The following is a 139,448-nucleotide window of genomic DNA, read 5'->3' as shown; positions in this document are numbered from 1 at the left end:
AGCACACATGCATATATTTGGAGTCACTGCAGACGTACACATACCTAAACAATTAAGGCGCAAAGGTGAGAATGTATCTAGGAGACTTAGATTCATGGGATACGAGACAGGTACAAAAGGATACAGATTTATCGATAGTAATAACAAATTTATAGTTTCCAGAACAGCTGTGTTCCATGAACAGGCCAACTGGTCTAGAATACATCTTAATGAAATATTCCCAAACACCAACCCAGGCACTAAACTCCAAGAAAAAAGGAATGGAGAAGAACACAGTAACAACACGCATAAAAATAAAATCAAAACATGGACAAACAGTCAACACAAAATAAGAACAGATTCATTAACTAAAAAGGAAGCAAGGTATTTACATGACAATGATACTAAACCAGAAAGAGCAATCAGAAGTAGCAGAAACCAAGTGCCAAACAAATACAAGGATTATGTAATGTATATGGATGGAGAATCACCAACACCTAATACATATGAGGAAGTGTTAAAACTTCCTCCTGAAGAAAAGAAAAAATGGGAATCAGCCATGACTAAAGAGATGGATAGTTTACGAGGGCTAAATGTATTCACACCTACAATTGCACCAAAGGACAAAACCATCATTGGCACTAGGTGGATATATAAAATTAAAAATTTAGAGGGAGGCAATACTCTATACAAAGCTAGATTAGTTGCACAAGGTTATGCACAGAAATATCCCAAGGATTATACAGATACATACTCCCCCACAGTAAGAACAGAGAGTGTCAAGACAGCTCTGGTTATAGCATCAGCACTCAACCTCGATGTGTTCCAATACGACATACAGACTGCGTATTTACATGCAAAATTAGATAAAGAAATATATGTAAGGGCACCCCACAGTCAATACACAAACAAAAATGAAACTTGGTTACTAAATAAAAGTTTATACGGGTTGAAACAATCTGGTAAACAATGGTATGATTGTTTAGTAAAAGTACTCAAAACTATGAATTTCAATGCCACTACTGCTGATAATTGTTTCTTTGTCAAAAAAGAGGATGATTCCCTAGAATTTGTATTGATCTATGTGGATGATATTTTGTACATAGGTAAACATGATGAGAGGAGAGAAGCGTTTGTAACAAAACTGAATGAACATTTTTCATTGAAATCTTTGGGTAAAGTAAATAAGTATCTTGGTGTTCAAATCAGTAAAACCAGAAGGGGATTTAAGCTTTCTCAAAAGGACAAAATCATAGAGCTCTTGAATAAATGTAATTTAAGTAATGCTAAGCCTTGTGATACTCCAATGCAAACTGATTTTTTGAAGAATACAGATGAATCATCTCCTGAATTCAAAGACAATACTTTTTACAGGTCAGTCATAGGTTCACTTCTTTACATCTCCAATTGGACTAGACCTGATATTGCTTTGCCTCTCAATTTATTGTCCAGACATGTTAGCAAACCATCACTATATCATTGGGAAGCTGTCAAAAGGATATTAAGATACTTGAAGAATAGTTTAGACTTCTGTTTGTTATTGGAACCTAATACTGTCAAAGAGCCCATCCTCACATGTTATGCCGATGCGGATTGGGCTGGCGATACCTCATGTAGAAAAAGCACATCTGGTTATTTATTCTTCCTTAATGGTTGTCCAGTTTACTGGTATACTGGCAAACAAGATCTAGTAGCAACTTCAACAACAGAGGCAGAATATGTTTGTCTATCTAAGGCAGCAAATAACCTTGTATGGTTTAACGATTTACTTTCTGATATTTGGAAGAAACCCATTTTGCCTTTTATTATGCATGAAGACAATAAAGCTGCTATCGAAATATCTAGGTCTGATGCTATTGGACAAAGGTCCAGACATATAGATATAAAGTTTAAACATGTGAGACAATTATCTCAAGATGGATTTATCAAAGCAGTTCATTGCGAAACATCAGAGCAAATAGCTGACATATTAACAAAGCCTTTGCCGTCTAAGCAACATAAATACTTGACTTCTAAATTACATGTCTTATATTGTTCTGAATCTGATTGTAATTGTTGTAATATATCGAATCGGCATTTAGAGGGGGATTTGTCACAAGTAAATGCCTTATTCTCCATTATGTAAATAGCACATGAACAGGGTATCAGGGGTTAACTTATTCTTCACCTCTTAATGTATTCATATTTCACCACTCCCATATCTAGCTCCACCCATTGTTTATATAAGGAGCTGCATACATTCATTCTGTGCTTCTATCTGTGAATATTCAGTGAATATAGAATGCCTTATGTAAATAAACAGTGATTTAGTTGAATTGATAATTCTCTACTTATTTATTGAGTCTGATCCTGAAAATATCGTAACAGTCTCTCTCTTACTCAGTAAGCCTTCATGGTATAGTATTTCAGTACATGTTCTTTATCATCCTTAAGATTTATTTATTTATAAAATTTATTAGCAACCCATCTTACTGCAGGGTAACTCTGGACAGTTTACAATTAAAAAATAAAAACTGTACACACTAAAAGCATAAATAAGTTAATACAAAGCCAAACACTATGATTCAATTAAAGATGGGGGGGTGGGGAGGAGAGCAGAAGTGGTGTTGGTGGGATTTGTTGTTAATCTATCAACCACATCCTCTGTGATGCTCCCCTGTTAGAGCCCCAAGATAGCTGGCAGGGACAGGTCTTTAGGTTCTTATGGAAGGTAGGGAGGGTTGAAGCTATCTTTGTTCCAGGGGGCAAGATGTTCCATAAGGCAGGCACAATGGCAAATAAGGCTTCTGGACCTAACCAGCCAGAATTTTTGAGCTGACAGGACCTTCAGCATGCCCCTCCCTAAGAAAGTGTGAAAGACTGAGGAACGGTGTGAATGAAGTGGGTGAAAGATTTCCAACTTCTAACTTCTATTGAGAAACGAACCCCCTGGAAATTAGCCTGGGTGAAAGTGGGACCCAAAAAGGAGGAGGTGGAATTGTTTCCCCTCCACCTCCCAAGAAAAGTGGTGAGCAAGCCTGAGAGGCATTTTTAAAACCAGAAAGAAAGATAAGAGAACTTTTTAAAAGAGTGAAAGAACTTTGAAACTAGGAAGCTGGACTGGGCCTCAAATATAAGATTGATTAACTTTTGTGGACTATATAATTTGGATTTAGAGAACCTTTTTTGAAAAAGTTGGACTGGATAATTCAATATAAAATAAAAAGGAAGAGAAGGGAGAGAAGCAGAGCAACAGTGACACCTACAGGCAGAAGGAAGTGTTGAGAGGTGCAAGTGAGAAGGAAAGGAAACATACCGTATTTTTTGGAGTATAAGACGCACCAGAGTATAAGACGCACCTACCTTTTTTGGTTGTTGTTTTTTTAAAAAAGTTTTTTTTACAAATATTTTAGACAAACAAACATACAATGTATTTTCTTTGAACAGAGTGTTTGGCTGGTTCGCAAATTTAAACAGTGTTTAGTCATTTCAAATAAATTTACAATTTCTATATTTCCTTTTTGCCATATTTATTCCTCATCTATTTTTTTAAAAAAAACCAATATTACCCTTCATTCTCATCTCTAATCTTAATCAAATTCAATTTTTCCCTTCTATTCTATATTATACCCCTTCCCATTGTCATCTATTTTTATATCCATCCTCACATTGGTTAATTATTTAATATTACAATTGTTTAATACAAATTCAACATTTTTATATAAATCAATTAGTTATAACTATGTTTTTTGTATATTAATCAATATGAACATGAATATTCCAATTATTTCCATGCAATCCAATTTCTTACAAATCAATTAATTATATTTAGCAATAATAATAATCCAGATAATTTTCCCCATATATTCCTCCAAACCACAGCTTAACCATTTCTGCTTTCAACACAATATACAATTAATAGTATCTCAATTATTACAATTCCCTGGTTAAATAGAGCTTTTTTTCTTTTGTGTTTTAAAATCTTGAACTCTCCTCTTTTGTCCTAAATTTCCCAATGTTTGCACCTACCTTTTTTGGTGAGAAAAAAGAAAAAGAAATCTCTCTCTGCCTCATTTTGTCACGTTGCAGCAAAGAGCCTGCCTTACTTTCAGTTTCGTTTTTTCAGCATAGCTAGGGAAAAAAAATCTGCTCCAGCACTTTTTGCAGCATGCAGCAGAGCCCTGCGCAAAACAGCTGAGAGCAAATCAGCTGAGAGTCAGGAGGCTGATCTAATCAATTTGTGCTAATTAACCTATGCTGAAACTGAAAGGGGCTGTTTTTTCTTGCTGTTTGCTTGCAAGAAGGTAACTGCTGCAAGGCACAGGCCAAAGGGTGGGGGCCAGTGGGTGGGCAGGGCTACATTCGATGTATAAAACACACCTAAATTTTCAACCCCTTTTGTGGGGTAAAAAGGTGTGTCTTATACTCCGAAAAACACAGTAACCTTTTTTTTAGTAAAGTTTTTTTTATTTTTTAAACGCACAGACAAACATATAGTGCATGTTTTCTGAACAGAATATTGGCCCGGTTTTAAATTTATACAGATTTTTGTTCATCTTTAACACAATTTTATATATACCGTATTTTCCGGCGTATAAGACGACTGAGCGTATAGGACGACCCCCTACTTTTCCTGTTAAAATATAGGGTTTGGGCTATACTCGCCGTATAAGACTACCCCTCTTCCAACGCACACCAAATAAAAATTAAAAAACATCAGATTTGATTTCAATATGGTAATTTTAATTCAAATGCTTATGACACGCAGGTACTTAGCAGGAAAACTGTCACTTATAAACATAAGGCTGTTTGTCATCAAACATGTCAACATAAAACAGTGCAATTGGATTAAACTTTTCCTAATTCACTCTAAAGCTGAAAGGAAGGATAAGATAATAAACCCATGGGAGCTGTTTTCTAAGCTGTCAACCAAACTGGAACTGATGATGATAAGAGGAAGATAACAAACAATAGAGAGCCAGTGCCGGGCAAGTCCCTGGCGAGTCAGCAACGCCCATAATTACTGCAAGCTATTTTTACAGGTTTTGCTGGTGTGACAGTTTCCCTTTAAAAGCCTTCAAAATCCTCCTGTTCGTCATCTGATATCATAAGTACATCAAGGACATCTTGTGATACATTTGTAAGGCAGTCATCATATGGATCTAATTCTGTATCAGATGGTGTGGTCTCAGCTTCGGCTTCCTCTTCATCTTGCCACAAGTAGTCATCCTCCATACCATCTAATGAATTTGATATGCCACACTTCTTGAAAGACTTGATTACTGTTTCTGCATCAATATCATTCCAGGCTTTTATGACAAACTTGCACAAAACATCCAACTGTGGAGCACGCATGTTTCCTCCTTTTGTGAATGACTTTTCACCGTTAACCATCCACTCATTCCACTGTTCTCGAATGCGATCTTTAAATGGCTTGTTTAGGCACACATCCAGTGGCTGTACCAATGATGTCAATCCTGCAGGAATAACTGCCACATCTGTGTTTATTCTTGCAAGCCTTTGCTTGGTGCTGGGAGTTAAATGAGCCCTGAACATATCCCACACCAGTAGACTACGTTTTTGAATAAGTCCACCTGGTTGCCTGCTCCATACATTATCAAGCCATAGCTTTACCCCTTCTTCATCCATCCAGCCTTTTTCATTCACATGTACAAAACAACCAACAGGGAACTTTAGTTTCGGCATTGTTTTTCTTTTAAAATAATCATTGGTCTCAGTTTGGAGCCATCAGCTGTGCATGCTAGTACCACTGTAAAACTGGACTTCTCATGTCCTGTTGTTTTAATTAAAATTGTTTTTTCACCTTTTGGATGGACAGTTTTATTTCCAATCATATCAAAATTCATTGGAGTTTCATCCATATTTCCGATACTACTTAATGCATAGCCATGTTTCTTGCACTGTTTTATTACATATCGATGGAAACTATTTACTTTGGCATCAAGATCTGCAGGTAATTTTTGTGCAATTTTTGTCTTTTGCCTCAGAACCAAATTATGTCTTTCTAAGAATCTAGTACACCAGGATACAGTGGCCTTAAATCTGTTGCTGTGATCTGGGTTAGATTTGGCCCACTGAAGTGCAAACAAACGTATTTTATTTCATGTCACTACATAACCGTTTTGGCGATGCTCATTCACCATGTCTGCTACATGTTTTTCGAGTTCTGGCCAATGTGGGGTGCCTCTTCTTAATGCACACTTACCCCTTGGCATACTCTTTAATGCTTTTACATTTGCTTTCCAGTCCCGAACCATCTTTTCTGTTACTCCATATTGTCTTGCAGCAGCACAGTTATTATGTTCCATGGCAAAGTTTACAACTTTAAGTTTGAAACTGGCTTCATATTTCTTTCTTCTTGCTGGTGGAGCCATAATGGGGTCTTGACTGTTATATTTGTATACTATACTGTATGTACTGTTGCTGTACTGTAGAGAAAGGTAATGGGCTACGCTACGTGTAGTGGCAAGAGGGCTATTTTGTACGAGGTTTTTTTCCTTCACCCATGCAGCCTTGTCGAGATCGGCACAGCTTCATGAATCTGAGTAGCAGGCAACCAGGTGGACTGACTGATGACGCTACGGGAGCGCTGACAACATTGAGAGGAAGCTGTGCCGATCTAGTCAAGGCGGCATGCTGCTGAATGCTGGAACCAGCTGGTTGCTGAGTGGAGCTTCTCCCAGGCATCTAGGGGGATATTACCAACGCTCCGACTTCCCCAGCTGACCCCCACTGATGGCGAGCCCCACTGGTCTGGGGAAGTCAGAGCATCGGTAATATCCCCCTGGATGCCTGGGGGAAGCTCCGCGCAGCAACCAGCTGGTTCCAGCATTCCAAGGCGATTCCAAGGAGGTCCACGGTGAAAGCGGCGCCGTGGTCGACCTGGGCCAGCGCCTTGCACACCTGGCTCTGCGTCTCCATTATGAGAAGCTCCATGCGACTTCGCATGTCTCCGCCCCAGTCGCACAGCTCTCGCAATCCGCTCACCGGAGGAGCCATGAAGCGCTCACACCGCCTTGCCAGATCTTCCTCGTCCTCCTTTCCCCATGGCTTTTCCGGTTGTAATTGTTGCTGCTGCCGCCACCAAGGCTGCTCCTTCATCTCCGCCCGCCGCACCAGACCCAGCCCGGCCAGCACCGCCGTGGCTCCCGCAGTCCAAGTGATGCCAATTGCTGCCACCCACCATCGCCCCAACAGAAAGAACCGCCCGGCAGCGATTCCAAGGAGCCCGAAGCGAACATCCTGGAGCAGCGCGGGCTGGCCCGGAGGCTTAAACTCTGGAAGCCCAGGTGCTGAACCCCGCACAGCAGAAAAGACATGAGAGCCAGTGCCCAGTTCCTTCTGCAGCCGTCCGGATCGGCGCCCGGGCTCGCAGGCGAAGGGTGGGAGTGCGCAGTGCGCTTTCCTGGCTTGGCGCCGATCCAGACGGCTGCAGAAGGAACTGGGCACCGGCTGTCATGTCTTTTCTGCTGTGCGGGGTTCAGCACCTGGGCTCCTGGGGTTTAAGCTTCCGGGCCGGCCCGTGCTGCTCCAGGATATTCGCTTCGGGCTCCTTGGAATCGCTGCTGGGCAGTTCTTCCCATTGGGGTGATGGTGGGTGGCAGTGATTGGCATCACTTGGACTGCGGGAGCCACTGCGGACTCCTTCCCCACGAGGTATTGCTCTGCATTTCATCACCTCTTCCAGGCTCGCAGCCACCCACCATCGCCCCAACCCGGCGTATAAGACGACCCCCGACTTTTGAGATGATTTTCCTAGGTTAAAAAGTCGTCTTATACGCTGGAAAATATGGTAATTTTTCTCATATCATTTATTCTCTCTAATTCTAAGAAACCAATATTACCCTTCATCTTAATTTCTCATCCTAATATAATTCATTTTTTCTCTTCCCGCCTTAAAATTTGAACCCCTAAATTTAAATTTATATAACATAAAACAATCTCCAATTATTTCCATTTAATTCTCTTATTCCAATCACCAATGGTTCTTTTATCAACTATTTCAAATAATACATTTCAACAATTAAATATATTCAATAAAAAATCAGTTAAGTATCAATCTTACTCCAATACCTCTACATTTAAATTCATATAACATAATATAATTCCCAATTATTTTCTTAAATTCTCTTGTTCCAATCTCAAATAGTTTTTTCTTTATCAATTGTCCCAAATAGTATACTTCAACATTTTTATCAAAAACCAGTTAAATATATCTAGGTTATTCATAATCCAATATCATTTCAACTTTCTTTCCTTATTTAGTTAAATTCCAACTATATAATTAAGAATATTCCATTTGTTACAGTACCCTTCATTAATTAAAAATATTCTAATTATTACATTCACCATACATCTATATATTTTAAACTCACCATTAAAAATACAGTTAATTTCTGCGTATTGACTTATGTAGCATTAATCCAGTTAACATAATTTCACTAATTAGTTAACCATATTCCATAAAAGATCAATTAAGTATCAATCTTACTCCAATATCCCTAAATTTATAACATAATACAATTCTCAATTATTTTCTTAAATTCTTTTTTTCTAATCTCAAATAATTTTTTCTTTATCAACTATTCCAAATAGTACACTTCAACATTTTTATAACATTTTTATAACATTTTTATATCATTTTTATAAAGACCAGTTAAATATATCTAATTAATTCATAATCCAAAATTGTTTCAGCTTTCTGTTCTTATTTAATTAAATACCAAATATATAATTAAGGATATTACATTTATTACAATCCCCTTCATTAATTAAAAATATTCCAATTATTCATATATCTATGTTTTTAAAATCATTTCATTAAAAATACAATTTCATCTTTTCCCTAGTATTCATTTCCTTTACCCCATATTCTCCTTCCATTTCTTTCTCCTTTTCTATCTTTATATTTTACTTTCTTTTTCTTTCCCCTTCTTCTTTTTTGTATTTTAAAATCCTGATCTCTCTTTTCCCTTTTTCTTATCTTCCCACTGTTAATCCCAATGTAATCATTTTGTTTTTTAAGATCATAAACTCTTCCATTTTGCTGTATCTTTCCCATTATTTTCCATCCCTTTCCCCTTTTTCTTACTTTCTCACTGATAATCCCAGTGTAATCATTTAAGTTTTTTATATTCTTTCTATTCCATCCTTTTCTTTTTTGTTTTTTCCCCTTTTTATATTTTTTTCCATTATTAAACCCAATGTAATTTTTAAAGTTCTCCTTTTTATTATTACTACCTGTATAATCATTTAATTTTCTATAATCAATCTCCTTGTCTTTGTCTTCTTTATTATCAGTCTCTTTTCCTTGCTTCTCATTAGTTGTTTCTTTGTCAGCTTGAATGTATCCTGAGTCAATTTTTTGATCATCAAGTTTCAATTTTGCATGCAACATTGTGGTCATTTCCCTTATTTCCATTTTCAATTATAGGTACATTGTTATAATCCTTTCTTTCAGTTCCTGTGCCATTTTGTTCTTTCTAAATTGATATTGTTCCAATTGAAGTTATGTTATAATCCGCTTTTTTTTTCTCCAAGCCAAAACGCTTGTGAACAAACAAAACCTCCTTAAAATTTCTCACATGCTGTTATCTCTTTCAAAGTCCAAGTTTTTTTCTTTTTCTTTTTCCAAAACAAAAGCTCAGTGTTATAATGATTTTTTTTCTTCCTGAAGATGGCTCTCTACAATCCACAATTACAAGCTTAAAAGGCATCCATTTTGGTTGCAGTCCGCTTTAACAGTTTTTACTTATTTGACTTGTTTTTCCCTTTCTTCTTTTTCACCTTTATATATACCAAATCAATTTAAAATTCAGTCCAGATTTATATAGTCCAAATTCCGCGTTATGTTCCAATTAGAGTCATTAACCAGTCCTTTCTATTACAGGTTTTTCTTCAGGTTTTTTCCCCCCCTTCCTCCTTTTAAAGTTTCCAAATTGAAAGAGAATCTTTTCGGGTTCTTAGTTCTTCTAATTTTTTTTTAAAGTTCTCCAGGTATTTTAAATCCAAAACAGACAAATTTCTAAATGGGCTCTGTTGCTTTATAACTTCTGCCTTAATCTTCTTCTTCCGTCCTTTCCCACACTTATTAGCCACTATTAGAACACCAGGACATTTACAATTGTTTTAAAAATCCTTTTTTCCCCTTTCTGCCTATGAGTTAGATATCACTCACCCGGCATCAATATTCCACTCAATTCTCCACTCCTGCACATTGCTTGGTCCGGTTGCCCCATCTTACTGGCAGTCGTAATGGCCGCTGCTCCCTGCTGCAGAGTCAGAGAGAATTTTCTCTGACCTCCGAGGAACTTGCCTGTTTCTCTTGGTCTTCTGAGGTGCCTCTCTTTCTTCCCTGTTCCTACAGGACAGATCTGGTCCAAAGACCCCTCTGCAACGGTTCGTCAGCCCGGGATTTCGCAGGGCTCATCAGAGCCCGTTAATCCCTGACTGTCTCACCACAACGCTTCTGGTTGAATCCAGGAAACATAACCTTGAGAGGTTGAAGAAGATAAAGACTGGCTGTTAAAACAAATAACACCAGCACCACTGAGGACTGAGACTTTTAAAAAACAGTGCAGCTCTTTGAACTTAAGCGGAAGCTAAGCAGATAAAGTGAGAAGAAGCTGAGAACAGCAAATTATTTTCCTTTTCTTTTACTTTCTGCTCTGTGAACTCTTAATTAAATTACAATTAAAAAAATAATAAAAACAGTGACACTTTTTGGCGATTGAAGATAAGAAGAAGGAAAAAGGGATACTGTAACATTGAAAACTCTGACTCCTGGACAGCTTTGTAAAAGGGAAAATTGGAAAGAGATAATGAAGTTGGTGGTCAAAATTGGGGCTGTTGGGGTATCATAGTTATTATTTTCATTAATCGATTCAAAATTATTAAAGCATTTTAAAATGAAGAAAACTATATCTGTGCCATTCTCAGCAGCAGCAGCAGCATCTAGTCCAGCAGGTCAAAGGTCATTGGATGTTATGTTCCAACAAGAGAAAATGAATGTGATGCAGGCAGAGACTAAAGTTTTGATTCAAGCCATGCATGAAGATATTAAGGGACTTCCGCTGGCACCGCCGACGTTACTGGACGCTCTTTTTCGGAGCGCCAGCCCTGTGATCTTGTTAGCCGTTCTGACAGCGCAAATCAACTGTCCAACGGCTGGAAAATCTTTCCCTCAGGAGAAGAGGGAAAGGAGAGTAATCAGATGAGGGTAGAGCTCCCCGAAAGCCCCTGAAATAGCTTTGGGGGCTAGGAGGGTGAGAGCTCCCCAGGAAATCTGGTGAAACTCCGAGATCCAGGGCGCTTCTGTTTTGAGCAGAAAAAAAACGTCGCGACCGTCTCTGCAATCTTTATTGAGATTTAAGTTGTTTCCTATGCAGACGGAGTAAAGACAGGAGAGCAGACAATCGCAAGTAACAAGCCCTTAATTCCATGCTTAAATTGTTACTTTTGGAAGTTGATTGAAGTACGGAAGAAAATGGCGCTTGTGCTTAATAGGGCGTGAAACTGAAACTTAACTCTCGTTAAAGCTGTTAACATCCAGCATTGTTCAAGGTGGTTGGAGAAAAAGAGAAATGGCTGGCTTTATTGAAAGTCTTGAAGGTTCACTATTACAAACATCATTAAAGACACAAACACTGATCGGGGATCTCTTTAAAGAAATATTAGAATCATTTACCTCTGTGATAGTGGAGAGAATTGAAGGACTTCTTAAAAAGGATTTTATTCAAGTTCGAAACAAAGAGACAAGCGGAGATATTGTATCGGAATTTCAGTTGCCAAATAACCGTGAATTGCTGAAAGAAGAGGTGAAAGAAATCCAGTTTAATGTGCCTCCGGGAAATGGAATGGATGCTTTCCAAATTAAGAAGGAAAGGCTGGGAGGCTTGAAGGAACGTAATCAGGAAATACTGAGTGAGATTTCCCCAAAGGCTTTGTTACAGTCAACTGGAAAATTGTCAGGAGGTGTTGGGATTCCTAATATCAGAAAGAAAATTCGAAGTGGAATTTTACAATTTTTTTACAAAAATGGATTCTCAATCGCAGTTAAGGAGATGTGTTCACTGAGAGGAACTACTTTGCGAGGTGAACAAGATGAAGGTGGAGGAATCAGACTGAAAAAGAAAGTTTGCAAAAAAGTTAGGAAAAAATGGAGATGGAAAAATTACAATCTTTTTGTTGGGGGAGGATAGTAATAGTGAAAATGTGTGATTGTACCTGCATTTAGGGATATGATTTGTTTTGAAAAGTTATACTATAGTGAAAATGAATGATTTACTTATATTTAGGGATATGATTTGTCTAGAAAAGTTATATTAAATAATGTTATGTTTGAATTGTTATGGATTACTGATCAAACTTTACCATTGTCTTGAAGCATATTAATACTAAAGTTATATGTCAAGGAATGTTTTGTTGAAGAATCTATATAAGCTTATGGGTTAAAAATGGTTCAAGGGTTGTGGGAAGGTTTTTATAACTTTTAATAGACTTTAAATAGTGAAGATGTTATTTGATTATACATAATGGATTTGTAGAGAACAAGATGAATAAGTTTGTATAAAGTTATTAAGCCAGGAATATTTCCAGGCAGAATCAACATAAGTTTGTGGGGCAAAAAGTAGAAATAAGATTTTTTACAATATATTTTATTTGAGATTGGTTAAAATATCTTGCCAATGTGTTAATATATGTAAGGGTTGGAGATGTGATGGTTAATTGTAACCGGGTTCTGATTGTGTAATGCTGGAAGAAAGAAGACTTGCTTATTATTGAAGAACGGATAAGAAAGAAGTTGGATTGACTACTTTTAAATAATAATTGGTTTAAATAGTTATATTTAGATATGAACAAGGGGAGTTAATTTTCTTTCTTTCTTTTTTTTTAATATATATATATATATATATATATATATATATATATATATATATATATATATATGTTTGTTAGATGCTATATCCTGTATTTGCTCTGGGAAGTCCGGGGGGGGGGGGGGAGGGTCGGGGTAGGAGGGGGAAGGAGGGAAGGGAAAACAAGTGTAAAGAATCTGGAGAGGTTTTTGGAGTTTACATAATTGTTTCTTTTTAAAGAGGTTGTTAATTTGCAAATGTGATTGTACAATTCATATATGGAAAGAGGGCAAACGGTTTATGTTTTTCTTGTAAAATGTTTTTTGTCTTGTAAAACTTTTTAATTAAAAAAAAAGAAAAAAGATATTAAGGAAAGAATAGGAAAAGTAGAGGACAAAGTAGAGAATCTTCAACAAATAATGACTAAAAATGAACAAAGCATTCAGAAAGTAGAAGAGAAACCTGAAAAAAACAGAGAAAAGAGTGGAAGAAGTTGATTACAGATTTACCCTGGCAGACAAAAGTCATGAGAAAACAGAAAACAATAAGATCACTTGAGATGGATAAAGTTGATTATTACTTGCGGTTTCAGAATATTGAGAAGAAAAGGGAGAAAACCTGGCTGAGATAATGTTAGAACTGCTGGCAAATGCTTTTGAGGTGACCAAAGAAAAGGTGCTTGAGATTCCCCAGAAAGGTACATGTGAGATTCACTAAAAAAGCAATAAAAACAGAGATACTTCAAAGAGCAAGAGATGACCCTTTAAAATTCAAAGGGAAAGAAATAGTAGTCCTAAAACAGATCCCCAGAACAGTAAGAGATATAAGAAAGAAATATCAATTTCTGACAAGACAGCTTATTAAGAATGGAGTAAATTTTAGATGGCTGATACCAGAGGGAATACTGGCGACCTGGATGGAGCAAAGACATAGACTGGATTCCGTAGAAAAAATAGAATAATTTTATTATCATTATTTTGGATTACAAGAGGAAAAGAGAGTAGGAGAGGAAAAAGAGGATAGACAAGAAGAGGAAACCAGAGGAGAGGGAAATATACAACAAAAAGATGAAAGAGAGGTAGAGGAAATAGCAAAAAGAGATGAGCAAAGGCAAAAGAACAGACAGAGACAAGAGTGACTAGAACAACAAACCCATCTATAAGTAAATCCATGGAAGAAGAAATAAAATTACTGTTAATTAACATAAATGGACTGAATTTTTCTATAAAAAGGAAAAGGGTTTATAATAAACTAGAAAAATTAAAGTTGGATATAATTTGCCTGCAAGAGGCTCATATTAAAAAAACAACACAATAAACTATTGGAATATCCCAAAACTGGGAAACTATACACCTCTTTATCACAACATAAAAAGAGAGGAGTCATCTTTTACATAAAAGAAACAATAAATGTTAAGCAAATTTTTATGGATGAAGAAGGGAGGATTTTGATGGTGGAGATAACAATAAATTTCAAACAGATACTCTTGGTAGCAATTTATGCATCAAACAGCAATCAGGACTTTTATGGTAAACTTCATAAGAAAATAATAGAATTGGAGTATGAAAATATATATGTAGTAAGAGATTTTAATGCAATAGTAGATGCGGAACTGGATTATAAAACTAGGAAAAAAAAAAAAAGCTAGGAAAACACTTCCAAAAGCTTTCTTTAAAATGGAGGAAGAACTAGGTATCCAAGATGTATGGCAAAAGATACATCCTAAGGAAAATCAATATTCATTCTATTCAAATAAGCATATGTCTTGGTCAAGAATAGATATGATATAGATGTCAAATGAATTAAAATCTAATCTACAAGAAAGAAACATAGAAACAAGTAACTGGGCATACAGCAATCCAATAAAATTTAAATGGAAAGGACAAAAAAGAAAATTAAGATGGATGTTGAACCGATCAATATTAAAAGATAAAGAATTTATTCAGTTCATGGAAAAAGAATTAGACTTTTTCTTTAAATAGAATAGAAAAGAAGAGACATCATTACACCATTAGCCCCATTGTCTAAAAACCAAATGTTTCTAGTGCTCTCCAGCGACTCTGCTGCCAGGGAAAATAATGATGAACCATTTCTTGTGGGTTGCGTAGCTCTATGTCCGTGTTTTGCTGTTCCTTTGTTTCTCCTCTCATGGCAGTGTCTTTGGATATGATTTGTAGAACCACACATGTACTCTACTAGCATCTTGGGATGTTGCTGGTTTAGGCATGGACTGAGCGTTATCTCTTCCCCTTCCTTGTTGCCTCTCTAGCCGTTTTTGTTCCTCCTCCAACAAATACTACATGGTTAAGTCCCACTCTTGTATAGACTGTAGGTTAGTCACTAGGACCAGAGGTGGGTTTCAGCAGGTTGTGACCAGTTCTGGAGAACCGGTAGTGGAAATTTTGAGTAGTTCGGAGAACTGGTAATAAAAATTCTGACTGGCCCTGCCCCCATCTATTCTCTGCTTCCCAAGTCCCAGATGATCAGGAAGAAATGGGGATTTTGCAGTATCCTTCTCCTGGAGTGGGGAGGGAATGTAGATTTTACAGTATACTTCCCCTGCCACACCCACTAAGCCACGCCCACCAAGCCACACCCACAGAACCGGTAATAAAAATTTTTGAAACCCACCACTGACTAAAATGTACCATGAATGTCTAACGAATTGAGCACCACATACACCTTGTGCGCCTCAGTAAATGACATTCTTCTTCTAATCTAGGAATGTCTTTCTCATGGACTGCGAATGCATAGACATGCTCTTTCCCGGTTTCAGTTGAGCCTTATACAGTTTCTTCGTCAGCATTACTTTGCTGCTCGCAGTCTTTCTAACATACACACTGTGCAAAGCCTCCCAGCATTCTTTAGCAGACTGGAGACACCTTATGTGTATCAGCTGGCTGTCCTCCAAATTCAGCATTATGCTGGCCAATACTTTTTCATTCCTTCTCTGGTCCCCAATATCCAGGGCTACTGGTGGATCAGTAACTATCATCCACAACTCCTCCCTTCACAGGTACATTTCCATCTTCACAAATCAGGAGAGGTAGTTTATCTCATTTAGCCAAGACACCACAAAACCTCCTCCCATAGCACTGACGGAATCCATGTTGCCAGCTTCTTTTTTTAACAACCACCAACCTCAAGCAAACCATGATGCATTACTCTTCTGATTCTGGAGCAAGCTCTCACTGGGTGTCTCGACTCTCTGGGCCCATAACCTGTCAGTGTGTGCACAGGTCTATCACGTGTACCAACTCAGCAGCAAGTACAGTCAGCAGTGGTTTGTATCAAATAGTGATTTTTATCTACAATAGGAATATAGGAATACTATATATACACATGCTACAAGCAGTATCTCAACAAACAGCAATTAGAGCAGGAAAGAAATGTGACGAACCAACCAACATGCCAGCAGGGCCTCCTCTTATTACTCAAGCTCTTAAAGGGATAACAGCCAAAGACCCTGCTGAATCATTCCCCTCATTTCATCAGCTGATCAGCTCTTAAATTATCACCTTGACACTATGGAAAATATATGTGAATTTCAAAAGGATTTTTATACATTTTATCAAATACAGAAAGCTTTTGATTGTGTAGAACAAAATAATCTATGGGTGGCTTTGCAGGATCTTGGTGTTCCAGCCCACCTAACCAGACTCATCAGATCACTGTATACTGATGAAAAGGCAATACTGAGAACACTTTATGGTGACACAGATTGGCTCATAATCATTAAGAGTTAGACGGACGTATTTTATCACCTTTTTTTTCAATCTGTATACTGAAGCGATCATGTAGAAATTAGATCTGGAACTGCCTGTTGTTGAAGTGAAGACTGGGGGAAGAAACCATAAATAATTTGAGGTACGCAGATGATACAACACTACTGGCTGAAATAAGGAAAGTCAGGAAAAAATGATCTGGAAAATCCAGGACAAAAGTTTAAAAGTAAGACAGTTGTAACATCAGGAAAACAAAGATAATGACAAAAACTGCGAATAGACATATTGGCATATGGAATAAATTATTGTGTATACCATGGACAGCCAGAGCAACTAACAGAAGGGTGTTAAATCATATAAAACCAGATACATCACCAAAAACTAAAATCATAAGATTAAGTCTGATTTACTTTGGCCATGTCATGCATTCAAAGTAATAATAATAATAATTTTATTGGCATTATATGTATATACACAGTATACCCATACAACGAAATTCACTTAATACCCAAAGACCAGGTCCAACACAGATAACAATCCCCAAACACCCCCACCCACTCACCACAAATTCCCCATCCCTAAACCACCCAAACATCCACACAACAGACCAGCTGTCCAACAGCTCACTGATGGTGGCCCTTTAGTGTCATTCTAAATAAGCAATAGCAATAGCACCTAAGACATATACCACTTCATAGTGCTCTACAGCATACTCTAAGTGGTTTACAAAGTTGGCATATTGTTCCCAACGTTCTGGATCCTCATTTTACCGATCTCAGAAGGATCGAAGACTCAGCCAACTTTGAGCCAGTCTGGATCAAATTCCTACCAGTCAGCAGAATTAGCCTGCAATACTGCATTCTAACCACTGCCTCGCCATGGCTCATAGTAGGCTTCTCTCTGGTTTGATTCTTCTTTTGGCATGAGATTCAACCTAGAACTAAGGAGAAATTTCCTAACAATGAGAACAATTAGTGAAAGGCTTGCTCCAAAAGATGTGGGTGCTACATCATTGCAGGTTTTTAAGAAGACATTGGAAAGTCATCTCCAGAATGGTGTAGGATCTCCTGCCATGGGCATGGAACTGGAGTAGAAGACCTATAAGGTCCCTTTCAACCCTATATTCTAAATTGATATGCAGAAGAGACCTCTTAAGCATGCAGTGCAGCAGTGCCAGGATTTTACTAGGTGGCGAAATCCATACTTCAAATAGTATGTTACACGAACTAATGCCAGGCTTGCACTTTAGGCAACAAAAATATTCATTAATAAGTGACTAGGAAAGTTTTGAGTCAAGTTATGGTCCCAATTATTTATTTGTGCTGGTTAATAGTTGTAATAAAGAAATTTAATTTAATGATTTATTTTACACGAGGCTTTTCTTTTATTTTGTCCTTGTCTCTTTCCAAGATGTTTTATGAATTTCCCAAATCACTCTATAAGCATTTGGTCCTGATCCTGCTGAGTTTCCAAGACCAGACAAGTCCACCAGGTGCTGCCAGAAGTGATGTACAAAATCTAATATGCTGTTGTGTCTAAAACTTATAAAAATTTATATCCATCTTGTTTAAAATTAAATGGAAGCTGTCATTAAATCTTGTATTTCTGAACATTTTTTGTTTGGCGGCCCAAATAACTGTTCAATAATATCACATTAAGGGACGCAGTGGCTCAGTGGCTAAGACACTAAGCTTGTTGATCGAAAGGTTGGCAGTTCAGTGGTTCAAATCTTTAGTGCCGTGTAACGGGGTGAGCTCCCGTTACTTGTCCCAGCTTCAGCCAACCTAGCAGTTCGAAAGCATGTAAAAAATGCAAGTAGAAAAATAGGAACCACCTTTGGTGGGAAGGTAACAGCATTCTGTGAGCCTTTGGCATTTAGTCATGCCAGCCACATGATCACAGAAATGTCTTCGGACAGCGCTGGCTCTTCAGCTTTGAAACGGAGATGAGCACCACCCCCTAGAGTCAGGAACGACTAGCACATATGTGCGAGGGGAACTTTTACCTTTACCTTAATATCACATTACTCAAAAAAGCTATAAATAAAGGATAATTGTTTCCAATTTCTAATGATGTTTATTCAATAGAATTCAAGTATTCATATAAGTTTATATATAAAGTATAAAGCAGAACAAAATACAAATGGTGTTTAAAACTACCAGTACAATACAATACTCTGATAAATAATTTCTACTGACATTTAATTTATTACATAGAAAATGAAAATAACTAGTTTTTACTTGGGAAAAGATACAAAAATAAAGTCCGCACTATAAAGCTCAAGTTGGTCTCATTTTTATGTTTCCCTATACTTTTTCCAGTAGTTCAGTGTCAAAGTATACTTTATATTAGCAGTGTCCTATGACTGTAGAGATACTCATCAGCTCTCAAGGATCAGGTGTGGCTTTAGAAGAGACTAGCGAGCCTTAGCAATAGTTGGTTTATCAGATAACTATTGAAGCCTTTTGAAGCCTGACACCTATTATACTTGGTTAGCAGATTACTATTGAAGCCTGCTTCCTAAACTGTATACGTTTCCTGCACACAGTGCTGAATGGAAATAGCAACAGAATTGTGAAAATTCTGTGAAGTTCCAGCTTTTACTCAATATCTATTTGTGTTGATTCTGGCTGGAATGTCTCTGAATCTGCAAAACAGAAATGAGAAGAAAATTAGTAGTCTCATCTAAACACAGTGTTTCTACTTTATAAAAGAAAAGAAGTATATAGGGGAGGGAGGGGGAAACAGAAAGGCGTCACTATTTTAAAATTACTTTGAAGTGAACAGCATAGAAACTGGGATATCCCTTCTTTAAGCAGGACTATGACTGCCCAATTTTTCTTCATTTTGATTTTACTTGGCAATATTTAAGACAGGTAAATATTAAATTTGACTTGCCATGAGTTCCTGAAATATTATATAAAATATTGCATATACAAAGGTTTTGAATAACTATGAATTCAATACAAATTAAATATATTAGTTTAATTCCCAAAATATTCAAAGTGCTTTTACAAAATATGTAGGATTTTAAAACAGTTTAAACTTGGAATTTCATGAATATATGAAATGTCAAAACATTTGCTTCAATTCACTTAACTATTTAATACTGGCAAAAATATAAACTAATATCAATTGTGAATGACTGAGCTTTTAATAAAATAGATGCAGATTTATTTTTCTGCTGTTAAGTCTGTCAATAACTACCTGACATATTGACCCTTCTGGCAATTGCTGCTGTTAGTAGTAAAGTCAACAGCACCTAGCTTAAAATATTCTCAGATCCATTTATTAATAAAAGATGGACTATGGATATACTTGGAGGTTCAGATTTTATTGGAGACAAAAATATTTTTTATTCTTGCCACCAAGAAGATCAAGTAATCTGTTTTGAAACATTGATTGCCCTGCATGAAACATGGGAAAACTCTTATTTAAGGCTATTACAGAATATGGGGGCCTTCTAAAGTATTGATTTTAGATATTTATTTCAAATATCAAATAAAGTTTATTTCAAACTTTAAGCAACTGCAGATACAGCCCTGTAATCTCAGAGATTATCTTTTCCTTTTTTTAGTGCATCATTTAATATTAACCAAGAGTGTTCTATAGTTTATGCCACAACTACACCAAATTCTAGGAGGGCCACTAATAGGTACAATACTTCTCTAAACTAGTTTACAACTCTGAAATGCTTTTTCTTGACAGAATAATCAACATTGCTTTAAGTATTTTATCCTTGTAAAATATTCTGGCCTGCACTACTTTAAATGCCTTTGAAATTGCAATTTATTTTGGAAATATTCAACTATATTTTTTAGCAAGGAGATATTGTTATTTTCTTTTTGAAATACTATTGCTATTGTCAAGACACCTAACAACAGAATATAAATTAATTATTTACATAAATATCATAATGAAATATTTAGGTGAATTTTATAATTAACTTTGTAATATTATGAACATACAATATTCCTTGGATTTACTTTTCTTAAAATAATGTAAATTCAGCCTTTACATACTTAGTATTAAGTATTAAAAACCTATTTAGCCAGCAATTATTTCATGTTTTTGTCCATGAATTTTTTCCAAAAAAATCATACTAAGTTCAGTGGGACTTGTTTTACTGAAGTGTGCAACCTTGCAATTTGAGGAGGTAGATATGATGAAAAAAAAGAGTTGTTTTTAGGCACTTAGTTTCATTCTCCATAGAAGAGGCTGGAACATACAGGTAGTTCTTGACTTATGACCACAATTGAGCCCAAAACTTCTGGTGTTAAGCAAGACAATTAAATGAATTTTGTCCCATTTTTCAACCTTTCTTGTCACAGTTGTTAAGTATATCATTATACTATTAGTATAATATTAGTAACACATTTGTAAAGTGAACCTGGCTTCACCACTGAATTTGCTTGTCAAAAAGTCAAGAAAGGTGATCGCATGACCCTGGGACACTGCAATCTTCATAAATATGAACTAATTGCCAAGCATCCAAATTTTGATCACCTGATCACGGGAATGCTGTAACAATCGTGTGAAAAACGGTCATAAGTCACTTTTTCCAGTGCTGCTGTAACTTTAAACAATCACTAAACAAATGGTTGTAAGCCAAAGACTACCCATAGTTAAAAGAACAAGAATTCTTCTGACATAAGAGTTCAGAGTTTAATATTTAAGTCTAATTTCTTTCAAAAACATTCCATTTTGTTTCTAGTATATCATTAATTCACTGGATGCAGAGTTTTTAAATAATCATGTTAGTTGTAATTTCTTTCTTTTCTTTTACAGCAAAGTACCAATATAGCTCATGGAGTTATTGTAGAGGCTTATGTTTGTGCCATTCTTCACAAATACCTCATAAATAAAAATAAGGAACTTCCCTATCATAAGAATTAAGTTCTATTTTGAATTTGATGAATGTTGCCTGAATTCAAATAGTTGGTTGAGAACCAACTCTATATTTTGTTACTGTTACATAAAAGTACTGTTACTATTATTTCCTAATAAAGGGCCTACATGAAATGTGCAAAAGTGTGACATTAGTATAAGTTGTAGAAATTTCATTTTGCATGCTGCATAACTAACAACTATTTTACATTAAAATCGTGCTTTTTAAAAATTAGTCTGCAAAAGGTTCAAGAAAAGTAAACAAGAGCCTTCATATATATTAACCTCCCATTTATTCTGCTCTGAACTGAAACTATTATGTATAAAGTAGAAATAATTTCTACTTTATTATTTATTTATGCTATTAGGCAAAATCACTATTTATTTATTTATTTATTTATTTATTTATTTATTTATTTATTTATTTATTTATTTATTTATTTATTTATTTAATGTTACTCTGCCTTTAATTTTTGTCAACTCAAGGCCTAATTATTTTCCATTGTAAGGAGAAACTTTACTGAATATTCTGGTACTTTCAGAAGCGGAGGAATGTATCATTCAATATTTGATTAACATTAAAAAAATATTTATATTAATCATATGCTTTAATTTTCTAATTATTAAATTCTCTTCTAGTAGCAAAGAAAAAAATAACAGCAAAATAGAATTCTTATATTTGGCTATGTCAGAAATGGGCTGTTGGAATAGGATCTTGGGTGGCATACATTCTGAGCTTGAAGAGTGACTTCTTAGGCTGGGCACCCATTTCAAGTCCAGATTGAGATTTAGATTTTCTTTTGTATGACAATGTATGTTTCCTAGCTTTCTGCCTCTTTTCTATTTTCTTCTGATACTCACTTGGAGGAAGAAGAGAATCTGCAAGAAATAATGGAAAAGGAATTCTTTACTTAAAATGCATTCTGGATATAAAGAGAAGGGAAATTATGATCCTTCCAAAAGATGTTGAACTGCAGTCTTGTCCCATGGATAATAGAAATTAATCTGGAGGGCTATAGCTTCTCTGTTTCTAAGGTAGAATTTAGCCCAATGTTTTAATAATTGTCCAAAGTACTTGTTTAAAGCAAAGTGATTACAAAAGATGTTCAGACTTACCCTGTTTTTCTCAAAACAAGACATCCCCTGATAATAAACCCAATCGGGGTTTTGAGCACATGGCAATAAGGCCAAGCGCTTATTTCAGGATTAAAAAAAAATATAAGACAGGGTCTTATTTTCGGAGAAACACGGTATATTAAACATTTAAGTGTAATATGAATTTGGTTCTTTAAAAACAATTAAGATTATGCAAAACATTCAAAACTGCACTCTGCAAAACCTATAGGACTACTGACATTTCTATGCCAAATTCGTAAAACAATTATGTGTGTGTAGTAAATGTGTGTGCACATATAATAGATTTTATCCATGGTCACTCATTCCCTAATCGCTTTGATTATGCTATTATAATGTGTTCTACATAAGGCTGACTTTGAATTGGATTTGGAAAGTACATCTTATCCAGAATGCAATGGCTTAAGTAGCCATGGACACTCCTTGTTGCACCCCTGCAATGCATTATTTTTGGAGATGTACTGGATATTTGTTGTACATTGAATGTAATTCTAGAATGGTGGTTACCACCATCTGTCAGACCCCTATATCCGGGATGGCGAACCTACAGCACGCGTGCCACCGGTGGCACTCAGAACCCTCTCTGCATGCATGTCAGTCCTCAGGCCAGCTCCACCATGCATGCGTGCACGCCTCCCACCGGCCAGCTGGTCTTTGGGTCTGTGCTGCATGTGTCGGGGCGCATGCGGTGACACGCATGTGCATGCATGGGGGTGGGGCACATATGCGGGGGTGTGTGCAGGAGGCTTTCCAGGCCTAAAATGGGGGCCAGTGGGGCCTCGTGCTGTGCCCCCGCGCCCCATTTTGGCTTCTAGGTTGGTCCAGGAGGCTTTCTATGCCCAAAATAGGGCACCCCCCCAGCATCCCATTTTGAGCCTGGAAAGCCGCCTGCACCAACCTGGAAGCCAAAACGGGACACAGAGGGATGGGGTGCATGTGCATGTGCATGGTGCATGAGCGGGGTGCGCTTGCATTGCATTTTGGGGGTTCGGGCACAAGTGTGCGCTTTGGGCACTCAGCACCAAAAAGGTTAAACATCACTGTTCTATATGGTTCATGGCTTGGATATTTACAGGATTGTCTTCTTCCAAAAACATCTGTTCACCCAATATTTTCAAATAGAACAAGCTCTCCTCATGACCTTTGCTCAGAGAATGCAACTATAGATGCTAGAATAGTATGACTTCTCTATTGTTCGTCCACTTCTTTAGAACAGCAGTCTCTCAGACCCTCAAATGGCCCATTCCCTGTTGGTGTTTAAAAAGGACTTGCCTGACTAATCCTGGAGAAGCTGAACATGATTATGTGTCCTTAAAAAAATGGATATGGTTTCAGTGGTTAGGGCCTATATACAAAAGTATTGTCTACAATTATCCCTAGGGCCTTATACTGTGATTTTATGGCTTTAATTTGTTAACTATATCATGTTTTGCTTTAATCTGAGATATTTATTTATTTATTAGTTCGATTTATATGCCACCCTTCTCCGGAGACTCAGGGCGGCTTACAATGCATTAAGCAATAGCCTTCATACTTTTGTATATACCTGCTTAGTAGGGCTTTTTGGGCCCCCCTGAGCGGTGTTCTATTTTATACAAAATCAGCTTACTGCTCCCACAAACCGGGTCCATATGGAAGGGGAACCAAATACTACTACTTCTGTGCAACTGGAGTGAACTATAAACTGCATAAAACAAACAAACAATTATGTGCAGACAGCTGCAAGAGCTTTTCATAAAGTGTGATTGTTTTATTGCTTGTAAGAAAGATATTGGGCATGAACCAACACGCCTTGCAAAGTACCTTCTTTAATGCTTTGCAAAATCTTAAAAGCTCTTACTTCTCTGAACATGTCTTCAGATATATTTAAGTATTATTCATAATATAAAATGAATGTTCTACTAGAATATAATTTAATGACATATTATGCCATAATTTTAAATAGTTTCAAATAGAACATCTTTGATAATGGCAGTTGCTGCAAAATAATGCTTATGATTTCTTCTGTACAACGAGGATGTTCTGTTGTCCTTATAATCAGGATAGAACTGAATGCTTTACTCTTTGAAAGCATATTTCATTGAAAAGAATTGGACTTCCTTGAAAAAGTTAATGGAATCACATATCATACTAAGTTTTGTTTAATTATGGATTGCTGTATAAGCCACAATTGACAGGATTCACACAAGGTAAACTGTAAATTATAATTTATACAAATAATGGCTGGGTTATAAATATCAATTTTTTAAAAAGAAAATACAACTGCCATATTGTGATGTATGAATTCAAGTCTGATAAATTGCAGAATTTGAATAAAAATACTTCATTTACTTATGAACCATAATATTTAAAACAGGTTTAGAAATTAGAGCAGGGATTATTAAGCAACCTTTTACAGCATATTAAATATGATGTAATATTTAAAAAAGGTTTTAACACATTACCATTAGGGAGATTATTCTTTTTCTTCCACTGATCACGTTGCTGAAGCCACTCATCACCATAACCACTACTAATCAGTTTGCTGAAGTTTACAGGCTCATTTTTTTTATGAGCAGGCCTTCATAGAAAATAAGAAATAATTAAGTTTTAAACTAAAACTAGGTCTAATAGATTTTTCATAGTAATAATTATAAGCAAACAACACTAACTGTATATAATTTCAAAAACAAAGCAAAAAGAAAAGTATCTATTTCCCTCTTATGGGTAACAATAACAGTAAATAATTTGAGAAAACATTCCATTATGGAAGGCCCAATAATTAGTGGAACTGAAAAATAAAATGTCAAACTATTTCACAGAAGTCTTTCCAAGTAGGTAAATTGAGCAACAGATGTAAACATCTATTTTGTGGTTTGTATTACATTCTCTTTGTAACATGCTGATTATTAAAACTCTTGTTTTGCTTCTTTCCTTTAGTTGTTTAATTAGGTGTCCAACTCAATCTGTGTGTTCTTTTGAGTTGCCTCACTATAAGCCCCCTCTACCACAAAGACACTGCAGGAGAAGGGGAGTATGGACAACTGTTGGATCTAGCAGAGTGAGTGAAACCTGTGGACTATAAACACAAAGCTTTTGTTGTGTCCCTGCCTCATAGATACAGTGCTCTTACTGAACTTAATAGGGATACTATTATATAGGGATAATATGGTGGCAGGTTCAGCTGTTTGTGATGAAGATAATGACTCAACTGAGCAGAGCATTGTGGTCCATGAGGAAGAAGTTTTGGATAAGGGAAGGTATGAATCAGGTATTACAAATCAGTCATGTGAAGTGAGCAAGAAATCTAGAAAGAGAAGCCACTTTCTGGTTAGTAACTCAATAGTAAGAAGTGTCAATTTAGGAAAGGATATGGAGGTTTTGAACAAGGTGAGGTGTCTGCCTGGTGCTACTGACAGCAGAGAAAAGAGACATATTGTCAAGTAGTCAAGAACGCTAGTAAGGACTATGATGTTGATGTGTTTCTTGGCACTGACTTATCCAAAGGATTTCCAGAACCTGCAGCAGGACGTAGCAAAATAGTCTGTATTTTTATTTTTTTAGAGTGTATATGAAGAACAAAATGGAAAAGGTGTTTAATGGGTGGTTAAAAGAACAGTATAAAACAGAAGGTTTTGGTTATATTAGTCATGATGTTTGAAGTTGGTCTAATGAAAACCTATCCAAGAAAAATGATTTGCATCCATCACAGAAAGAGACTGAGTTATTTAGTACTAAATTCAGGGGTTTTCTAAATAAATATTTAAACTGAATAATGGGGACCGAGAGTTAATTAGTACAGCATATTTCAGTCCCCAGGATCTAAAATTAATAGGATTGTCAGTATTCTATCATAAATGTTTGTGCCATTTAAGAATATTATGATTGATGTTAAGAAAAAATAAGCCTTTGATAGTGCATGCCACACCATGGGCACTATTCAAACAGGAAGAAGAGGAACTCAGACACAAAACAGGTTATGTAGAAAACAAATAGAGTCAGAAAAAAAGAATTCAAATGCGTATACACCAGTGCACAAAGTGGGAGGAATAAACAGGATGCACTAGAAATCTGTTGAGGGCAGATATGATATTGTTGCCATTATGGAAACTTGGTGGTTGAATGAAACCCATAAATGGAATATACAACTAAGGAATTTAAATTGTTTAAAAGAAACAGACAATTAAAAAAAAGGTGGAGTTGTGCTGTATATAAGAAATAACTGTATCTCTACAGAAATACAACAAAAAAGAATGAAAACCATTTTGAATACATTTGGGTCAATATAAAAGGAAAAAAGAATGGCATTGCCATATCCATAGGTTTATACTATAGACCACCCAACCAGTGGAAGTATATGTCACTTAACTAAGGTATGTACAGTGGGAAGCACACACCAAAAGTAATGGGGGACTTTAACTACCCTGATATCAACTGGGAGACAAATTCTGTATCTGGTAGAAGATTCCTAACAAATCTAGCAGTCAACTTTGTCTCTCAAAAAGCAAAGAATGGAATTATGTTAGCCATACTGGACTTAATTCTCACAAAGAGAAATGAAATGATAGTGTTGATACTACAGAAACCCTGTGTGTGTGTGTGTGTGTGTGTGACTGTGCAATACTGGAATTTAATATTATGCAAGCACAAGCAATAGAACAAAATCAAACTAGAGTCTTGGACTTTTAAGAGAACTGATTTCAATAATTTTAGAGACAGCTTGGAAAGGATTCCATGGACAAAAAATCTCAAGAGGAAAATAATGCAAGAAGCTTGGGAAACTTTGAAAAGTGAGATTATAAAAGCCAGTCCAGCATAATTCCAATAAAAGAGAAAATATAAAAAGATCACAAAATATGCTGGCTGCACAAAGATTTCTTGGGTAAATTGAAAGATAAAAAAAGACAAGTATAAAAAGTGGAAAGAGGGGCACCAAATAACTAAGGCACCAAATCAGCAAATAGCCCAAACCTGCAAAGATGAAGTCAGGAAAGCTAAGGTGCAAAAAGAATTAAGGCAACAAAAGTAAAAAATAACAAAAAAGCTTTTTTTAACATATAAAAAACAAGAAGTCAAGGAAATGATTGGTCCATTAATGGGAGAAAATGGCAGGAATGTGATGAGCAGCAAAGAGAAAGAACTGTTTATCTCGTTTTTTATATCTATCTTTACACAAAAGGAAAAACCAATCCAACCTATAAAAAACCCCTGTAAAATGCTGAACAGGAATGTAAGAAAATGGTAACAGAACACCTATCCACTCTAGAGAAGTTTAAATCAGCTAGACCAGATAAATTACACCCCAAGACTCTGAAAGAACTGGTAGATGTGATATCAGAACCACTGAACCATATCTTTCAAAGATCTGGGAGCACCAGGAAACTATCAGATGATTAGAGAAGGGCCTATGTAGTTGCCATTTTCAAAAAAAAAAAAAAAAGGTGTGTGTGGGGGGGAAAGGATCTAGGAAGCTACAGACTTATCAGCCTGACATCAATACCTGGAAAGATTCTGAAAAAGATAATCAAGCACAGAGGCAAACAAAGTCATAACCAGAAGCCAATATTGGTTTGTCAAAAACAGAGCATGCCCGACAAATCTTATTGCATTTTTGGCAATGTGATAAAATTAGTGGACCAGAGAAAATGATTTGGGTTATTTGGGCTTCAGTAAAGCTTTTGATAAAGTAAACCACAACCTACTACTTGATAAAATAAAAAAATCCATCACCACCAGATGGATTCACATTAAGGACAAACCGCATTCAATGTGTAGTCCTTAATAGAACTGCATCTACATGGAGGGAAATATGTAATGGGTTACCCCAAGATTCTGGCTTAGGCCCAGTACTCTTCAATATCTTCATCAAAGATTTAAAAGAGGGGATAGAAGGGGAACAGGAATAGCCAACACTCCAGAAGATAGGCTCAAGATACAGAAGGATCTCAATAGATTGGAATACTGGGCCCTATTCAGAGATGGGATGCTGCTGGTTCACCTGAACCAGTTGTTCCGATTTTGCGCAGTTCAGAGAACTGGCAAATCGGACCACCGGCTGGCCCTGCCCCGCCCATTTTTCAGGCCATTTTTCCGGCCAAAAACAACTTGGAAAATGCCCCCAAAACAGGCTATTTTTGGCCCGTTTTTCCAGCCAAAATCAGCCCAAAAAACTGCCTAAAAATGCCCCAGTAAACACCCCAAATTGGCCAGAAAAACTGCCTAAAAATGGCCCCAAAAAGTTGGCTGCGAGAGGAAGAGAAGCCGGTTGAGCCAGACCCAGACATGTCCTTGGTCCCCTCGTCCCAGAAACAACAACCTTGCACTCTTCCCCTCTCTGATAGCCCCCTTCTTTGCACAGGATCGCCCAGGAATGAATACAGAGAAGGAGAAGGGGGTGGCGTTTCTGTGTGCTCCCATTTCTGTGTGGCACTCTTCCTTCAATGCTAGCGGCTGCCACTGCCCTCCCTTCTCCCTCTCAATTCCACTGCTGGATGATCCCATGCAAAGAAAGGGGCAAGCAGAGAGGGAAGACTGCAAGGTTGCTACTTCTGGGATTAGGGGACCTGGGAAGTGTCTGGTCCAGTTTACCCAGCTTCTCTTCCTCTCGCAACCAGCTTTCCCAGTCTAGCTTGATGCAGTCTCTCTCTCTCTCACTCACACACACACGCATGTGCACATACAAAGAGGTTGGATCTTTTGTTCTCCCCCCCCCACCGGAGACCCCTGGATTCCCTCCCCAACCCTGCCTGTCCCATACAGGTACCACTCATACAAGTGATGTAGAGTTGGTCAAGCCCACTCAGTCACATGACCTACCCAGCCATGCCCACTAAGCCAGTCATTAGGGCAGAGAACCGGTTATTAAAAAATGTGGAGCCCACCACTGGCTCTATTTAACAAAATGAAACACATTGGTGAGAAAAGTAAATTCTGATTTAGACAAGAAAAACCAAAAGTACAGGTACAGAATAGCTAGTACCTGGCTCAATAGTAGTAGCTGCAAGAGGGATCTTGGACTCCAGTGGACAATCACTTAAATATGAAGCAGAAGTGTGCTGCAGCTACCAAAACAGGCAACACAGTCCTAGGCTGCATTAACAGAGGGATAGAATCCAAAACCCCTGCAGTGTTAGCACCATTTTTTAATGCCTTGGTAAGACCACACTTGGGATATTGCATTCAGTTTTGGTTGCCATAATATTAAAAAGATGTTGAGACTCTAGAAAGAGTGCAGAGAAGAGCAACAAAGATGATTAGGAGACTGGAGATTAAAAAACATATGAAGAATGGTTGCAGTAATTGGGTATGTCTAGTTAATGAAATGAAGGAGTAGGAATGACATGATAGCAATATTCCAATATCTAAGGGGCTGCCATAAAGAAGGCGGAATCAATCTCTAAGAGGCAGGCATGCAGAGGTGGGCTTCTCCTGAAAAATCTATTTAAAAAACTATTTAAATATTTCCCCCAAACATGTACCGAATTGCATGCACAAGAAAAAAAGTGAATAGAGGAAAAGATTGGACTTGGAGATAAGAGAATATCTGGAAATCAAACATTTACTTGGATACAAAGTTTATTCTAGCGAGTTCTGCTGAGTAGCGTGGGCTCCCTGCAGCTCCCTTTGTTATACTGAAGAGAAAGGAGGCAAGCACAGCACACCATCTCAGCATGGAGATAATTTTCTCTAAATAGACTGTACTGTTTTTCTTCAATATTGACTGCGTAGTTCTTTTTACAGAGGCATAATTGCAAAACGAATTAGGTGCAGATCTCTTTGCAAGAGTATTTATAGATAGAATCAACATCATGTGATCACATAATCATGAAGATCACCGCTTTACAAAGCCTTAGTAAGACTACATTTGGACTATGCATTCAGTTTTGGTCACCACAATATAAAAAAGATGTAGAGACTCTGGAAGAAGTGCAGAGAAAAGTAACAAAAATAATTAGGGAGCTGGAGGTTAAAACGTATGAAGAATGATTAGAGGAATGGGGTATGCCTAGTCTAATGAAAAGAAGGACTAGAGGTGACATGATATCACTGTTCTAATATTAGAGGGGCTCCTAGAAAGCCAAGGGGGTCAAATTATTTTCTAAAGGACCAAAAGACAAGACAAGAAACAATGGAAACTAACCAAGGAGAGAAGCAACCTAAACTTAAGAGAAATTTCCTAAAGGTGAGAGCAATCAAGTAATGGAATAGTTTGCCCTCAGAATTTGTGGGTGCTCCATCACTGGAGGCTTTCAAAGAGAAACAGGATAACCATTTGTCTGAAATGGTATAGGGCAGGGGTGTCAAACTTGTGGCCCATGACCCAGATCTGTCATGCACTGGCCACGCCCACCCCGATTTTAACAAAGGGGAAAAAAGTCGCAATATGTCATGTGACGCCACGAGTTTGACACCCCTTGTATAAGTCCTGCTTGGGTTTGGACTAGAAGACCTCCGAGGTCCCTTCCAACTCTATTCTATGTTATATGTTCCATTCTCCAAAGCATCTGAAGGTAGGACAAGAAGCAATGGATGGAAACTAATCATGGAGAGAACCAACTTAGAACTGAAGAGAAATTTCCTGACAGTTAGTGTCAGGGTTCCAAGAAACACCCCCAACGAAAGAAAACTCATTGGATCTTCAGGACTGCCAGTTAGAGCAATTAATTAGTGGAACAACTTAAGTTATGGGTGCTCCAACACTAGACATTTTTAATAAGAGATTGGACAAACAGTTCCCTGGAATGCTACAGTATTTCCTGCTTCAGCAAGGGGTTCGACCTCCAAGGTCCCTTCCAACTCTATTATTCTAGTATTCTTTTAATAGGAATTGCCACTGCAAATTACTTACATTGGAGGAAAATAAAGTCGGTTTCCTCCATGGAATTCTTTAGATGTGATAGCCTGCTGAGTTCTGTGTGGGTATCTTGGTGTAATAGCAGGAAGTTTTATCTGCGTGAAAAAAAAATTGATTTCACTAGTTCACATTAAATCCAATTTAAGAAATAGCTAAGAGAAAAAAAAAAGTAGTCATAAGAGTTCAGCAGTAGATTTCATCATGGAAAATAAGACGCTTCTTTGGGAGCCAAATTCCTGGAGAACATTTCTACCAGGACTGCTTACAAATTATTAAGTGGGGCTAACATTTATAACTGACAAGGTTGGGATTGTGATAGTTTTTTCCAAGTAAATAGTATTATTTCAAGAATATTGGGACTTTTAGCACACATATATTTGGGTATATTTTATATCCTGTCACTGCTTTTATCTACAGGTGAAACTCAAAAAATTAGAATATCGTGCAAAAGTTCATTTATTTCAGGAATGCAACTTAAAAGGTGAAACTAATATATGAGATATACTCATTACATGTAAAGCGAGATAGTTCAAGCCTTGATTTGTCATACTTTTGATGATTATGGTTTACAGCTCATGAAAACCCCAAATTCACAATCTCAGAAAATTAGAATATGACATGAAATCAATAAAACAAGGATTGTACATAGAACAATATCGGACCTCTGAAAAGTATAAACATGCATATGTATTCAGTACTTGGTTTGGGCCCCTTTTGCATCAATTACTGCCTCAATGCGGTGTGGCATGGATGCTATCAGCCTGTGGCACTGCTGAGGTATTATGGAAGACCAGGATGCTTCAATAGCAGCCTTCAGCTCTTCTGCATTGTTCGATCTCATGTCTCTCATCTTTCTCTTGGCAATGCCCCATAGATTCTCTATGGGGTTCAGGTCAGGCCAGTTTGCTGGCCAATCAAGCACAGTAATCCCATGGTCACTGAACCAGATTTTGGTACTTTTGGCAGTGCGGGCAGGTGCCAAGTCCTGCTGGAAAATGAAGTCAGCATCCCCATAAAGCTCATCTGCAGAAGGAACCATGAAGTGCTCCAAAATCTCCTGGTAGACGGCTATGTTGACCTTGGACTTAATGAAGCACAATGGACCAATACCAGCAGATGACATGGCTCCCAAATCAAGAGACTATGGAAACTTCACACTGGACTTCAAGCATCTTGCAGTGTGTGCCTCTCCATTCTTCTCCCAGACCCTGGGTCTTTGGTTTCCAAATGAGATGCAAAAGTTGCTCTCATCAGAAAAGAGGACTTTGGACCACTGAGCAACAGACCAGGTTTCTTCAGCCCAGGTAAGACGCTTCTGACGTTGTTTGTTGTTCAGGAGCGGCTTGACAAGAGGAATACGACATTTGAAGCCCATGTCCAGGATCCGTCTGTGTGTGGTGGCTCTTGATGCACTGACTCCAGCCTCAGTCCACTCCTTGTGAAAGTCCCCAACACTTTTGAATGGCTTTTTCCTGACAATCCTCTCCAGGCTGCGGTCATCCCTGCTGCTTGTGCACCTTTTTCTTCCACACTTTTCCCTTCCACATAACTTTCTATTAATGTGCTTTGATACAGCACTTTGGGAACATCCAACTTCTTTTGCAATTACCTTTTGAGGCTTTCCCTCCTTATTTATGGAGGGTGTCAATGATGGTTTTCTGCACAACTGTCAGGTCAGCAGTCTTTCCCATGATTGTGATTCCTACTGAACCAGACTGAGAGACCATTTAAAGGCTCAGGAACCCTTTGCAGGTGTTATGCCTTAATTAGCTGATTAGAGTGGGACACTTTGAGCCTAGAATATGGAACCTTTTCACAATATTCTAATTTTCTGAGATTGTGAATTTGGGGTTTTCATGAGCTGTAAGCCATTATGACAAATCAAGGCTTGACTATCTCGCTTTGCATGTAATGAATCTATCTCATATATTAGTTTCACCTTTTAAGTTGCATTACTGAAATAAATGAACTTTTGCACGATATTCTAATTTTTCGAGTTTCACCTGTATTTTGCCAATCCTGCCACTGCAGTTTGTTCTCTTTGTGGATCCTACTACAGAGTCCTACCAATGGACTAGCCAGGTATTTTCCTTCATAAAAGCTGACAATATTCTTTTGGATCTTTCTTCAGTAACTTAAATAATCCAAATATCGCTACTATACTTCAACTGAGGAAGGGAAATGGCAGACTCATAATTCAAAACTACAACCACACAACTGAGCAACCACAGCATCTTTGGCCAGTCTCTTGGAAAAGGAATGGAATAAGGAACCATTTTTTAATGCCAGTCTGTTTAAATTGGTTGTAAAATAACATATGCTTTTAGTACTTAATGTTAGAGTAATTAAGATTTTACTTTGTATTTAACATAGATTTTCCCTAAAGTAAAATTAAAGGGAGAAGATTTCCTTCTCCTTGTTCTTAGAATAAATGTGTCATTTAATATGCTTGCATTTGAAGAAGGAAGGCTTCAGGGTGATGCCAACTGACAAAAATAATTAGGTTATACATCATGCTACAACATGATTTGCTGCAACGTACTTTATTCAAAAACATGTAATTCATTAGACTCACACATTTTAAGATGTGAGTTACAAATGATAAACCAAATAGATTTTCTAATTTGTGTACTGAGCCAAAACCAGAAAATTATATTATACAATAACAACAATTTATTAATAGTCTTGGACCATAGACCAGAACAAATAAAAGCACTCAGTATATATACACTTAAAAATTCTAATATAAAATTATAAACAACAACTAAAATCTATAATAAAATCCAGTGTCAATTATACATGGTCTGACTATACGACAGTTGCAATCCGTAAACTGTGTGGCCTGTTGTAGGTTCAACACTAAAAGGGAAATGACTAAGCAGTTCAAAGTGTTTACCACAATTGTTATATAACATTGCTATGGTGGCAAAGACACGTGTTTGCGATGATATATTATATAGTAATACTGGAGTAATCAAGTAAATAAGAAATGCTTTTTTAACAATTTAAATTTGTTTATTTTACCCAGTTATTCTGTATTACAATTCGAAACTAATGAGTTAACTTTGGTTTAAGTAAATTATGATTATGCATGAATTCATGCAGTAAACAAAGATTTTGTTAAACGACTCTTTAAAATATTTCATTTGATTCTTTTTATTTTTCTTTTAGCAAGTCTAAAGATAATATATCTAAGGAGCAAGATAATCAGGCCAAGGCTATGACTATTATCCCATGTCAGGACTTGGATAACTTGGGACCTTGTCTGTCATAGTGGTTATGAACTCCTGAGACACATCAGACCCCACTCCCAGAGAAGACAGATTTCTCCCAGGACCATAAGCCTGGAGAACTCCACTGCCAACCTTGAGATTGAGTTGAGCAACTAAGGCAAGGAGGTTGCTTCACACTAGGGACCTTAGTATAGAAACAAGAATCCTGGAACTGATATAAGGAATAGAATCTCAAATTCAGCAACTTGAGGAACAGTGTCTTGGAAAGCAGTAAGACACTCCTAAAAGACACATTCCCATCCCCAACTCTTTTGCTACACACAGAACCTAGCTGGACACATTTCCAAAAGGGGGCACATACCATCTCCACCCGACCCAACCTAATCTCAATAATTCACATCAGACTGGCTTTCTTATCTGTAATTAAATCACAAACAAAAAAGGCCTTATTACAGACTGCTTGCATAAGAAGAGAATCCATGGCAATATGCAGGAAACAAGACTCCAAAATACCGTATATACTTGAGTATAAGCTGACCCGAATATAAGCCGAGGCACCTAATTTTACCACAAAATATTGGGAAAACTTATTGACTCGAGTATAAGCCTAGGGCAGAAGCTACTGGTAAATTTCAAAATAAAATAGATACTAATAAAATTACATTAATTGAGACATCAGTAGGTTAAATGTTTTTGAATATTTATTTCAAAGAAAAACAGTAAACTAGCTCTGTAAGTACATAGTGTAAACTACACTATAACTAAATTACACAAGAAAATGTAGTACCGTATATATACCAAAAATAATTCAATAACAATTTAATCTGATACATTGGGTTAAGTGATGTAGGGCTTGATCTAATTTCAGGCAAGTTCAGCCTCTGTTAAGAGATACCTGCATTCTCTCTCTTTCTCGCTTCCTTTTTCTTTCTTTTTTTCTCTTTCTTTATTTGTCTCTTTCTTTCTTCTCTCTCTATCTCTCTCTCTTTCTTTCTTTCTTTCTCCCTCCCTTTCTCCTTTCTCTGAAGAACCCCAGAAGGTCTTTGGTAGGAGGAAGAAAAGCCAGACATTTTGAAACGTTTTGTAGCTAGTGCAGGGATTTACAATAAGCTCTCAACTCAAGTTCAGTGAATTTAGAGATCCCCAAACAGTGAGGATGAAGTGTGAGTAAAAGGGTTTACCCTCCCCACCCTCTCTCTCTCTTTCTTTCTCCCTCCCTTTCTCCTTCTCATCTGGCATTCTTAAAGCTCCACTATTGATTAGCTTAGCCTGAGCAAGGATAGCTAGCAGCCAGCCTATTACAATAAGCTCTCAACTCAAGCTCAGTGCACGTGGGGATCTCCCTAAACAGTGAGGATTTCTTTGTTTCTTTCTCTCTTGAAGCCCCCCCGAGCCTGTTTTTGCTTCCAGGGGGCTGCAGGGAGTCTTGCTAGGCACCCCCCCATGCCCCATTTTGGCCTTAGCAAGCCTCCCTGCAGCCCCTGGAAGCCAAAACGGGGTGCGGGGGGGGGCGCCGCACCCTCTCCATGCCCCATTTTGGCCTTAGCAAGCCTCCCTGCAGCCCCTGGAAGCCAAAACGGGGCAGCGGGGGGGGCGCCGCACCCCCCGTGCCCCATTTTGACCTTAGCAAGCCTCCCTGGAAGCCAAAACGGGTTGCAGGAAAAATGGCATTTTTTCCTCACTCGAGTATAAGCCGAGGGGGGCTTTTTTCAGCATAAAAAATGTGCTGAAAAACTCACTTATACTTGAGTATATACGGTAAACACAATTTTGGTATACAGTCACAATTCAGATATATATTCCAGAAACTGAAAATTACTGTAGTTTTCGGACTATAAGACGCTCCAATATATAAGACACACCTAGCTTTTGGGAAGGAAAACAAGAAAAAAAAATCTGCCTCTGCCTCCCAGCAATTTGTCTCCTTGCAGCAAACAGCAAACAGCCTGGCCAGTTTCAGCACAGCCTGATTTAGCATGAGCAGTTGATTGGCGGTTGGATTGGCCTCCCGGAATACCTCCGATCAGCTGCTCCAGGCTGTGGGGATCGCCGCCCCCATCATCACCTTTGCGTGCCCCATTTTCGGCCTCCGCACACCCCGTTTTCAGCCCATTCTAGGCAGCGGGGATCGCTGCCACTGCCTATCCCCACCTAGAATGGGCTGAAAATGGGATGCGCAGAGGCTGAAAATGGGGTGCGTGGAGGCAGCAATAGGTGGCAGCGTTAATGGCCATTGCTGGCGCTGATGGGCAGTGGCGATCTGACCAACCAGGAACAACTGATTGGAGGTATTGGGGGGGGGGGCAGATCCAACTGCCAATCTAGCTCATGCTAAATCAGGCTGTGCTGAAGCTGACCAGGCTGTTTGCTGTTTGCTGCAAGGAGGCAAGTTGTTGGGAGGCAGAGGCCGAAGGGTGGGGGCCAGCGGATGGGCAAGGCTTCAGCAAGTAAGATGCACAGACATTTCCATGCACTTGGGGGGGGGGGGAGCGCGTTTTATAGTCTGAAAAATATGGTAATTCATAATGTATTAAATAACCTAATCTAGATTCTCCTAGGCCTTACATGTTTTTAAATAATCTAGTTGGAACCTACTGGGATTATAGTGTTTTTACATTATGAAACATCCTTGTGGGTCATTTCTATAGCTGCACCAAATTCATTTTCCATAACAAACTAAACAACAACACAGTGTTTTAAACTACTGTTTTTTAAAAAAGAAAATAATATTGATAATATAAGCCCCAACTATGCAGATATATTAAAAGTACTTTAAATGAATAAAATGAAAAATATTTTCAAAATCCATACAAAAGTGAAATTTAAGTTTTTTGGATATTACAGTAATTAATTATCAAATTTAGCCATAGAAGTTGGAAAAGCCAGCAATAATGTGTATGAGTAGAAGATTAACATATATTCTATCCACATATTAATTTCAGATACAGAAATTGTAAGCATAAATTTTAGCATTTAGAGTGCTAAATACTACAGCTAGATTACACTAGATTACTTCAACAAATGGAACCTGTTAATGACCTCAATCACATGATGTACTAAATCAAGTTGTGATTTGGTTTATAGTTAGTTCTCGACTTACAATTCTAACTGAGCCCAGAATTATAGTCATAAATTGTTGGGCTTGTTAAGCAGATCACTATATGATTATACACAATTTTATGACCTGATTTGTGGCAGTTATCAAGCAACTGCAGTGGTCATTAAGCAAATCCCTTTTAGCCATTATTTTTCAGAATCCAGAATCAAATGCTGGAAATTAACAAAAAGTGCTGAGAATCATAGTCACGTGACAGTGGGATATTACAAAAGGCTATAAATGTGAGCCTGTAATCATGTATATGTGTGCAGCTGTCAGAACTTCAAAATTGGTCTGTCATAAATTTGATTATTAATTGTCTGGTCATTAAGCAAGAACTACTTGTATAGGATATCCAAATTACAATATAACACTTCTTTTTATCTGCAATTAGTAGCTATGTTTTTATGTTAATTTACTTTAATCTAGTCTTTAAACAGCTATTTTTCCTGCAGGAAAATAGGCTTGCGTAAAAGAGCATTCACAAACAGACTAATTCCTAAGCAGCATCTATATTATTCAGGCTCAGGAGTGAAATGCTCCCGGTTCGGATCGACTCGGGCGAGTAGGTAGCGATGGAGAACCGGTAGCAAAAATCCCTTTCCCCCAGCCTCCAGCTTGTTTACCTTCGCACGCCAGCCTTGCTTCGCTTGCTGTAATCCCTGCAATCAATTGTATCAGCAAGCAACTGAATCTCCCTGCCTGCAATCAAGCTCATCGGTGAGCAGCTTTTTCTGCCTTCCTGCCTGCCTGTAAGTTTTTTTCCCTTTGGGGAGCTTTAAAAAAATAATTAATTGGGGTTTTTTTTAGTTGTTCTTTTTTTAGACCTAACCATTTAAAGTTTAAGAAGTTTTAAATTTAGCTGCTTTTATATAAAAATAAAAATAAAATAAAATAATATTTGTGCAGCTTTCTGAGATTTTGTGTGTTTCTGTAGTGTTTCACTCTAAGTACATAAACACACAAAATCTCACAAAACTGTATGTGGAATGTTGTGTGTGTAAAGTGTGAAAGTTGGTTTTTTGGACTTTTTGTGGCTGTATGAGGTTCCTGCTTGTTGCAGGGGCCATTTTGCCCCTGCTTTTACATTGTGGGTGAGCCAGTTGTGTTGTGTTGTGTTGTATATGTGTAAAGTGTGAAAGTTGGTTTTTTTGGGCTTTTTGTGGCTGTGTGAGGTTCCTGCTTGTTGCAGGGGCCATTTTGGGTCTAGCACAGCTGCTTTTACATTGTGGGTGAGCCTGTTGTGTTGTGTTGTGTGTGTGTGTAAAGTGTGAAAGTTGGTTTTTTGGGCTTTTTGTGGCTATGTGAGGTTCCTGCTTGTTGCAGGGGCCATTTTGGGTCTAGCACAGCTGCTTTTACATTGGGTGAGCCAGTTGTGTTGTGTTGTGTGTGTATAAAGTGTGAAAGTTGGTTTTTTGGGCTTTTTGTGGCTGTCTGAGGTTCCTGCTTGTTGCAGGGGCCATTTTGGGTCTAGCACAGCTGTTTTTACATTGTGGGTAAGCCAGTTGTGTTGTGTTGTGTTTTGTAGGTTAAAAAAGGGCAAAGAAGTGATGTTGACTTAGCCACGCCCACCTGACCACCAAGCTCCACCCACCCAGTCACCTGACCACCAAGCCCCGTCCAGTAATTAAGCCATGCCCACAGAACCGGTAGTGAAAATTTTTAGATTTCACCCCTGTTCAGACGCCTTTGTTTTTTCAAACACTCCTTTGATTTTTCAAAGAAGTGAGGAAAAGAATGTGCCTTCCTCAAATTCAAAGAGGTTGTTATTAGCCAAAATAGAAAAGAAGAAATTAGCTTCCAATTAACCAGGACTGCAAAAGTATTAGGAAAAGAGACTTCAACTTGGCTTATGTTTTCTGTGGAAATTGGCAAGAGACCAGTAAGTCTTTTAAACATGTTTAAAACTAAAATTAATATGCAATAGAGTAGTATTCCATATATATGGCCTGTTTTAGTATTATATACATAAGATTGGATCAATCGTTAATCTAGATCTTTAATTTATACACACTTTGGTAAGCAAAATAGCAAATTAGTAGAACCTGCAAAATGTTTTCAATATGGAAAACTGCATTTTGAATTCAAAATATCTATATTGGATAAATTGGAAAGTTTCAAGCATTCTGGGAAAACTTCCATATCATCTTCAACCAACCATTTCATATTCAAAACAATTGTTCTGAATTCAAGACATCTTCCACACTAGACATAAACACTTATTTGAGCTCAAATAATTGGCTGAGGGCTGCATAAAGTCTTAAGTTTTTCTGTTTGGTTTTGGCTAAGCATAGTGTATAAATCCATTCCCTACAGTTTGTAAATTCTGATTTATTAATAAGCACTATATAAGAACCCTGTGATTGAGATTTATTTGAATAAGCATAAATAATATACTTACATAAGTATGCACAGGAAAGCCCCGTAGAGGTCTTTAAAGACTAATCCCTAATCACCAATGATGTTAGCTAGTTTGGGTAATGATGGTCTACAAGAAAACAACCAAGCTCAGAGCACCAAGGACCCCTCAAGGATTCTCGGCTACAGATATTCTCCTTTATTAAATACTAGATGAATACCTGTGCTCCACTATGAAATTATGTGATCGGACTTGATAAATCGACAGAATTTGAAAATTAATGAGTAGTTACGGCCTCTCCTCTTCTCTCCCTCAGGCTAGCCCCACAGAAGCCTCTCCTCTCTATCCCCTTCTCTCCCTCAGGCTGGCCCCATAGACCCTCTCCTCTCCCCTTCTCTTCCTCAGGCTGGCCCCATAGACCCTCTCCTCTCCCCTTCTTTCCCTCAGGCTAGCCCCATAAATCCTCTCCTCTCCCTCAGGCTGGCCCCATAGACCCATTCCTCTCTCCTTCTCTCCCTCAGGCTGGCTCCACAGAAACGTCTCCTATCCTATCCCTTTCTCTCCCTCAGGCTTTCTAGCCCCTTCTCTCCATGAGGCTTGTCCCACAGAAGCCTGTCCTATGCTATCCCATTCTCTCCAGTTATTTTCAAGTTGGGAGGGGGAGTAGAACGTCTAACTAATTAGCATCAGAGTGTGTTACAATAATATAGTAAATATTAATGCTCTGATGGTCATTTCGAAAAATCCTTTCTTAGTGAGCACCTAGAAGCCAAGAGGAACATACGTGGCAAATTTCAAGTTTTGTAGGCTTTATGGTTCTGGAGATTTTGTGATTAATGTGTGAGTGGTTTTGGCTTTTATATATATAGACTAGCCCATAATAGTATAGTTAATAGTTAGTTAGTTTAATTAATTAAAACTATGTATTGCTACTTATTATTTTCTAATAGTCTTTTTTACAATATTTATGTTTTATTTTTCATACACACAATTTTCAGACTAAATTTCTTAAACATTTAAACACCAGTAGTAAAAAACACTAGTTCCAGTGGAATAGGTTTCCGAGTATACATATTTAAGATTGTACTGCAAGCATATTGCTACAAAAAGTTCCCCACATGCATAACTAATCTTTTTCTGGGTAGTGTAAAAACTTTAAATCTATTTTCATATTTGGTTTTTAAAAATCTAACTGACATACTAGCATCATTTTTAAAAATAAGCAATATAACAGCTAGGAATAGCAGAATCCTACCTCTCTTTTCTCTTTGTTCTCTTTGTCTTCAGCATCCCTTTGCCAAACACTTTTCATATCAAAATCAAAAGGACCCCTTTTAGGTTCATAGCTGGCTGGTTGATCTGATTTAAATTCTTCATGAATCATGTAGTCTGGAATTGCTGGAGAACGAGATCTGGAGGCAAAAATGTTACCATTATTCAATATAGCTTTTGCCATCAAAATGGGAGACATAAACAGGCAATGGAACATTTTTTTTAATTTAAACATTCAACAAAACCATTCCCCTCATTGTAAAATTAAATTAACACATCTCATGAAAACAGAATACTTACTTAGAGTCATCGGCTGCTTGTTTACTATGATGCGAGTACCATTCAGGTGCACCGTAAGGCCCCAGTGATACTTTTTGTGGAGTAGGAGTAAAATGTCTCAGTAAATCTTAAAGATATTTAAAAATATAAAATATATTTAAACAACTGCAGATTTTAAAAAAGATAATCAAATAAATTCTGTTTCCTGCACACTGTTAGAGCAAGGAAAAATAAATATTTTATATTAATCCACTAAAGGAGAACAATATCTAAATGACAGGATATAAGAGATTTTGATGCAATCTCCTCTTTTTTTACATTTTGCTTTTAAAATTTATTGGTGGCCGTATTTGAAGTAGGAATAACATGATGTGGAAGATAGTGTTTAACTGTTTCATATTATGCTACTGTAGATTCTTTATAAAAATTACTTTACCATGATGTTTGAAAAAAATATATATTTATTCACCTTTCAGGAAAATAAGAGAGAAATATTTAATATTTAAAAGAAATCAAAATGCCATATAAAAGGAGCCAGCCATATCTCCGGAATAATTCATTTTGCTCTCCCTTCATTTCTTGTTTCTTCTTTGCTGTGTGTACCCTAAAACATTGAGCATTGCAGAGACACAATCTTAATTCTCTTTTTTAATTAAAAAATATTGTGCTCCTGCAAACCTCAGGATTCTTCCATGCTTGCTGATCATTCCCTCTTGTACATGCCTCTTGCCAATTTGATTAAATAAGCTTTGAGAGACTTCCCTGAATATTGAAAATAACATGACAATAATTTATAAACTGGAAATGAGAGTATTCAGAAATAGATTGATTTTAAAATGTAGAAATTACTTTACAGCGTTGGGTAAATTTAATATTTCAGTTTGATACTTCAGGGACTCCAAGATAACCAGATGTGAGGTATTCTAGTTGAGATTTAGCATAAAGGAACAGTTGGGATTGTTGGTGTTATCACCCTCCTTGCTACCTGATTCTGTTGCTGGATTGGCAATAGAGTCCCAAAGGCTATTGATCTTTGGGGGTTTCAATTTGCTGTCTGGCGACTGAATGTGGGGAGGCTCAGAAGATTGTGGTTTTGGTGGATCTGTCCCAAATAACTGACAGCAAGGTACATATCAGTGTTCACATGCAGGGTCTAGTTTTTGTACAGAGATGGTGGTGGACATTAACATCAGTTGTGGACAGATAATTCATGGTTGCCTTTTGAATCTCCTTTTCCTTCAGAGAGAGACAGAACTTATTCAATTGGCTTCTTCCAGGCAATTGATGGACTAAATGGGGTCCAGAGAGAACTTGGGGTTTTCCCTGAAGATTTAGTGAGCAACTTGGCTCAGGCCCTAACTGTTGCCTGGAGTGGATGGGTGACTGTAACCTTGGATTATATTATTCCTATATGGGATCTCATGATGCACCAACCCTAGGTGCACATTTGTTTGCTGAGGTACTCCAGAAGATGACATATCCAATTCCTACAACCATTCTTCATATGTTTAAGCCTTCAGTCCCCTAATCATTTTAGTTGCTCTTCTTTGGACTCTTTCTAGACTCTCAACATATTTTTTATATAGTGGCAAACAAAGCTGGATGCAATATTCCAAGCGTGGTCCTACCAAGGCATTATAAAGTGGTATTAACACTTCACATAACTTGATTCTATCCCTCTATTAATGCAGTCTAACACTATGTTGGCTTTTATGGCAACTGCAGCACACTACTGGTTCATATATAAGTGACTGTACACCAGGGCTCTAAGATCTCTTTCACAGTTACTACTGTGCATTTGGTTTTTCTTGCCTAAATATAAATCTTACTTTTCTCTACACTGAATTTCATTTGGTTAGATATGTTTAAGCCTGTCAAGGTCCTTCTGTATCTTGAGCTATCATCTGGAGTATTGGCTATTTATGTCAGCTTGGCCTCATCTGCAGATTTAACCAGTTCCCCTTCTATCCCCTCGTCTAAGTCACTGATGAAGATATTGAAGAGTACTGGCCCTAAGACAGAGCCTTGTGGTACCCCGCTGGAATTGAAGCAAAAAACCAAAAATAATATGGTCTCATAAGTAGCAATAGAGGTCTAAGATGTTTTCTTATTGTTCAGAATCTTAGAATTGGTAAGAAAAGCACTTGAGAAACTAAGAACCATAATGTCAGCTGGAAAAATAAAATGTTCATGCTTCTTTTCTGTTATATTCTAACTTCAGTTTCCAACATTTCTAACAGTAATTTCTTTCTTTGTCTTCACATAAAAATACTCACATCAACCTTCTGAATAGCTTTGATATTTGTTTAAATTAAATCACCTGGTCGACCTCCTTGCTTTGCCAATTTTACATATTCTGAATCAGTATCCTTGATCCACTTTCTTCGACCCCCAAAGGTAATGTCATTGTGATTATCCCCCAAATCACCAAGACCTGGGATCTGAGATGTTGGCTGTTGTGCAACTTCTGAACTAACTTGTTCCTCTGATTGTTTCAGGGGGATATGATAATACCAATCTGTAATGATAATAAATAACGGAGGATAAATGTTAAAGGCTATATGATCAAATGGGCAACATTTGTAACACAATGCTTGGTTACCAAATAATACTTGATCTATGGGAGAATATGTAGACACAGTTGAAAAAAAATATGGAACTTTGTTTTTATATAGACAATAGCAGCAAGAGTTCTGCATGGAACAGAGATGGAAAGCCTCACATATACTCACAATGTAAAAAATAGATGGTAAAATTAAGGAGTTGAGAAATAGATTGCTTTGAATAAAGAAAGAACTTTATCTAGCTTTGTTTCTTCTTGGAAACCACTCTTAGATTTTTGTTTTGATTTTATTTATTTATGATGATACAAGTGCTTGTTATGATTTATTCAAAAGATTACTGATTTTTAGGTTTTTATGTTATCAAAATAAGTTCAAAGTTATCTTTTTTCAAGTTTTTTACCTTTTTATTTGCACTCTCCAATTTTGTTTTTACCTATTCCTTTCCTTTTTAAAAAACACTTTTTTCTTTGCTTTCTATGCTTATTTGTAATTTAATAAAGTTTTGAAAAATAATAAAATTTGGAATATATAATGACTAAGAGATCCAGTTAGCTTTTGAGTAGTATGCTAGAGAAATAAAGGGCAGTGCTAGGACAAAATCAAAATTGGATACAAATTCCTTCAATACTGTCAGGCCTAAAACAAAAAACGATATGGTGATTTTTCCAAACTGTATGTTTTTTTAATTGTTTCACACCTATATACAAACTCTTGCCAGACTGAGAACTCTACTATCTGTATCTACCATATACTCTATCAACTATTAGGGAGGGGCTATCTTCATCCTCTTTCTCTCACAGATATGGATTAAGTTACCTCCTATTTCTTTGGAGTGCACCTTCACCCTAGTCTTGAAGTCCATAAAATTGGCAGTTTCCCCTGAGTCATTCATAGCTTGATTATTTCTGGCATAATAACAGTGCAGAAGGGCAAAATAACAGTGATTATCAGATGTTTAAACAGAACACTACTCTACACTTGGTTTGAGTTTGGTTTTTTTATCACTGATTCAGCAGTCCTTCTGAACTGGGCAAAATCTATTTCCCAAATTTGTGTTTGGTTTGAGAGCTTATGGCACTTTCTTTCCATCATCTGACCTTTCCTGCTTCAGTTAAATGTGAGCATTGACCCCATCCTTTATGGGTTCCTCTGTCAAAATCCTTTCATGTTTTGCTATTCACAAGGGATAGCAACTTGGTAATAGGCTTGTATCAGGTTCTGACAGGTTCTGGAGAACCGGTAGCGGAAATTTAGAGTTTGGAGAACCGACAAATGCCACCTCTGGCTGGGCCCAAAGTGGGGTGGGAATGGAGATTTTGCAATATCCTTCCCCCAGGAGTTGGGAGAGAATGGGGACGCACCTTAGTTTTTGGGGAGGAAAATAAGAAAAAACCTGATTGGTGGGTGGATCGGCCTCCCGGAATACCCTCAATCAACTGTTCCCAGAGGTGATGTTTAGCAACAGGTTCCTTGGTTGTGAGCTCTATGCCTTTCTTTTTTTTCTGCCTCTGAAAGCCTCTGAAACAGAGCTTCAGAAAAAAAGGTTTTTCTGAAGCTCTGTTTGAAGGCTTTTTTTCTGAAGCTTCTTTTGGAGGCTTTTATTCTGAAGGACTATCTGTACTTTGTTCAATCTCCTTTCCTTGGTGTTGGTATATAGATTAACCACTTCCGATCTGTTGGTTATTGTGCCTTTCTCCAGATTTGTTAACATAGTTTGGTTAGAACTTTTACTGATTCTTCTTTTGTTGCTTGCCATATTATTTCAGATAAAAGCCTTTCAGAGGCTTTTTTTCTGAAGCTTCTTTGAGAGGCTTCTTTCAGCCTCTGAAATCTCTGTTTGCAAGGCTGGACGGGGTTATATTCGGAGTATAAGACACACCCAGATTTTCACTCCCTTTTTGGGGGGCAAAAGATGCGCCTTATACTCCGAAAAATATGGTATTTCTACTGCCTCACAAGAGTGTCAATCAGACTATTTAATTCTATACTACCTATTTTCTCCATACTTTCTATCTATTAAAGAATTATAGCTAATACAAAGGTTGGTCCAGCTTCATTCTCCCTGTCTCATATATTTCTTTTGTTTGTTTCTTCATTATCTCCATTTTGGAAGTATTTTCCTCCAATACTGTTACATTTATATACCATATTTTTTCGGAGTATGACGCACTTCTTTCCTCCCTAAAAGAGAGTGAAAATTTGGATGTGTCTTATACACCGAATGTAGCCCCACCACTGGCCCCCACCCTTTGGCCTCTGCCTTCCCGCAATTTACCTCCTTGCAGCAAACAGCAAACAGCCTGTTTCAGTTTCAGCACAGTCTCATTAGCACAAGCAGTTGATTGTTGGTGTTGGATTGGCCTCCTGACCCTCAGCAGTTTCAGGCTGCAGGGATTGCCATTGCTGTCTCCCCATGCCCCATTTTTGGCCTCCGCTGTTTGCTACAAGCAGGCAAATTGCTGGGAGGCAGATTTTTTTTTCTTGTGCTAATCAGGATCTGGACAGGACGTGGACAGAATCTTGGGACGGCTGAACGCAACCACATGTTTATTGGACCCGTGTCCCTCCTGGTTGGTGCTGGCTTCCCGGGAGGTTACACGAGGCTGGCTCCAGGGGATATTAACGCTTCTTTGAGCGAGGGTGTCCTGCCGGCCGCCTTGAAAGAGGCGGCGGTGAGGCCTCTCCTCAAGAAGCCATCCCTGGATCCGGCTGTTTTGGCTAACTATCGTCCAGTCTCCAACCTTCACTTTATTGCGAAGGTTGTTGAGAGTGTGGTGGCGCGACAGCTTCCCCAGTACCTGGATGAAGCTGTCTATCTGGATCCGCTCCAGTCCGGCTTCAGACCTTGGTACAGCACGGAAACGGCACTGGTCGCGTTGGTGGATGATCTCTGGAGGGCCCGGGATAGGGGTTATTCCTCTATCCTGGTCCTATTAGACCTCTCAGCGGCTTTTGATACCATCGACCATGGTATCATGTTGCGCCGGCTGGAGGGACTGGGAGTGGGGGGCACCGTTTTGCGGTGGTTCTCCTCCTATCTCTCTGACCGGTTGCAATCTGTGTTGACGGGGGCAGCGGTCGACCCCAAGGTGCCTTGTTTGTGGGGTGCCACAAGGGTCGGTCCTCTCGCCCCTCCTGTTCAACATTTATGTGAAGCCGCTGGGTGAGATCATCCGTGGTTTTGGGGTGGAGTTCCATCAGTACGCTGATGATACTCAGCTGTACATTTCCACCCCAGACCATCCCAATGATGCCTTGGAAGTGATGTCCCAGTGCCTGGAGGCCGTGCAGGTCTGGATGGGGAGAAACAGGCTTCGACTCAACCCTTCCAAGACCGAGTGGCTGTGGCTGCCGCCGTCCCGGTATAGCCAGCTGACGCCATCGCTGGTTATTGGGGGGAGAATCATTGGCCCCCACGGAGAGGGCCCGCAACTTGGGTGTCCTCCTGGATGCGCGGCTGTCTTTAGAAGGGCATATGACAGCCGTGGCCAGGGGGGCTTTTTGTCAGGTTCGCCTGATACGCCAGTTGCGCCCCTTTCTGGACCGGGACTCCCTACGCACGGTCACTCAAGCACTCGTCACTTCTCGTCTGGACTATTGTAACGCTCTCTACATGGGGCTCCCCTTGGGGTACACCCAGAGGCTCCAACTGGTGCAGAATGCGGCTGCGCGTGGGATTATGGGAGCGACGGGGCGCTCCCATGTGACTCCTCTCCTGCACGAGCTGCATTGGCTTCCGGTGGACTTCCGGGTGCGCTTCAAGGGGTTGGTGATCACCTTTAAAGCACTCCATGGCTTAGGGCCAGGGTACTTACGGGACCGCCTTCTGCCACCAATAGCCTCCCACCGGCCGGTTCTCTCCCACAGAGAGGGCCTCCTTAGGGTGCCGTCGGCCAGACAATGCCGGCTGACGACCCCCAGGAGGAGAGCCTTCTCTGTGGTGGCACCTACCCTATGGAACAATCTACCCCCAGAGATACGAGTGATCTCTGACCTCCGGATTTTTCGTCGGGCCCTAAAAACTTATTTTTTTCAGTTAGCTGGTCTGTCTTGATTTTAGGGTTAGTTTTAAAATTTTAATATTGATTTTAATTGACAAGTTTTAAATTATGGGCCAAATTTATAAATTATTTTAACTTTATTTTTAACTGTGATGTTATGTATAGATGTTTTTATCTTGGCTGTTCACCGCCCTGAGTCCGAAAGGAGAAGGGCGGTATAGAAATTTGAATAATAAATAAATAAATAAATAAATAATCAGGCTGTGCTGAAAACAAAAATGAAACTAAAGCAGGCTGTTTGCTGTTTGCTGCAAGGAGAAAAATTGCTGGGAGGCAGAGGCGGATTTCTTTTCTTGTTTTCCTCCCTAAAAAAGGTAGGTGCATCTTATAGTCCTGATCGTCTTATACTCTGAAAAATACAGTAAATATATCACAACTTTATTAATTCTTTGTTTGCTATCTTGTGTTTCATTAAATATTTCATTGAAATAACCATCAAGTCTTCCAATACTGTTTTTAAAGGGGAGAGATTTCATTTTTTCAAACTTGAATTGTAGATTTATAATTGTTATTATAAATGTAGAAAATAATTATTAAAAGTCTAGCAGTAGTTCCTCTTCTCTCCATTCTAGCATATACTTTATTTTTTAAGAGTAGACATTAAAATTTAGGGCTAATCTTGGATATTTCTTCTTTACTAATATTGACCCATTTTAGGGGTATCTAACAATATTCTCTTCTCCTCTTTCAGATGGTCTTAATAGTAAAATAGTCCTCAATTTATGACCACAATTGAATTATGGTTGTAAGTCATGATAGTTAAATGAAGTGCCCATGTAATGGTCTCATATAATGTCCACAATTCCTGCTCTCGTTGTTTCAGTCAATAAGTGACCATGCTGATCATTAAGTGGAACACAGGATGCCTCAAAGGGTGGGGCAAAGTCCTGGGAGATGCAGGCATAGACCAAAGTGCAGCACCTCTTCAGATCACACACGGCCTGTCCTGACCTTCTCTAACCTAGGCACCCCTTGCAATGCACAGCTTCCCATCTGGCTGGATTCTACACTTTTGGACCACCTCTCCTAGTCACATCTTTCTCCACTTATCTTTCCCAAAGATCATCTTTGGGAAAGAAAACCAGACAATCCACTTTGTGGCCTTTCTGTACAGAGGCTGAATTGTGCTATCCTGGAAGCAGGCAATATATTGGATCACATCTTCAGTGTCCCTATGGTTGATCATAAGAATGGACAGATTGCAAAATGCCTGAATAGTATTTATGTGATTATTGGGGTGATGGAGTGGCTGTAAGTTTAGATACAAGCTCGAAGATCCCTTCTTTCAGTGCCATCGGATTTTTTTTTTTGGATATACATCAATATCATTATATGAACAGTGAAGGATCTGGGTATCATTCATTTAAATACAAATAATAATAATAATATTAATAATATGTTACATTAATCATATTTATATACAGTAATTGATACATATTTGTATTAGAGTGTATATATAACAGTGTTTTTGTGCCCCATTCTAATAACAATCACAATATTATGATACTATCTTTCAACATCTAATCTTTATATCTAGCTATTACTTTTAGTATATTATATAAAAATATGTATAATAATAGTCCCCCTTGATTTATTTTTCTACCTCTATTCTAGCTCTCAAGAAAGCCAATCTTATATTAAACAGCCGGAATGGGATTTTTCGCTAGAACCCTTCGCCCTGCCTATTTCTCCTCAAGGTTTTCGCCTTCTCGTTATTAGCCACAAACTTTTCTCCTCAGCTGACCCTCCCTCAGTCTTTTGCTCCAGCACATGGGCCCTGGCCCTTCTGTCCCAGCTTCTTCGCCACAGCCCATTTGTCAAAGTACAGTTCGCATCGGGCTTTTGGGCACCCAGGACAGTTCACAGCCAGCCAATCAATGCGGGGACTCAGGGGCTTTGGGAGTGGAAGAGGAGGGGGAGGGTGAGAAAAAGAAAGAAATGGGAGAGAGAAAGAAAGAGATAGAAAGAAAAAGAAAATAAAGAAAAGGGAAACAGAAAAAAAGAGGGAGGGAAGGGAGAATGACAGAAAGGAAGGAAAGGAGGGAGGGAAGGAAAGAAGGAGGGGTAGAAGCTCCCCTGTATATGATCCTGCCTCACTGACACCAAACAGGAAGAGAAAGGCAGGGTGGGGGGAGAAAGAAAAGGGGAGAGAAAAAGAAAAAGAAAAGGGAAAGGGAAACGAAGAAAAAAGGAGGGAGGAAGGGAAGGAGAAAGACAGGAAGGAAAGAAGGAAAGAAGGAAGGAAAGGGAATGAGATGAATGGAAAGAGTGAGGGAGGGACACAAACTTTTTCCTTAGGAAATTAGGAGGGAATTTAAGTTCTCCTGTTTGTTTATTCAGGAAAGAGGTTGTTAAACATAAAGGGTGGGCAAATCAAAGCCAGAGCAATGTAAACAATGTAAACTTTTTTTCCCAGGGAAAAAAAAGAAAGTGGTAAAAAGAATTTTCCTCTCTGACTTCAAACATACTCCTTTCGATGAATCCTGGTTATTTACACCCCTCCCCCCGCACTTCCATCAAGCACAAGTCTCTTGCTGGAGCAGGGGTTGAACTAGATGACCTCCGGGGTCCCTTCCAGCTTGAAGCTACATCTAGTGCCAGGGTTTGTGGTCCTTCCTTTTTTTCTCCCTCCCTCCCTCCCATTCCCTTCCCCTTCCTTCCTGTCTTTCTCCCTTCCCTTCCCTTCCCTCCCTCTTTTTTTCTTTCCCTTTTCTTTCTTTTTTCTCTTTTTCTTTCTCTCTCCCCTTTCTTTTCTTTCTCTCCCCCCCTTCTCTTCCCATTCGGTGTCGGTATAGGGGAGCTTCCACCTCTTCCCTTCCTTCTCCTAACAAGCGCCTGAGGCTGTTTAGCCTTGTCTAGTAAATTCCTTCCCTTTTCTGGAAATTTTCCTCTCTGTTAGAGGCACCAAAATAACCCAAATTATATAAGGTCTCCTGCTAGAGCGGGGGGGTTGCATTAGATGACCTGCGGGGTCCCTTCCAGCCTGAAGCTACATCTAGTTATAATAACATCTGGGTTATTATCATCTGGATAACCACATTTAGTTATCCCTCTTCTACAGGGAGAGGCCTGGGAACACCACCTGATTCCTCGCACTCTACCGCCCCCCCCATCTTTTGTGGTAAAGAGATGAGAACCACCCCTTGTCTCAGGCACTTTGGACAAAGGGGGTTGTTGTTGGCCCTCCTGTGCCTCCCTCTGAGCTGCAGCCCCTGCTCTTCCACTCCCAAAGCCCCCGCGTCCCTGCACCAATTGTCTGCAAACTGTCCTGGGCGCCCAAAAGCCTGATGCGAACTGTACTTTGGCGAATGGGCCACAGCGAAGGGGCTGGGATGGAGGGGCTGTGGCCCATATGTCAGGGCAAAAGGCTGGAGGAGGGAAAGGAGAAATGTTTGTGGCTAATAACATGGAGGCGAAAACCTTGAGGAGAAACAGGCAGGGCGAAGGGTTCAAGCTGAAAAGTCATAGACCCTCAACAGCATTCCCTTTCTAACGATAATCTCTTGCCCGCTTTTAGTATTTCAATTCTTATTTGTTTTTTGACTTGCCTCCCAAACTCCTCCCTTTGGTCTTTGTCTCTGTCTACATCTTTCCTATTTAGCCCAAATATTTCTTCCATCTCTAGGTTCTGTCCAAGCCCCTAGTTTCCTTTTGAAACTATGTTTCTTTTTATCCAATACCATTTTTTGATCTCTTAATATATATTGTCCCTTATTTGATTCATAAGACTTTATTGTCTTTTTCTTCTCTTCTTGTTTTATTTGTTGATTTATCTGTTCTGTCTTTTCCTCTGATTTTTCTATTACCTCCTCTATTTCCTGTACGCACTCTACCGCCCCCCCCATTTCCTGTGTTTTATCTTTATTCATTGTCCCTTGTTGAACATTTTCTGATTTCCCCAAGATGTCATGCATTAAGTCTTTTATCTTCCTGTGGTTATTTATCAACGTATCGTAAGTACTTTGAAGCATCAACAGCATTTCTTTTTGAAATCCACTCATCTCCCCCTGATGCAACATCTTGTCTTATTTTGATAGATCCAAATATTGCTCAATAGCCTGTCAGTAGTCTGTCACCACCCCAAAGTCTTAATTGTCTATGACCTCAGAAAGACAATTTAGAAATCATTTCTGGAATCCTAGCGTTGCTCCTCAGGGGAATGCAATAGTTATAGTTCTTTGTATCCCACAGTTAGTCAATTAGTTACATTTAGGTAATTCAGGAAGATTTCCAAATGTTCACTCTGTAAATTCAGTCATAGGTCCTGGCATTTAAAAATCCCTTTCTTTAGATGTCTTCCATAATCTCACAGCTTTATAACCATGAAGTAGACAGATATAGAACAGCAGTCCTCCAGATGTTATTTATTTCCATTTTTTTTCCTTTTGTCTTATCAGTACTTTCCAAGGTTATAGGAGTTTAGTATATATTCCATTAAAAACCAGTTGATGGCTCCTTCATCTTAAATTTCAATGTTGAACAAAATCTAGCAAATATTTATTTCAGTTTTTGCAAATAGTCAATATTCAGACAAATAATTCCAGCATTTTAAAATGCCGTACCAAAATATTGCCAATAAAATTTGAAACTCCAATCTTTCTATATTTTAAAGATTTTGTGCTCTCCCTTTTTACTTTTCTTTCAGGTCTGTAATTTTTCACTGCTTCAATAAGGATTTCAAAGAGTCTCTTTTCCAGGGTTTATTTTATTTGAGTTAGGTTCTAGGTAAAAAGAGAATCACCTCACCCAGTTCCAATCACTGTTCATCTATACCGCTCCAGCACATTCTTTATTTCTTCGGCTGCCCCAGCTTCACAGCAGTCATAATGGCTGCCTTTCCTTGTCATCGTTGGATGAAAGGGAATCCCTGGGTCCAGCTGGAGAGCCGCTGTTCTCCACAACCTGCAGGCTGCCCTTTCTTTCTTCGTCACCCCCTATAAGGTGACGTTAGCCCCTTGAGGGGGCTCTCCAATGAGGAGGATTCAGCACGAGTTTGTGGAGCCCCACTCGTGTCTGATCTTGCTGCAATGTCAAACCAGAAGTCCCTGTGCCATCATAATTTTTAAATGATTGCTGAATGAATTGTCTTGACTCAAAGACAACCTGTATTTTCTAACTGACTTATCTGTGTTTCAATACAAGAGTCTAATATAGTTATTATAATTCAACTCTTCTTTTTCTCTTCTCTAACATGCCTCTTTCTATCTTAATGTGAAAAGTTGTAAATTCCGGTTTGTCCTCAGTTCTTGATAAAATATCAAAAATAGTTTTTTGTTAGTCTTCTGCCAATATATATTTCTGCCAATATATACTCAGCATTTGTTATTAATTAAAGGTAAAAGTAAAGGTTCCCCTCACACATATGTGCTAGTTGTTCCCGACTCTAGGGGGCGGTGCTCATCTCCGTTTCAAAGCCGAAGAGCCAGCACTGTCCGAAGACATCTCTGTGGTCATATGGCCAGCATGACTAAATGCCAAAGGCGCACGGAACGCTATTACCTTCCCACCAAAGGTGGTCCCTATTTTTCAATTTACATTTTTTACATGCTTTCAAAGTGCTAGGTTGGCAGAAGCTGGGACAAGTAACGGGAGCTCACCCCATTATGTGGTACTAGGGATTCGAACCAGTGAACTGCCGACCTTTCGATCAACAAGCTCAGCATCTTAGCCACTGAGCCACCGTGTCCCTTGTTATTAATGATCAACTTCAATTTGCAATTTACTTAAATCTGATTTTGTACTTGAAAAGAAAGGGATATTCTATTTCCTAAATATGTAGGGTTTCTTTATTACTTTAAATCTTTTATTCATTTCCACTTTTACACTTATCACCTCCCATCCCAATTCTTGGTTGCTTATTGCAAGGCTTTATTTGTAAACTAGAGAGGATACTTATCAATGTCTTTTTTTACCCATATTCCTAGGCAAAGCAGAACAAAGATCCCTTCCCTAAAACTCAACCTCCCTTCAGATCAACATATTGCTATCAATTTAATAATTTCATAGTAGCTCAGAATTAACAAGCTAAACATTAAATATAAAACCTGTACATTGTATTTATTACTTATCAATATAATAAAGATTTACAACATTTATAGCATCCACTAGCCGGGGTGGCACAGGGGTTAGAGTGCAGTACTGCAGGCTACTTCTGCTGATTGTTGGCTGTCTGCAATTTAGCAGTTCAAATCTCAGTAGGCACAAGGTTCATTCAGCCTTCCATTCTTCTGAGGTGGGTAAAATGAGGACCCAAATTGTTGGAGACAACATGCTGACTCTGTAAACCACTTAGAGAGGGCTTTAAAGCACTGTAAAGCGGTATATAAGTCTAAGTGCTATTGCTATCCAACTGTAGTTTTAGCCCTTCATCTGACCCCATTGAGAGATGGAGGTACCAATCCTTTTCATTTTATAATTGCTGGTCTCCTTATTTAGGTAAATTAGCACTGTCTTGCTTTCTAAATCAAGAAGTTAATGCAAATCTTTATTCTTCAATCCCACTACTGCATTAAATTTTCTTACACTTTTTTATTTATTTAAATAAATCATCTAATTACCCTTTTCTATGTCTTCCAGTTCAAGATAGCTTTATATTGTCTCAGTTATCACACCTCCTATTAAAAAATCTTGCAAAAACCTTTCTCCTTTCATTCCTACTTATGCAACATTATTATTCCTCATTGCCTACTCAGAAATTATATATATGCACATATATACATAAACATTCTTTCGGTAAAAATGTAATCCAACTTTTTGGAAGCAGGGTTTTCTTTCCTTTTAAGTTGTCCTTGTGGACATTTCCTTTTTATATTCCTTACAAATAGCATTTGGCCAATACCAAAGAATTTATATTTTGGTTTTTTCCTAATTTTTATCATTTTCATCTGTTCATAAGTAGATTCATAAGTACAGTTATGAACAGGGTGGATAAAAATAAAGGGTTTTTTAAAAAATAAAATTAAAAAAATGGATTAAAAAATTTAAATCTGATTTTTTTTATCAGATTTTTTTTAATAAAATGCGTTTGGAGTAAAAAATCTATCTAAAGATAGTTTTCTATGTAAGATACATTATTAATTTAGTTTATTCAACATGAAATGGAGCTTAGTTATATAGCATAAGGCTGTATATTCTGAAATATTTACATTTTTTGTAAACTCATTCCATGAATCTAAGCTCTGCAAGCTAAATAGGAAACCTTCATTTTGTTTGTAAACAATAATATTAAAGATTCTAACTACTAGCAAGAATGAGTCCTTACATTTAAAAATCACCTGTCATTTCAGATCCATCATGGCAGCGCCTGTTGCGGGCATCCACTCACCTGCTGCCTACCACTTCCCTTACATTGTTGTGTCATTGCCGTATCACCAGCCATCCCATTAAAAGTGAATGGGACTGTTGGTGAGTCAACAGCGGGTCAGAGAAGGAGCTGCTGCAGGAGATAGATGACAGTTGCTCTTTAAAAATTATGATTTAAATTGAGCTGATTTAAATCAAGCCTTTTTACTAGTGATTTAAATCATGATTTCAATCGTGATTTAAATAAAATCCACTCTGCTTATGAATGTGGGGCATAGTTACTAAACAGGATTTTTGTATGCATAATGGTAATTTAGACTGTCATTTTTCCATACCAATCAGTCATTTCATTATCTTTTCTTTCCAACTTGAATAATAGTAGAACAACATCCATGTTACTCTAAAAATGAAGGGTTTCCATCTAAGGAGGAAAAAAAAGCTTGGGGAGTGTACTAAAGACAAATGAACTGAAGACCAACCATGAATTCTGTGATGTCAACATACAAGAACATTTCTTTAATATCAAGTTTTTAAAAATTAAAGTAATTTAAAACAGAGGACATAATGCTGTAAACACAAATAAATTCAGCTGGGAATTTTATGTAATAATACAGTGCCTATTAGCATACATTCAATTGGGAGTTTTCTTGTTATGGTTTGATACTTACCAACAGAGACTGGTGAGACTTGGAGAGTTTAGAAAAAAATGTATTGTATAATTGCTGTAGAATGAACTATATCCATGGTATCATCACTGTATCTAAGAGATTTTACTGTCTGTAAAAATTGGGTAAGTAAATGACAAGCCCGCAAAGACTCTGGCTACAAAGGAAGAAATAGTATAATTTATGTTTGCAGGAAAGATTGGCTGATATCCTGCTTTATCTAAAATACTTGGTAGATAAAATAGGCAAGGAGCCAGTAATTCTGCTCAGTAAGAATATTCTAGAACAGAGGTGTCAACCTCATGGCGCGTGGGCCGGATGTGTCATGCGCTTGCCATGCCCATCGACGTTTAGGAAAGGGGGAAAAAATGTGATATGTCATGTGTCGACATGTTGTCATGAGTTTGACATCCCTGCTCTAGAAGCATCTAACTGTGCAATTCAAGAAATAACATTTAGACATTTTAGAAGCTGAAATCAAAGTTTTTCTCATTTACATTACTCAGAAATATTACCTTCTCTATACTGAAAGAAAATTGGATGAACAATTTGAATGGACAACCGCTGAAAGTCTCAATACAAGGATACATTAGAAATGGTTTCAAAAAGTCATAAATACTATAACTCAAATCCTAGAGAGTGGTCTGTCAAGAAAAAAAGTACTACTGTACAAATTTTCAACTATAGGAGTGAGTTGGACCATTAATGTAGGAAACTCTAGCTATACGAAATGAAGAGAAAATGCAGAAAGTTGCAGAAAATATAGTATAAAATACGAACGCACAAACCTTCCATATAAGACAAGATAGGATATTAATAGGATATTAATTTGGGAATGGGATAAAATCAACACGTTTGTACAGTTCTATTGCTAGCCAAGATGATAAGAATATCAGTTAACTGGACCAAAGTTAGATTAATGGTATCATCTGGAATTCCCAAAATTAAACCTTTCTGAGATCTGATTAGGAAGATTCATTCAGAAAATGGTTAAATTAAGAAAGCAAGAATTTTGTTACAGTCTCCACGTTCTGCTTCTTTTTCTTTGTATGCTTCTTAGGAGGACCAGAATGAAGTAGGAGGGAGCTCTCTCACTGTACTGTAAAACTTTTTCCTTGTACCATTTTAACTCATTGGCTTCTTGGATGGTTTATTTTTGGACACATGTCTATCAGTCTTCAATAAAACTAGTAGATCCTTATTTAGAAATAGCCTGAGTGACAGATTACCTATGTAGAGCATTTTCACACTGGTGATTTATCACTAAGGCCATTTAAATCCTCTGCACCAGGCACCGAAATTCAGTGCCCAAGCCAGGCCCCACCTCAGTCTAAAGAGCATAAATGATGATAGTCTTTCCTCTGCTTATGTTGGGAGAAAGTGGAAACAAAGCCAGGGTTCTAATTTTTGCCCTTAAATTGTCCCACCATTAAGCTATAAAATCAGAACCATTCATAAGTCTTGTTACTGAAGCAGATTAAAGCTTGGCCATCATGGCATCAAAAATCATGCTAGCATATTGTTTTTCTACTCATGTACATTAACTCAGCTATAAGAAAGAGCCCTCAGTACTGTTTGATCTTCCAGGCAACATTATTTTGGAAAGTACATGTAAAAATGTGACCAAAGAAAACTCCACAATTTCTTTAACCTACCAACTTCTTGTTTTCTATCACATTGTTATCAAAAATGTTCCTACTATCAATGAATTTAGGTGAAGTTGAATCTGTTAATCATGTTGTTCTGTGCTCCCTTTTTCTAATAAGAACTGCTGTGCTTAATTAAGCCAGTTCAATAAATTGGTACCCTGTTTCCCCCCAAAATAAGACATCCCCTGATAATAAGCCCAATCGGGCTTTGGAGTGCATGTCAGTAAGGCCAAGTGCTTATTTCAGAGTTCAAAAAAATATAAGACAGGGTCTTGTTTTTGGGGAAACATGGTAGATAAGTAGATGACTTCCAGCAGAGAAATATAAGAATACTTCCAGCAGCATGACTAAGTTCCCTGCTATTGTTTATATTATACAGTTAGAGGGCTCAGGAATTAACTGTTTTTTTCCAAATTTATCTTGATTGAAGTAAATATTGTTGAATGTTTTGGCATACATTTTTACATGTACATATGTATATAATTTATTACTATTGCTAAAATAATTGTAATAAACCTGCTATAAATTTCAGTATGTAGATGATATGATATCAGGTAAATACAGTTGATTTCAAAAGTTGATTATTATTTCATCTTAAAAATATAGCTGGGCAGCTTTCAAATTGACAAAGCCAGCAAAAATTTAAGAACATCAACATCAACTTAAGGGGATGAATCAAGAAGACGTAAGGTCTTCTGATCATACAAATGGGAAGAGCTGAAATGAGCAAGATATTTGAAAATGAGCATAACACACAAAAAAGAACTGATGAAAATGATGGACTACTGAGGATTTAAGATATGTCTAAGCAAGGCTATTTTTTGTTCTTAAATCCCTCAAAAGCAGCCTGAAACCATCTTACAATTATCTTCCCTTCTACCAGTCTGAAAATATGAGAAGATGCAAATGAATAATTAATGAATCAAAGCATCCTATTTCTACATAACAGAAAAGTGCATGAGAAAAATGGGGTTCCCATGTTCCTGAGCTACTCCTGCTTCGGAAACAAATACAAAAATAAAAACCAAACCAAACAGCTCCAACTATACATAGTACGGTAAAAAACAATATGAAGTGATAGTACCCCCATTTTTATTGTTGAAAAAAAAGTCAATATGATTAGTTGCGACTGTATAAGTAACTATAACTTCAGGGAGCTATTGTACTGGTCTTTGATTATAATAAATATTGGATTTGATTTGAAGTCCAGAAAGCTTAGTTATTATGGATAAAATAGTATAAAAATAATTAGAAAAGAGCAACAACCAAATAGCAATAATAAAAATAGAATATTACAAGAAGGAAATAAGTCATAATCAAAGACCAAAATATCCTATACAGGTAATAGATCACCAAATCCTACCCTAAGGCTTCTTTAAAGGTCCTAGATTTTTAAAAACAGATTATATAAGAACACAGCATGGTTTGGACTACATCAACTTCACTAAATCCTATTCCATAGGGCAGGCACACAGAGAGTGCATCCGCTACAGATGGAATATATGATGTATTGTTTTGGAGGGAAATGCCTTCTTGTATCTGAAGCAGAAAATTTATGTTATATCACAATCTACTCCATCTGGCATGTATGATGCTCTGAAAAGAACCATTATCATTAAGTGCCCATGAAGTTAATGCCATAAGAGGGAAGGTACTGTTTTTTAAAAATATTTCTTGCAATTTTACAAATTATTGTTCATGTTATTTATAAGTTGCCTTGATAGCATAACTACTTTAAAAGTTATCATACAAGCATCAGTAATTCTGACAGAAAAAATAAGTACTAGAATTAGATAGTCATACTAGGCTATGATGAATTAAAGGTTAGAGGAAAGGAACAAAAAGAAATAAAACCCTCCAAAATTGTACATCTGAGTACATAATAGCAATAGTAATAGCACTTTAACTTATATACTGCTTCACAGTGCTTTACAGCCCTAAGTGTTTTACAGAGTCAGCATATTGCCCTCAACAATTTGGGTCCTCAGTTTACCGACCTTGGAAGGATGGAAGGCTGAGTCAACCTTGAGTTGGTAAGAATCAAACTGCTGGCAGCCGGCAGTCAGAAGAAATAGCCTACAGTACTTCATTCTAACCACTGCGCCACCATGGCTCTTACTCTTTTGTTATTTATTGCTTGCTTACTTAATTTATTTATTTATAAGCTGCAAAATCATAAGGGATTCAGCAATATGCAAAAGATTAAAAATAAGTTGATAAAAACAAGAAAAAGATGTATAACAAAAATATTACACTGGGCAAATAATAAGAATTAAAATATCACATTGTTTACAATTCATGCTGATACAAAAATCATCCTCAAGGTGTGTTGAAATAACAGGTTTTTAAAAACCTTCCTAAAACACAGTTAAGACTGCAGATAGTGACTAGCAGAGCTAGTTGGCAACTGACAGAAAGTGAGAAGAGGCTGGGAAAAATAAAACATTTTATTTCATGAAACATTTTCTCCTTGTAAATAAGCAAATTAATTTTAAAGCGAATTAGTTAAATTGTACTTCAAATGTAATTGTATGAAATTTTTATGTATTGAAATATATAAAATAAGAGATTATTTCTTAAAATAACTTTGTATACATTCAGCGTTTAAATCTGAAGTATTGTACAGATTGCTGCAATTTTGTTTCAGAACTATTACTTTTCATTTTCTGCTGTGGTTTGTAAACTATTTGCATCTGTTTTTGTTAACATTTCCCTAAAATTGTGATACTCTTCCTTAGGGAAGAACAGTTAACAACTCTGTGTATTGGTTTCACACTGCCAAAATCCAAGCTCTGTATCAAAATTTTCTTCATTTTAATTCCAATTTTGCATATCCTTAAGAGTTGTCCATACCAATATCAGAGAAGGACGCCAAGAGAAAACAAGACTCAATAACTAAAATGTATGAACGTTTGATATTTCAACAAATATACAATTAATGTACCGGTATATCTTATTACAACAGGGGTGTCAAACTCAGTTTTATTGAGGGCCGCATCAGGATTATGGTTGACTTCGGGGGGGGGAGGGGGGAGGGATACACGTGTGTGTGTGTGGGCATGGCCAGTTCCCATTGCCGCTGTGCTCGCTCTCCTTGGCCAGGTTACTCATGGTGTGTGCAGGAGGGCAAAGTGTGTGGGTCAAAGGGAGCCCTACTCCATCTCTTTATGAGAAGACCTGGCTTTGTAACCAAAGTATCCTCAGTGATAGGATGAGAGACCACCAGGAGAGGTCAGGAGGGGAAAAGGGGATAGGAAAAGGTAGCAGATGCTGGTGGCCAAGTGTTAAGGCAGGATTTACCTTCACTCTCATTATAATCTTCCTTTTTTCCTTCCAGCTTCATTTTTTCTTTCTTCTTCCTTCCCCTTTTTCCTTCCTTGCTCTCTTCCCCTCTTTCCTTGTCCTGTTTTCTGCACTGGAAATAGCTGTTTGCAACACACAAGGAAGGGATACTTTCCTAAGAGCTCACAATTCAAGAATACCAATGTGCACATGAGGTATCAGGGTGGGGAAGGCCATGGGGGGCTTAGTAATAGAACAGGCTCTCAAGACCTCCCTGACCCACTAAGATACCTCATGCTTCTCCCTCCCTTCCTGCCACAAGGACTCACCTTGCAAACATCTGTCTCCTCGTTTTGTTTCTCTGTTTTTTTGCCTTTACTTTGAGGAAGGAAGAGGAGAGTTGGCTGGGAATGTCTTTCATGCTGAGAATGGATGCTCCTGGATGCTAAAATATCGCACAGATTCAGGCACCCATCCTCTTTTGCAGAGTCAGGGACCCAGAAACTTTCATTCTTGGTGCGAGAAGTGTTTGCTGGTCTCATGCTCCTCCCTTCCCAACTACTTTCCACTTAATTACTTAATGAAACCTCATTGTCCCACAAAGCACACTTGCATGCAAATGGGGCAAAACAGAGAGAGAGAAAGAAAGCAATCCAATTGTGTGCGTGTTTATGGGAGAGATCGATCCGTACAGGGCACCCAAGCTGCTGGCAGTGACGTGGGTGACAGGAGCCACGTGAGCAGTGAGGTGGAGTGGTGGTGGAGTATGAAGCAAGGCGGGGGGGTACAGAGCTGTCCCCCTCGCCCCGCACTGGCTTACCTGAGTGCCCTGCCAGCCAGGCACTGAAGCGCCATAACTGCTACTGCAGCAAGGCAGAGAGGGGGTCTCTCTCTCTCTCTCTCTCTCTCTCTCTCTCTCTCTCTCTCTCTCTCTCTCTCTCTGTGTGTGTGTCTGTGTGTGTACATGAGAGAGCAAGCATGCGATCCTTGCTTTAGTCGGGGCATTGAAGCTGCTGGCAGCGGCAGGGGGGAAGAGCCAACTGAGCAGTCGTTTTTCTCGTCCTCCCCACTCAAGCAGCGCAGACTCAAAGCAACAACAGGGCCTCTCATTTTTCTCCCACCGCAGCAAACTCCAGCTTCAGTCAGGGCATTTAAGCTGTTGGAGGTGGCAGCCACCTAATGATTGCCCCTTCCCCAACCATCCAGCACCACCTGACCTGTTTCTTGCTGGCTGGCACAAAACCTCGCTGTTCTTTTCATCCTCCCTGTCCAAGTGGTAGTGGGCTCCAAACCCATTTATTTAAACAAGCCGGGCTGGCTTAAGATGAAATTTTTAACTGTTTTTAAATGTTTTAAACGTTTTAATTGGTAAATGAGTTTTAATTGGGCCAAATTTATATATCTTTTAATTGTTTTTAATATTTGTTCTGCATGTTTTTTAATCTGGCTGTACACCGCCCTGAGTCCTCAGGGAGAAGGGCGGTATAGAAATCCAATATAAAATAAAATAAAAATAAAAGGACAGGGTCTCATTCCTGCTCCGGCGCAGCGAATTCTGGCAGGATGGATGCGGGTGTGAAGGGCCTGGCCCCACAGTGCTTCCTCGCTCAGTTGAAGGCTTCATTCAACCTTCAAACAGTAAGACTGGCCCACGTAAGTGAGCAGCGCACCAGGGCCATGGATGGCGTTGGTTCCTGCACCCAGCTGATTCAGATTCCACGGCCAGCCTTACTGTTTGAAGGCTGAATGAAGCCTTGAGTGGGGAGGATGAGGAGAAAAACAGCTGCTCAGTTGGCTCTCCCCCCACCCCCACCGCTGCTGCCAGCAGCTTGAATGCCCCGACTGAAGCAGGGATTGCACTCTCTCTCTCTCATACACACACACACAGAATTTGAAGAGACTCTCTCCTCTGTGTGTGTGTGTGTGGTGGCAGTTGCAGCGCTTCAATGCCTGGCTGGCAGGGCACTTAGGTAAGCCAGTACAGGGCGTGGGGGAGGAACCCCCTCTGCCTCACTTTGTGGCCATCGCACTAGTGCGTTGGTCAGCTTTCTGCTAAGTTACAGCACCCCAGCTTACCTGTGGGCCTTTCAGCCAGGCCAAACCCTCACTCCACCCCACCCGCCACCCAGGGCAGCCATATCCCTTCATTAATCTTTCCAGCTCTTTTCACCACCGCCACTTCTCACGAAAAAAAAAATTATCACGAGGTTAGGTCTGAACTATTTTTTTACTGTAATCCCACAGATTACTTTAGTTGTTCTGCACATGGTGACAGAGAACTGGGCCTGCGTGCACGCCCGTTGGGATGGCTGGAGCTGGGCTAAAGTGAGGCAGGCAGGACCCTTAGTTTCCAGGATGGCCACGCGGGCCTTGAGTTTGATACGCCTGTATTACAATATAACAAATACTAAAATTTCCCATCTGCAGGAAAGTTCATAAAGGTTTGTATCCAAAGCTGTTTTAAAATATTCCAAATGGGCTTTTTCCATTTGACATGGCTTCCAAATATATACATATTTCCAAAACCCTGAGATATGTTGTAGCTTACCAAGATATTATTTTTTTCATGAGTATTCAGTAGAATTCTTTCTAACATTAAGACTATCAGTTTTAAGCCACTCTTCATAATGTCTCTTTCTTTCCCTTTTATACTAGGTGAAGACACAATGCCATTTATCCAAAACTAAAGCATTTTTATGTAAACTATTGAGCGTTAGCCATATTAAGCACGGTGTGCTTTATTTCTAAGAAAATATATAATGGAATGTTTATTATATCATAAATGCAAACTAATAAAATTTTAAATTCAATTAAATCAGTAACAGGAAAAATATTTGAGCTCGATAAGCATTGCACATATTTAATCTGTCCCCTAACTTTTCATGCCAAGTCCACTAGGAAAAGCAAAAGAAAAAAAAAGTTTTAAATTTTGTAAAGATTTTAGATTTCTTTGGCCCTTCCACATGGAATCTCCATAGGAATGTGTGGGTATGACCACCAACCCACTTGTGCCAGGAGAGGAAGCATGCTGTTGGTCCTGTCGCCCCGATTATTACAGATGGTGGGATCCAGGAGAAGAGCCTTCTCTACTGTTGCTCCTGCACTCTGGAACATTTTGCCCCCCAATGTAAGTTGGCTCCAACCCTTCTATCCTTTGGTTTGGGTCCCAATGGGGAAAGAGTACAGTGCTTGATTGAGATTCCCCTCTCACCCCATTCTTCCCTGGTTCTCCTCATGTGTCCTTAGATTTTAATTTTAGTTTAAATTTATTTATGTTTTAATGTATATGTACAGATATATTTTTATGATTGTAAGCCGCCTAGAGTTACTCTATGGTAAGATGGGCAGCCAATAAATTTTATGAATAAATAAATTTTCTGTACATTCCTATTCCTTTTAGATTAACAAAGGTGTAAATTAGGATCTGAAATGTTCAGTTTATTGAATGTATTTTACTTCATGTTGCATATCTTATGATAACAATATTCACATTAATTTAAATATAAATTATCCTAGAATAATGGGTTACAATTCAGTTTTTCCATTAAAAAAATAATCTCATGAGTATAAACAGTGTACTTGCCACATGGTGTATATTGATCTGTGGGTCCACGCGACTCTTTATTTGCATTCATACCTGTGCAGTGCAAAAAGTTCAAATTAAACATTTCACATTTCATCAAACATCCTATGTTCTCTGCCCCATGGGGATAAATGCAGGGTTTTTTCCCCTGTAAAACCATTAGATACTCTTCCTGTCTATAAATCTGCAATTTACTCCAATCTTCTTTTCAATACTAAAGACTTATTGGTGACTGTACGAGATTTACATTTTTAAAAAGCCTGTGATGTATTTCAAATATGTAAGGCAAAAAGTGTATGCTTAGGCTTCTTTAGAAGTGGGAAATAATCAGCCGGAATCCAGTATTTGGAAGGAACTTTTGTGCCCAAATGGTTCACTAGACAAGGTGCAACACATCACAATTCTCATACCTTCACCCTTGCTATCAATACTTGCACACCACAACACTCTCTCCCTGCTATTCCTAATACAGATGGAAGGCAGGAAACAGAAACGACGTTTTGCATGTAGTAGACATAGTAGAAGTTCTCCGTTTTTAATCCCATCAACTCTCACCAGTATTATTTCAGGAAAAGAAAACCCTCTCCTGAATGATTTGACCTCAAAATCAAGGGCATACCGTTAAGCTCACCCAGTGTTTTTAGGCATTTTCAGGCGGCCAGATTGCCTACCTCGCAAGCATGTTGTGAGGAAAAAACGAACTCTTTCCCTGACCCTGGAAGGGCGGACTCCCACGGGTGACAAAATAACGAGGAAACGGGAGGGGCTGCTTCTCGCTCTACCGTATTTATAAGCTTTATTGTGAATTACTGTTATCCTCTGACCGGCAAAAAGCGTACCAAGGATCCCTGGAGGCAAACGCATTCGCTCACACGCTCACCGACCTCCACCGCCGCTGCCGTCGTCGCCGCGCTTGGGGTCGGGGAAGAGGGGGCAGAACCTCTCGCGCTCAGTGCCTTCCCGCCGGCCGGGAAGTTCGAAGCGAAACGACGAGTCGCGCAAGCTGCAACAACAAACAATCCCTGCTGCTATAGCAACACAAAACGTTCCGCCGCCCGTTGCCGCTCGCTCCTCGCTGGCTGGCTGTTGCTCTGGCGGTCCCGGGAGCGCGCGGAATGAAAAATGCGGAGATTACAGAGAGGCGGAGCTAATTGCCTCCCTTCAGCCAATCGGAAGGCGAACCGACGCCGGTGATTGCTGCCTGCTTGGCCAAAGAAACGGCGGTGGGAGCTTATCCGCGAGGTGAGCCGTGTTTGCCCTTCCTCCCTTCAGACCGCTCAAGGGCCGTTGAGTCGCCTTTCTCTTGGCTCTTTAGCGTAACCCTCGTTTTACAGGCTTTTTCTAGCCGCTGAAAGACTTAACCGTAGTTTTGCCTGGGAAACTGAGCATCCTGGTCAAAGCCAAGTCCACAAATACGAGATAATTTCTGGAAGCCTACATGGCAAATCAGTAAAGTGTACTACCACTATCACTAATGATATTACCTCGTCTGGTAATGAAATGTCTGCAAGAAAACAACCAGATTCAGGGTGCACTGAATCGGTGTTTTTGTTTATTTACATACTATAAATATGTATTCTGAGGAAGATTTTTTAATGAAGGTGCTTGTTAAAGTTGAGACCTCAATGGAATATATTGAGAAAAAGCATTTCTGCCATACAACCTTTGTGACTTTGTGCCACATATATAATTGTATGTTTGTCAGTAAACATCAAACTCCCTTAACAAATTCTCTTAAGGCTGCATTATTTTTACTTTGCAAGGCAACAAACTTTGTCAAAGGTTGTTCCCTGGGATTTCCTGTAATGCCAGAGAAAGAAATAGGAGAACTACAATTATAACAATCTTTTAGTGTTTGTTGACTCAACAATTCATTTTCAAGAATTAGTTTAAAAATAGTGAAAATTGGATGATTAGGATATTATTGTAAAAGTTAGGGGTGAGCTGTATAAGACTGTTCATTTTTTTAAAAAAAATATTTTTATTTTATTGAAAAAAGTTAAAATACAAAATGCCAAATTTTGTTTTAAAAAATGAAGAAAGATGAAGGGAAAAAACAGAACAAACAAGACATTAAAAAGAAAAAAGTGGATTAAATTGTTGAGTTTGGGGACTCCTGATAATTCAATATTGGAATGGTAGTCTATAGGCATAGCTTCTTGAGAGGCTGGCTAAGAATCAGAACCTATCCTGCAATATTTCAGATGATCCAAAAATGTACTGTTGCTGATGTTACTGAAAGTTACTGAGATATCTAATGATTCTACATGATATCTAGTTATTGTAGAGAAACATTAGTAATATCCTCTAAAACAGTTGTGTGTTGGATTTACAGTTAACCTAGTTTAAGCAGAGGAATCTGAAACAATCTAATGAAAACACTTTGTTTAATTAATTAATATATGTCAAAAAGCTAATTTGTAATATAGTTAAGGTCATAGAGGTATTTATTTATTCATTCATTCATTCATTCATTCATTCATTCATTCATTCATTTAATATTTGTTTATTTATCAAACTTGTATGCCACATATCTAGCCCAAAGTGACTCTGGGTGGCTTGCAGGCATTGAATAAATGCACAATAAAACAACCAATAAAGATCTTTCATTTAAAGATTCAGTTAAATTAAAATTAAGAAGGATGGAGATAGAGGGAGCAAAGTGTAAACAAGAAGTGGGGTGTTCTCTACTCGATTACACACCTCGAAAGTGCCACACACCATTAGGACCCCAGGCTAGTTGGCTTAATCATGTCTTCAAGGCCTTTTGGAAGATCAAAAGGGTGGGATTGGATCTTCTGGCTTCTTTTCAAGGGTAGTCCCATATAGAATGAATTGCAGTAATCTAAGCATGAGATGACTAGGATTTGCGTGATTGAATGCAGATTGCGACCTGGGTCTCTCTGGTTGTCTCAGCACAACCTCATCCAGAATTTAAGATGAAGACAAGCTGAAGAAGTGTTGTAATGTTGTGAACTAGACATGTGGTGCCTTAGCTATTGTATTACAATTATTTTTAACTAGCTGAATACCTGTGCTCCGCTACGGAACTATATGATCAGGCTTGATAAATTGACACAGCTTGAAAATTAATGAGTAGTTCCTCAGCCTTGCCCCACAGAAGCCTATCCTATCCTATCCCTCTTCTCTCCCTCAGGCTTGCTCCACAGAAATGTCTCCTATCTTATCCCCTTGTCTCCCTCAGGCTTGCCCCACAGAAGCCTCTCCTCTCCTCTCCCCTTCTCTCCCTCAGCCTTGCCCCATAGAAGCCTCTCCTCTCCTATCTCCTCTCTTCAGAGTTATTTTCAGGCTGGGACGGGAGTAGAACATCTAACTAATTAGAATCAGAGCGTGTTAATAATAATAATGTAAGAAATATTAATGATCTGATGGTCATTTTGAAAAATCCTTCCTTAGCGAGTACCTAAAAGCCAAGAGAAACATACATGCTAAATTTCAAGTTTGTAGGCTTTGCGGTTCTGGAGATTTCGTGATCTCAGCGTGAGTGGTTTTTTTTTTTTTTTAATTGCAAAAGTTCTACAATTATATTTTCACCCCTTTCCCCCCCCAACCCACCCCAAACTTCCCAACCTCCCTAACCCACCCTAACCCTCCCCTCCCCCCAGACTTCCGCACAATATACTCATATATCAAGTAAAAAAAAACAAAAAACCCTCCTTTATATAAAACTTGTATAAAACTTGAACCCCTCCTACCCCCTTATAATTTTTCATCTTCATTACATTAAAATATTTCTATCTTAATATAACATTTTCAAATAAAAGCTATTTGATACTTCCTAGTTTGATATTTGTTCTGAACATAATCTATCCACTTTTTCCATTCCCATTCGTAAGTCTCTTGTGAACAGTCTTTTAAATATGCTGAAATCTTCGCCATCTCTGCAAAACTGGCCATCTTCAAAATCCATTCCTCGATAGTGGGCAAAGCTTCATTCTTCCAGTATTTACCTATCAACAATCTCGCTGCTGTTATCGTGTACAATATCAATTTTGTTTCACCCAATGTAAAACCCTTAACTATACCCAATAAAAACAATTGTGGAGAAAATTGAATTTTTTTCTTCAAAACATTCTACATGACCCACCAAATTTTTATCCAAAAAGCGTTAACTTTCCTACAAGTCCACCAAACATGATAATATGTAGCATCTAAACAATCACATCTCCAACATTTTGGCTGAACATTAGGGTACATACACGACAATTTTTTGGGGTCTAAATGCCATCTATAAAACATTTTATAGAAATTTTCCCTCAAGTTCTGCGACTGTGTGAATTTAACATTCTGAACCCAAATTTTTTCCCATGTTTCCAACATCACTGGTTCCTCAAAATTTTGTGCCCACTTAATCATACAATCTTTAACCAATTCAGTTTCTGAATCCCTTTCTAACAAAACATTATAAAGCCTTTTAATATGCATTGGACCTTTCTCTTTTATGTGTCTAACCAATTCTTCCTCATGCAACATAATACCAGTTTTTTGGTCCTCTTTCCATCTCAATTGTAATTGATTATATTGTAACCAAGTTAAGTTAATCCCTTCGTCCAACAGTGTCTGTAATGTCTTCAACTGCCATCTGCCTGCATCTGTAAAAAGAACCTCTTTGTATAACCCCCCCCCCGAGTGACATTATATTTGTATTCCACATAATATGACCAAGATCCAGCCATAGCGGTATTTTATAATCCCATTTGAATCGGTGCTTCTTCCAAACTCTCATCAAAGAGTCTCTAAGTATATGGCTTTTAAATTCTTTATCCACTTTGTTGTCATAAAATAAGTAAGCATGCCATCCAAATTCAAGATCAAAACTTTCTATATTCAGTATTCCAGTCTTTTTCCTTCCAAACCAATCACTTGCTAGAGTCAAAGCTGCTGCTTCATAATATAACTGTAGGTTTGGAAGTTTAAGGCCTCCCCTTTCTGAAACATCTTGCATAATTTTCAATTTCACTCTCGGTTTTTTCTCGTTCCAGACAAACTTATTCACTCCAATTTGCCACACTTTCAGTTGTTTATCACTTTTAAGCACCGGAATCATTTGAAACAGAAAAAGAAATCTTGGCAAAATGTTCATCTTAACTGCTGCTATTCTTCCAAGTAAAGACAGCTGCAGTTTTTTCCAAGTCTCCATATCTTTCTGCACCTCTCGCCACAACACCTCATAATTATTTTGAAACAGTTTCATATTTGATTCTGCAACCTGAACTCCTAGATATTTTACCTTTGGTACAATCTCAAAACCTGCCCTCCTTTCAAGCTCGTGTTTACGATCTTGTGTCATATTTTTAGCTATCATCTTAGTTTTTTTCTGGTTCAGTCTAAAACCTGAAACTTTACCATAGTCTTGTATAATGTCCTTCATCTGGATTATTGATTCCATTGGCTGTGTTAGGGTAACGACCAGATCATCTGCAAATGCCTTTATTCTGTAATCCTCTTGCCTTATCATTATACCTTTCAAGATATTAGAGTCCCGTATTGTATTTAACAAGACTTCTAGTGTTAGAATAAATAGCAATGGGGATAATGGACATCCCTGTCTTGTTCCTTTTTCAATTTTAAACTCTGTTGTCAAACTTCCATTAATAATAATCTGTGCCTTTTGCTCTTGGTAAATTGCTGAAACTGCCTGCATAAATTGGTCCCCAAAGTCCATCTTTTTTAAAGTCTTTAATAGAAAATTCCAATCCACTCTATCAAAGGCCTTTTCCGCATCCAAAAAGACCAGCACTGCAGGTACCTGTTTATTCCTCTCAAGATATTCCAATAAGTCTATTACTTGCCTTACATTATCCTTCATATATCTACCCTCGATAAATCCCGCTTGATCATCATGAATCACCTTTTGGATTACTGGCATCAACCTGTTGGCTAGTACTTTTGCATAAATTTTATAATCAGTATTCAGAAAAGATATTGGTCTATAATTCTCCGGTTTTTTAGGACCTGCTTGCTCTTTTGGTAGCAAAGAAATATAAGCTGTTGTCCATGATGGGGGTATTTTACCCCCTTGTTGAATGTTACTGTCACTGCGTTATTTTATTTACCAGCTGAGCTCATTATTTCTGGACTGTCAGACTCTCCGTAGCTTTGCCAACTTCTTATCAGTAAGCTACATGTTTCCGTATCCACCCACATTCCTTCACTTGCTTCCTTCTCACACTCTTTCCTTTGTTCTCTTTCCAGAAAGGTCTGGCTAAGAGATAGCCGGCCCGAATTACTTTCAAAAATGTAACAATTTACTTTTCTTAGTTAGTGAGGTGTTTTATTTTCTTTATAACAAATAAATGAGTTATTAGAAACCTTTCTCGCGTTTCTTTTCAGATTATTGCAACTTGGAATAAGCCTCGATTCATCTCCTCTAAACCAGGGTAATTAGTCCCAGAGCCAAACATGGGATTAATAAATGCCCTGACATCTGATAGCTCTCGGACGGTTTGATTTATGGATTTTTTCCTTGTTTTGTTATTTCTGATAAGAGCGCATAGGCAATTAGTTTTTTAGCTACTGAGGTACGCTAATTATATTGCTGAGATGCCGAAACAGAAGTAAAACAAATACAAAATGTATTTTGCTGAGAAGGTGGCAGAAAGGAGGTTTCCAGATTTCCAGCCCCTTACTACAGCCACACGCCTGGAACAAGAAAAAGCCGTGGGAACAGAAATGGAGACAGATAAGACAGAAGCTGTTTTTGAAGATGATGATTTACGACTGAGGTCAGTAACATTTTCTTCTGATCTTCCAAGCTCTGAAAAAGTCTTCCCAGAACCTTCTGAATTTGTAATGCTCGATGCAAGGCCAAAGCACACTGCTGAGCAAAATTCTCCCACGCAGAGAGAGAAACAATTCATTATTCTCCTCGAAGCTCTAAGCTCACCCTGGATGAGCTGGCTATGAAAGCCTATCGTGACCGTATAAAACTCTATGAACAGCAGCTATCCCAGGCAAAAATGGCTATATCTATGCTTGAGCAAGATAAGGGAGATAACTTAAATTTTTCAAAAAGCGCCATATTGTCTTCTTGCTCAGAGCCAAAGACACTCCCCCTGGTGGATCCTGTGTCAGGCCAATTAAGGCAAAGAGCACTGCATACGTCACATGAAAGTCTCCCTGATCAAGTTACACATGTCTTACATAACCACTCCTACTCTAAAGCATACAATGCCCCGTATGCAAAGCTGCCCGAAGCTAAAGCTGCAGCACCATCTGCTGGCAAAAGTAATTTACTACAGGAAGCTGAAATGCCACAAGTGTTTCCACAGGCCCGAACTCAAACACCCCCTGGTGGTGTTGGTGTCCTTTTAGATGGAACACAGCAAAGGCAAATGATTGCATCTCCAGCAGGTCATGCCAATATTGCAGCTCAAGCACAAATGGCAACTGGAATACAGCAGATTCCAGTGCATCAGCCACAGCAGCTACAAATGCCTGCATATGTGCCCCAGCCACAAGTGCAAATAGGGCCACCTCCTGGCCCACCTCCAATGGCACAACCAAGACCATTTTTAGGTCCACAACAGGCACAGCAAATACCACAGGCATTTCTGCCAGCACAGCCAGCATACCAAGTACAGGCTCCTTACCAGGCATTTTCTGTCTCTCCACTAACTGGTGAGTCAAAACTAAAAATGTCAGGACACAATTACAAAGCCTGGGTCAGTGAGATTACACTATTGCTTCTTAGAGAAGGCACGCACTGTATGGTATTTAACCCACCTGCTCAACCATGGGACTTTGCAATAAGAGATTTAGAGATAAGGGCTCGCACAACATTATTGATGTCCATGGATACTGAACTGCAGGTCACTTTTCCACCAAACACAACAGCCCGACAAATTTGGGCTGAATTGGAAAATTGCTACAGGCCTATCTCAATTGAATCTTCATGTTTACTCATGTCTGAACTCCACGGTTCGAGATTGAAACCTGGTGAACAAATTGGAGGACATTTGACCAAACTGAAAGGTCTGAGAACAGAATTGAGAGAAAGAGGCCATAACATTGAAGATATTCAAATGATCAGCATCATTATTAACTCTTTGAATTATGAATGGAAAGATGCTGTTACAAAAATTAACCAAGTCCCAATTGCTCAACGCACAGTGGACAATGTCTGTAGACTTTTAATTGAAGAAGAGGCATTCATGTTGGCCACGCCACACTTGAGAGGACCACCCGCATCAAAGGCTCCAGCTAGTCGCCCCTTCCGAGGAAGGACCTACGCTCCAAGGATGCCAAGATGCTACACCTGCAATCGTGTGGGACATGCCACCCGGGATTGTCCCCAACGAGTTCCAGCTCCCGTCACGTACCAGCCCAGAGGAACAGATTCCAGAGGCAGAGGCAGAGGCGGAAGACAAGGTCGTCGTGGTCCCTGGCGTGATCCACAAACTCCACTCGCCACATTGGCTTTAACCAATGATCCACAACCTCAACCAGAGTACGACAGACGACTCCTGTGGACTTTGGACAGTGGTGCAGCATTGCATGTTACCTACAGAAAGGAACTTTTCACAGAAATGCACGAGCCTGAACCAGAACTACGTAAACTTTATTCTTTTTCCAATCATCCTTGTCAGGTCAAAGGAAAAGGAACTGTTTATGTTGAAGAGCTCGATGCATTCATTCCTGATGTTTATTACATACCAACAGCAACCAGTAACTTGCTTAGTCAGTATCACTTATCTAGAATGTTAAAGTTCCAGGTTCACCACCTTGAAAAAGCAAGTTACATAGTTAAAGATGGAGATATTGTTGCTGAAACCATATTAATTGGTGGTGTTTATTACTTAAAGCCAAAGCCTAAAACACAAACACAGGCAAGTATGCAAACTCCAAAAAGGCAGAGCACAGGCCCAGAGAGAGATGCTTCAGTGAGAGATCCTGTTGCTACCCCTAAGGCTCCTAAAGCCAACAAAAATAGAATTGGTAAACAGGTTGCTCAGAGCAAGCCTGAGGTTCCGCATAAAAATGTTAATGTTGAGAATTCACTAACAGGTAAACCTTTGCATTCCAGGTGTATCCACAAATGGCATAGAAGATTGGGGCATGCCAGTTTCCATGTTCTTAGGATGCCGGAGTTCGCAAAAGGTTTGGATCTAAAGGGGTGTAAGGTGTTTTTGGATTGTGCTGTATGCAAGAAGGCCAAATCCAAAGCAGCAGCCATTCCCAAATGCGCTACACGCCTGTCAACACGCATTTTTGATTTGGTTCACATTGACATAGTTGGTCCTTTCCCGCCATCATTTGGTGGTAGAAAATATTTTCTAACAATTGTTGATAATTACTCTAGATATGGATATGTATATCCTATGAAAGAAAAATCAGAGACTTTTCAGATCTTTAAAGACTTTGCAACCCTTGTTTCTACCCAACACCAAGTTCGCATCGCCAGAATCCAGAGTGATCGTGGTGCCGAATTCATGTCTCAGCGTTTCCAGGACTGGATGCGTAAGAATGGAATTATTCATCAGACTTCATCCCCTGATACATTGGCTCACAACGGAGAGGTACTGCAAACCATGATGCGTTGTCTCCTAGAAGACGCCAACCTTGATATGATATACTGGGGTGAAGCTATCAAGTATGCAAATTACATTGTCAACCGTACTTGGAGCAGTGTAACAAATCAGACTCCTTTCTTCATGTTGTATGGCTGCAAGCCCGATCTTAAAAACATTCATATTTTTGGTTCATATGCTATGGTGAACATTCCCTTAGCTCAAAGAAGAAAAGGAAGTCCAGCAGCAAAAAGACTGAGATTTATGGGTATTGATGATAATTCAAAATGGAGCAGATTTATTGACTCTAAACATGCAATTGTGATTTCCCAGTCTGCTGGTTTTGAGGAGGATGTTGACTGGTCCAGGATTCACTCCGGTGATCCTGGAGTTTGTTTTCCTAGAGGTGATACCGCTGGTGCTGCGCAGATTGATGATCACGATTCCACTGGTTCTTCTCAACCCGATGTTCCGTCTTCGCAAGCTGCGGATGCTGACGCTAGCGACAAAGGTGAGGACGAGGACGAAGAAGAAGACTGGACAGTTGTTCCGAGACGTTCCAAGAGGGCCACAAAAGGGATCCCTCCACAACGATATTCTTGGCAACTGACAAAAGCACCCTTGCCTTTGATTTGCAATGTTACACTTCCACCTGATAATTTCACGCAAATCAAGCAGCTCCCTGATTCAGAGCAAGACAAATGGTATGAAGCAATGCAGGTTGAAATGGACAGTCTAAAGAAACTTAAAGTATTTACACCTGCAAAACCTCCAGCAAACAAAAAGGTCATTGGCACTCGATGGGTCTACAGAATCAAAAAGAAACCAAATGGTGAGTCACTGTACAAGGCCAGACTTGTAGCTCAGGGTTCGCTCAATGTTATCCTGAGGACTACACAAATACCTACTCACCCACAGTCAGAACTGAGAGTGTAAAAATTGCTTTAGCAACTGCAACTATCCTTGGTTTAGAAGTTTTCCAGTTTGATGTTGACACGGCTTATCTACATGCAGACCTAGATGAAGAGATCTACGTGAAAAGTCCTCCAGGATTCCGACAGCAAGAAGGGGATACCTGGTTTCTAAACAAAAGTCTCTATGGTCTGAAACAATCTGGTTTAATGTGGTATTTATGTCTTACTGACAAACTAAATTCAATGGGCTTTATTAAGTCCGAAACTGATGAGTGCGTGTTCACAAAAAGATCTAACAATGCATATGAGATAGTTCTTGTTTATGTTGATGATATTGTTTATATTGGTCCAAATAAGCAAATGAGTGAGATTTTTGCCAAAGCTTTGCAGAGATACTTCACATTGAAATCATTAGGTCACATTAGCATTTATTTAGGTGTTCAGATTGAAAAGACACAGAAGGGGTTTAGTCTTTCACAAGAAGATAAAATTGAACAAATTTTGCATCATTGCAACATGAAAGATGCTAACACAACAAAGACACCCATGCAAACAGATTTTCACAACTTGACACAAGAAGAAAGTCCTGAGTTCGAGGATCAAACACTTTATCGTTCAGTCATTGGGTCACTATTGTACATTAGTAGTTGGACCAGACCCGACATTGCACTTAGTGTTAATCTCTTATCTCGACACGTAGGTAAGGCAAAACAGTTTCATTGGACATGTATTAAGAAATTATTGAGATACCTAAAATACACTAAACACATGAAGTTATTGTTAGAACCAACACATACTGATTATGCAGAATTATGTTGTTATGCAGATTCTGATTGGGCAAGTGATAAGAAATCACGCAAAAGTACTTCAGGTTATATGATGTTCTTAAATGGATGTCCTGTTTATTGGCAAGTACGTAAACAGAATTTTGTTTCTTGTTCATCTACTGAAGCTGAATATGCTTGTGTTTCAGATGCATGTAATTCCCTAACTTGGTTTGATGCTTTAGTCACAGATATCTGGACACACCCGATCCGACCGATCACAGTGATGGAAGACAATGAATCGGTGGTTTATATTTCTGAATCTCATTTCACAGGTTCTAGGTCCAGACACATTGACATTCGTTACCAAAACATAAAAAATAGATCTCTAAGTTGTTCCACCATTTCTGCTTGCAAAGTTTTATAATTCACTGCAGTCAAGCCATCCGTTCCAGGAGCTTTAGCTGTTTTTAATTGTTTAATTGCTACTATTATCTCCTCCTCTGTTATAGGATAATTCATTCTTTCCTTTTGTTGGTCAGTAATTTTTGTAACACTTTTATTATTTAAATATTTTTCTATAAGTCCATTCTGCACATCATCTTTAGCATATAGTTTAGTATAATAGTCCACAAAAGCTTCTTTAATTAATTTTTGTTGAAAGATTTCTTTCCCTCCAATATCAATATTATCAATAGTCCGTATACTCTGCTTTTTCCTTAATGTGTAAGCCAACCATCGCCCGGTTTATTGGCATTACAAAATGTATTATGCTTCGCATATTGTAAGTTTGTTGCAACTTGTTCCGCCATAAGCATTTGAAATTGGTCTTTCAAAAGTTTTATAACACCACGTATTCTTTCATCTGTTGGGTTTTTAATAAGTAGCTGTTCTTTGTTCTTTATTTCTACTTCCAATTCAGATCTTTTCTTTTGTCGAATCAATCTATGTTTAGAGTTCATATAAATGAGCACCCCTCTCATATAAGCTTTGCTCGCATCCCACACAATTTCAATTGGGGTACCTTTATTCAAATTTATTTCAAAAAATTCTTTCAAGTGCTTTTTAAGTTCTATTATATTTTTTTCATATCTGAACAAGTTTTCATTCACTCTCCAAGAGCGTCGCTCAGTCTTACCCATCTCGATTTCTATCCATACTGGGCTATGGTCGGACAAAGTTCTTGGGAAAATCTTTGTTCTTTTTGTCTTAACAAGTAAATCATCTGACAACAAAATAAAGTCAATCCTAGAGAAGGATCTATGTCTGTCGGAAAAAAAAGTATAATCCAATTCTTTTGGATTGTGTATTCTCCAAATATCTTTTAATTCCAAGTCTTCTTTCATATCAAAAAAAGTCTGTGGTAGTCTAATCCTGGATTTCGCCAAACTCTTTTTATCTAGTTTAGAATCAATTACTCCATTCCAATCTCCCATAATTAAAATAGATCTATAGTCCCATTGCAGTATTTTAGTATGTAACATTTTATAGAAATGATCCTGTTGTTGGTTGGGAGCATAAATTCCAATCAAAAGAATTTGGCCATTTACTGTAAGCAATTCAATTGCTATAAACCTACCATCTTCATCTGCTTCTATAATTTTAGCTGTTAGTCTTTTGTTTACATAAATAACCACACCATTCCTTTTTTGCAAAGTTGAAGATATAAAATGTGTTCCTAATTTAGAGTTTATCAAGTATTTTTGATCTTGAGTTGTGATATGAGTTTCTTGTAAACAAATTATATCATTATTGAATTGTCTCAAGTATGCAAATAACTTCTTCCTTTTCTGTACTGAGTTCAACCCATTCACATTCCAGGATAAACACTTAATTGTCATCTTTATCTTTCTGAAGCAACGAGCAGAATAACCGAATATCTTCCGGAATCTTCGGTCTTGCTCCCCCCATGGCTTCAGTCTCTTGTGTAGTACTCTTAACTCCCTTTTTATATTGTCTTTCCTGTTGTTGCTTTTCTTTAAGTTGCTTAGATTTTGCACGAGTTATACGCTGATCTTTAACTTCAACCATCCGAGCCGGGTCCAAGATTGGAGAAGATTCTAACAGGGGCTCCTCCAAGAAACCTCCTTCAGCACCCTGCGTTTCCTCTAACTCCACCTGCTTAGACAGTTCTTGCAATTCTTGCTGGAGTTGCTTCTTATCACTCTCCTTAATCTCCAGCACTGTAGATGTATGTGGAGATGGTGTTCTTTCTTTAAAAATAGTAGTATAAAAATGCTCCGCCTTCTCCACAGTATTCAAACGATGTCTTTCTCCCTTATACTTCAAAATTATGCCAGTTGGGGCATCCCACCGGAATGGTATCTCTTGTTTTTGCAGTTCTTTTACTAGAAAGCCAAAATCTTTTCTGGCTTTCAGCATTTTAGGTGGTAGTTCTTTGTAAACTCCAATTTGTGCGCCCCCCACTTGCACAGAGGTGAGAAAAGATTTTTGCAGGATGTCATTTCTTATTGCTCTGTCTGTAAAATATATCACCACATCTCTAGGCAATTGTCTTTGTCTGGCCACCCAGGAATTCACTCTATAAATTTTGTCTATTTTGTAAAAAACCACATCAGGATTAATTTTTAATATCACTGCCAAAGCCTCAGCACAAGTCTGTCTCAAATCCTGTCTGTCATCCTCCCTGATTCCTCGAAGCCTTATAGCAAATTCCATTGCCCTGAATTGCATCATTACAATTTCGTTTTCAACTCTCTGCATTTTATCATCAACATCAGAAATTTTATAATCATTGTCTTTCATCTTAACATTGACTTCTGATTTAAATTCTTCCACTTTAGAGTCCACTTTAATAATAAATTCTGCAAGGCCAGACGCCACATCTGATATTTTTTTAGTCACCTTGCCATAATCCTGTTTCATCATATCTTTGATTTCATTAATTTCCTGCATAATTTCCTGTTGAGATTTTTGAAGTTTATCATCTATTTCCTGTTGAGATTTTTGAAATTTATCATCCAAAACCTGAGATATAAATTCTTTTAAAATTTCAAAGTCAAAGTCTTTTTTCTGAGTTTGTTGGACAGAGGGAGGCTGTGATTCATGTTTGTGTGTGGGGGATCCCCCCCCTGCTGCCTTTCCTTCCTGCTTCTTTGAGGCCATCCTGCCACGTAGGTTGGTTTTTCTGAAAAGGGAAATCCTTTTTCCTTTTCTACCTCCACAAAGGCTTCTAAAAAAGTCCCCCAGGTTTAATCAGATAGAAGCTGAGAGCAAATTCAGATTTTAAAGAAATTTTTTTTCCTCTTCTCCTATTCCTCTATATTACAGGCAGAGTAACTTTGTAACTGATCAAAGTAACTTCACAGAGTCACTTTCACTAGCTCGTTAGCTCAGCTGCTGGGCGCCATTTTTTTTTCAAATCAATTTCACACGATCGTACTTTCTCTTAATTTAAAAAGTCACCAAAGCATCAATACTTGCAGTTTTCAAGTTTGGGGGTTCAAGTTAATACTTCCGCTGATTATTAAGGTTGGTTTCATTCAGATAGGACGTTTGCAGCAGCCAGCTTGTTCTGTGAAGAGCAGAATCGTCCCACGCCGTCCGGAGTCTGGCAAGTTGAAAGGGAGCCGCACCTGTTTCCTTCCCAGCAGCGATTCTCTGGGGGCTCACAGGGCTCAAGCAGTGCCTTGCCTTCTCTCCTCCTGCAATCCTTCGGATTTTTGGAGTTTTCAAGCCGCTTCTGGGTATCGAAGCGGCTCTACAGACAGCGGGGCTGGCGGTCCTTAAAAGGAGACCGTCTTTGCTGGTGGCGAACAAACCGGAAGTCCGGTTTTTGCTTTTATATATATATAATATTTTATTTGATTTATAGGAATTTTATCATGCTATTTTTCTAGTGTATTTCTTGTAAGCTATCCAGAGCTGTTTAAGATGGGCATCCAAAATTTTTTCTAAACTAATAACTAAAATTATTTTTCTTTCAAAACTTGCCAGTTATTGTTCTCTAAGCTTTGTGCACTAAATAATTCTGACTAATTTTTTTAAAAAATATGGAACTTTTATTTCTTTCTCTCTCTCCCTCTCTCTCTCTCTCTCTCTCTCTCTCTCTCTCTCTCTCTCTCTCTTCTGTGTTTCTCTGAAAACATGATCCACCCAATAATAAGTCCAACCCTAATTTTTTGGGGGTGGGCCTAATATTACCCCTACCTTGAAAATAAGCCTGGGGGAATGGGCGTGGCCAGCACGAGTGATGGCGCGGGCATGGGGGGGACAACTGTCCGGCTCCAGCTGCAACCCACTGGCCCCTTGGGGCAGCGCAAATACCGCTTTTGCCCTTCTCTTTCTGGGCGCAACGCTTCTGCTTGTTGGGCCGCTTCCCCAAAGCCAGCAGCTCCATGGCCAGCTGCTTTGCTTTTTCCCTCTTTTTGGGAGGCTTGCGGGTGAATGGGAGGAAAATGGGGAGGGGAATGGGAGGAAAATGGGGAGAGGAATTTTCTTGCTTGTCATCAATTCCTCAAGATCAGCCCAGACTAAGGGTAGGATGGCAGGCAGGAAAATCCTCCTCCCCATTTTCCACATGTTCGCCAAAAAGCCTCCATTCTGAATGCTGAAGGTTTGGAATGGAGGTGACAGTGCCTCCATTGCGTGTCCACCTTACTGAGTCTGGCCTGCTGCACATCAAAAAAAGTAAGACCACCTCAAAAATAAGCCCAAGTGGTTATTTTCAAGTTTAAAAGAAAATAAGACTGTCTAATTTTCTGAGAAACACAGTATATAGAGATAGATAGATAACAGATAAATAGATGATCGATAGATATAGAAATAGATATATAAATATATTGTAATAAGTTATTTTGTTTTATAACATACAAAAATTCTAATTTCAGTTGAACAGTGTGTTGTCTGGGACAAATCATTACAGGAAATAAGGTATTTACAACAATATTCATTGCATTAATATCAATTATATTAATAGTAATAATATTGATGATATTTGTTTAAGCAAGTTAACATATCTTCCTTATATGACTAATCCTTCCATATATTTCCTATTTTGTCAGCTAACCATTGATAAAATAAGTCCCAAGTCAAAAAATATTCAGTTTCTTTCTTTTCCTTAATTTTAAGTGTTAGCTTATCCATTTCTACACATTCTAATATTTTTCTAATCATGTCTTCATCTATCGAGATCTCTTCACTTTTCCATTGTTGTGCTAATACTATTCTCGCTGCAGTCAGTACATATAAAATCAGATATGCATTCCCTTTGTTATACTTGTCTGGTAAAAGGCCCCCCAAAAATGTCACTGGTTTCAAATTGATATATTGTTTTATCATTTTTTCCAGCCATGTATGTATTTCAGTCCAATATTTTTTTGCTTTTTGATATGTGCACCACACGTGATAGTATGAATCAGGTGACTGTGACATTTCCAACATTTCGCAGATTTATCCTTAAACATCTTTGTTAACCTTGAAGGCGGAAAATGCCATCTATAAAACATTTTATAAAGATTTTCTTTGTATGCAGTAGACATTGTTAATTTATAATTTCTATCCCATAATTTTTGCAACTCATCTAACTCAATCAAATAACCAAAGTTTTTAGCCCATTCTATCATTGTCTCTTTTACTTGTTCATCCTCCATTTTAATACTTAAGAAATAATTAGACTTTATTAGTTTTTCATCTGTCCCTGTGATCTAATTCTGTTAATTCTTTATACAAACCATACATTTTAACATTCTTCTCATATCTAGATTGTATCTGCACATATGACCACCATGTTATCTCAATCCCTTGATCACTCAGTTCCTGTTTAGTTTTACGTTAATTTTTTTTAAAAAAAATATTTGTCAAGAACATATTTGGTAATAAGTATAAGCATGGTTTTGATATATAAAATAGATAAAAATAAAAGAAACATTAGGACAGGGACAGTAGGCACACTGGTGCTCTTATGCATGCCCCTTACAGACCTCTTAGGAATGGAGTGAGGTCCACAGTAGACAGTCTTAGGTTAAAATTTTGGGGGTTTGGGGATGAAATCACAGAGTCAGATAGTGCATTCCAGGCATTGACGACTCTGTTGCTGAAGTCATATTTTTTGCAATCGAGTTTGGTGCAGTTTACTTTAAGTTTGTATCTATTGTGTGCTCGTGTATTATTGTGGTTGAAGCTGAAGTAGTTATTTACAGGTAGGACATTGTAGCAGATAATTTTATGAGCTACGCTTAGGTCATACCGAAGGCGGCGTAGTTCTAAGTTTTCTAAGCTCGGAATTTCAAGTCTGGTGGCATAAGGTATTTTGTTGCGAGCAGAGGAGTGGAGGAATCTTCTTGTGAAATATTTCTGGACGTTCAATTGTATTAATGTCCGATATGCAGTGCAGGTTGCAGACAGATGAGCTGTATTCGAGAATTGGTCTAGCAAATGTTTTGTATGTTTTGGTTAATAGTGTGATATTACTGGAGAAGAAGCTATGCAATATTAGGTTTACAACTTTTAATGCCTTTTTGGCGATGTTGTTACAGTGGGATTCGGCACTTAGATCATTAGATATGAGTACTCCAAGGTCCTTCACAGAGTGAGGGTCATCTGCAAGGTCGTGTCCACTCAGCATGTATTTTGTGTTCTGGTTTTTTTTCCAATGTGTCAGACAGAGCATTTGTTGGTTGAGATTTGGAGTTGCCAATTGTTTGACCATTCCGACACAAAGTCGAGGTCTTTTTGAAGGGTAGCAGCATTTTTACATCATCAGCAAAGAGAACGCAGTTGCATATAATATGATCACAAAGCTCATTTATGTATAGTATGAAGAGTGTTGGTCCTAGAACGCTACCTTGTGGAATACCGCTATTAACAGGTGCAGGATTTGATAGGGCACTCCCTATTTTGACCACTTGTTGTCTGTTTGACAGAAATGCAGCCATCCAATTATATAGGGGTCCGGAGATGCCATAGGATTTTAGTTTTAGAAGTAGTTTGTCATGTACCACTGAATTCAAGGCTTTACAGAAATCTATGTAAATTGCGTCTATTGCTTTGCCCTGATCGAGATTTGTAATACATATGTTCTTGCAGTGTAGAAGTTGTAGATTACAAGATAATTTTTTTCTGAAACCAAATTATTTATTAGAGAGTAGGTTGTTTGTTTCTAGGTAGAGGGTAATGGAATGGTTAATGATTGATTCCATGACTTGTCAGGTGATGCAGCATAAAGAGATTGGTCTGTAATTTGCAACTAGGCTGGGATCTCCCTTTTTGAAGATAGGAATGACTGTGGCTAGTGACCATAGTTAGGGTAGGGAGCTGGTCCTGAAGGATTTTTCAAAGATTATGCTTATGTTCCCCCTTTTCATTTGAAATATACACTGCTCAAAAAAATAAAGGGAACACAAGCAGAAGACATCCGAGATCTGAATGAATGAAATAGCCTTATTAAATACTTTGTTTGTTCCCTTTAGTTGTTTGAGCAGTATATAAACTACTGTATGTAAAGAACAAAGTATTTAATAAGGCTATTTCATTCATTCAGATCTCAGATGTCTTCTGCTTGTGTTCCCTTTATTTTTTTGAGCAGTATATTTATATATGGTAACCTCCTTTATATCAATAATATTTGAGTAAATCAGTGCCTTCATTGTGGAAAGCCAGACCTGTATTTTCAAATAATGTTGTTCTTTAATTTTCTCCCATACTAATAATAACGTATTCCTAACATAGTGTCTTTGGAAGTAGCTATGTATTTATTGCCAACCTAATTCGAGATCATGTCTCTCCAAGATCAATAATCTTTTGTTCCTCAAGCCAATCCAAATAAGTATCGAAGCTTGGTAGTACAGTTCCCAATCTGGTAGCCCAAAACCACCTCTATTTTTACAATCTTCAACGTTTTCAAACTTATCTTGCTTTTTTCCCTTGCCAAATATATTTTAATATTGTTTTATTTAATTCTTCAAAAATATTTTCCCCCCAATTTTATTGGTATTATTTGAAATAAACATAATAATCTTGGCAAGATATTCATTTTTATAGTGGCTACTCTTCCGATCAATGCTAATTGTAGATTTTTCCACTTCTCCAAAATCCATTTTAATTTGTTGTGCCAATTTATAATTATTATCTTCTTTAATTGTTACACATCTTGTGAATGTCTTAGGACATTCAAGATGTTGTAGGATGTAGTGCAGACCCATATTAACAGCATCATCTGTTGATCTATTTGCTCGGTATGCAAATTGCAAGGGGTCTAACAGCGGATCTGTGATGGTTTTGAAGTGGGACAGCACTAGCCTTTCAAAGGTTTTCATAACTACAGATTTTAGAGCAACTGGTCTGTAATCATTCAGTTCCTTGATGGTGAGCTTCTTCGGCACTGGGATGATAGTAGAGTGTTTGAAGCAAGAAGGAATATAGCACATCTCTAGCGATTTATTGAAGGTACGGGTGAAGATGGGGGCCAATTGGTCAGCACAGACTTTTAAGCAAGAAGGAGTTATCTTGTCTGGGCCTGGAGCCTCTCCTGGCTTTTGTCTGTGAAATAGGTCTTGCACTTCCTTTTCTGTGATCACTAGGGGTTGTGAACCCAATGGGATGGTGTCAGTTGTAGGAGGCTTGGCTGTTTTTGGTGTGTCTGAGATGGGGGTTGTGGAGATAGGTGGCTGTAGTTTCCTTTCAAACCTGCAGTAAAACAGGTCATTTGCCAGTTGTTGATTTCCTTCAGCCTGGGAAGGAAGTTTGCTATTGGTGATATTTTTAAGAGTTTTCCATATGTTTGCTGGTTCATTTGTTGAGAACTGATTCTTTAACTTTTCAGAGTAGCTTCTTTTTGCTGCTCTGATCTCCCTTGTTAATACATTTCTGGCCTGCTTGTACAGTATTTTATCACCTTTTCTGTAGGCTTCCTCTTTAGATGATGTAGCTGCTTAAGTTTAGCTGTGAACCAAGGTTTGTTGTTACTGTATATTCACAAGTTCTTGGTCAGTACACATAGGTCTTCACAATGGCTATTGCATATAAGGAAAATCTTTATAAAATGTTTTATAGGTGGCATTTGCCACCAGCAAGACTAGCAAAAATATTTAAAAATATATCCACCAAATGTTGGAAATGTAATCAGATCCCAGGTACTTATTATTATATGTGGTGGACAAATATGAAAGCAAGAAAATATTGGATAAAAATACACACATGGCTGGAAAAGATGATTAAGCAGCATATAGATTTAAAGTCAGAAATATTTTTGTTGGGTACAATACCAGAAAGTTATGATAAATTTAATAAATAAAATAAATAAATAAAGGGACTATATACACTGCTCAAAAAAATAAAGGGAACACTTAAACAACACAATGTAACTCCAAGTCAATCACACTTCTGTGAAATCAAACTGTCCACTTAGGTAGCAACACTGATTGACAATCAATTTCACATGCTGTTGTGCAAATGGAATAGACCACAGGTGGGAAAGCATAGGCAGTTAGCAAGACATCCCAATAAAGGAGTGGTTCTGCAGGTGGTGACCACAGACCACCTGTGCAGGTGGGGATTGTGCTTACAGCCCAACACCATGCAGGACGTTTGGCATTTGCCAGAGAACACCAAGATTGGCAACTTCGCCACTGGCGTCCTGTGCTCTTCACAGAGGAAAGCAGGTTCACACTGAGCACATGTGACAGACGTGACAGGGTCTGGAGACGCCATGGAGGACGTTCTTCTGCCTGCAACATCCTCCAGCATGACCGGTTTGGCAGTGGGTCAGTAATGGTGTGGGGTGGCATTTCTTTGGGGGGCCGCACAGCCCTCCATGTGCTCGCCAGAGGTAGCCTGACTGCCATTAGGTACCGAGATGAGATCCTCAGACCCTTTGTGACACCATATGCTGGTGTGGTTGGCCCTGAGTTCCTCCTAATGCACGACAATGCTAGACCTCGTGGCTGGAGTGTGTCAGCAATTCCTGCAAGATGAAGGCATTGATGCTATGGACTGGCCCGCCTGTTCCCCAGACCTGAATCCAATTGAGCACATCTGGGACATCATGTCTCGCTCCATCCACCAACGCCATGTTGCACCAGAGACTGTCCAGGAGTTGGGGGATACTTTAGTCCAGGTGTGGGAGGAGATCCCTCAGGAGACCATCCGCCACCTCATCAGGAGCATGCCCAGGCGTTGTAGGGACGTCATACAGGCACGTGGAGACCACACACACTACTCAGTCTCATTTTGACTTGTTTTACGGACATTACATCAAAGTTGGATCAGCCTGTAGTGTTCTTTTCCACTTCAATTTTGAGCGTAACTCCACATCCAGACCTCCATGGATTGATAAATTTGATTTCCATTGATAATTTATGTGTGATTTTGTTGTCAGCACATTCAACTATGTAATGCCCTGAGTCTCTGGAGAGGGACGGCATATAAATTTAATAAATAAATAAATAAATAATGAACAAAGTATTTACTAAGAATATTTCATTCATTCAGATCTAGGATGTCTTATTTTTGTGTTCTCTTTATTTTTTTGAGCAGTGTACTTAATGCTACATGTATTGACAGCAGCGAGAATTGTATTTGCACAGTATTGGAAAAATGAGGACCTCCGGTGGCACCGCCGATGTTGCTGGATGCTCTCTTTCGGAGCACCAGCAGTGTGATCTTGTAATCTTGACAGCACAAACCAGCTGTCTGGCGGCTGGAAAATTTTTCCCCTGGGAGAAGAGGGAAAGGAGAGCAATCAGATGGGGGTAGAGCTCCCCGAAAGCCCCTGAAATAGTTTTGGGGGCTTGGAGGGTGAGAGCTCCCCAGGAAGTCCGGTGAAACTCCGAGATCTAGGGCGCTTCTGCTTTAAGCAGAAAAAAACGTCGCGACCACTTCTGCAATCTTTATTGAGATCTAAGTTGATTATCTATGCAGATGGAGTGAAGACAGAAGAACAGACAATCGCAAGTAACAAACCCTTAATTCCATGTTTAAATTGCTACTTTTTGAAGCTGCTTAAAGAAGTGAAAAAAATAGCGCTTGTGCTTAATAGGGTGTGAAAGTGAAAGTTAACTCTCGATAAAGCTGTTAACACCCAGCATTGTTCAAGGCGGATGGATAAAAAAAAATGGCTGGCTTTTTTGAAAGTGATGAAGGCTCAATATTACAAACATCAGTAAATACATAAATACTGATTGTGGGTCTCTTTAAAGAAATTTTAGAATCTTTTACCTCCATGTTGGAAAGAATGGAAGGATTCAACAAGGATTTTATTCAAGTTCGAAACAAAGTTACAAGTGAAGATACTGTATCGATATTTCAGTTGCCAAATAATACTGAGTTGCTGAATGAAGAGGTGGAAGAAACAATCTAGTTTAATGTGCCTTTGGAAAATGGAATTAATGTTTTTCAAATTAAGAAGGAATGGCTGAGAGGTTTGAAGGAGTGTAACCAGGAAATATTGAGAGAGATTTCTCCAGAGGCTTTGATACATTAACTGGAAAATTGTCAGGAGGTGTTGGGATTTCTAATATAAGAAGGAGGATTCGAAGTGGAAATTTACAACTTTTTTACAAAAATGGACTCTCAATCGTAGTCAAAGAAGTGTGTTTACTGAAAGGAATTACTTTGTGAAGAGAACAAGATTGTAAGGTACAGCAACTTCAGCTGAAAACTCAAGAACTTATAAAAATAAAAGAAGATGGAGGAATAAGACTGAAGAAGAAGGTTTGCAAAAAAGTCAGGAAAAAATGGAGAGGGAAAAATTACAATCTTTTTGTCTGGGGAGGATAGTAGTAGTGAAAATGAATGACTATACCTGTATTTAGGGATATGATTTGTTTTGAAATATTATGTTATAGTGTAAATGAATGATTTACTTATATTTAGGGACATGATTTGTCTTGAAAAGTTATATTAAGTAATGTTACGTTTGAATTGTTATGGGCTATTGACCAAACCTTCACTTTTGTCCTGAAGTATATTAACACTAAAGTTATATCTTAAGGAATGCTTTGCTGAAAAATTTATATAAGCTTATAAAGAATGTTTTGTTGAAGAATAAATATAAACTTGTGGGTTATAAGGAAAATATAAGTGGTGCAAGGGTTGAGGGAAGGTTTTCACAATATTTTTTATATATATCAAATAGTGAAGATTTTATTTGATTATAAGCAGTGGATTTATAGAGAATAAAATGAATAAGTTTATGCAAAGCTATTAAGTAACGAATGTTTTTAGGAAGAGTCAATATGAGTTTATGGGGTAAAAAGTAAAAATAAGGTTTTTACAATATAATTTATTTGAGATTGGTTAAAATATTTTGTTAATGTGTTAATATATGTAAGGGTTGGAGATGTGATGGTTAATTGTAATTGGGTTCTGATTGTGCAATGCTGGAAGAAAGAAGACTTGCTTATTATTGAAGAATGGACAAGAATGAAGTTGGATTGATTATTTTCAAGCAATAATTGGTTTAAATAGTTATATTCAGATAGGAACAAGGGGAGTTAAAGTGTAAAAGGGAGATAAATCTATAGATAGTTAGCTTATGTTTTTTTATATATGTTTGTTAAATGCTATATCCTGTATTTGCTCTGGGAAGTTCGGGGGGAGGGAGGGTTGGGGCAGGAGGGGGGAGGAGGGAAGGGAAAATATGTGTAAATTTTTAAAAAACTTTTTAATAAAAAAAGAAAGAAAGAAAAATGAGAACACCCCACCAGATGAAAACATAATTCGAAAAATATTGGACTGTGCAAAGATGGATAGATTGACACTGAAAATAAAAGATAAAGGAGATACAGAGTACTATTTAACATGGAATAGATTTTATCAATGGCTAGAGATAAAGGTAGAAGTTAGGTGAAGAAAGATTATTATTATGTGTAAGTAAAATATGAATGTTGTCTATAACTATAAGTATGCTAGTACAATTAATATGATTATAAATAAGTTAACGTAATTATAAATATTGCTATAATTATTCCATGTATTATCATTATCACTATCAGTACATCTGATATTTTTTTCTTCTGTACAACAAGTCCCTGGACAATACGCTGTCTTCAAAATATTTATATATAAATAGAAAACTTGACTAAAAAAAAATTATTTTTTTAAAATTTCTCTATCTTTACTTTACGTTACTTTATTCAAATTTCTATACCGCCCTTCTCCTTTCGGACTCAGGGCGGTGAACAGCCAAGATAAAAACATCTATACAAAACATCACAGTTAAAAATAAAGTTAAAATAATTTATAAATTTGGCCCATAATTTAAAACTTGTCAATTAAAATCAATATTAAAATTTTAAAACTAACCCTAAAATCAAGACAGACCGGCTAACTGGAAAAAATGAGTTTTTAGGGCCCGACGAAAAATCCGAAGGTCGGAGATCACTCGTATCTCTGGGGGTAGATTGTTCCATAGGGTAGGTGCCACCACAGAGAAGGCTCTCCTCCTGGGGGTCGTCAGCCGGCATTGTCTGGCCGACGGCACCCTGAGGAGGCCCTCTCTGTGGGAGCGAACCGGCAGGTGGGAGGCTATTGGTGGCAGAAGGCGGTCCTGTAAGTACCCTGGCCCTAAGCCATGGAGCGCTTTAAAGGTGATCACCAACACCTTGAAGCGCACCCGGAAGTCCACCGGAAGCCAATGCAGCTCGCGCAGGAGAGGAGTCACATGGGAGCGCCCCGTCGCTCCCATAATCCCACGCGCAGCCGCATTCTGCACCAGTTGGAGCCTCTGGGTGTACCCCAAGGGGAGCCCCATGTAGAGAGCGTTACAATAGTCCAGACGAGAAGTGACGAGTGCTTGAGTGACCGTGCGTAGGGAGTCCCGGTCCAGAAAGGGGCGCAACTGGCGTATCAGGCGAATCTGACAAAAAGCCCCCCTGGCCACGGCTGTCATATGCCCTTCTAAAGACAGCCGCGCATCCAGGAGGACACCCAAGTTGCGGGCCCTCTCCGTGGGGGCCAATGATTCGCCCCCAATAACCAGCGATGGCGTCAGCTGGCTATACCGGGACGCCGGCAGCCACAGCCACTTGGTCTTGGAAGGGTTGAGTCGAAGCCTGTTTCTCCCCATCCAGGCCCGCACGGCCTCCAGGCACTGGGACATCACTTCCAAGGCATCATTGGGATGGTCTGGGGTGGAAATGTACAGCTGAGTATCATCAGCGTACTGATGGAACTCCACCCCAAAACCACGGATGATCTCACCCAGCGGCTTCACATAAATGTTGAACAGGAGGGGCGAGAGGACCGACCCTTGCGGCACCCCACAAACAAGGCGCCTCGGGGTCGACCGCTGCCCCCCTGTCAACACGGATTGTGACCGGTCGGAGAGATAGGAGGAGAACCACCACAAAACGGTGCCCCCCACTCCCAGTCCCTCCAGCCGGCGCAACATGATACCATGGTCGATGGTATCAAAAGCCGCTGAGAGGTCTAATAGGACCAGGATAGAGGAAGAACCCCTATCCCGGGCCCTCCAGAGATCATCCACCAACGCGACCAATGCCGTTTCCGTGCTGTACCCAGGTCTGAAGCCGGACTGGAGCGGATCCAGATAGACAGCTTCATCCAGGTACTGGGGAAGCTGTCGCGCCACCACACTCTCAACAACCTTCGCAATAAAGCGAAGGTTGGAGACTGGACGATAGTTAGCCAAAACAGCCGGATCCAGGGATGGCTTCTTGAGGAGAGGCCTCACCACCGCCTCTTTCAAGGCGGCCGGCAGGACACCCTCGCTCAAAGAAGCATTAATAATCCCCTGGAGCCAGCCTCGTGTAACCTCCCGGGAAGCCAGCACCAACCAGGAGGGACACGGGTCCAATAAACATGTGGTTGCGTTCAGCCGCCCCAAGATCCTGTCCACGTCCTCGGGAGCCACAGGATCGAACTCCTCCCAGATAACACTCTCAAGGCCTGCCTCAGTCGTCTCGTCTGAACTAACCCAGTCGGCGGCCAAGTCTTCCCGAATCTGAGTTATTTTATCATCTAGATACTGTACAAAATCCTCAGCTCGGCCCTGCAAGGGGTCCTCCCGCGCTCCCAGATGGAGGAGGGAGCGAGTCACCCTAAACAGGGCGGCTGGGCGGTTATCTGATGACGCGATAAGAGCGGCAAAATAGCTAGATTTCGCCGCTTTTATCGCCACTAGGTAGGTCTTAATATGAGACCTTACCAGTGTCAAGTCAGACTCGGAACGACTGGCCCTCCAACCGCTCTCTAGGCGTCTTTTCCGGCGCTTCATCACCCTCAGCTCCTTGGAAAACCAAGGAGCTAAGTGAGTTCGGTGCCAGGTCAGAGGCCGCAAAGGCACGACCCGGTCCAAAGCCCCGGCAGCCGCCCTATCCCAGGCGGCCACCAGGTCTTCAGCCGAGTCATGAGCTAGAGTCTCAGGAAATGGCCCAAGCTCCATCTGGAACCTATCAGGGTCCATCAGGCGCCTGGGGCGGAACCACCTGGTCGGTTCCGCCTCCCTGCGACGGGGTACGGCGGTCAGAAAGTCAAATCGAAGGAGCGAGTGGTCAGACCATGACAAGGGTTCAATATCTACATCCCCTATATCAAGGCCACTCAACCACTGACCAGAGATAAAAACTAAGTCCAGAGTGTGTCCCCCCATATGAGTAGGGCCGTGAATTACTTGGGTCAGGTCCATGGCCGTCATGGAAGCCATGAACTCCCGAACTACCTCAGATGTCTCACCGATGGATGGCAGGTTGAAATCCCCCATGACCACAAGTCTGGGGGTATCAGCCGCCACCTCGGCTATAACATTGAGGAGTTCGGGCAGGGTCGTTGCCACGTGGCAGGGAGCCAGGTACGTGATCAACAGACCCATCTGCACCCCACGACCCCACTTCACAAAAAGGGACTCACATCCGGCTATCTGAGGTACAGTGGTCTCCCTCGGATCAAGACCTTCTTTTAAAATGACTGCCACCCCCCCGCCCCTGCCCTGAGCTCTCGGCTGATGAAATGCACGGAAGCTTGATGGGCACATCTCCACGAGGGGAACTCCCCCCTCATGGCCCAACCAGGTCTCCGTGATACCTGCCAGGTCCGCTCCCCCCTCCTGAATAAGATCACAAATGAGGGGGGCTTTATTTACTACAGACCTGGCATTACATAACATCAGCCGAAGACTCGGGCGCTGAGACTCTAAGCAGCCTGGGGAACGGGAAGAGCTAAGGGGACCGGGGCACGCAATTGCTCGGAGATAGCGAGCACATGCCCCCACCACATGATATGGCCCCCTGCTCCCGCCATACCTGCCCCTCCCACTCAGCGTGTTAATAGAGAAGCCCTCACTAGAGGGCATTCTAACAGTCCCCTTTCCCCCAGAGTCCGTACCCCCTACGGCACCATTAATAGCAGCCGGACTGGTCTCCAACCCCCGTGGGTTTTCCCCCAAACCCACATAACCTCCCCCACCCTCAGAACCCCTTAAAAGTCTAATTAAAAAAGTCTTTAAAAAACCCCTCAATCCCCTTTTTGCGACATGCCACCTCTCGGGGTCCCAAGATCCGTCATTAAGGTGGGCCCTCGATAACATAGAGGGCCAGGCCTGCGAGAGGGGGGAATCTCGCAGCACAAGAAGCTTTGCCCTAGAATACATTTTAACATTAGAGTGATAATACAAGTTTGGCCTAGACATGGCCTAGGGGTCTATAATGATGGTTTCAAATGTCCAGGAAGCAAGACTAAGATAATCGGAAGAGTCACCATTACCCTCTCACGGTAATGGGTAGGAGTCCTCACGTTCAGTCCAGCTGGGGGGAACTATCCAACCACCCTCTCACGGTGGTTGGCCATCCTAATCAGGCAAGATGGAAAAAGTCAGAAAAAGTCCAAAACCACCCTCTCACGGTGGTTTGGCGTTCCTGGCCCTGAAAAGATGAGTCCCGTCCGCGGCGAACGTAGTCTGGAGCTGGCTCCATCCATCCTCCCGTAACTGCCTTGTCCTCCATACAGCCAGGAGACAGGACGAAAGACAGAGCCAGGTCCCAAGCTCTGGGGAAGAAAGTCCACATTGGCCGATAGGCCGATAACAGGGCCTAAAAAGGGAGGGGGGGAGGCCATCCATAGCGACCCAATACTTGAGCCGTCCACCAGCCTCTCCAACCCCAGGTCTTTCCACACAAACCCTTAACGTCAGCCATGTATCCTTCAACCCCTGAGCACAATGGGGTTCAACTCCCCCATTTCAATGTCGAGGCTTGATGTTCCTCTCCTCTCCTCCAACGCCAACAACTCTCCAGCTCTCCAGCACCACCGCCCTCGACCTGGTTGCCACGCAGCAGCCTCCATTACCACAGCGTCGTCCTTGGCGCTGGCCACACCCAAGCTTCCAGCGTTCCCCAGCGCCCCCGGAACATCCAAAAGAAACCCCCAGGGGCATCCAGGGTCAGGGGGGAGCTCGCTGGGCATCACCACCGCCGCCGCCACCGCTCTAGCAGCCGCCGCCTCGGTCAAACAGGGAGAAAAACGGCGGAGCCAATGCAGCCGGGCTGTCAGCGTTCAGCCTCGGCGTTCTTACACCCGCGCCGTCTTCCGCTCACTTCTCCCCAGCCACGAGGTTCCGGAGGGCGAAAAAGCCCTCATCAGGCTGGGGAGAGAGTCCTCAAACTGGAAACGGGGTTGCCGATGTTCATGGCAGCCCCAGAAGACCCCTGCCAGTCCACGAGCCACCCATCTCTAGACGCGATCTAGACGGGCGTCGCCATCTTGGGGCATGCGCAAAACTGCATTCCTTGTGATTATCTGGAAGAGAATCACAAGGAATCACAAGGAGAAGCTTCACTGGGAGCATCTCCTTTATTCATCACTTCCGGGTGTTTAAAAAAACCCTAAAATCTTAGTTGATTCAAAGATTTTAATTGTAGTATACCTCCTTCCTTATTAAGAAGCTCTTTATTAGGAATCACATCTTGTTTTTGCTCTACACTTATATTCTCTATCGCGTGTCTGGGTATTGCCCACATTGGTAACTTATAGTTTAATTTATACTGATACTTTTTCCAGACACGCAATAAAGTATTCCTTAATATGTGACTTTTAAAAGCCTTATCCACTTTCTTATCATATAATAAATAAGCATGCCAACCATAAACCAAATCATATCCCTCAATATTCAATATTCTTTCTTCTGTTAAGTTCACTAATTGCTGACAGAGCAGCTGCCTCATAATATAGTCTTAGGTTGGGCATTTTGAGACCTTCTCTTTCACGTATATCCTGCATTATTTTTTGTTTTATTCTTGGTCTCTTCCCTGCCCAGACAAAATTATTAATACCCTTCTGCCATATCTTCAAATTCTCATCTTTTTTAAGTATTGGTATCATTTGAAAAAGAAACAAAATCCTAGGCAAAACATTCATTTTTACTGCTGCTATTCTTCATAACAAGCATAATTGTAATTTTTTCCAGTTTTCCATCTCTCTCTGTATTTTTTGCCACAACGGATCATAATTATGCTTAAATAATTTCGCATTTGATGTCATAATATAGACCCATAAATACTTAACTTTTTTTACAATTTCAAATTCTGTTAGTCTTTCTAATTCATCTTTTTGATTTATAATCATATTTTTAGTAATTATCTTCGTTTTCCCTGCATTTATTTTAAATCTAGATACTTGTCCATATTGATTAATTATGTCCATTAAACCTACAACCGACTGTAATGGTTGGGTTAAAGTAACAATCAAGTTGTCTGCGAATGCTCGTAATTTGTAGTCATACTGCCTAATTTTAATTGCATTTATTTTGTCCGACCCACGTATCTTACTTAACAGAAATTCCAAGGTCAAGATAAACAATAATGAAGACAGAGGTCATCCTTGTCTCGTTCCTTTTTCTATGTTAAAAGTATGTTAAACTACCATTAATTATTATTTGCGCTGTTTGTTTCTGATATGTTGCATTAATAGATTGTGTAAAATATTCTCCAAACTGCATCTTTTCAATTATTTTCAATAAGAATTGCCAGTTCAATCGATCAAATGCTTTCTCTGCATCAAGAAATATCAGCACCGCAGGGATTTGGTTGTTCTTCCCCAAATACTCCAATAGGTTAACAACTTGCCTTACATTACTCTTCATTTGTCTACCATTTATAAAACCAGTTTGATCATTATGAATCATTTGTTGCATGACTGTCATTAACCTATTTGCTAGTATTTTAGCAAAAATCTTGTAATCTGTATTTAAAAGTGATATAGGCCTATAATTTTTTGGCTGAGTATGGTCTTGCTCCTCCTTTGGAATCAGAGAAATATAAGCTGTCCTCCAGGATGGGGGTACAAGTCCTCCCGATTGTATGTTAGTAAATAATTATTTGAGTGGTCCCACCATTTCTGACTGCAAGTGTTTATAATAAGCAGCTGTCAAACCATCCGTCCCAGGAGCTTTACCCACTTTCAACTGCTTAATTGCAAATATAATCTCCTCGGAAGCTATTGGTTGATTTAGACCCTCCCTTTGCTCTTTAGTAATTGTAGGAATATTCTCTTTCGGTAAGTCTCTATCTATATCTATACTTTGAATTTTATCACTAGCATACAACCTCGCATAAAATTCTAAAAATGCTTTTTTAATCATATTTGCTGATAAACCTCTTTACCTTTATATTCTATTTTCTCTATGGTCCGTGACTTTTGTTTTTTCCTTAACAAATATGCCATCCATCTCCCTGGTTTATTAGCATTGCATTAATGCTAATTATATTGCAAATTAGTTGCAACCTGATCTGCCATTAACATATTAAGTTGCCCTCGCAATAAGTTAATTACCTCTTTTTATTTTCTTGTCTACTGGGTTCAATATCAAAGCTTGTTCTTTTTTTAAAATTTCCTCTTCTAAGTCCTTCCTTTTTTTTCCTGTTTACGTCTATGTTTATTATTCAAATATATCAAAATACCTCTCATATATGCTTTACTTGCATCCCAAACCATTTCCATAGATGTATCCTTATGCATATTTATAATGAAAAATTCTCTCATAATTTTTTTACGTTCTTTTACATTTTCCTCATATCTAAACAGATTTTCGTTTACCTCCAAGACCTCTTAGATCCCATTCCATACTCTAATGCCATCCAAACTGGACTATGATCCGTTAAAACTCTTGGGCAGATCTTTGTCTTCTTCATGCCTAGAAAAAAGATCATTAGTAATTAATATAAAATCAATCCTAGAGAAAGATTGATGTCTATCAGAAAAAAAAGTAAAGTCTTTTTCTTCGGGGTTCCTCTCTCGCCAGATATTTCTCAACTCCATATCATCCATCATTTCAAAAAACAATTTTGGCAATCTTGAACGCGTTGAGATATTCTGCAAGAGCCCCTTCTTATCTTTTTTAGTGTCCAAAACTCCATTCTGATCGCCCAGTAAAATACATGATTTATAATCCCATTGTAATAACTTGGAATGTAAAAGCTTATAAAATTTTTCCTGTTGTTGGTTCAGTGCATAGACTCCAATTAAAAGTATTTTTCTCCTTTTATTAAAAGTTCAATTGCTATAAATCTTCCTTGATCATCTGCTTCAATTAATTTGGCAATTAAATCTTTTTTTAGGTATATAACTATACCATTCTTCTTCTCAGGAGCAGATGCAACGAAATGTATACCTAACCTTGCATTTATTAAATATTTTTGATCTTCTAATATGAGTCTCTTGTAAACAAATTACATCATTTTAAAACCGTTTCAAATAATGAAATATTTTTCTCCTCTTTTGTGGTGAATTTAGGCCATTAACATTCCAAGTCAAAAATCTAGTTGCCATTCTTGGCCCCCTGAAGCTTTTGGAGTATCTGCTGGAAATCTCCATGCATTTTACTTTTTGGCCTTGCTCCTCCCACTGCTTCTGTTTTTGTAGCGTCTTGAATCATCTGAAGTTGCTGCACTCTTAATTCTTCTTGACGCTTGGCTGCCGCTCGGGTCTGTCTTTGATCCTTAGGTTCTTCTATCTCCAAAACTTGAACAGTAGTCGAAAGCTGTATTAATTCTTCTTGAGTAATCAAAGCTCCCTTTTGGGCCTGTGCCAACATTTCTTCCTTCTCCCCCTTTCCTGCCCCTTCTGCTTCTGGCTTCTGGGGGCTGTGGGCATCCAGCCTTTAGTACATTGGTGTAAAAATCTCTTGCCTTCCACACTGAGTTAAGACGATATCTTTCTCCTGAATAGTTCACCACTAGTCCAGCTGGAACTTTCCATCTGTACTGTATCTGATGGTTTCTCAGTTCTTCCACCAGAAAGGCATAATCCCTTCTAACTCTCAACATTTTTTGGGGGGGGGGAATCTCTTTCAATATTAAAACATCCTGCCCCTGCACTTGAAGTTTATTTTTAAAAGTGACTTGTAGGATTTCATTGCGTATTCTCCTTGTCCATTGCGTAAAATAGACTACAATGTCTCTTGGTAAATGTTTCTGTCTGGCAACCCATGAATTGACACGATAAATTTTGTCAATTTGCCATTCAAGATTTGCTTTTTGATCTCCCATTATCTGTGCAAATGCTTCTGAAAAGATCTCTCTCAAATTCTCTTGCTTATTTTCTTTGAGGCCTCTTATTCTCAAAGAAAATTCCATATCTCTATATTGTATCATTATCACCTCAGCCTCTGCTCTTTCCATCTTATCCTGGACCTCCACCATTTTGTTTTCCAAGTTCTCATTAGACTGCTTAATTTCTTCCACTTTTTCATCTACTGCTTCAATATGGCCTGCCAGACCTTGAACTGCCATGATAATATCTTCTCTAATTTCTTGATTTTGCTTTTGAATAATCTCTTTAATTTGAACTATCTCCTCAGCAATATCTCGAATTTTATCCTCAAACACCGAAGTAATTTTTTTTCCGTAACAGAGGCTTGTGTTTTAAGGGCTTCCTGCAACATTTCAACTGTTAATATTGTTGGTTCCGTTGGAACAGAGAGAGATTGCAATTTGGACATTTGAGCTGGCGAGCTCCCAGCACTTTTGGGGACTATAGTCTTTATTTGTTTTGAAGCCATTTTTAGTTTCCAATTTGAATTTATTCAGCAGCCAGAACAATAAATCCGCCAAATCCAAAAATTCCCAGTCTTTAAATAATATCAATCCTTTTTTAAAAAAGATCACTGCTGTAGTCTTTTTAGCCTTTAATCTTCTTCTTCTTTTTTTTTTAAAAGCAGAAATCTCTAATTTTGAACAGGGGCTGCCAGCGCTAAACAAAACTTTCCTTTTTAACTTTCGCTTTCACGCCCCATTAAAGCTCAATCGCTATCTTGGTTTCACTTTCTCCCCTTAATAAATCAGAAGGAAGTAATACACATTTGGAGTTAAAGTTCAGTACTTGCAAATCTGATCTCTCCTGAGTTTGCTCAGCCTGCTTCCGAATGATGTTTATTCCAAGTGTTGTTTGCAGGGGTGGTGGCGGCGTCTTCTTCTGCTTAAAGCAGAAACATCCCAGATCCGGAGCTCTGTTGGGCTTCCAGGGAGCTCTCACCCTTTGAGCCCCAGAATTGTTCCTGGGGCTCCTTGGGGAGCTCTACCTACGCCCGTCTGCTCTCTTCCTTCCCTTTTCCCGGGGAGAAAGTTTCCAAGCCGCTAGACAGCTGATTTGCACTGTTCTAGCGGCTTTACAAGATCGCGGGGCTGGAGCTCACAAAAGGAGCATCTTCGGCGCCTGTGGTGCCACCAGAAGTCCCTTTGAATCAACTAAGAGAAGAAAGGATAATTCAAACATGGTTTCAATATGTACAGTTGCAAGCTAGATGGAGAGAAGATCAGAAAATTGGTATTTTGCAGAATGAGGAGAATTTGGTAAAACAGATTAGAGATCAAAGTCAAATGCATATAAAAAGGTTGTATAATGCATTGGTAGAAATAGATTCAGAAACAGAGTTAGTTAAGGACTGTATGATAAAGTGGGCACAAAATATTGAAGAACCAATAATGATGGAAACGTGGGAAAAAATATGGGTTAGAAATGTAAAGTTTACGCAAGCCCAAAACCTAAGAGAAAATTTTTATAAAATGTTTTATAGATGGCATCTAGATCCCAAAAAGCTAGCCTGTATGTATCCAAGTTTGCAACCTAAGTGTTGGAGATGCAAATGTGATGATGCCATGTATTATCATATATGGTGAACATGTAAAGAAATTAAGGCATTTTGGATAAAAATATGGTGGATTATCCAAAATATTCTCAAAAAGAAGATAAAATTTACTCCACAGTTCTTTTTGTTAGGTATAATTACAGATTGTACTGTTATAGAGACTAAGTTGATTTTAAATTTAATAACAGCAGCCAGACTCTTGGTAGCGCAGTATTGGAAGAAGGAAGACTTGCCTACTATTGAAGAATGGACACTAAAAGTAGTGAATTTAGCAGAGATGGCTAAAATCTCAGTGTATTTGAAGGACCATTCAAACGAAAGATATGTATTGGAATGGAGAAGATGGATTAACTATATTTAAAACAAATATCGGACTAAAAAGTTCCAAATAGCTTATGAATGAAACCAATATTTTCTTTTTGAATTATGTTTTGTTAATTGAAAGGGGAGTTAAAGAGCAAGAAGGAATTTGGGGACTACAGAAAGTTAGCTTATTTTAGCTTATGTTTGTTATGCTATACCCTGTTTTTGCTCTGGGAAGTTCAGGGGTGGGGGGAGGGAGGTTGGAGGGAAAGGGAGGGAGGAGGGATGGGAAAAATTTCTGTAATACTTGTTAAAACTTTTTAATAATAATAAAAATACCTCTAAAATCAATTTATTCTTCCCTTTAAATATCTTCGTATAACATGATTACTGGTTATTTTACTATATAGACCTTTTGACTGATTTCATGTGGCTTTCCCCCCCCCTGCTATTATCCTAATAAATTAATAATCACTAGTACCAACTCTTATTACTAAAGGAACAGAATAATGAACTCAATTCAATTGCAACTCACCAGTATTCAAATTCCTACATTTAATAGACAATCCAAACAACCTAAACTTCAAATGAATTGTTCAGTTAAATTGTCCATTTAATAATATCTTTTTCTTCTCTAAATGGTGACACCCAACCAGAGGACCCAGACAGAATTTGAAACATCCCATATAATTCTAGTATTTTATTCTGCAAATAATTAATATGAGGCTTCTTAACACCCAAGGGATTTTGCAAATTAAAATATTGTAGAGATCCTTTAAAAAAGGAGAATTAAATAAAAACACGCTCTAGCATTATAATAAAGAATAAACTAAAATAAACTAAAATGAGAATTAGGTTTGCTTTGGAAGAAAATCCTAAATCCAAATTATATTTTAAATAGATAAACTTATTTTTTATATGTAAAGCAAATTCTTCCACAGTACTTTGCTTATAGAGTACCAGTGACACCTTGTGGCCACTCAATAGGTTTGATTATTCTGACTCTAAATTTCTCCAGTCAGAAAGAAAGAAAGAAAGAAAGAAAGAAAGAAAGAAAGGCCTTTTGTCTATTATGTATAAAGAATACTGCAATAAGAATAATATCACTTGAGCCATGTTAGTCAAATGTCAACAGGGCAAATATATAAAATGGCTGGACTGTTTCCTTACACTAAGAAATGAACCCAAACGGAGCGAAACATTATAAATCTACCAAAATTATAACCATAAAACACAGACTAGAAATACCAATTAAAATAAGCAAGAAAATAAGAGAACGCCTGTCTACTCTAGACAAATTCAAATCACCAGGACCAGATGGATTACATCTCAGACTTCTGAAGGGGTTGGCAGATGAGATCTCAGAACCATTAAACCATATATTTCAAAGATCCTGGAGCACTGGGAAACTACAGCTAGCCCTTGACTTATAGCAGTTCATTTTGTGACTGTTCAAAGTTACAATGGCACTGAAAAAAACCCTTATAACTATTTCTCACACTTATGACCATTACAGCCTCCCCACGGTCATGTAATTTACATTTGGATGCTTGACAACTGATTCCTATTTATGACTGTTGCAGTGGGTTCATGTGATCACATTTGGCATCTTTCTGACAAGCAAAGACAATGGGGAAGCCAGATTCCCTTAACAACCATGTGACTAATTTAACAACTGCAGTGATTCACTTAACTCATGTGGCAAGAAAAGTTGTAAGATGGGGCAAAACTCACTTAACAAATTTCTCACTTAGCAACATAAATTTTGGGCTCAATTGTTGTAAGTTGAGGACTATCTGTACCTGAGAACTGGAAAAGAGCTGATGTAGTTCCCTCCCTACTCCACCCCCCAAAAAAACAGAACCCAGGAAACTGCAGATCTATCAGCCTAACATCAATACCTGAGAAGATCCTGGAAAAGGTAATCAAGCAACAGATCTGCAAACACTTAGAAGTAAGCAAAGTTATAGCCAGAACTCAACATGGGGTTGTCAAAAACAGATCATGCCAAGCAAATCTTATTTCATTCTTTGCCAAATTGACTAAAATAGTGGACCAGTGAAATGCAATGGACATAATATATTTGGATTTCGGTAAGGTATTTGAGAAACGTACTTCTTGGTAAGCTAAAAAAAATTTGTTGGTTGACAAATTGCATTCAACATGTGGTTCTCAATGGAACTGCATCTACATGGAAGGAAGGAAGCAGTATTCTAAGATATTACAAAGGTATGATTTACTGTTTTCAAAGCAATGTATAAACGCTCACCTCCAAATTATTTGAACTAATTTCTGATGGGCTCATTTAACAATGAATGAGAAAGGATTATCTGAACTGAAAAATGGAAACACTTTTCCTACCCATCATAATTGAGATAGACAGCATCACAACCAGAAGTTGTTGGTGCTTCATCACTGAAGGCTTTCAAGAAGAGACTGGACAGCCACTTGTCAGAAATGGTATAGGCTCTTCTGCTTGAACAGTGAGTTGGACTACATGACCAACAAGGTCGCTTCCAACTCTTATTCTGTACCACTAGATGGATTCATAACTGGCTGACAAACCACACTCAAAGTGTAGTCCTTAATGGAACTACATCTACATGAAGGGAATTAAGCAGTGGAGTGCCCCAAAGTTCTCTTTTAGATCTAATACTCTTCAATATTTTCATAAACAATTTCGATGAGGGAATAGAAGGAGAACTCATCAAATTTGCAGATGACACCAAGGTGGCATGAAGAGTCAACACTCCAGAAGATAGGCTCATGATTCAAAAGGATTTGAGGTTTTTTAAATTTTATTTTTTATTTTTATTATTTTTTTCTTTTACATACATATTTTATGAACAGAGTATTGACCGGGTGACATCTTTTACAACCTACAACATAATTATATATTTATTTTTATAATTTATTCCAATCTTCCTTTTTGTTTTTTCTAGATACAATTTACATATTTCATTTTCTGTCATAATATTCTTTTTTCTCTATTTTTTATCTTAATCTCTTCTTAATATTTAATATATAAACAGCATCACCATCTGCCCTTCAAATCCTAATTTCTTAGCATTGCTTCAATTAATTAACTTATTTCTCCATTTATAAAATATATTTTTTATAATCCCAATCACATTTTTTGATTATAAACAATAAACTTCATTTTATTCAGTTCTTACATTGAAACCCTTTAACTTAATTATTCTTCTACATCTTATCTCTTCTTAATACATAATAAGCACTCTCTGCCCTTAATTCCTGACTTCTATTATAGCATCCATTAATTATTTTATTTCCTTACTTGCAACATATTATTTCAAAATCCCAATCACACTTTTTTACATTTCAATTTTGTATCTTAATTTCAATTATTTTCATAATTAAACCTAATTACCACTTCATATTTCATCTGCTGTTCCATTTTACAATACACAATAAACATCATCATATTTACTTTTTACATTCACAATTACTATTATTAATACAGTTCCCTTAGATCTACTAATATATATCTTAATTCCCTTCCTCCTTTCCACTATTCTTCCCCTTTTAGCCATTTTCTCCTAGTCTCACCAAAATTCCATTTCTTAATGACTTTCTCTTTTCATCTCCTTTTCTTATCTTCTTCTTTTTTTATTTTTATATTTATTATATCTTTTCTCCTGAATCCTTTCTCTAACTTTAGAATCCATCATTCGCATAATTCGCCTCCTGCTGTTACCTAATCTTTTCCCATTTTCTTCTCTTCCCTTAGAATGCTTTTTTTGGGAAAATATTCCCCCCTGTCCATTCTTTTTTTGCCACTGTAAATCCCAATGTAAGCATCTTAACATTTTGCCTTCAATTCGTTTTCCTTCAATACCATTTTCTTGTTTCTCATTTATATTCTCTTTTTCCTGTTTAATGAGTTCTAACAAAGTTTCTAATTTTTTATTGCTCTTTATTAATTCATGCACGTTTTTAAGCATCTCAATTAATTCCTCACACATCCAAGACTGCATATTATTAGTTTAAAAGATTATTAGTATTTCCACTTATATTTAATTAAAATTTTAGTCCATATAGTCTCTTTTTTATTTCTAGATAATATCCAGTACAAATGTTTGTCCAATCCACTCCAACTTAAAAAGTGGTGAAATCTAAACCGGTTTACTACTGGTTTGCTGGCCGCGCATGCGCGCAGCATGCCAAATGCGTGCTGCACATGCCCATGCCCAGTGCACACTAAACACGAGCTGCATGCGCGCATGCTCACTACGTGCTAAATGTAAGTGCGCATGCACATGCAGTGCACGCCAAAAGGAGGCTTGGAAAGGTAAGTAGAACAGCACGGGGGTGATCAGCTGTGGTGCGCAATCATGGGAACCTTTTAAATAACTTTTTAAAAGCATTTTTTACTACAGGCTTGGGCGAATGGGTAGTAAAAAATATTTTATAAAAGTAAAAAAAAAAAGATTTCGACAATCACACAGCACCTCTGTGATCGTCTGAGCTTTTTTTAAAAAAAAAAATTTAAAGCATTTTTTTACTATCTATTCACCTGAACCAGTAGTAAAAAAATGCTTCTAAAAGGTTAAAAAGATTTTTAAAAAGGCTCTGACAATCACAGCTGTGATCGTCAGAGCCTTTTTTTACTTTTTTAAAGTATTTTTTACTATTTTTTACTACTTATTACTACATTTTTTACTACCTATTCACCCGAGCCTGTAAAAAAAAAAGTTCCGACGATCAGCTGAGCGACATGCAAGTGTCAGAACTTTTTAAAAATCTTTTAAAGCATTTTAAACTATCGGTTCTAAAATTTTTTTACTGGTAGTAAAAAAAATGCTAAAAAAGTTTTTTTAAAAAAATTCCGACGATCGCATGTCGCTCATTTGATCATTGGAACTTTTTTTTTACATTCTTTACCTGTTTGGCGAACTAATAGCATTTTTTACTACCAGTTCAGGTGAACTGGCCTGAACTGGTAGCATTTCATCCCTGAACTTAAAGCTTTATTATTGTCCACCTCCTTTAGAAGTTGAGACCAAGCAGTTTAAAACAAAACAAATACTCCTTAAAATATCTCACAGCTCCTGTAGTGATCAAGGTCACTGTTGTAATTTCCTTGAATTTTCAGGTCAGTCGTTGTAGTGCTATTTTTCCACCAGCAGATGTCTCTCTCCAATCCACTCTTCTCAGAACAACAAAGTATTCAGTTTACAAAAGTATTTTAAATCCACATAGAAAATACTGTCTCTCAAATTGCTTTTCCTTTTATTGTTTTTAATTTCTACAAATTCAGTTTTAAATCCAGTTGTAAAGTTTCCTTTCTTGGGCTTTAATATGTTAACCTCCTCTTTGTTCTTCTTTCATACTTCAGAACTGTCAAAATTCTTTCAAATCTTCATTAAAAAATACTTTCCCTCAGGTTTCCTTTTCTTATATTGATTTTAATTTCTCCAAGTCCAATTTTAAATCAAAATATAAAATTTATTTTCTGGGCTTTAATACTTTGACTTCCTCTTTGTTCTTTTCCCTCCATTAAAATTCCCAAGTGCTAATTAGCCACTTATTTCCTTGCTGGGATCTTTTTTAAAAAATTTTTTAAAAAATCCTTTTTTACCTGTAAGTTGGCCAATCACTCACCCGGTACCAGTACTCTGTCCAAAGTACTGCTCCTGCACAAAATCTTATTCCAGTTGCCCCAGCTTCAAAGCGGTCATTTTTAACGCTCGCCACCCCTGCTGCCGGATCAAAGAGCTGCCTCCGACCTTCCGAGGAACTTGCCTGTTCCTCTTGGTTATCCGAGGTGCCTCTCCTTCTTCACCGTCCCTACAAGATAGTTCCGGTCTGAAGACTCCCCAACAGCGGTTTGTCTGACTGGATTTTTGCAGGTCTCATCAGACCCACTGATTTCCAGCCAGTCTCGCCACGATGCTTCCGATTTCTCGATCCAAAAGGAATTGGATAGATTTGAACAGTGGGCCCTATCTAACAAAATGAAATTCAGTGGACAGAAAAGTAAGGCTTTACACTTAGACAAAAAAAATCCAATGAACAGGTACAGGTCAAGTGAAATTTGGCTCAATAGCAGGAACTGTGAGAGGGATCTTGGAGTTCTAGCAGACAGTCATTTAAATATGAGCCAGCAGTGTGAGGCAGCCATAAAAAAATCAATGCAATCTGCTGCATCAACAGGGGGAGAATCAAGATCCATGAAGTGTTAGTAGCACTTTATAATGCCTTGGTAAAACCACACTTGGAATACTGCATCCAGTTTTGGTCACCATAATATAAAAAAGATCTTGAGACTGGAAAGAGTGCAGAGAAGAGCAACAAAGATGATTAAAACGTACAAAGAATGGTTTGCCGGAATTGGGTCTGTCTAGTCTACCAAGAAGGACTAGGGTGGTATGTTAGCAATGTTCTAATATTTGAGGAGCTGCCAAAAAGAAGAGGGGTTATCTTATTTACAAAGCACTAGAAGGCTGGGTAAGAAGCAATGGATGGAAACTAATCAAAGAGAGAACAACCTAGAACTAAGGAGAAATTTCTTGACAGTAAGAATAATTAACCAGTGGAACCACTTGCCTTCAGAGGGTGTGGCTGTTCCATCACTGGAGGTTTTTATGAACAGATTGTCAGCCATTTGTCTGAAATGATTTAGGGTCATCTACTTGAGCAGAAGAACGGACTAGAAAATCTCCAAGGTCCCGTCCAAGTCTGTTATTTTCTTATTCAGTTATTCTGCGTATGTCTCTCCACCAACATCTTAGCCAGAACATTCCAAGGCTGCTGATGCCATTTGTGTGAAAATCAGCACTTCAATTCCAAGAAATACCTATTTAGACAATTTTAATCTTGTTAGGATTCAGGTCAATTTTTTATAAAATCTTATAAATAATGCCAGCATTAGTGAGCCAGTTTGATAAGGACAGCAGGCTAGAAATCGGGTCACTGTGAGTCCTAGTCCTGTCTTAGGTATGAAAGCTAGTTGGGTAATTTTTGACCAGTCACTTTCAACTATTCTCATCTCACAGGAGAGGGGAGGAATGGAGATTTTGCAGTATCCTTCCCTTGCTATGCAACACCTACCAAGCCATGCCCACAGAACCGGTAGTAAAAAAATTGAATTCCACCACTAGCTTTTTTGCTTCGGTTGTGCAAACCAACCAATTTATAGTTAGTGGCAGATAATCTAGTAGTAAGTGAGGAAATAAGTAGGAAAAGGCTGATTGACACAGAAGGGAAGCCAGGAAATTTAACATGACAATGGAGGGTAGGATAAGTTATGGTATATAGCTGAATGTTCTTAGAGAGGGAGTAAAATCAAATCAAACTTGCTCCCAAGCCCATACCAGAAAAAGAACATTTTATTTTTCCTTGCTCTTATTGTGTGATTTCAAATTTGCTGCACAGAGGACTGACTTTTTGACCAGGGAGACACTGCAGGTGCAGTCAAATATATCCGCATTCAGGCAGTTCTTCCAGAAAGAAATGCCATAAATGGGCAATATTGATTCTAAAAATTGTTCAGCAGATAATATTGGAAAGCTGACTTTAAGGAGAAAAAAGATCTATTTTAAAAAAAGATGTTGCAAAACAGTCAATTATACTTGATTTATTTAGTGATGTTTCGGTACCATAGAAACAAGTAAGATGGCTGACCTGCTGGTTATTGTTCTTTGTCCCTTTTAAATAGAATGGGCTAGGACATTTTTTTAAAGTAATAGCAGCAGTGCAAAAGAAAACAAATAAGGAATTAGTCACCTACTGAACTCTTGCAGAAGTCAGACAAGAATATTGGATGTAGTAATGTTGTGTGACAGTTTTTATCTGTGCATTCTTATTTATGTTTCATGGTATATGCAGACATTTAGCAGCACTTATAGTTGTCCTCAGCTACTCTAATTGCCACCTAAGATTTCTCCTCAAATGGAGTAATTCCAAGTTTAACCATCACTGTTCCTGAAATAAACAGGAGAACTGAAAATATTATATAGTTCTGCTAACGATAAAGGCAAGGAATACAGTTGGTAAGGCTGGTACCAGCAGTTCCCAGGCAGGAGAAAACTATTAGCCAACACAAATCAGATGATCAAGGCCTTCAAGAGAATGACCAAGTATCCGTTAACACAGAAAAGCAAGAACAAATTATTTATTAACTGTATATCCCACCTTTTATTATTTTACAAATAACTCAAGGTAATGAACTTATCCAACATATCCTTCTTCTCCTATTTTCCACACAACAACAATCCTATCAGGTGAGTTGGACTGAGAGAGAGAGTCACACAACTGGATTTCATGACTAAGGCAAGACTTGAACTCATAATCATACAGGTTCTTTCACTCCTATACTGCAGTGTACAGTACAAATCTTTAGGGGGTACATCACTTTTTGCTTGCCTGCAGTTAAGAAACTAATCTAACCATGTCTAAGAATTTTCTACTGAGTAAATCAAATCCTGAATTAAGGATTATGCCTGTAGAGCCAAGATTTACAGCTGAGCCCTTGAATCTGACAGCAAGCTCTAAAGTAATATCTTGCCTTCTAAATCCCTGAAATCATCCTCTAAAATGAGCTGACTTTGAATTATGTTATTTGGAAGAGGGATAGAATAATAAATGGCAAAATCCTGACTTTTTAAAAAATCCTGTATTACAGATAACAGGGTAATACCACTCTGTCATTGTTATTTGAAAAAAAGAAAAGAAAAAGGTGTGTGTGTGTGTGGGGGGTCTTCATGTGGCCACACAGACACAAAACCCCAGGCAAATTTAACTGGAAAAGGCACCATTACACCCTACATAGTATATACCAAGATATAAGATATTTAGCTTTTTTGACAGAAATGTAAAATATATTTGGCTTTTTCACTGTATTTTCCTTTCATGAGTAGAAATCATGCACCTTATCTTTTTTGGGGGGGGGGTTGTTGCTTTCAACCTTTTGTATGCTACTTATTAACTGAATTAATCTTAAATAATTTAAATTTATTTATTCATATATCATATTTCTAAACTGCCCATCTCCCTCAGAGGCTATGGAGATTCTCAGTCATCCAGTTCATGGTTATCTCCAAGGTCCTTTTTTTCAAGCAGCAACTGGACTTTCTGGGGTTGTGTTTTTTTTTTTTTTTTAAAGATGTTTTGCTTCTCATCCAAAAAGCTCATCCAAGAGCTGAAAAAGCTGCTTGGATGAGAAGTGAAACGTCTTCAAAGAAAAACCAGAAAGTCCGGTTGCCTCTTGAAGAAAAGTACCTTTGGGATTCCGTCACAGAGGGACTCTGGGTACTGTACAATATAATTAACATATAAATAACTTATAAAATTAACATAAAAATATTAAGACTTTAAAATTTTAATATTTTTAGAATATAAAACATGGTTTCCTTGTTTACTGCACAGATCTTAATCCTATCCCTCTAAATAACAGCAGAATTTCCAGTGCTTAAAGTCAAACAAGTTACTTAGTAGATAAGAGCATCTCAAAAATAAATAACTAAATATTATCATACAGAACTGGCTGCCATGTTAACATTTGGCCATTCTACAAAAAGTTTCAGCAAGCTAATCAAAAGGCATATAATGCTATGTTCCTCATCCTAATTCAATCTCTCTCCATTTCAATGGCAAAGACTGAACTTTTTAAGTATCTCTTCAGAAAGAGTAGCACTAATCGTAAGTCAGGCCAGAATTCTAGCTTGTTGTTATTTAGTATCAGGAATACAGTAAGTAACAGACCTAAGCGTGGTATACAAAATTATCTGCTACAACGTCCTACCTGTCAATGACTACTTCAGCTTCAATCGCAACAATACACAAGCACACAATAGATACAAACTTAAGGTAAACCACTCCAAACTTGATTGCAGAAAATATGACTTCAGCAACAGAGTGGTCAATGCCTGGAATGCACTACCTGACTCTCTGGTTTCATCCCCAAACCCCCATAACTTTAACCTTAGACTGTCTACTGTTGACCTCACCCCATTCCTAAGAGGTCTGTAAGGGGCGTGCATAAGTGCATCAATGTGCGTACCATCACTGTCCTACTGTCCCCATTTATTCATATCCATTACATGTATTCGTAATCATGTTTATACTTATATCTGTTATCTTATACATGCTTGACAAATAAATAAATAAATACATAAAAACATTAAGCAAGTAGATATTTTGAAGCTAGCCTTAATGCTTAACAAGGTAGAGTATTATAGGGAGACATTCATAAGTCTTTGAGGATCAAAATTTATTTATTTATTTATTAATCACATTTAGAATCTTTCCATCTCCCTCATAGAGCAATTCTACTGTATTAAAAAAAATTGAACTAATTATTTATAAGCCAGTTTAAAATGAGAAAGAGTAGCTTCTTTTTGCTGCTCTGATCTCCCTTGTTAATACATTTCCGTACAGCATTTTATCACCTTTTCTGTAGGCTTCCTCTTTGGAACAACGTAGCTGCTTAAGTTTAGCTGTGAACCAAGGTTTGTTGTTACTGTATATTCGCAAGTTCCTGGTCAGTACACATAGGTCTTCACAGAAGCTGACATATGAAGTCACAGTATCTGTGAGTTCATCCAGGTCTGCAGAGGTATCTTCAAAAATATTCCGATCAGTGCAGTCAAAGCAAGTCTGTAGCTTTGACTTTTCCTCCTCAGTCCAAGTCTTCACTGATTTAATTGTTGGTTTTGTGGTTTTAAGTATTTGCCTGTAAGCAGTACAAGGTGAATCATGCAATGATCAGAGTGTCTTACAGCTGCTCATGGTAAAGACCGATAAGCATCTTTTAGTTTTGTGTAGCAATGGTCTAAAGTACTCTTGCCTCTAGTGGGACAATTGATGTGCTGAAAGTATTTTGGTAGCTCTTTCTTTAAGTTTGCCTTGTTTAGATCTCCCAAAATAATAGCCAGTGAATTGGGGTATTTGGCTTCAGCCTCCATAATTTGGTCAGTTAGAGTTCGTAATGCCTTGTTTACACAAGCTCGTGGTGGGACATAAATAGCAATTAGAAGAAATGAGGAAAATTCACGAGACGAATAGTATGGTTTGCAGCTAATAATTAATGTCTCTAAGTTTTCATCACAGAATTTATATATTATAGTTATATCCTGAGACCAGCTGTTATTGATATATAAGCATAAGCTTCCTCCCTTCTTTTTACCAGATGTTTCTGCAATTCTGTCTGATTGTTGAATCTGAAACCCTGGGATATGCAGGCTGCTATCTCCAATTGATTCATTTAACCAGGTTTCAGAGAAGCACAGGGCTGCTGAATTGTAAAAATCAGAATAGTATCTGTTTAAAAGGAGTATTTCATCCATCTTATTAGCAAGTGAATGTACGTTGGTTAGGAAAATTGAAGGCAGAGGAGTTTTATTTGTCCTATTCCTTAACCTGTTTAAAATTCCCACCCTTTTACCTCTCCTCTGTTTCCTCCATTTGGTTTTTTTGGTAATCCATGGCTCCGGGGAAATTGCTTCTTCCTGTGTTAGAATCTCCGCATTTGTAAAGACGGGGTGTGGTGTGTGTGTGTGAGAGAGAGAGAGAGAAAGAGAGAGAGAGCACAGAAAGCTGATCCTTAAAGAAATACTGCTTAATTTTTAGCAGATGGTCTTGTGGGTATGAAATCCATAGTGAGTCTCAGAGAATAATAAAAAAATTAAAAAATCATTAGAGAGCATTTCACTGAGGCAACCTTCGGCAGCACCATCTTGGAAAGGGGCAGCTGGTGAACCTAGCACAATACTTAGTGCTAAGATTTAGTGATAACTGCATGTTTATGGAGGAGCCAGCTCTACCCCTTTTTCTATTTAAATCACATTACACTAAATGGGTGGGGCCTAATGGACTTTGACCTTTGATTCAAGAATTTTATAGCATATATTGACTTAAAAAACAGAACCAGCTTTACACTGATATTTGAAATGAAGCAGAGCATCCCTCTTTTACATCATAGAATTAGGTAGAAAACAAGTATAGAGTAGTAATTGGAAAGAAGGGCTGCTTGAAAGATCACGTGACATCTTTCACATGCCAATGCTCCAAATTAGAACTCCATTACTGCAGAAGAGGGTGACATCATTATTTCAATTTACTTAAAATAAAGTCTGGTAGCTGGTAGGATGTAGAAACATTAGTTTTAAAGTAAAGATACATGAGTTTGACATGAAATAACAGGCCTCAGAGCTGTATAGGTAACCCTAACCATAAGAAAGCCATCAATACTACATTGTCTGATCACTTACAGTTATCAGTGTTGTCTGTGGTCTGATAAAAATGGTCAAAGCTGCAACTGACTGATTTTTCTTCTATTTTATGAAGAAAGCCATGTTGATCTATAGTGGGGAAAAATGAGAAGAAGTCTTTTCTGATGGACACTAAAGGGCAGAATGATTGATAATCAGGTAATAAATAAGGAAGTAGTGTCAACTAGGTAGCAGAAAAGTGTTAATTAAACACAACAATATGAATTAAAATACAATTAAAAGTTTTTAAAAACTAAAAAAGGGGGAAGTCTTACCTGTTGCCGAAATGATGCTAATGGGAATGTCAGATGAGCTTTTCTGGAGATAAATTCTATAAACGAATACAAAATTCGCTGTTCACGCCCCAAGTCCTTCGGGAGAGGGGGCAGTATAAAAATTAAATAAATAAATAAATAAATAAAATTTGCAAAAAAAAAAAAACCACCTCTCCTGGGAGAGATAAATATAAGACACAAAGTTGAATTCCAGTGTTTTTAGACAATGTTCAACTGTATCCAATACAATCAAATACTTCTCTATTTATTATCTGATTATCAGTTATGTGCAATTTGATAGATTGTCCAGTTTACAAACTGATGGTTGCATTCCTTTAAGAAGTGAGTATCCTATTACCAACATATGCCTTTTTTTCTAGGGGAAGTCTGGTCTACTTTTCTTCCTGTCACTGGTATACTTAATGTTGTCCCTTCTCCAGATGTCAGCACGCTTTCTTTCAGGAGGAAGATATGAAATTGATTACTCAGTTATAGCAGAACAGGACTGGATTGGCCTGGACTGCACGAACATATTTCTTGGTTTTTTTTTTAAATGAACATGTTATCATTGGTCTATCTCTAACAGCCATTCTTTCTGGTAGTTGTTTGTTCCTTATTGTATTCAGTTTGTTACAGTCTTTTTCTTTTAGTTGGAGTATTTTATTTTGTTCTGTGAGGCTCAAGAGTGACTAGACTTGCCTCTAGATCCTTTACTTTCTCTTTGAGTAATTCATTTAGTTTGATGGATATAATTTGGGTCTTCTGTGGGCAGGAATACACACAGTATCTGGCATATAGTTTGCAAATCATAACGCTAGTCTTTTTTTCTATGACTTGTATATTTTTTCATGAGTATATTATTTTTCTTGCAAATGCTCTGAGTAGTTCTGAGTCCCTTATTTCTGTTAAAATTAGATTTGATGCAGGGTTTATTTTTAAAAATAATCTTTTCAATACTGTATCCTTTGGTTGTTAAAATAGTTCCATTACTGGGATTTTGAAATAATGCATAAATGTTAGTTTTTTGCTCTGTCTGGTGGCTAACAAGTTCACCTTCAAAATATAATTTAAAATTCCCACAGAGAAAAAGCAAATTGAATACAGAAAGCAAAAATGAATAGAAGGAAAAAGTCTTTCAGCTCACAGTCATTGTAAAAGGGTATATAAAAATAGTAACTTCTCAATTGCTCCCAATATTTCAAAGATAGGGACTTGTTTTACAGCAATATTTTTAATTTTATATAATTTAGTAGCCCTTAGGTCCCTTTTAAAAATTTTAAAATCTTAGATTTGGTAAAATAAAATTTAACCCACTGCAGAGGCAGCTCAGAATTGTATTTCATTGCTCCAAATTTAAAATGATACTGTTCTCCTGACACAATTTTGTCTAGGGACATAATCACTAATGTGGCAGATGTAGTTAATGGTTGGGATGTAGTTAATGGTTGGGATTTCCCTAAATTCTCCAGTTGTTGGCCACTTACAGCCTTAATGACCATATTTTGTCCTGTGCAGGTGTTGGACACTTCCTTCCTTGGCCATATTGCTTAGATTGCAGAAGAATCATCTGGCTGTTTAATATTCAGCCAGCACTATGGAAAAGACAATCGAACAGGTACAGGTGGTCCTTGATTTATGACCTGACATATGTGGCATAACTTTACAATCATATCCTGGCTTTCTCAGGCATAATCATTAAGCGGATGAAGGGAAAGAATTGCCTGCTGAAGGGACGCAGGAAACTTCCCTGCATTGGCAGAAGGAAATTGGAGGGCTGGACTAGAGAAAAGAAACTCAGTTCCAAAGTTCTGTTCATAAATGCAGGCTTGCAGTTCCCCTCTTTCTTGCCAAAGAGAGCTGGAGAGACTCAACGAGGATTTCAGAAGGACTTCTTCAGACAGTTTCCACAAGAGCAAAAGTGCTGCCTGTTTTGGACTGTTTTGTGGTGGATGGCTGAAACTTTCTGATTTTTATGAATTTTGATTAACCAGAAAGTATTAATTGATTTATTAAAAAATTACTCTTTAATCACAAGAGTATGAAAATTAAGAAAATGATGAAACATAGACTCTTATCATATTGTCAGAAATATTTAAATAAAACAATTCACTTTATAGATCAATTATGTTCTAAAGACGTTATAAAAAAGAGCCAGAGGAACAAACTATTCAAGTAATTAAACAAAAGATTCAGAGATACAATTATGTGTAGAAAGTTACCAAACCACTGAGGGAATTTTACAAATATCTAATGATGTAAAGGACTTAACTGCAATTTTGGAATATAAATCTTACACCAATTTCTTTCTTTCTTTTTTATAAAAACTTTTTTATTTTTTCTCTTCATAACAAACATCACATCATTGATCAATCAGTGCATCATCTGGATACAATTTTTTTGTGTCATCATATTTAATGCTTACCACCATTTTCTTAATATGTACATGTCTTTATTTTTACATTTCAATTTATTATATCTCCTGTTAAAGCATTTTCCTTCCAAATTTATTTAATTTTATACCACTTTTTGTCCATAATATTGCCCCCAACAGTCTGGGTCCTCATTTTACCCACCTCAGAAGGATGGAAAGCTGAGTCAACCTTGAGCTGGTGAGATTTGAACTGCCGAACTTCAGCTAGCAGTCAGCTGAAGTAGCCTGCAGTGCTGCACTCTAACCACTGCGCCACCTCCGCTCACTAATCTGACACCAATTTCTATTATGATGATGATTTAAATACAACCTTTAATGCAATAGAAAGAAAAATTCCAAGTAAGTCTACAACTCTTAGGAGGACAAGTTTGGGACTTTTTGGGACAATGAAGCTTGAGAATCCTTTCAGAAAAGGAGAAGTTTATAATTACTTGATAGATACTTTAGAGTAGAAAAAGATTTTATTTTATGAGGATATGCTGGAAGCAGTGACTTAAATTTACTGAGCTGGTTCATGTTAGCATGGATTTTTATGGTTTATGTAATTGAAAGAAAACTCAAATGTAGTTATAAAATAGGTTTGAAAATGGGGTTTTTCTTCCCCCCTTATATAATGTTTAATTCCTAACACTTTTAAATAGAAAATGAATTTAAAAATATGTACAATATTTTAAGAAAAAGTTTTAAAGAAGATGTATTAGAATGTATTGATTTTACAAATATTTTTAAAGAAAATGTTTTAAAATGGAGGTTAATTTTTTCCATTTAAGGTTAAAGAATTTTTAAAAGTATAGTGAATTTTATTAATATAAATGAGGATATTCTATTAAGATTAGTAAGTACAAATAGAAATATTCATTTCTTTCCATAGCAAGGGAAAAAAAGTAGAGATGGTTAAATTGATTGTTTTATTCAGAGAAAAGAACTAATTTTGATTCTACTTGGCAGCTGCTTCTGGATTTTGTACTTGAGATAGAAAAAAATGAAACTTTGTTTTTGGTTTTGCATATTAGATGGGTCCGTTATTATAGAAATAATATCCCTATTTACACCCCTCCCAACTGGTATATGAAGTAATAGATAAAAAACTAGAAGAAGAATACAACACAGATCGAAACAAGCTAACCAGGACACAAATCATGAAGCTACTCTAATACTGCCAACATACCTTCTTCACATTCAAAAGGAAAATGTATCAGCAAATAAAAGGGACACCCATGAGATCCCCAATATAAGGTGTCATTGCAGAAACTGTCCTGCACGAACTAGAACACAGTGCATTTCAAAACTACACACCTAATTTTTGGTGCCACTATGTGGACAACACATTTGTCATCATCAAAAGAAATGCACTAAAAGACTTTCATATGCTACTGAACTTCATCTTAGATAATTACCATTTTTAGATGTGCTTGTTGATAGGCAGGAAGATGGAAGCCTAGAAACAGTTTATTGTAAGGCTGCCAACACTCCACACATTCTTAGTTTCAACTGTAAACCATCCACTGTCACACAAAAAGAGCTGCGTCAGAATACTATATGGCAGAGTGAGAACCCACTGTAGTACCCAGCAAGCTAAACAACTAGAGAGAGGTACATACATGAACAATTCAAGTATAATGGGTTTATTTATTGCATTTATTGCAAGATGCCTGTGCAAAAAGCAAAGGAGAGAAAAGAAAGAAGGTAAAAAAACCAACTATATGGCACACCCTGCCATACATCAAAAACATTTCAGAAGTAGTAGAACCCAGCTGCCAAGATCTGTAAGTGAGCATTGCACACTGCCTAGAGGCTACCATACAAGGACAAATTATGCATTGTAAAGATCGCTTGGAGGTGGGAGAGACTTCTAATGTAATCTACTATGTAGGACAAATGGGGAGGAAGCTAACCATTAAATTACAAGAACACAAGTGAGCAGTTAGACAAAGAAACCCAAACTCATTACACATCGTCACATTGCAATAAATAAGGAAACACATTTAATTTTGCAGCAACTTAAGATAATTGGCCAGGCACAAAGATAGCCAGGAAAATGATTGAAACTTGGGAAACGGGTCCTTTGTCAGTTAACAGGAGTGCTGAATTACCACTAGCCTATCAAATATATAGGAGCTGAGAGTTGGCAGCACATGGAAACAACAGCCAATCGCCAGCGATCAACACAGTAATCGGCCAATAGGGACCACATAAACATGACTCACAGAACAGCCCAAAGCATGTATTCCAGTAGAGAAATTCTCTGAAGATGGGCTTTAGCATGTGTCTGAAAACTCAGAAGAGTAAATCTCTGGTCCCAGTGACAGACCCAAATTCAATTTAGTATACATTACTGTGTAAAAGTTGAGGTGTAATCTTATTATCTTCTAGGTAAAGGTAAAAGTTTCTCTGTCCGGTCATGTCTGACTCCAGGACATAGTGCTCATCTCCGTTTCTTGGCCAAGGGAACCAGTATTGTTTGAAGACTTTTTGATGGTCATGTGGTCAGCCAAAGGCAAAAGGAATGCTGTCACCTTCCCACCAAAGTGATACCTAATAATCTACTTGCATTTTCATGCTTTTGGACTGCTAAGTGGACAGGAGCTGGGGCAAGGAAAGAAGGTCACCCTGTTGTGTTGCGAACCCATTATCAACTTTCCAGCTGATAAGATCAGTGTTAACTGCTGAGCCATTGTACCCTCTATTTTTATTTTCTAATATGCTAAAAAGAGTCAGAAGTCAATGCTTCTCCCCCTCCCCTCCCCTGCATTCTTTCCTCTTCTCTTTTTGTACCCATAATTTCCCATAATTTTCTTTTTCCTTTGTATTTTTATATTCTTGTAAATAATAAAATATTCGAAACATCAAACAAAAGTGCTGCATACAGGGGTGGTATTCAAAGATTTTAGCAACCAGTTCTCCGCCCAGTTGCTGGGTGGACGGGCCCCCCATTTCCAGACTTCTGGAACTTCCGGGAGTCCCATTTTTTGTCCTCCTTGCAACTACTGGTTTGGCGAACCAAATGTAAAATTAGGATTTGGTTCACCCGAATCAGTCCAAACCGGCTGAATCCTACCCTGGGCTGCATGTCAAAAAGACTACTTGACATAGGGCATGCACACAGTCCTGGCCAGAAGATGACGCCCCATGGATCAGTCCATTACATGGTAGGAAATAGCCCTTTCTCCTTCTATGGATACTAGTCTTCACAAAGGTATCCAACATTGTATTGGACACAGATAGGAACCTATAACCAAAAGTAGCTTCCAACCCCCATTTTTAATCTACTGAAGCATTTCTACACCCCAAATTCCATTGCCAAAATTTGACCTGAAGTAAAAGTAAAAGTAAAAATTTGACAAGTTGAACATTTTTTTCTTTGCATGTATAAGAGAACTCAAAATATCTGTTAAAACCACGAGAGTTTTAAAGTATCTTGTTTGAGTATTTTTTAAAAAAATGGCCCAAATTTGAGATCTTCTTGCTACTCTCATACCAGTTAATTACAATAATGTCTCCAAGGGTCTCCAAAATCTACCTTTAAAAGTGGCCCTCAGAAAAAGTTGCCTGCCCTTGTCCTATGCAATCAATAGATTCCATAAGCCACAGCCACAAAAGCTAAGGTATTTTTGAATTCACTTTTAGTGTGAGACTATTGCTAATACTCTCTATGCCCATCTCTATGCCTGATCTATATGCTGACATAAATAACAGACTTTCAAGTGGAAGCCAGCTTTTTCCACATCATGAGAAATTAGACAGAAGACTGCCTACTCATTTCCCCATATTTTTGAAAATTAGAGGAATAGAGATTTTAATTGAGCTAATCTATATCCAAGTCTGAAACAGGTTTGTTAGCCATTTCTCCACAGGAAACCCTGAAAATTGCAAGTCTGTGATGGGCCAAGGCATCATTAGCAGCAAATTGTCAACATTCTCAGCAGATTCTAACGCCTAGGTGCCTACTGGGCAAATGGAAGCTCTGACAATAAAACAATATGATGTGAAGATCTATATGCCTTTTTAAAATAAAATAAAATAAAAATAAAACTGAATAAATAAAGGACTTGGAATGTCTGTCTCAAGCAAACCTCATAGCTATATTCAATTTGGAATAAAATCCCTTATGAAACAAAATAGATTTAATTACTAAGGCCAACCTTAATCACTATATTTTGAAGTTTTGAATTTTTGTGTGTGTGTATGTGGGGGGAAATATTCAAGATCTTTTGATCATAGTATAAACAAAATACTGTATTAATAGAAGAATACATTCCCTTTCCCTCCCCTCTCCATCCCTCTGCAGAAAAAATTCTAAATTCTACTCAAATTCAAGTTCAGAAGTTGAATTAAGGATTAAGATCAGTGATTTACTGCCAAGACTGTGTGAGAAGTCTGACCCCAGCCTTTGAAATATTTTTTTTTCAAAAGATTATATTTAATTCACACTAGAAGTCTTTCACTAGTAGTCTTTCACCTATTACATTAGGCTACTGAGGCTACTGAGATTATATTACTTTCTTCATCATAACAGTTTTATCAAAATTACAGTATTTTGGGTTTCTATAGATACTCTACTTTTGTGATCTTGGTATTGACTTTAAATATAATATACACATATTCAACTGCTGGCAATTTTGTTACTAATTACTATAATAATTTCAGAACATATAAAATTGACAACTGTGAAGCCTTGATGCTGATTCTTTACCTTTACTCATTAAAACAGTGATGAACTGTATCCTAGGATAATGAAGTAACTTGCTAATGACTTGAGTGACTGTTATCTATTATTCCTGAGAAATAAAAAAGAAATAAAATGCCATAATTAGAAGAGGTGCCTGCCTATTCAAAAGGGGGGGAAAGGTAATGCATCTGAAAATAAGAAAGTTTAATATTGATCACTGGGAAGGCTCTAGAGAAGATAAACAATTGGTTTGTAAAACAGTTATTATTTTAAATAATACCTCTATCTATTCCAAACTATCCCAGTGAAATTGGAGAAAAAATTCTTTATTAACTTAAATAAAATTACATCTAAATTTTTATGGGAGGGTAAAAAACCCAGGATAAGCTTGAACACACTACAGGATGATAAACTTAGAGGAGGTTTTTGTTTCCCGGCGTGGGAGAAATACTATAAGGCAGCATGCCTGATATGGATAAAAGAGTGGGTTAACCTAGATAATCAACAGTTATTAAAACTTGAAGGCCATGATTTAATGATGGGGTGGCATGCCTTCCTGTGGAATTCCGGGAACAAGATGTACCAACATTTTAATAATCATATAATTAGGAGAGCATTAATTGACATCTGGTTGGAGACAAAGAAAAAATGTTACACGAAGGTCTCTGGGTGGTTTTCCACAGTGGAGGCGGCTATGCACCCCAATACTATAAATTATCATAGAATTATACAGTATAGGGATCTATTAGATTCAAATGGACTATTAAGAACACGCCAGGACCTCAGAGATGCGGGAATGGAATTGGATTGGTGGCCCTACCTTCAAGTACAAAATACATATAGGAAAGACAGGGACGAAAGAGGAATTGATGTGAATCCTAATAGGCTAGACAAATTTCTGGAAGTGAAAGAAAGGGAATTAATATCCAAAATATATAAATACTTATTAGAAATTGACTTAAATGAGAATATAATTAAAGGACAAATGGTTGCCTGGACTAGAATCATAGGTAAAAATATTCAACTAGAAGAATGGGAAAGGATTTGGGAAAACAACATCAAAATAACGAAATCAGTAACCTACAAGGAAAACCAATACAAAATGTGGTATAGGTGGCACCTTGCCCCCGCAAGGCTAGCACAAATGTACCCTAATTTGGATCCGAATTGTTGGAAATGTAAACAGGCCCGAGGAACTTATTATCATGTATGGTGGCTATGTCCCAAAATTAAGGTATTCTGGGGAAAAATCAGAATTTGGATATCACAAATTACAGAAGAAGAAATAGAATTAGACTCAGAGATTTTTTTATTAGGAATATATAAACAAAATATCAGAAAAGAAATGACATATTTAATACATCATATAATTATGGCGGCCAGAATAGCAATTGCACAAGTTTGGAAGACCGATCATTTGCCAACTGATCAACAGATAATACAAAAAATATATGCATGTGCGGAATCAGAACAACTAACACAGAAATTAAAGGATAAGGAAAGCTCAAAGTATTTTAAGGTATGGGACAAGTGGTATGATTGGATTAAGTGAAAAGAAAGTGGATAAGGATATACGTAGTAAACCATATAGATCTGTGATGGCGAACCTATGGCACGCGTGCCACAGGTGGCATGCGGAGCCATATTAGTGGGCACACCAGCTCAGCTCTGGGGTGCATGCACGTGCCAGCCAGCTGATTTTCGGGCCTTCTGGGCCCACCAGAAGTAGGGAAACAGGCTGTTTCCTGCCTCTGGAGGGCCTGGGGGGATGGGGAAGGCCCGTTTTTCTTTCATACCTGGCTCCAGATCCTCTCTGTGTATCTGGGAACGGCGAAAACAGCCTTTCCCACTCCCTTGGAGGCCCTACGGAGGCTCAAAGGGCCCATTTCTCCACTCCCGGTGGGACCGGAAGTGACGTTTTTTCCTGTCCCCAGCCTCCAGAGACTCCTAGAAAGGCTCCTCCCAGAGAGGCTCCTAGAGACTCCTAGAGAGGTTCTGGAGGCTGGGGACAGCAAAAAATGTCACTTCCTGTCCCACCGGGAGTTGGGAAATGCGCCTTTTCAGCCTCCGTAGGGCGTCCAAGGGAGTGGGAAAGGCTGTTTTCGCCGTTCCCAGATACACAGAGAGGATCTGGAACCAGGTAAGAAAGAAAAACGGGCCTACCAGGCCATCATGTGCCAGGAGCGGGGGGGAGGGGGTGGGGGTTGCGCACACATGCGTGCGGGCATGTGCGCGCACGACCCTCCCTTGCCCCCCCTCTCCTGGCACGCGATGGCAAAAAGGTTAGCCATCACTGATATAGATAATCTTAATGAGTACTAAATTTTATCTTTCTTTAATAGTGAATTTTAAATTGAGAAGTGATAATTGAGAGGGTATTTCCATGCATATAAATACCAACAACGACTTCACCGTCAGGAAAATGAATATGGGACTAGGTTAAGAAATATATAATGTGTAGAGAAGAAGAATATATATAGATATACAAAAGAATAGAAATGAAATGTCAAATATATGATATGATCTATATATATGAATATCTTATTGTTTTAATTGTTTTTATAATTGTTTGATAATTTAATAAAGTTTGTTTTAAAATTGAAAAAAAAAAGAAATTGACAACTGTGAAGCCTTGATGCTGATTCTTTACCTTTACTCATTAAAACAGTGATGAACTGTATCCTAGGATAATGAAGTAACTTGCTAATGACTTGAGTGACTGTTATCTATTATTCCTGAGAAATAAAAAAGAAATAAAATGCCATAATTAGAAGAGGTGCCTGCCTATTCAAAAGTGGGGGAAAGGTAATGCATCTGAAAATAAGAAAGTTTAATATTGATCACTGGGAAGGCTCTAGAGAAGATCAACAATTGGTTTGTAAAACAGTTATTATTTTAAATAATATTGATTGATTTAAAATAATGCAGTCACTATTAATAGCTACAATGGATAAATCAAGGAATAAATCTAATAAGAATATTTTTAGGTCTTTTTAAAATCATGTAACAACTAGATTTGAAAACTAAGTAGGTTGAGTTTAATGAGGAGTTTGATAGGAAATTACAAAAAAGAAAGAAAGAAAGAAAAGCCAGAGCTGGGGAGTTCCAATGAATATGGCTGATTGACCAGTCTAGGAATTTTCTCTAGGCCAAAGCTCTCTTCAACTACTAAAAGGGAACCATCCCCCCCCCTTTTTAATGACTTTCTTGAGTTAGGGAAAGTCCTAGAATCACCCAAGATTCTCCATACAGCAACGATCTGTAAATAGCTTCAGGAGCTGTGCTTCGGAAGAAGTTGGTGAGCTGTTCAGCTAGGGTCCGGGGGGGGTGTTGGGGTTGCAATTACCTCGTCGAAAAAGCAGTCTGTCAGATCCACCTGGCTTGGCTTGGGTGGCCACGCAGACATCCTGCCATAAAAAGAAGAAGCGGGGGGGGGGGGAGGTTGAAAGAAGGAAAGATGAAAGGACAATAAAACTTTGTATATGAGTGATAGGAATTTGGGAGGGGGGAACGACAGGTGAGAAGGACCAGAACAGCTGGATCCTGTTTGTATCAGCATCTAAGAAATATGCGGATTACTCCCAAGATCTCAGAGTTCTCAAAACATCTTGGCGAGCTCCAGTTGGCTATAAATTGACTGGTCACAGGGGGAAGGATAGGGTGGGGGCAAACCTACACCTTATTTTTGAATCCAGTGAGTGAGATACTTTTAGAGCTGGCTTGATTTTACTACAACCACCACTTAGTAAAAGAATCCTTTGCTTTAACGAAATGGAGTCGAGGACTTTTCTTTCCAGAGGGATTGGATTGGGGTAGGTCTGACAGTCATTTTGGGGCTTCTGGAGAAAATGGCCAACTGAATGACATGCCCAGGGAGAGATCCCTGGGGCTTCCTAAAGGGGTTTTCCCTGGACTGTCACTTTTTCAACTTATCAATACAAGGAACTTGCATTCCTTTAATTTATATAACTCTCCTTGGTTAGGAAGAGACTTAGAATCATCCCACAAGATACTCCATACAAGTAGCTTCAGGAGGTGTGCTTTGAAGCAGTCTATATGACATCAGGTGGGGGGTGGGGCTGCAATCAGTTTGTTGTTGAAAAAGCAGACATGAGTGAGGTGGCACAGTGGTTAGAATGCAGTACTGCAGGCTACTTCTGCTGACTGCTGGCTGCCTGCAATTTGGCAGTTCGAATCTCACCAGGCTCAAGGCTGACTCAGTCTTCCATCCTTCTGAAGTAGGTAAAAATGAGGACCCAGATTGTTGGGGGTAATATGCTGACTCTGTAAACTACTTAGAGAGAGCTATAAAGCACTGTGAAGTGGTATATAAATCTAAGTGCTATTGCTATTTGGGAATTTAGTTTTCAAGCAGAAAGTAAGTTGTGCCTTTCATTTCTTAATCATTGTTAAAGTCTATTAATTTTTATTAAACTAAGAGAGGCTCTTCTTAGTCACAGCTTGTTATTCCTTTTTGAAGATCCGTGCCATTTGGGAGGGGGGGGATGTTCTTCATTGTTAAACTACAAAGAAGAAGTATCTTTAAAAAATGATAGAGAAATATAAATGTAAAAAGTTGTGGTTCTAGTTTTAGTCATCTGTAGCTTGCTTTGCTGTGGGTGACTAAACTTTCCAACTTTTATGATTCCTGATTAGCCAGCAATTCTTAAGTGACTTATTTACAAAACAGCTACTGTTTGTCTAAAGAGGGAGTTAAGATTATAGAGGAGCAAAAGTTAGAGATATATTTGAAAAATCCTTAAATAAAACCCAACAGTTCATAGACCAGCTATGCTCCAAGGATGTTTTAAAACTTCTCAAACTACTTTAGAGGTGCAATTATGTGTAGAAAGTTACCAAACCACCAAGGCAATTTCACAAGTAGCTGATAATGTAGAGGAGTCACATGCAATTTTGGAATATAAACCTGACTCCAATATTTATTATGATGGTTTCAATATACAGTAAACCTCCAAACACAATTGAAAGAAGAGTTTCAGGAAAATCTGCCACTTTCAAAAGGGCAAGTTTGGGACCTTTTCTTCATGGACACTAACAAGGTTGAGAAATCCTTGAGAAAAAGAGAAGTTTATAACTACTTGATAAACATTGCAGAGAAGAAAAAGATTTTATTTCATGAAGATAAGCTGGAAGGAGCAGTGGTGGGTTTCTACCAGTTCACACCAGTTTAGGTGAACTAATAGTAGTAATTTGGCCTGGGTTGCCGAACCGGTAGCAACTGCTGGCTGGTCACGCCCCCAAACCGGTAGCATGGCCACTTCTTGCTTGTCCCGACTGCCCACCCGGCTGCCGGGAAGCAGCTGGCAAAGAGGTGGCGGCTGGGAGGCTTCTCGCAGTTGCATCGAAAAAGAAAAGCCTTCCAGTTGCTGCCAAAAACTACCGGAGGTTGCCAAAAAAGCCGCTGCCATCGCATCCCATTGCCTGCTGTGTTGCGCTCAGACTGACACATCCCATTGCCTGCTGCTTCAGTCTGAGCATGATGCAGCAGGCAATGGGATGTGCCTGTGCGGCCGGCACGAAGAACAGGGCGGTGACGGCAGCGGATTTTTCGGCGACCTCTGGTACTTTTCAGCAGGCTGCAGCCAGCCGCTGCAGCCACAAAGCAGCTCTCAAAGAGGAGGCTTTTTCTTTTTCAATGCAACTGCGAGAAGCTGTTGTGACTCTGACCCCCGAGCCCGTTTTATCAGAGGGAGAAGATTCTGAAAGTGAAGGAGAGGAGTTGGCCAGGCCTCCCTCTCCAGGGCCGTCCTCTCTGGCAATGCCTCAGGTGTCTCCCGAAGGAGAAAAGATTGGCCAGGTATCTCCGAACAGTCGCAGTCGGACAGTGACGGAGAGAAGTCTTGGCTGGATCCACGCCAGCACCAGAGAGACAAGCACACGCAGCAGAAAAGGAGGCATGCCAGAAATTAAGCTGAGTCACTGGACCACAACCCACAGGGGATAAAAGGGGGTGTGGTGGCCATTCGGGCTCTGTGTCAGACAAAACTAAACAACTAGCGAGTCACATTGTATCTCTGAAACTATGTTATCTGCCTGCCTTGGATTTAATACGGACTGGACTTGACAATTCTTTGACTTTGTGTATTTGTTTTGGTTTATCTGATGGAGGAGGAACACCTCCCTCTGTGAGTAAAGTTCTTGGCAAGCAGCTACTGGGTTGCTGCCAATCCTGTTATTGAAGGAATTTATTGTCTGCAAGTTTTATTTAAGCCCTGGCTGACTGTTTGTGTGCGTGTGTGAGACGGGGACAGAACAGAAGCCTCCCAGCTGCTGCCGCCTCTTTGGCAGCCTCTTCCCGGCCGCAGTGGCTGGTTGGAGGCTGCTGAAAATTACCGGAGGTCAGCTTGCCCTCTGGACTCCAGACCAGCTGCTGCGGGAGGAAGGTAAGCAGCCCGAAGAAAGAGGCGGTGGTATGGGAGGAAGCAGAGCTAGGGGCGGGGCCGCTGAAGGAGGGGTGATGCATGCGATTGGTGAAGGGAGGACGGGGCGGCATGCAGAAGGAGGCCTTTGATAGATTAGGCCAGGCCTGGACAGAAAATAAGTATATAGATAGAAATTCAAAAAAATTTCCTACCTTTTTCTGTGGGCATGGCTAGGTGGGGTGATCATGTTACTGAGTAGCCATGGCCGTGAGTGACATCAAGTTGGCCATGCCCATTCAGTCACATGAGCACCAAGTCACATCCACCAAGCAAGCCATACCCACAGAACTGGTAGTAAAAATTTTTGAAACTCATCACTGGGAAGAAGTGACTTAAACATAATGAATTAATTGGCAATAGGATGCCGTCAGCTAGACAATGTCGGCTGGCAACCCCCAGGGGTAGAGCTTTCTCTATGGGCGCGCCCACCCTTTGGAATCAACTTCCCCTGGGGCTCCGGTTGGCTCCTGACCTTCGCACCTTCCGCCGCGAATTAAAAACATGGTTGTTTACATCACCCAACCTGGACTGAGAGGGTTTTTAGATTTGGGGGGGTTTAATATAAATTATATATTATGTATTTTATATTTTTTACTGGTTGTTTTATTGTTGTGAGCTGCCCTGAGACCTTGGAGATAGGGCGGCATATAAATTTCATTAAATAAATAAATAAATAAATAAATAATTTTTTATTGGTTGGATATTTGGAATTGAAAGAAAGTTTTAATGTAAAGTGGGTTTGAAAATGCAATTTTTCCTTTCTATATAATGCTTAACTAATTCTTAAAGCTTGCAAAATATTAATGAAAGTATATTTGAAAGTATCTATGTTAAGAAAAAGTTAAAGAACAAGATCTATTAGCTTTAAGAAAAGTTTAGAGCTTTAAAAAGGATGCATACAAGAAAATAAATATTTTATGAGGGTAATTTGGAGAGAGTGATTTAAATTAATGTGCTAATTGGAGTTAGTTGGAATTTTATTGGTCTGACTGAAAGTCAACTTTAAAGTTGACTTAAAGGAGGAAGCTTTAAAAAGATGTATTATAACTTTTTGATTTTAGAAATGTTTTTAAAGAAAAGTTTAGTGTTCTAAAATGGATGAAAAAAAGTATTTTTTCACCATGGTTAAAGAATCTGAAAGAATATGAGTGAATTTTGTTAATATAAATGGCAATAGGTTACAAAAATTATTAAGATTGTTAGAGACCTCCCTTCTGGGAGGTGGTTTCGAAGTATCTATAGCAGGACTACTAGATTCTGTAAGGAACTTTATTCCTTATGCCATTTGTCTTGTCACAGGACTCTTTTTTTTCACCATGCATATTGTATACATCCGAACTGGACTGTGATGTTTCTCTATGTCATATATGTGTGTGTATGTAGGTCTATGCATAATGGTTATCTATTGAGAGCTGAATGCAATGAAATTTCATTTTAATGTATGCTGATTAGTGTACATTTAAAGTGATAATAACGTTTCTGTTTCTGTTTCTGTTTCTGTTTCTGTTTCTGTTTCTATTCTATTCTATTCTATTCTATTCTATTCTATTCTATTCTATTCTATTCTATTCTATTCTATTCAGTGGTGGGTTCCTCCTGGTTCCTCCTGGTTCCATCGAGCCGGTAGCGGTGACGATATGATGTCACCGAACCGGTTAAGCCCCCATGCCCCCCACGCCCCCGCGTTATTCTTACCTTTTATTTGGCCCCACCCCCAATCTATTGCTGCCTCCTGAGTCCCAGCTGATCGGCTAGAAGGAAAAAAAACTGCTTAAACTCTTGCTGTCGGGCTTCAAAGGGCCGCCCTACAGCTGATCAATGTTAAAAGGTAGTGTGCTGATAGACAGGTGCCTCCAAAAACAAATGAGTAGACGGGTGCCTGCAAAAACAAATGAGTAGACCGGTACAGCTCTGCAAGCAGTTAAAAGCCTGGTAGACCAGTACCTCTGCTAAATCCTAAAGAATTGTCATATGACTATCAAGCCACGCCCACAAAATAAGCCACGCCCACAGAACCAGTAGTAAAAAATTTTAGAACCCACCCCTGATTCTATTCTGTTCTGTTCTGTTCTGTTCGATTCTATTCGATTCAGTTCTGTTCTGTTCGATTCGATTCGATTCTAATAGAAATACATATTATCTTCAGAATAAGGAAGATAAAGCAGAAATGGTTAACGAGTGTTTTATTAAAACAGGAGACCATATTTAATTATGGTTTTTTTTTGATATCACTTCTGGATTTTGTGGTGATGAAAAAAAATGAAACTTTGACTTGGTTTTGCTGATTAGGTAGATTTGTTGTTATAGAAATGGCTAGTATACGTATATTAATGTGTAAAAGGGGGAAGCTGTAATGTTGCTATTTTCTACTGTACCAAAAAGAGTTGTGAGTAAATGCTTTTTTTCTTTTTTCCCTTGTACTCCATATTTTATTTCCCCCTCTCTTTTTCCTTCCCCTAATTTCCTATTTCTATTTTCCTTTATATTTTATACTTGCATAAAACTACAAAAGTCATAAATACAAAAAAGTAGCTATTTTGGAATTTATTTTTCAAACATATAATAAGTTGTGCCTTTCATTTCTTAACCACTTTATAGAATTATTGTGTTTATTACCAGTGGTGGGTTGCCCCTGGTTCGGACTGGTTTGCAAGAACCACTAGTAAAACCAGCGGGAGGCTTTGCCCACTGTCCCAGACGTCATTAAAGTAGATCTGCGCATGCGCATGTGGACATGATGCGAACCAGTAGTAAAGGTAAGTAGAACCCACCCCTGTTTATTACCCAAAAGAAATTTTTTTAAGGCACAGACTGTTACTTCTTTTTGAAGATCTACACCATTTTTGAGATTTCTTTATTGTTAAATGACAAGGAACAGGATTGCTGGAGGCAGGTTAAAATAAGGAAGCATGGAATATCTTTGAAGGTGAAATATAGGGACAGAAATTTGTGGCTCTATTTTATTACTTTTAAACAACCTACAGCTTTGGATTGTTTTGTTGTGGATGGCGGAAACTTTCTAATTTTTATGAATTCTCATTGGCCAGAAAGCATTCATTGATTTATAAAAAATCTAGTCTTTGGCCACAAGAAGGAGCTAAGAAGATGGAGATTGAGGAATTTCATTGTTTTGCAAAAGAACTGCTTGAGAAATATCTAAATAAAACTGTTTACTTCATAAATTGATTATGTTCTAAAGATGTTATGAAACTACTCTTAGTTGGAAGAAAGACAAGTAATTCAAAGATGCAATTATATGTAGAATGCTATCAAACCACTGAGGCAATTTTACAAGTATCTGACAACGCAAAGGAATTTGCGCAACGCAACTTTGGAATATAAACCTGGCACCAGTGCAACTGAAAGAAGAGTTCCAAGTAAAATTGCAACTCTTATTAGGACAAGTTTGGAACTTCTTCTTCATGGATATTAACAAGGTGGAGAATTCTGTGAGAAAAAGAGAACTCTATATTTATCTGATAGATATCCCAGAGAAGAAAATGATTTTATTCTATGGGATAAATTGGAGGATATGACTTAAATTTAATGAGCTAATTACAGTTAGTTGGATTTTTATTGTTCTGATATATGTAACCAAAACAAAACATTAATGTAGTTTTATGTTTTGAAAATGCTTTATATATAATGCTTTAGTAATTTTTAATGTTGGTAAAATATTACTGAAAATGAATTTTAAAGTTTGTACGTTAAGAGGAAGTCTAAAAAAAGATGTACTAAAATTATTGATTTTAGAAGTGTTTTTAAAGAAAAATTTAGTCTTAAAATGGATGTTTAAAAATGCTTTTCCTGTTAAGGTTAAAGAATCTGAAAGAATGGAGTGAATTTTGTTCGTATAAATGATTATAGTTTCCAAAAATTAATAAGTGTATACAGAAATATATATTATTTCCCACAGCGAAAAAAAAAAAAAGTAGAGATAGTTAAACTGATTGCCTTATCCAAAGAAAAGAATATATCTAATATTGTTTCTATTTGGAAATCTCTTCTGGGATTTGTATTTGTGATGGGGAAAAAAAGAAACTTTGATTTTGGTTTTCTTGATCAGGTAGGTTTATTCTAATAAAAATGGCTAGTACATACTACTATGTAAAAGTAAACAGTTGAGGCTGTAATATTACATTCTATTGTGCTAAAAAAAGTCAGAAGTCAACATTTTAAAAAACGTTTTCCCCTTCTACCCCACATTACCTGGGAAAATATTGGAAAAAATAATCAAAAACCACATCTGTGAACATCTAGAAACAAATAAAGTTATAACTAGTAGACAGAACAGGTTTGTTAATTAGGTTCCTCTAATTTCCCATTACTATTATTTTCTTTTGTATTTTATATTTTGATAAAGTAATCAAATTTGTATAAAGAAATGCCAGAACTGTGAGCTGGAGTTGGAATTTGAAGGGTGTTCAGATGTTCAGGAAGATAGGATTGCACTGAATGATTTAAAAGATTTCTGTCAAGTTATTAATAGTATGTATGTCACTTTGAACTCCCAGAGGAAAGGTAAGATGTAAACATAATGTAATTGTAGCAATAATAACAATAATGTGCAGTGCATGTAGTTTTTAAAATTTATTTCTCTAATTTTTGTAATTCCTTCTTGACACTTACAAGGTCTTATAGAAAAATACTATATACTCATAGTACATAGAACATTTATTTGATATTACAAAAATAAACTTCACAAATGAACAAATGATTCCTGCTGATGCTGTGACACACATTTGCTCAATCAGAAGCGAAGTGTTAATTCTACCTATTAGTCATTTAAACTTAAATTTGTAATTATTAATTTCTAGGTTCTTGAATTGTAAGATGTGTGATCTTTGTTTCTTTGTTTAGAAAGGAACATACTGTATGCCTTGAAAGCCAAGAAACAAACCTGAGCTAGCTTCCTTAATCCCCTAGTTTTTGCAAAACATCCTTTATTAAAAAATCATAAGATTAGAGAAAGAACATTTGTGGTCCAAATTAACACTAAGGGACATATCTATTTTACAATGACATAATCCATAGAACGTATGTATTGCTATATTGCAGCAGTTCTACTTTAGACTAAGTTTCATTCATTTCAATAAAATTTTTGAGTAGATTAGTGGAAACACCCTGCCATTCTTATTGGTGAACTACTTTTGCAACAAGTTATACATGCCTATTAGGTGTGCTATAATGTGGATTAAAATATACTTAAAAAGATTAAGCAAAACTGCAACTGTGGGAAATACTGTTCAGTTATATGTAAAAAATATATTACTTTTAAAAATGGAAATGCATCTTACATTGGAATTGTTTTGCAACAAAGAAACCTAAGTGCACAATAACATATTAAAATATAGATATATAATGTCAGATGCCTATTAAGCTATCATCTGTTTCATTGGAATTAGTTTCAATTAGTAGTATCTATGTTTCTCTGAAAATAAGACCGGGGAAGACTAGGGCTTATTTTGAGGCCTAAAAGAAAACAAGACCGGGTCTTATTTTTTTTTGGGGGGGGGCTCAAAATAAGCACTAGGGCTCATTTTTGGGGGAGTGTCTTATTTTTTTCCCCATGTACAGGAGGCATATGACTTCTGCTTGCTGCTGGGCAGGAGGGTGCACAGTGTGGCAGTGTTGCCACCGTGAGGCAGGGGGTGGTGGAGTTGCTCCACATGCCCTGCACCGGCTTACCTCAAGGCCCCCACAGCCAGGCCATCCATGCCCCAACACGTGCCTCGCCTTGTGGCCTTGGCACCAGCACACTGCTCAGCTTCCTGTTTTGTTGCAGCTGCGAGCAAGCAGAAGAAGTGGACTGGTGGCCATATGGTCTCCTGCTGCACATGGTTGCTAGTGTTGCCACCACAAGGTGGTTGTCGGGCAGTGGATGGTCTGGGTGCAGGGATGTGAGGTAAGCTGGTGCGGGAGGCAGCTCTACCCCCCCCCCCCGCTTTGCCTTGGGGCTGCAGCACTGTGAACAACCAGATGGAATAGGCGGGCAGCTGGCTGCTCTTAAGTAGGGCTTATTTTGTGGGTAGGGCTTATATTAGGTGCACATGTAAAACATGTTAGGTTTTATTTTCAGGGAAACAGGGTATATGGCTGTAAGGGAGAAAAACTATTTATGAATATCATGAAATGCAGGAAAGACATTTTAGTTACTATTACCTAAGATATCACTGATTATTGGATGCTGTTGATAGATAAGGGCAAATGTCTTCTGGTCATTGTCTTTCTACAAGCATCAATGGATTCTCCATATAATTTTCAGTCCAATTAGATCTATAGGCCAAGGCAGCTTTAAAACAAAAATTTATTGTCATGGCTGCCCAAAATGATACTGCAACACATGAACATGTTAAATCTTTGAAGAGTTTAGCTTAATATAAATCAGCCTCCCAGTTAGAAAAATATTTAACAACTTATACATCTCAACATTTAAAAAGAGCCTTTTCTGGAACTCGGTTCAAACAACTAGATTACATATAAGATATAGGAGGTTTCATGAACTTCCAATTGAAGAAACATTCTGTGGAGCACCAGCCATTGAAGACACTGGACACCTTCTTTTTTGACTCTGCAGAAAGAGATGCTTACTTTGATTTTTATTAAAAACTAAAATATATTCGGGCATCCTGGAGAAAATCTCTTACTTTTTGCATGGTACAAATCTGCATATCACTAGTAGCATCACACTCTTTATTTCAAAGGCAAAGAGGACAAAATATTTAGATCAGATTGCCTTATTAAGGACATGTCCTACTGTTTTCTTTGTACCAATGTATATTTGTATTTGATAGGGTCAAATAATTAAATCAATAAAGTTTCTCTAACATTAACAACATAGAAGCATCTGGTCTCAGCTTATGATAGCAAATTGTCAACTGTATCTGAGCTCACAACTAAATAAGCAGGCTATTAAACAAACCTGGGTACGGGTACCACAACGGACATTTTGGTCTATAGTCTAGACTGAAAAATGGGGGGGGGCACATCCTTGAAGAAGGAAGTCGTAAAGGACTTTTACACTGTGGTCAAGAAAGCTACATGGGTGTGTTTGAGAAATCACTAGGAATCAAGTCAATTTGAAGAGTGCTATGCTTTCAAGGATCTGACTTACCATTGTTTGTACTAGAATACCAGGCCAGACCCCATGTGTACAGATCACTGTACTTATGCAGATACAATATTCTAGTCAACTGTGCAAGGCAGTGAAGGCACCTAATAAAAATTTTAAAATGGAAATTTTGATAATAAGCTATCAGAACAAATCACATACTATTGAAATAAGTACCCTGTTCAGTTTAAAAACAGATTTATTAGATAAGTATCCAGTGTAAAAATTCTATCTTCAAATTCTGCCATATTTTTGTTCCTCTGCAAAAAGAGCCATCATTACAGGGCGCACTGGAATAGATGCAATGAATAAAGGAGTGGAAATTTAAACCATATCATATGCATGCCATACATTTGACCCATAGATAACTCATTTATTTGTGACTCTAAGTTTTTTGGAAATGCATGTGATTTGATTTGTTTCCCTTTTTCCTTTGTGCATGTCTTCCAAAACAAACTAATACATATTTTCTTATTTCAACAAAGATAAAGTCCATAGACCTACAAATGAGGGAGTACATTTCTATTTCAGAAGAAGATCTGAGCTGACATATTCTAGGCAGGTTTGACAACCTATGGCTGACAAATGGGTTCTAATGGAGTATAATTTTCCCTCTAACATACACATCTAGCACTGTTGATAATACCTCCATTGTCTTACCTATAACTGACAAGAGTTACTACCTATTTTAGCTGCTATCATATTGAGCCCCCTGAGAAAGACATTGGGCATTGTACTCTCTTATTTGTTGCTCAATAATAGCCTCCAAGCCCTATAATCAGCTGGCTACATGCATGTCTTCAAAGAGAAATGCTCCAATTTTCACTGCCAAAACTAAAGTCTCTTTGATTGGCTTGCTTTGATTGAATTTTCAAGAGGCATCTGGTTGACTACTGTAAAATTCCAACAAATCCTAATCTTAACAGTACCATTGTAAAAATTAAGAATTTGAAAGCTAAAAATATTAGATTTCATTAAAAATATTACTATACGTTGATATCAAAAATATATTTGGAGGTTATGTATAAAGGGTATTTTGGTATTAACTATTCATAATATTAAGAGTTTAAATATATGTTAGAAGAAATATCCTTCTGGATTTAGCTCCAAGTGGGGAAAAAGACACTGGAAATATGGAGACTGCTTGGAAAGATGGTTTAATGGTGGACAGGATCACATGGTTTGAGTTTCTGAACAGAAAAAGGGGCGAGACGCAATAAGTCCCCGGGTTTTATGCCGTCTCTGGCTTTGAACTTCCTTGGGCCCAGAAAGAGTATCCTGATTGGTTGTCAGACTCCCAGGGGGTGGGGGGTCTTAGCTAGCCTTGCTGGCTGATGTAATTTTCCCAGGTGCCATGTGGTGAGTTTCTGTTGCTAAATGGGTCCTATTGTGCTAGTTTCCGTTGCTAGATGGGTCCTATTGTGTTGCAGATGATGGTCCATTGACAAAGATGGGAGAGAATTGAGTTTCTGCCTCTGTTCCATTGACAAAGGGTGGAGGGGGGCAAGAAGGTGAGAGCTGCTTCATCTTTAAAACACGCTTCTCCATTTCTCATCCAGGGAAACATAATATTCTGCCTTTTTTTAAAAAAAAAATATTTTTTTATTTTTTTAAAAATATAAATATAAAGTACATTTTTTAAGAACAAAGTCTTGATCTGGTCATGAATAGGTACACTCGCTTAGAATTCTTTGACAACTCTTTCCAACATTTCTTCCATTATATCTTTTATCATGAAAATCAAAACACAAATTTTTAACAAATATTCTAACTATTATCACCACAAATCTTAATTTCCAAATGAACACAATTCTATTTTTATTTCCATTTATAAATCAAATTTCTATCTATCCTCCTTCATTCCTAGACCCATTTCATCAGATCTTTAAATCTTAAGATCAATTAACTTACGCCTAAGTTTCTTAAACTTATCATCTATTACACTTTTCATTCTACACAGAATCATTTCATACTCATCTCACTTTATTTTAATTTTCTTACAACTTATTCTTCTTCACCCCATATCTATTATTTTAATAAATTTCCAGCATTTTCATATTTGAACTAATTTCCAGCATATTCTCCTCTCCTTATCTCCAGCTATTGTTTGGCTGACTCCCAGCATGTTTTGTTTTGGCTGTTTTCCAGCATATTCTCCTCCAACTATCCTATCACACCCAAAAAAAGAGAGAAGAAGAAAAAAGAAAAGAGAAAAAAACCCCATCTCCATCTATTATTTTAGCTGATTCCCAGCATATGACTGTTTCCAACATATTCATTAAACATTTTCTTAATTTTACTATTTATCTCTGTGTAATCCCCATTTTATTTTACCTTCCATGTATATCTTAGTTGTTCATATTTAATCATATTATCATTCTCAACTTCATCTGCAATTTAACATTGAGATTTAATTCTTACATCAAACACATCCCCATATAAATCAATAACATTTCTTGGATTCTTCTCATATTCATCTTATCAATACTATCCACCTTTATTTTTAATTTTAATCACATTGTCATATTTTCTATCCTTATACATTTATAAACACCTCCTTTTTATAATTAGTATTCATCTAAACATTGCATTTCCATTTTTAATCAAACTATTTTTATATTCTTTTTTTCCAACCATGTATATTTTATTTCTTCATTTCCTTGTCTATCAACATATAATCCATTTCAAATTGTTCTCTAATTTAGTTCTCAAAGTGTCATTTTAACTCTTTTTGTTACTTTTTTCAATACAAAGTATATCAATTTTTCTTCTTTTATTCCTGCACCATTTTCTTTTGTTCCTACGTCAATTAATAACAATTATAAAAGTTCCGTTGTATTTCCTCTTTCTTTCCACCGAAAAAGCCGTCTGTAGACAAAGAAAAAGCCTCCAGCACCAAAGTCATTTGTAGTTTCAATATTTGTAATTTCAAAGTATTCCAAAGCAATCAGCAAGTTACATTGTTTCTTTTTTTAAAGCAAAAGGTATTTCTCTGCAATCCACACTTTCCTTTAGTCATGCCAGTATCCATTTTGTTACACTTCTTTAACAGTCCAAATTAACTCTTCTTCTTTTAAGTTTTAAAAGTATTGAATCTGTATCTTTTCCTTTAAAGTCCAATTCTAATTTTAAAAAATTTCTCCAGTCTTATTCAGCATGCATCAATTTAATTGTTCCAATTAGAACTGTTCCAAAATAAGTTTTCTAATGGGTCTATCTATCTTCTGTTCGAGTAAAGAATAATTGTTGTATAATGAGATTTGGAAAATTGTAAGCACGAAATGAGTTTAACCGATTGAGATGCTGTCTGTAATTGCTTGTAAGGATGATATTTTTATGTTGTTTTTTTATTTTTAATTAAAATAAATTAAATTAAATTAAATTTTAAATTAAATTAAAATAAAACTTTTTTCAAAAAAAAAAGTTTTTTAGCAGGTCTTTCCCTCCTGAAATTGTTTTTCAAAATCTTCAATGCCCCTCAATTCCACAGCCGCTGTTTTAAGGCTAGGGGTCTTACAAGTACCAATCATTGCTCTAGCGTTGTTACAAGCCTGGGTTGGTGTCACTCACCCGGCTTCAAAGAGTTTCATTCTTTCACTCTTTCCTCCTGCTCATCTCTTATTTCGGTTTGTCCCAGCTTCATGGCAGCCACCATGGCTGCTGCCCCCCACCGCCGACTCACAGAAGTTCTCTCTGACCTCTGAGGAACTTGCCTGTTCCTCTCGGTCTTCCGAGGTGCCCCTCTTCTTCCCCTGTCCCTGTAAGACGAGTTCAGTCTGCAGACCCATCGGCAGCAGTTCGGCAGCCGGGGTTTTCACGGGGTTCATCAGAGCCCGCTATTTCCCCAACTGTCTCGCCACGAAGTCAAACCAGAAATCTTAATATTCTGCCTTTTTAATACTTCCTAAAATATTTCATTCTTCTAGGAAAGGGGTGGGTGCTAACTTCCTACAATATTTAGAAACTAATAAGTACATTTTTGCCTACAGATTTTTGAACAAACTTGAATTTTTTTTCCAGTTAATGATTATGTTAAAATGGATGATATATGTGGTCATCATGGTTTGAAATTTTGTTTATGATAGACAAAATCATTTTGAGATTAAAAGAATCTTTGTACTGTATTCATAAATATTTAAGATAGACCATTTTCCTCATTTCTAACTCAAATAAATTAAAAACTAACTGGAAAGAGTAAAGTGCAATGACAGATTTACTGAAATCTTACAGATAACTCTACTATATTTATCTGAAAAGTTAAACTATATTTAGTTGGAAAGCTAAATATGCTGAAGGGCAGTAGAAGGAAGGAAAATGTAAATTATATCTTTTAAACCAAGCAGAGGTTTCTGTTTTTCAGCTAGTTAGGCAATACTGTTTACTATATTGATTTCTACCTTGAAAAATACATGGTGTGCTGGCATAGGAATGAATATGACTTTTTAAAAAATTGGACAGATGTGAGAGCCTTTTGCATCTGTCTTCATGCAAAGAGAAAAAATAGCACAACCTACCAAAAACAGAACTGTAAAAGACAGAATAGGAATACAGATTAAAATAAGCAAGAAAATGATAAAAGAACACCTTTCCACTCTAAATGAATTCAAGCATCAGGACCTGATGGATTACATCCCAGAATTCTGAAGGAGCTGGCAGATGTGATCTCAGAATCATTGAACCATACCTTTCAAAATTCCTGGAGCACTGGAGAATCCAGTAATATATGACTGGAAAAGAAGTGATGTGATCCTCATTCTCAAAAAAGGGAAAAAACCGAGCCAGGAAATTACAAACCAGTCAGATTTACAACAATACTTTGAAGATCCTGGAAAAGATAATCAAGCAACAGATCTACAAACACTTAGAAGCAAGCGAAGTTATAACCAGAACTCAACACAGGGTGCTCAAAAACAGATCATGCCAAACAAATCTTATTTCATACTTTGACAAAGTGTCTAAACTAGTGGACCAGCAAAATGCTGTGGACAGAGTATACCTAGATTTCAATAAGGCACTTAATTAAGTAGACCACAACTTTCTTTTTGGTAGGTTAGAAAAATGTGGGATAGATGGCATCACCCCCAGATGGATTTGTAACCGGCTGACAAACCACACTCAAAATATAGTCCTTAATGGAACCACATTCTATATGGAGGGAAATAAGCAGTGGGGTATCCAATGTTCTGTTTTGGGCTCAGTACTCTTCAATATCTTCATAAACAATATAGATGAGGGAATAGAAGAGGAACTCATCAAATCTGCAGATAACACCAAGCTTATCTGCCAACACCACAGAAGATAGGGTCAAGATCCAGATGGATCTCAACAGATTTGAAAACTGTGTCCAATCTAACAAAATGAAATTCAACGATGAAAAAAGTAAGGTTTTACACTTAGGCAAGAAAAACAAAATGTACAGGTACATATTAGATGAAACTTGGTTCAGTAGCAATAACTATGACGGTGATCTTGGAGTCCAAGTGGACATTTGTTATATTTTATGAGAAAATAATATTACTAAAATTAATACTTGCGAGGGGAAAATCACTTCCTTATATATTTCTTTTCCATTACTGAATTCTTATTGTTTTGTTTCTTTTTCTTTTTTTACAACTATTTTTTTTCTTTTTATTCTTTTCTTTTTTTAGTTTGTATTGTTGTAGTCATTGTGATATATATAAAGAATGGTGAGGGCCAACTTTGTTTCCAATGGGGATGGGAGCTATAGCAGAAAAGGTCCATCTTTTGAGCCCTACCAGTTAACATTACTTAGCTGTCAGAACCCAGAACTTGTCCTCCTGCCAGAATGGATAGGACAGGACAAGTGGGGATATACCCAATCCCAAGCAATGAAAAGCTTTAGAGGTGATGATCAGTACCTTGAATTCTACCCAGAAGCACAGTGACAACCAACATAGCTCATGAAGCTTTCTTCAAGTTGGAGCTGCGAGTCCAGGAAGACTCATAAATATCACCCTGGGTCTGTTTGAGTGCTACTTTATTCAGAATAAAGTATAGAAGGTGCATCAAATCAGAAGGTCTGAAAACTCCAAGCCATCCAATCTTGCTTGGGTAGAGACAATCAGACAATCTCACCTAGTAGTTTTCATGTATATGTAAATAGGAGGGGAAAGAGAACCACAGCCCACAAATTGGCGGCTGTGGACTGGATCACTTCCTGCCCCCCATACATGTACTTGGAACTATGTTTTTAGTTTTCAATATTGCTTAAAGACTTTCTTTCAGGTAGTTTTATTTTAAGTAGGCTCATTGAGATAACCTTTAGTTACCTGAATTATTTATGATTTGCTTATACACCATTTTTTTCTTGGATGGATTAAAATTTAAAGCCTACTTTAATTAAAAATAAAGTAGAAGGACTTAAAACCTTTTGGCAAAACATTTCACAGTCCTACCCTGTTTCCTCAAAAGTAAGACATCCCCTGAAAATAAGCCCAATTGGGCTTTTGAGCACATGGCAGTAAGGCCAAGTGCTTATTTCAGGGTTCAAAAAAAATATAAGACAGGGTCTTATTTTCGGGGAAACACGGTATTTTTTAAGCAAGGTTCTGTGTTTTCTATATTGTTTTAATACATATTATCATAAAAAGTCTGTTCTTATGTTCTTGCTTATATCTAAATCCTTCTAATCTTTGTTTTTGCCAATTCCATTTAGAAGAATCATACAAAGAAGAAAACCCAATATGTGATGTTAATGTTACTTTCTAAAAAATACAGTGTCAAGATTGACTTGCAAGGCTCTTCTTGACAAAGAAGCTAAGGGAAGGGGGATGGGTATGAGTGGAATATATGTGGAGCAGGGAGGGAGAAAAGGAACTTACATGATAGCCTAGAAAATCTCGCAATTCCAAGGTCAGACATTGAAGACTTTTGAAAAATACAGACTGTTTTCCCAAAATAAAATGCTTAATCTGGATTGGTAGAAGTGGCCATAGAC

General features: G+C 38.1%; 1 protein-coding gene and 1 long non-coding RNA gene across 7 annotated transcripts; one reads left to right on the top strand and one right to left on the bottom strand.

The window, feature by feature from the left end:
• Window positions 1–18,614: 18,614 nt before the first annotated feature.
• On the bottom strand, window positions 18,615–65,861 carry C4H7orf57 (chromosome 4 C7orf57 homolog). Of its 6 annotated transcripts, none has more exons than XM_060691799.2 (10): window positions 65,601–65,752; window positions 64,762–64,815; window positions 61,197–61,321; window positions 43,976–44,173; window positions 41,677–41,782; window positions 41,360–41,516; window positions 31,410–31,510; window positions 25,027–25,142; window positions 22,177–22,327; window positions 18,615–19,208 (listed from the first exon to the last, which is right to left on the bottom strand). In XM_060691799.2, exons 2-10 carry the CDS (start codon window positions 64,764–64,766, stop codon window positions 19,166–19,168), a joined length of 1,002 nt encoding a protein of 333 aa, XP_060547782.1. In that variant the 5' UTR covers window positions 64,767–64,815; window positions 65,601–65,752; the 3' UTR covers window positions 18,615–19,165. The 6 variants fall into 6 exon arrangements, with proteins under 6 accessions (XP_060547782.1, XP_060547783.1, XP_087748487.1 ...); XM_060691800.2 differs by having other exon boundaries at window positions 22,310–22,327; XM_087892361.1 differs by having other exon boundaries at window positions 65,646–65,748.
• LOC117664951 (uncharacterized) lies at window positions 65,850–100,385 on the top strand. The gene is made up of 3 exons (XR_009622604.2): window positions 65,850–66,003; window positions 80,820–80,862; window positions 94,717–100,385. It is a non-coding gene; the product is annotated as an uncharacterized LOC117664951 (long non-coding RNA).
• Window positions 100,386–139,448: the final 39,063 nt, after the last annotated feature.

The sequence above is a fragment of the Pantherophis guttatus genome, chromosome 4, assembly GCF_059756535.1.
Source record: "Pantherophis guttatus breed Tessera chromosome 4, ASM5975653v1, whole genome shotgun sequence".
NCBI lineage: Eukaryota > Metazoa > Chordata > Lepidosauria > Squamata > Colubridae > Pantherophis > Pantherophis guttatus.
Note: the sequence above shows the minus strand (reverse complement) of the source record. Positions and strands in the feature narration are given on the sequence as shown.

Excerpts from the sequence above, each read along its gene's own strand:
- C4H7orf57 (XM_060691799.2), bottom strand. Across the intron at positions 25,143-31,409 it reads CGACTTTATTTTCCTCCAAT|GCCTGCTCATAAAAAAAATG; the intron begins GTAAGTAATTTG and ends TTTTCTATGAAG. Across the intron at positions 19,209-22,176 it reads TCACTCTTCAAGCTCAGAAT|ATTCAGAGACATTCCAGCCA; the intron begins GTATGCCACCCA and ends TCTGTTTTGCAG.